Here is a 106633-nt window from a genome sequence, read left to right as displayed (position 1 = left end):
CAAGACCATCCTGGTTAACACGGTGAAACCCCGTCTCTACTAAAAATACAAAAAATTAGCTGGGCGAGGTGGCGGGCGTGTGTAGTCCCAGCTACTTGGGAGTCTGAGGCAGGAGAACGGCGTGAACCCAGGAGGCAGAGCTTGCAGTGAGCTGAGATCACGCCACTGTACTGCAGCCTGGGCGACAGAGTGAAATTCCATCTCAAATAATAATAATACTCATCATCATCATCATCATCAACAACATCTCATTCTAGTTGCTGTGTAAAGAACAGATGGGGAGATGGGGAGCAAATGTGGAAATTCAAGACCAAGTAAGTTAGGAAGCTCCCACAGTTGCTTGGACGTCCTAAGAGGTAGGATAGAAAGGAAAGAGAGGCAGCAAAGGCAGCATCTTCTATTCCCAACAGACCTCAACTTTTATCAAGGCCAGGCGATCCTACCCAATTCTGCAAGTGTTGCCACATGTACACCAAGGCAGGGGAGGGAAGGGCAAAGATGTCATGTGTTATTTCAGTGTATTTCCAAGCCTCTAATGAACACCCTCTATGTTCAGATGGCACCTAAGGCTCCCGGGCAACAAAGATAAGGAAGACACAGTCCTGTTCCTAAGTTGCCTTCAAACTAGAGGGAGAAATAGAAAATTGCTGCAATATAGGTTAGAGAACAAGATAGACAGGATCACTCGTCTTAAGGCCCTTTAAACAAATCAATATTTGTTTTATATAATTTTTATATGTTTAGTAGAAATGGGGTTTCATCATGTTAGCCAGGCTGGTCTCAAACTCCTGACCTCAGGTGATCCACCTGCCTCTGCCTCCCAGAGTGCTGGGATTACAGGCATGAGCCACGCACGAAGCCTGGCCCAGTATTTGTCTTTCTGTACCTGGCTTATTTCACTTTGTATAATGCCCTCCTGGCTTATCTACATTGTCACTGTGGGGAAATGAAAGAGAGATCAGATTGTTACTGTGTCTATATAGAAAGAAGTAGACATAAGAGACTCCATTTTGTTCTGTATTTGAGATGCTGTTAATCTGTGACCCTACCCCCAACCCTGTCCTTGCAAGAGACGTGCTGTGGTGACTCAAGGTTTAACGGATTTTGGGCTGTGCAGGATGTGCTTTGTTAAGCACCTGAAGGCAGCTTGCTTGTGAAGAGTCATCACCATTCTCTTAATCTCAAGTACCCAGGGACATGCACACTGCCAAAGGTCACAGGGACCTCTGCCTAGGAAAGCTAGGTATTGTCCAAGGTTTCTCCCCATGTGACAGTCTGAAATATGGCCTCGTGGGAAGGGAAAGACCTGATCGTCCCCCAGCCCGACATCCGTGAAGGGTCTGTGCTGAGGAGGACTAGTATAAGAGGAAAGAAGGCCTCTTGGCAGTTGAGATAGAGAAAAGCATCTGTCTCCTGCCCGTCCCTGGGCAATGGCACATCTCGGTGTAAAACCCGATTGTATGTTCTGTTTACTGAGAAAGGAGAAAACCGCCTTAGGGCTGAAGGTGGGACATGCTAGAGGCAATGCTGCTCTTTATGCACTAAAAAGGTTTATAGAGATGTTTGCATATGCATATCAAGGCACAGCACTTTTCCTTGAACTTATTCATGTCACAGAGATATTTATTCATATGTCTTTCTGCTGACCTTCTCCCTACTATGATCCTACTATCCTGCCACTTCCCGTTTTCCGAGATGGTAAAGATAATGATCAATAAAGACTGAGGGAACTCAGAGACCGGTGCCGGAGCGGGTCCTCTGTATCCTGAGTGCCGGTTCCCTGGGCCCACTTCTTCTTTCTCTATAATTTGTTTGTCTGTGTCTCATTTCTTCTCTCAAGGCTCTCGTTCCACCTAACGCCCACAGGTGTGGAGGGGCAGGCCACCCCTTCAGTCACAATGGCAGGATTTCTTTGGTTTTTATGTGTGAAGGATGTTTCACTGTATATAGGATTTCTTCATGCATTTGCTCACTGAGGGACTCTTAAGTCGTTTCCATATCTTGGCTATTGTGAATAATGCTGCAATGAGCATATGGGAGAGCAGATATTTTTCAAAAGCCTGATTTAAGTTCCTTTAATTTTATTTATTTTTATTTTATTATTATTACTATTTTTGAGATGGAGTTTCGCTCTTGTTGCCCAGGCTGGAGTGCAATGGCGCGATCTCTGCTCACCACAGCCTCCACCTCCCGATTTCAAGCGATTCACCTGCCTCAGCCTCCCGAGTAGCTGGGACTAGAGGCATGCGCCACTATGCCTGGTTAATTTTGTATTTTTAGTAGAGACGGAGTTTCTCCATGTCGGTCAGGCTGGTCTTGAACTCCCGACCTCAGGTGATCCGCCCACCTCGGCCTCCCAAAGTGCTGGGATTACAGGTGGGAGCCACCGCGCCCGGCCACATTTTTAATTTTTTTTTTTTTTGAGACGGAGTCTTGCTCTGCCACCCAGGCTGGAGTGCAGTGGCCGGATCTCAGCTCACTGCAAGCTCCGCCTCCCGGGTTTACGCCATTCTCCTGCCTCAGCCTCCCGAGTAGCTGGGACTACAGGCGCCCGCCTCGTCGCCCGGCTAGTTTTTTGTATTTTTAAGTAGAGACAGGGTTTCACCGTATTGGCCAGGATGGTCTCGATCTCCTGACCTCGTGATCCGCCCGTCTCGGCCTCCCAAAGTGCTGGGATTACAGGCTTGAGCCACCGCGCCCGGCCTAATTTTTTTAAATAGAGATAAGGTCTCACTATATTGCCCAGGCTGGTTTCAAACTCCTGAGCTCAAACCATCTTCCTGCCTCAGCCTCCCAAAGTGCTAGGATTTTGAGTCACCGTGCCCAGCCCATTTTATTTTATTTTTGAGACAGGATCTTGCTCTGTCACTCAGGCTGGAGGGTAGTGGCGCGATCACAGCTCACTGCAGCCTCAACCTCCTGGGATCAAGGAATCCTGCCTCAGCTCCTGAGTAGCTGGAAACACATGCACAGGCTACCACTTTTTTCTCTAGAGACAAGTTCTCGCCATGTTGCCCAGGCTAGTCTCGAACTCTTGGCCTCAAGCAATCCTCCTGCCTCAGCCTCCCAAAGTACTGGGATTACAGGCATAAGTCACCACACCTGACCCAGTCCCTTTAAATACATACCCAGAAATGGGATGGCTGGATCATATGGTAGTTCTATGTTGCATTTTTTAAGGAACTTCCATGCTGTTTTCCATAACAACTGAACCAAGTATGTCCTCACCAACAGCGTGCAAGGGTGAGGACTTTCACCAACACTTATCTTTTTTTTTTTTTTTTTTTTTGAGATGGAGTCTCGCTCTGTTGCCCAGGCTGGAGAGAAGTGGTGCGATCTCGGCTCACTGCAAGCTCCGCCTCCCGGATTCACACCATTCTCCTACCTCAGTCTCCTGAGTAGCTGGGACTACAGACGCCTGCCACCATGACCAGCTAATCTTTTTTTTTCTGTATTGTTAATAGAGACGGGGTTTCACCATGTTAACCAGGATGGTCTCAATCTCCTGACCTTGTGATCCACCTGCCTCAGCCTCCCAAAGTGCTGAGATTGCAGACGTGAGCCACCGCACCCAGCCTATCTTTTCTAGGCCGATGGCAGGTGATATTGTGGCTCTGATTTCCATTTCTCTGATGATTGGTGATGTTGCTCACCTTTTTGTAAATTTGTTGGCCATTTGTATGTCTTCTTTGAAAACATGTCTGTGAAGGTCCTTTGCCCTTTTTTTTTTTTTTTTGAGACAGAGTTTTGCTCTTGTTGCCCAAGCTGGAGTGCAATGGTACGATCTCAGCTCACTGCAACCTCCACCTCTCGGGTTTAAGACATTCTCCTGCCTCAGCCTCCCGAGTAGCTGGGATTACAGGTGTGCACCACCACGCCCAGCTAATTTTTTGTATTTTTAGTAGAAATGGGGTTTCACCATGTTAGCCAGGCTGGTCTTGAACTCCTGACCTCAGGTGATCTGCCTACCTCGGCCTCCCAAAGTGCTGGGATTATGGGAATGAGCCACTACACCCATAATCGCCCATTTTTTATTTTATTTTATTTTATTTTAATTTTTTTTTGAGACGGAGTCTCGCTCTGTCACCCAGGCTGGAGTGCAGTGGCACAACCTCAGCTCACTGCAAGCTCCGCCTCCTGGGTTCATGCCATTCTCCTGCCTCAGCCTCCCCAGCAGCTGGGACTATAGGTGCACACTGTCACACCCAGCTAATTTTTTGTATTTTCAGTAGAGACGGGGTTTCACCATGTTAGCCAGGATGGTCTCGATCTCCTGACCTCGTGATCCACCCGTCTTGGCCTCCCAAAGTGCTGGGATTATAGGCGTGAGCCACCGCAACTGGCCTATTTATTTATTTTATTTTTTTAATTGAGTGATTTGTTTTTTGCTATTGAGTTGTGTAAGGGAATTTTTTATTAGTTGGACTTAATCTCAGAAAAACCTGAAGATCCTGATTTAGGATGCGCTCTGTTTGAAAAATGTGTAGTTGCCGGGTGCAGTGGCTCACGCCTGTAATCCCAGCACTTTGGGAGGCTGAGGCAGGTGGATTACCTGAGGTCAGGAGTTCGAGACCAACTTGAGCCACATGGTGAAACTCTGCCTCTGCTAAAAAATATAAAAATTAGCCGGGCGTGGTGACAGGCACCTGTAATCCCAGCCACTTGGGAGGCTGAGGCAGGAGAATCGCTTGAACTCGGGAGGCGGAGGTTGCAGTGAGCCAAGATCGTGCCACTGCACTCCAGCCTGGGTGACAGAGCAAGACTCCTCTGAAAAAAAAGAAAAAAATGTGTAGTTACTCCCACTAGACACAAGGGGACACTACTAGCATGATACATTCGTTTCCTAGAGGCAGGCATCCCAGACCTGAAGGGAGTACAGGGAGCAGGCACAGGTTCTGAATTCATGGGTCCAGGTATTCCTAAATTTTTTCCACCACAAAGGAAAGGGGCAGAGTTTGTTGATCAATTCCCTTTACTGGTGGGTGGAGGTTTTCTGGTCTACCTTTCACTGCATGGGTAGCCCCTTCCAGGATCCACAGGAATCTACTATGAGCCTTGGTTTCGGCTGCCCCACCCTATGTGGACTCAAGGTCTAATCTGTTCCCCGCGGTTCCTTAACCTCCAAGGTCTTGGAGTCATCAACATTTGGCCAGGCTCCAGTTCCAGCACCCTGATTTCCACCCTTTCTTGTTTTGAAGGGATCCTTGGGAAGTTCCCTTACTTTTTGCAAAGTTAGCAATGGTTTTGTTTTGTTTTGTTTTGTTTTTGTTTTTGTTTTGAGACAGAGTCTTCCTCTGTCACCAGGCTGGAGTGCAGTGGCATGATCTTGGCTCACTGTAACCTCTGCCTCCTGGGTTCAAGCCATTCTCCTGGTTTAGCCTCCCGAATGGCTGGGATTACAGGCGCCTGCCACCACACCCAGCTAATTTTTGTATTTTTAGTAGAGACGGAGTTTCACCATGTTGACCAGTATGGTCTCGATCTCCTGACCTCGTGATCCACCCACCTCGGCCTCCCAAAGTGCTGGGATTACAGGCATGAGCCACCACGCCCAGCAGTAATGGTTTTAAAACTATGTTTGTTTGTTTGTTTGTTTGTTATTGAGATAGGGTCTCATTCTGTCACCCAGGCTGGAGTGCAGCCGCGAGACCATGGCTCACTGCAGTCTCAAACTCCTGGCCTTAAGCAATCCTCCTGCCTCTGCAGAGGGATAATTAAGGAATCAGAAAGACCAAGAGGTTGAGGAGGAATTATTTAATTACTTAGGTGCACAGACCCAAGCGGATTAACATCCAAAGAACTTTCCAAAGAGCCCCGAAAAAAGAGTCTGGCTACCTTTTAAGCATTTCCTGGGGCAGGGGGAGATTTGTGCAGGGGGAAGCATATTACAGAAGAGAGAAACAAAGACAGTTATTTAATTAAGACATGCATTACAGGCCGGGCGCGGTGGCTCAAGCCTGTAATCCCAGCACTTTGGGAGGCCGAGACGGGCGGATCACGAGGTCAGGAGATCGAGACCATCCTGGCTAACACTGTGAAACCCTGTCTCTACTAAAAAATACAAAAAACTAGACGGGCGACGTGGCGGGCGCCTATAGTCCCAGCTACTCGGGAGGCTGAGGCAGGAGAATGGCGTAAACCCGGAAGGCGGAGCTTGCAGTTAGCTGAGATCGGGCCACTGCACTCCAGCCCGGGCGACAGAGCGAGACTCCATCTCAAAAAAAAAAAAAAAAAAAAAAAGACATGCATTACATTATTTTTTCCTTTTCAAGGAACAACATGTTTTATGACTTGAGATGATCTGTTTAGTGACCTTGCAGCTGCACAGCTAGAGAAACAGAGTTCACAATGCCTGGGAAAGGGAGAGATAAGGCTCACTAGCCACAGAAAAACAGGCAGTCAATTTTTAAAGGACTTTAACTCTTTCTCTTCCTCAGGGGGAATTGGTTTTTCTTACATACAACTGAGTTTTTGCTTACACTTTTTTTTTTTTTTCTTTTGAGAGGGAGTCTCACTCTGCTGCTCAGGCTGGAGTACAGTGGTGCGTTCTCAGCTCACTGAAAGCTCTGCCTCCCGGGTTCACGCCATTCTCCTGCCTCAGCCTCCCCAGTAACTGGGACTACAGGCGCCCGCCACCACGCCTGGCTAATTTTTTGTATTTTTAGTAGAGATGGGGTTTCACCATGTTAGCCAAGATGGTCTCGATCTCCTGTCCTTGTGATCCGCCTGCCTCCGGCTCCCAAAGTGCTGGGATTACAGGTGTGAGCCACCGTGCCCGGCCTGCTTACACATTTTTAAATTTATTTTAAGTCTTGTTCCACCTCAGCTTCCCAAAGTTAAAAATTATGTTTATTATCACTGATAGGGAATCTAATTGCTTTCCAGTAGGAGAGCACTACACAAATTCTGGAGCACCAGCCTGCCACAGGGGAAGTGGGGAAGACCAGCTTGCTTCCTTTTATTTATTCATTCACTCATTTGTTCAATAACTTATTTTTGAGACAGTGTCTTGCTCTGTTGCCCAGGCTGGAGTGCAGTGACGTCATCATGGCTCACTGCAGCCTCAACCTCCCAGGCACAAGCGATCCTCCCATCTCAGCCTCCTGAGGAGCTGAGACCACAGGCGCATGCCACCAATACCCAGGTTAATTTTTTGGTGTTTTTTTGTTTTGTTTTGTTTTGCTTTGTTTTTGAGGTGGAGTCTCACTCCATCACCCAGGCTGGAGTGCAGTGATGCTATCTTGACTCACTGCAACCTCCAGTTCCCAGGTTCAAGCAATTTTCCTGCCTCAGCCTCCCAAGTGGCTAGGACTACAGGCATGCACCACCATACCTGGCTAATTTTTATATTTTCAGTAGAGACGGGGTTTCACTCTGTTGGCCAGGCTGCTCTCAAACTCCTAACCTCAGGTGATCTGCCCACCTCGGCCTCCCAAAGTGCTGGGATTACAGGCATGAGCCACTGTGCCTGGCCATTTTTTTGTATTTTTGCAGAGATGGGGGGTCTCACTATGTTGTCCAGGCTGGTTTCAAACCCCTAGGCTCAAGTGATCCTCCCATCCCGGCCTCCCAAAGTGCTGGGATCACAGGTATGAGCCCAGTTGTTGGCATCCAGCCAACAATAATATATTTTATATTATATTGTTGTTATATATATTAATATATTGTTAATATATTTTATATTTATATTGTTGTTATATAACAACAATATATTTCATATTTATACAAAATATAAATTTTGTATATTTACTGAGCACCTCTGTATGCCAGTTAGAATTTTGACAAAAGCTAACACAGGGGTCTTTGCTTCCCTGACCTCACAGTTGAGAGGAGAGACAGATATAACCCAAGGGTTACACGAATGAGAGTGTGTCATTATAGACTGATGAAAGGGGGACAGTGTGAGGACACGGGCCAGTGGTTCTCACGGCGTTGCTCTCAGCAGCAGTATCAGCAGCATCTGGGCAACACAGTGAGACCCTATCTCTAACATAGTGGAAGGCAAATCTTGGACCCGCCCCAAGCCTACTGAATCAGAAACTCCAGGGTGGGACCCAGCAATCTGTATTTTCACAAATTCCCCAGGGGATTCCAAACAACAGGCATAAGTCAAAGGAATGTGATCAAGGTTTCCCTAAGGAAGTGTGGTTGAACTGACAGCTGAAGGCTGGGTGGGAGGCACACAGGCAGGCAGAGGGCACGTGCAGCCGGGCACAGTGGCTCATGCCTGCAATCTCAGCACTGTGGGAGGCCGAGGCAAGAGGATAGCTCGAGCCCAGGAGTTCAAAAATAGCCTGGGCAACATAATGAGACCGCATTTTTACAAAAAAAAATTAAAAATTAGGCTGGGCGCAATGGCTCATGCCCGTAATCCCAGCACTCTGGGAGCCCGAGGCAGGTGGATCACCTGAGGTCAGGAGTTCGAGATCATCCTGGTCAACATGGTGAAACCCCGTCTCTACTGAAAACACAAAAAATTTGCCAGGTGTGGTGGCGAGCGCCTGTAATCCCAGCTACTGAGGAGGCTGAGGCAGGAGAATCTATTGAACCAGGGAGGTGGAGGTTGCATGAGCCGAGATCATGCCACTGCGCTCCAGCCTGGGCGACAGAGCAAAACTGTCTCAAAAATAAATAAATAAATAAAATTAGACTGGACGCAGTGGCTCACGTCTGTAATCCCAGCACTTTGGGAAGCCGAGGTAGGTGGATCACAAGGTCAGGAGTTTGAGACCAGCCTGGCTATATGGTGAAACCCCATCTCTACCAAAAATAATAAATAAATAAAATTAGACTGGACGCAGTGGCTCACGTCTGTAATCCCAGCACTTTGGGAAGCCGAGGTAGGTGGATCACAAGGTCAGGAGTTTGAGACCAGCCTGGCCTATATGGTGAAACCCCATCTCTACCAAAAATAAATAAATAAATAAATAATAATAATTAGACTGAATGCAGTGGCCCATGCCTGTAATCCCGGCACTTTGGGAGGCCAAGGCAGGTGGATCACCTGAGGACAGGGGTTTGAGACCAGCCTGACCAACACGAAGAAACCCTGTCTCTACTAAAAATACAAAATGAGCCAGGTATGGTGCACATACCTGTAATCCCAGCTACTCCGGAGGCTGAGACAGGAGAATCACTTAAACCCGGGAGGTGGAGGTTGCGGTGGGCCAAGATCGCACCATTGCATTCCAGACTGGGCAACAAGAGTGAAACTCCGTCTCCAAAAAAAATAACAATAATAAAATAAAATATAAATAAAAGTTAGGCCGGGCGCGGTGGCTCAAGCCTGTAATCCCAGCACTTTGGGAGGCCGAGACGGGTGGATCACGAGGTCAGGAGATCGAGACCATCCTGGCTAACACGGTGAAACCCCGTCTCTACTAAAAATACAAAAAAAAAAAAGACTAGCCAGGCCAAGTGGAGGGTGCCTGTAGTCCCAGCTACTCGGGAGGCTGAGGCAGGAGAATGGCGTAAACCCGGGAGGCGAAGCTTGCAGTGAGCTGAGATCCGGCCACTGCACTCCAGCCCGGGCGACAGAGCGAGACTCCGTCTCAAAAAAAAAAAAAAAAAAAGTATGACGCTGGACAACAGGAGTCCAGTGGGACTTTGTTTAAGATGTTTGCTCAAGTTATCAGCTCTTTGCAAGTGACCGACAGACACCACCTCCTTTGTAACCTCAAAGCATGTTCACAGACTATCTCCTAGTTCTTAGGGATTTCTTCTGTCTAAAAGAGTTCTCAAAAATAACAGCAACCTCATATACCACCTGTTAAATCCTTAAGCAATTTCACATGCATCTTATGAGACCCTGCTGATTAAAAACATCTAGTTTGTTTTTTTTTTTTGTTTTTTTTTTTTGAGACGAAGTCTCGCTCTGTAACCCAGCCTGGAGTGCAATGGTGCGGTCTCAGCTCACTGCAACCTCTGCCTCTCTGTTTTGGGCAATTCTCCTGCCTCAGCCTCCTGAGTAGATGGTACTACAGGCGCCCGCCACCACGCCGGGCTAATTTTTTATTTTTTATTTTTTTTTCTTTTTTTTGAGACGGAGTCTGGCTCTGTCGCCCAGGCTGGAGTGCAGTGGCCGGATCTCAGCTCACTGCAAGCTCCGCCTCCCAGGTTTACGCCATTCTCCTGCCTCAGCCTCCCGAGTAGCTGGGACTACAGGCACCCGCCACGTCGCCTAGCTAGTTTTTTGTATTTTTTAGTAGAGACGGGGTTTCACCGTGTTAGCCAGGATGGTCTCGATCTCCTGACCTCGTGATCCGCCCGTCTCGGCCTCCCAAAGTGCTGGGATTACAGGCTTGAGCCACTGCGCCCGGCCTAATTTTTTGTATTTTTAGTAGAGATGGTGTTTTCACTATGTTAGCCAGGATGGTCTCGATTTCCTGACCTCCTGATCTGCCCACTTCAGCCTCCCAAAGTGCTGGGATTACAGGCATGAGCCACCACGCCCGGCTAGATTTCGTGGGGTTTTTTTTTGAGATGGAGTCTCTCTCTGTCACCTAGGCTGGAGTGCAGTGGGGTGATCTTGGCTCAGTTCAACCTCCACCACCCGGGTTCAAGTGATTCTCCTGCCTCAGCCTCCTTAGTAGCTGGGATTACAGGCATGTGCCACCACACCTGGCTAATTTTTTGTATTTTCTTTTTTTTTTTTTTTTTTTTTTTGAGACGGAGTCTCGCTCTGCCGCCCAGGCTGGAGTGCAGTGGCCGGATCTCGGCTCACTGCAAGCTCCGCCTCCCGAGTTCACGCCATTCTCCTGCCTCAGCCTCCCGAGTAGCTGGGACTACAGGCGCCCGCCACGTCACCCGGCTAGTTTTTTGTATTTTTAGTAGAGACGGGGTTTCACCATGTTAGCCAGGATGGTCTCGATCTCCTGACCTCGTGATCCGCCCGTCTCGGCCTCCCAAAGTGCTGGGATTACAGGCTTGAGCCACCGCGCCCGGCCTAATTTTTGTATTTTCAGTAGAGATGGGGTTTCACCATATTGGCCAGGCTGGTCTCGAACTGCTGACCTCAGGTGATCTGCATGCCTTGGCCTCCCAAAGTGCTGGGATTATAGACGAGAGCCACCACCCAGCCAACATCTAGATTTTTAGAATCTCTCTGGTCCCTTCCTGCCCCATCTTTGTCTTTCTGCCCTCCCCTCCAGTAGTGGCATCTCCTCCTGGGGCCTCCGTGCAGGAGGGGTGAGTTATTCGCTCACTAATCACGCCATACTAAACCCTCAACTCACTCCAGGACTGTTCTCCCAGCCCAGCGAGTAGCCTTTGCTATGGGTTGGCGGAAAGAACCTAGGCCTGGAACTCCTTGGTCCCACCCAAGTCTGGCCACTCTCTCGGGCTGTAAAGGTGGAGTTTAGAGGAGGGGCACTCCAGGCTCTTTAGGAGATGCCTCTGGATAGAACCAGAGAGGGAGAATGGGAGCCCATTTAACTAAAGCCAAAAAATAGATGTTTTTCATTTTATTCCCTTGCTAACTGTTTTTTTTTTTTTTTTTTTTTTGAGTTTAGGAGCAGAGGTTTAATAGGCAAAGGACAGAGGAGAACAGCTCTCTCTCAGAAAGAGGAGTGCCCAAATGGGAATTCCCGCTAACTAGTAATTTGATGAGAAATAGCAAACGACAGAGGACCACTCTTACCTGCCCTCCTGCCTACTTCCTGCACTGTTTATAGGAGTCCACCTCCTCCTCCTCCTCCTCGTGCGTCCTGTTTGCTTCCTTCAAGTCTCCGACTGCCCAGTGGTGTTCTGACTCCTGCTGTACCGTCGCTGCAGTGTCCAGCCTGGAGTCCCTGGCACTGTGGTGCTGCTGGGTGGGCTCAGAGATTGTCCACTCGGAAGGGATCACAGAGGAAAGCTGGGCGCGGTGGCTCAGGTCTGTAATCCCAGCACTTTGGGAGACCAAGGTGGGTGGATCACATGAGGCCAGGAGTTCGAGGCCAGCCTGGCCAACATGGTGAAACCCCTGTCTCTGCTAAAAATACAAAAACTAGCTACAGATGGCTGGAGGCCAGCACAGGATCTGGTGAAGGAGAGCTCTGACGAGCACGTGATGGAGCATGGTCCCGGCGGGCCTAGCCCAGCGTAGTGTGGGGGCAGTTGAACTTAGGCGACTCATGGAAGACCCCCATGTGCGCAGGTGGAGCAGCATAGCTAAGTAACTGGACGCTGGGGCGGGAAGCTCAGAGGCATCCAAGCACATCGTATGACTTACCCGTGGTGTGGCCTAGGACAAGCTGCAAACTGTCTCTGAGCCGAGGCTGCCTCTCTGTCAGCTGTGATCATTACACTGTGATTGTTTCTACAGGAAGGCACCAGTACATGGCAGGAATTCAGGTCACCATGAGGTGCACTCACGTTGGTCTCAGACCAGATAGGGACATTAGTGGGTACAAATGGCCCTTGATGCTCAATTTTGTTGTCAGTTCAAAGAACGCTCTCAGCCAATTTTTAATTCCCACTGAGCAACTGAGATGGGTAAAGAAAATGGCAGTGGCTCGCACCGGTAACCCCAGCTCTTTGGGAGGCCAGGGTGGGAGGGCTGTCTGTGCTCAGGAGTTCAAGACAGCCTGGGCAACATAGTGAGACCTCCTCTCTACAAACAATAAAAATAAAAAATTAGCCAGGCACAGTGGCACACATCTGTAGCCCCAGCTACTTAGAAGACTAGGGTGGGAAGATCGCTTGAGCCCAGGAGTTCAAGGTCGCAGTGAGCTATGATGGCACCACTGCACTCCAGCCTGGGTAACAGAGTGAGACCTGTATCTAAAAAAAGAAAGAATAGGCCGGGCGCGGTGGCTCAAGCCTGTAATCCCAGCACTTTGGGAGGCCGAGACGGGCGGATCACGAGGTCAGGAGATTGAGACCATCCTGGCTAACACGGTGAAACCCCGTCTCTACTAAAAAATACAAAAACTAGCCGGGCAAGGTGGCGGGCACCTGTAGTCCCAGCTACTCGGGAGGCTGAGGCAGGAGAATGGCATAAACCTGGGAGGCGGAGCTTGCAGTGAGCTGAGATCTGGCCACTGCACTCCAGTCCGGGCGACAGAGCGAGACTCCGCCTCAAAAAAAAAAAAAAAAAAAAAAGAAAGAATAGTCCGGGCGCGGTGGCTCAAGCCTGTAATCCCAGCACTCTGGGAGGCCGAGACGGGCAGATCACAAGGTCAGGAGATCGAGACCATCCTGGCTCACCCGGTAAAACCCCGTCTCTACTAAAAAATACAAAAATCTAGCCGGGCGAGGTGGCGGGCGCCTGTAGTCCCAGCTACTCGGGAGGCTGAGGCAGGAGAATGGCGTAAACCCGGGAGGCGGAGCTTGCAGTGAGCTGAGATCCGGCCACTGCACTCCAGCCTGGGCGACAGAGCGAGACTCCGTCTCAAAAAAAAAAATAAAAAAGAAAGAAAGAATAAAGAAAAAAAGAAAAAGAAAACAAGTGCCATCAGCTGGGAGTGGCCAAAGCAGACAGACCCCCAGCTCCCAGCATCCTCCACTGCAGGTGACCTTGCGATGGGTCTGAGCAGGCAGATGGGGGCTGGGAGGTTCAACAGAAGGCTGTGTGGCAAGGCCAAGAAAGCAGGTGTGGCGGCTGGCGTGGGAGAGACAGGTCAGGAGTACAGTCGCAACATTTAATGAGCATTTATTGCACACGTCTGTCCAAGCACGAAGCTCAGGCTGGAAACCATCCAAAGCGCAATCCCTGACCTCAGGGAGCTCATAGTCCAGTGGGGAAGCGGAGAAGCAAATTAGCGACTCTGAAGAAGCGCAGGCAAGTGCTGTGACCAAGGCAGGTGTGCGGGTGGGGTGTCTGGGAACCCCAAAGTCAGCCTCAGGTGGGGAGGCGAGTCAAGGAAGGACCAGGGGACCAGGTTCAGCCTGGGTGTGGGAGGAGAGTGGGGCCAGCCCAGGGAATGGTGGAGTCACCCTGCCGGGCACTGCTGGCCAAGCCCAGGCAATGAGAGCACAGCTTGTTCAGGGTCCAGGAAGCAACCCCAGGAGAACAAAGCCTCGTGGGGAGGGAGGAACCTGGAAGGTGGAAGGAGTTTGGGCTTTTCCTGAAGGTGATGAGAGCCATTGAAGGATTCTGGCCGGAGGAGACATAGGGTTATCCTGCGTCATAGGGGAGAGAGCTTTGAAAGGCAGGGAGGTGGAAGGCAGCGGGGACTCTCAGAAGCAGAGTCTCAGATCTCCTTAAGAGGTGAAGGCGGCTGGACATGGTGGCTCACACCTGTAATCCCAGCACTTTGGGAGGCCGAGGTGGGCGGATCTCAAGGTCAGGAGATTGAGACCATCCTGGCTAACATGGTGAAACGCTGTCTCTACTAAAAATACAAAAAATTAGCTGGGCGTGGTGGCGCCCGCCTATAGTCCCAGCTACTCGGGAGGCTGAGGCAGGAGAATTGCTTGAACCTGGTAGGTGGAAAGGCGGAGGCTGCAGTGAGCCGAGATCGCTCCACCACACTCTAGCCTGGGAGACAGATCAAGACTCCATCTCAAAATAAGAAAAAAAAAGAGGTGAAGGCACAGGACAGGGGCTGGGATGTTGCCAGCTCACTTGTGCCTCATGGTCCCTGTTTCACAGACATGGGAGGCAAAGGAGTCAAGGCCAGCTACACAGGGAGGCTGCCCAGGCCCCCTGGCTTCCGGCTCCTGCAGGCATCTGCCCAGCCTAGATCTGCTCGGGTGGGAGGTGCCTTGGTTAGGAAGGGCTGAGCCTCTTGCACTGATTTGTAAGCTGCAGATTTTCAACCTGGCCTCCAATCTCAAACTGGCTTCCGGGCCGTGGGCCTGATGGGGAGCTACTGGCATCGCCACAGGGCTCATCCCCACCAGCGGAGGAGATATTCGTAGCTGAGGAAGGTGACAGCATTGACGGGAAAGGCGCGGGCACTGTTGATGGTGACCCCCCGGAAGAAGACCCCCAGTCCTTCCTGCCGGACACTGCTCACCATGCAGTCCAGCACCCCTTGGTATACTCTGCGTCTCAGCCCATCCATCTGCATCCGGGACTTGATCACGTCTAAGGGCGTGGCTGCCACCCAGGAAGCAATGCCTGCAAAGCCCCCTGCCACCAGCACTGTGGCTGAACCTGGGGCAGAGGGAGCCCAGAGCAGGGGTCAGACCAAGAACACAGCATCCTCCCCAGACCCTAATCTCCTCTCCAGTCCCCGCTGGACCCTGCCTGCTACACACACCTCTGTCCCCCGTCCTCTCACGCCACTTTACTTACCGGGATTCTGGCCTTCTGGTGTGTACTGGCGACAGAGCCCTTCATAGGTGATGAAGTAGATTCCCATCGTGGGGGTGTCCCTCAGCATCAGAGCCCAGGCTCCTCGGAACAGCCCCCGGTACCCCTCCTCCCGGAAGATGGAGGCTGCACAGTGCACGGGCCCCCGGTACTGAGGTGGGGGGCTACCCGGCTGGGCCATTGGCTCTGTCTGGTTTTGTAGCCGGACTTTGATGAGGTCAAAAGGAGCCAGACAGTAGGCCTGTTGGGGACGAAACATGAAGGCCCCGGGTGGGGCTTTGAGCTGGGAACTGGCTCCTTACATTCACAAGAGGAAGGATGCAAGCAGAGGACCGCATCATCCAGTCCCTCAGGAACCCTGCCAGTGCCCAGCCTCTCACGTGCATGTGTGGCTGGGATGGCCAGGATGTCTGCATGCGATGGGGACAGGCCACCTCCCTTGGCATCAGGCCCAAGAGCGAGAGGCACTGCCCCCTCCTCATGCAACAGTGACCAACTTGCCTGGCCTGCACCAGGCACTCAGAACAAGCCTGGATTCTTTTTGCAGGAGCAGGTTGGTTTCTGGCCTCCCTAAAGCCGGCAGTGAGCATATTTGTACAGTAAGCAGGGGCAAGTGAAGGATTCAGCCTGTGACTGTGAAATAGCAAAGAGGCCACCCTCTCCCAGGGTGAAGGAGGTCCCCTTGCGAGTGTTGTTCTCCTGCACCCACTTCTCAGAGGCCCGGGGGGCACGGGGCCAGCCCTTCCTGCCTCTGGAGAGGCAAGACTCCCTCCCATTAGCATTCCACCAAAGCGGCTTCTGAGTGTGGGAAGGTGGGTAATGGGGCGACTTGGCAGGTGCTAGTGCTCTTAGCATCGGCGGAAGCAGACACTACACAGATTTGGGATGGAATTGGAGCTGGGGTCCTGGTGAGGGTCAGTGCTGGGGGGATGTAGAGAGTGATGGGGGCAGTTAAGGTTTGGGTCAGAGATGCCACTAGGTCAAGATGGCTTTTGGAGTCCAGGTGAGAGTCAGAGTCCATGTTGAGGCTAGCCTATCTAGGAGGGACTTATGTGTTTTTTGCTCGTTTGTTTTGTGACAGGTTCATGGGCTCAGTTCCTCAGCCCTGGAGATGGCTGATGGCGATGGGGGCTGGCGGTCACCTTCGGTGCTGGTCCTTAGGGTTTGGCAGGCCAAGTCTTTGCTTGTTTACTTTGGCCCTGGTAGGAAGGGTCGTAGGTTGGGGACCATCCCTTGGGAGATGGGGCCTTGTGCCACCCTCCAGAGCGTACTGGCAGGGCTGAGCTCAGGGCTTCGGGTGGTGTTCTGAGCCCTGAGCTCCTGGGGGTGAGGACAGGGCGAGGCTGATGCCAGGTGACAGACAGCCCCACGGGGGTGGTGGAATGTCAGATGCTATTTCAGAAGGTCAGCTTTGGCCAAGCCCAGGGCAACATCTGTGCCTGTCAGAGGCTGTCAATCCCTGCCTCTTCTTCCCACTCCACACGAAAACACATTTTTCCTCTAAGACTCTGTTAAACGGAAGCCACAGGTTTGACTGTAAACCCAGGCTCCATCAGCGGCCCTCACAGTCCCCACTTCTGCTTTCCAAAGAGCTGGAGGGGGCAGGGTGACTGAGAAGCTGGGCCTGTCCACTTAGCTGAGGGCCTCGGTTCTCTTCCTTGTGTTTGTGGGATGTGGCTCGCGGGGCTCAGGAAACCTATAGGTGACACCTCGCACAAGAAGGGGCAGAAGAAAAGCCAGGGCCTCCGGGGGTCTCATTAATCATTAATTCATTTGAAGGAGCAGCCTGACTTTGTCCTTTGTCCTTGCTCTCTGCCCCATGAAGTGTGACAGGGAACTGGGGGCAGCCGCCCAGGAGAGGGCGACCCTGGCTGGCGGCGGGGCTGTGAGTGGGTACCGGGTGCACCCTGTGCCTGCTTATGTTCACAGGCGCCTGTCAGCACCGGCTCCCACTGGCGGCAGCTGGTCCCTCTTCCCTTCATCTGCCCCTCTAAAGCCTAAAGCCCAAATGACGGCAGTGACTTAATGGTCAATGTCCTGCTGGGCCGGGGCCTCAGGTGAGGCTCCCAGGTCATGGCCACTCAAGCGCTGCAGGCAAAGGGTAGAGCCGGCGGGCCGGGGCAGTGTCAGGATCTCATCAGGACCTGGCCAGAGGGGCTGGGCTCACAGCTCTGCGGGGGGCTGGCAGTTCTCCAGGGTCAAAGGTCTCCTTGGGGAGTGGGCTCCCCACAGCTCTGAGTCTGGCAGACCCCTCTGGAGGAGGGCAAGCCCCGTCAGCTGGAGCGAGTGGCCCAGGCTGCTTCTCCCAGCACTCTCTTGATACTGCCCACCAGCTCTGTCTGCCTTTTGCCTCTTCCGTTCCCCACAGCGCTCCCCCAAAGGCCTGCAGCCTGGAAAGCCACAGCACAGGCCTCTTGTTCCCCTCCAGGAGGCCTGTGCCTCCATGGCTGTGGGTCACCAGAGCAGGACGGGAGAGGACGGATCGACATAACCATCCCTATGACACTTGTGTGTGCCCACCCGCTGCCCCCTCACCTGCAGGAACCCCCCGGTGCAGCCTGCTAGGAAGATGTGCGTGTAGCTGGGTGGCTGGGCCCGCCGTTCCTGGTGGGAGGTGGCCGTCAGCACCAGCAGGGTGTTGCTATAGACCCCAAACAGGACAGAGTTGACCACAGCTATGCTGGCAATGGGGAAGCTCATTCCCTTGAAGAAGCCCAGGAGCTGCAGAGAGACACAGCGGCACTGGAGTAGGCACCGTGGGGCCTCCCTTTTGTTCCCTCCAGCCCTGGGAAGGCAGCCTCTCGCTGGAAACTGCTCCCAAGTCCTGCCACAGGGAGGTGGGGACAGGTGGGGACAGGCTGAAGCTGAGCCATTGGGGTGCCAGGCTACCACCCAGGGCCCCCAAGGATCCCAGACATGGTCTTCTCTCCTCCAGGGGCAGAACCCTGCTGGAGCAGGAAGCTGGTACCAATGGCCCCAGATGCCTCCCCCAAAGTGGGAGGACCCCAAAGGAGTGGTTCACTCACGGACTCGTGGCGGTAAATCTTGACCATGCAATCAACGATGCCCCGGTAGGTGGTCTGGGTCTGCAGTCGCACCTGGGTGGGAGAACAGGGCAGGTGGTGTGGCGGAATGGGCAGGTGGGCCAACCTTTCCCTCTGCCCCCTCAAGCAGGATGCCAGCCAGCAGGAGAGGCAGGAAAGGCAAGATTAGCCAGGCCTGATCGCAGGGCACCCTGACGTTTGGGTTAGGTGAGATCTTCCATTCCTCTGCTGCCTCTCCTAAACTCACCTTTACAGTGTCAAAGGGGTGTCCCAGGACCAAGCCCAGAGCTCCTGTGGTGACAAGAAGGTGCTATGAGTGAGGGCCCTCGTGCCAGGCCCAGGAAGCAAGTCTGTGCCAAGAGGAAAGAGGGGTTCAGAAAGGAGGAAGGAGAGCAGTGCTGTCTTAGACACGTGCAGCCACCTTCCTGCCAAGCTCTAGAGACTCCAGCTGCCCCGACACCCCCTCCACACAGGCACTGGGCCAGGAAGGCACTGGGACAAGGGAGTAAGACCCCAGGCCCCACCTGAGGATGCACACCCAGGAGGGAAGAGCCAGCCAAAGATGTATGTGTCCTCTCTGGAGCCCATACCCAGGTATCCCACTGCCTATGAGACGTGGGACTCTGGGCGAATCACCCAGGTCCCTGCCTCTCCGAGAGCTTTACTCTTTTTTTTCTTCAACTCATAATGTTGTCGCCAGGATCCAGAGCAGGCCCTGCTGCCAGCTGGCCACGCAAAACTGCAGGGCCCTGATGGGGGTCATGCCCGGGCACCTGTGGAGGAGCTTCTCCCCTCCCCTCCACCTGCCCACTGCTAGCCCTGCCCTCCACAGCGGAGGCTGGTTCTGGAGCTTAGGGGAGGTCACACTCCCAGGAGGCAGGTTCAGAACGTCCCTCTCTTTCTCCTAAGAGGAATGCCACCCAGAACCTGGGCTGGGACCACAGCACAACAGGCCTCAGGGCCCCGGACTGTGGCTCACAGCCAGGTAGGGCAGAGGCCCGGAGGGGGCTCAGGACAGCAGGTGAGGCCAAAGGTGAGCTTCCTTTGTGAGCTCCACAGGGTGGGTCTGGAGAGCAGGGCTCAAGGTATAGGGTGCTCACCTGGCTCTCCCGCCCTCTGCAGGTGTCAGGCAGAGTGACCTTGGAAGGCAGAGGCAGCACCTCCCACCTGCACCTTCTCTTCTCCCCATCGGCCAATCCCTGGAGGACTGGGGACAGCTGGCTCTGGGGTGCTCCAGGGAACCCAGACTTTTTTTTTTTAAAGACAGGGACTTGCTTTGTTATCCAGGCTGAAGTACAGTGGTATGATCCTGGCTCATTGTAGCTTCAACCTCCTGGGCTCAAGAGCTCCTCCCACCTCAGCCTCTGGAGTAGTTGGGACCACAGGCCTGTGCCACCAAGCCTGGCTAATTTTTTTCTTATTTCTTTTTTTTTCTTTGAGACGGAGTCTCACTCTGTTGCCCAGGCTAGAGTGCAGTGGTGTGATCTCAGCTCACTGCAAACCTCTACCTCCCAGGTTTAAGCGATTCTCCTGCCTCAGCTTCCCGAGTAGGTGGGATTACAGGCGCCCACCATTGCACCTGGCTATAATTTTTGCATTTTTAGTAGAGTTGGGGGTTTCACCATGTCGGCCAGGCTGGTCTCGAGCTCCTGACCTCATGATCCACCCACCTCGGCCTCCCAGAGTGCTGGGATTACAGGCATGAGCCACAGGGCCCAGCCTCTCATTTCTTAGACAGACAGGGTCTTCCTGTGTTGCCCAGGCTGGTCTCAAACTCCTGACCCCAAGTGATCCTCCTGCCTCAGCCTCCCAAAGTGCTGGGATTACAGATGTGAGTCACCATGGCCTGCCTTTTTTTTTTTTTTTTTTGTAGCAGGGTCTCATTCTGTCACCCAGGCTGGAGTGCAGTGGTGCAGTCATAGCTCACTGCAGCCTTGAACTCCTGAGCTCAAGCAATCCTCCTGAGTAGCTGGGACTACAGGTGTGAGCCACCATGCTCAGCTAATTTGTTTTTTGAATTTTTTTTTTTTTTTTTTGAGACGGAGTCTCGCGCTGTCGCCCATGCTGAAGTGCAGTGGCCGGATCTCAGCTCACTGCAAGCTCCGCCTCCCGGGTTCACGCCATTCTCCTGCCTCAGCCTCCCGAGTAGCTGGGACTACAGGCGCCCGCCAACTCGCCCGGCTAGTTTTTTGTATTTTTTTAGTAGAGACGGGGTTTCACCGTGTTCGCCAGGATGGTCTCGATCTCCTGACCTCAGGATCCGCCCGCCTCGGCCTCCCAAAGTGCTGGGATTACAGGCTTGAGCCACCGCACCCGGCCTGTTTTTTGATTTTTTGTAGAGACAGGGGCCTCCCTATGTTGCCCAGACTGGTCTCAAACTCCTGGGCTCAAGTGATCCTCCTGCCAGGCCGGAACTCAGACTTTGGTTTCCACTCCTCCCATGTCACCCACCTTCCTCAGGGAGTGACCTACCATTGGGTGTGATGTGACAGAAGGAAGAAAAATGTCTCACCAGAGATCCAGCCAGCCACAAACTCTTCCACCGGCATTGTCTGGGCCTGCAGAAACTGGCGGCTCCAGCAAAGGAGACAGAGTTGAATTTCCCCCTCTCCCTCCCCTGGCCCACGCTGATAATCTCCCACTAATGTTTAACCCTGGCAGGAAGGTGAGATGTGGCCTGGTGCCCAGACCTCCAGCAACTGGCAGAGGGGAGCGAGCCAGTTCCGGTGACCCTAGCCACCTGGAGGAGTCGTGCAGAGTACAGTCTCACGGGCCAGGCGTCCCAGGACCACAGGGGCCCTGATTCCCCAGCCCGGCCAATGATCCTGGCTCTGGAGATGGTAACTGGGTCCCTGCCCCATGGTCGGGCCCCTCCAGGGTTGCCTTAGTCAGCAAGAGGCAAGCCCCTGCCTGCCCAGCCAGCCCAGCTCCACTCCCATTCATCGCCACCAAGGGGCACGGCCGCCCCCATGCCACAGAGAGAGGCCAGGTGCGGAGGGAGCATGGCCACCAGCGGGTAGGCCCAGCCCGCAGTTGCCGGCTGCGTGGCAGGGTGGAGGAGCCACTCCCAGGAGTGACTCACCAGGCCTGGCTGTTCTCTCCAGGGTTGTTTACGACTTCCCCGACTCCCCCGTGTCAGTCAGAAACACAGCCTGCCTTGGCCTCCTCCTTCCCAGGGGAAAGATGGGGGTTTTGATCATTTAAAGTGCGTGTTGATCTGCAATGGCCCTGTTCTGCTCAGTCCAAACCAAAACCCTTTCAAGGATCAGTGAGCCACAGGGTGCCGCCCATTCTCCTCTGACCTCACGTCCTGCCACCCACCCCCTTGCTTTCTCTGCTGCAGCCACCCGAGCCTCCAGATTCTTCTTCAGTCAGCCTTCTGCCTCCAGGCTCTTTCCTCTTCCTGGGCACTCTTGCCCTGGCACCCCTTCGGCTGGGGCTCAAATGTCACCACCTCGGTGAGGTCTGCCCCGCCTCCCCAGCCGGAGGCACCGCTGGCTCTTCCTCTCTTTCTCCATCACAGTTATCACCCCAACATGTGATGGGAAGAACTTGTCTGTCTGGGCAGGGATCTCTGGGTGTTCTGTTCATAGTGGGTGGCACGGGGTGGGTGCTCAATAAATCCTGAGTGACTGAATGAACGGAAATGTCAGCGAGCAGCATCAGCGGCAGGCTTGGGGCTCCAGTTCCCTCTTCTCACCACCAAACGGCCCTGGGGAACATCAAGGCCCAGTGACACCTGCATCATCCCCTCCAGCTCTCCCTGCAGCTCCTAGTCTCCTATGGGAGACGCCCAAGGCCCAGTCCTGCTCACATTTCTCCTCTCATTGTGGCCAAGGCAGAACCCAGCCACCCCTGCTGCTTTCTCGTGGTTGGACAGATTCTGGAAACAGGACCTCCCACCTCCTCCCTCTGGAACTGCCTGGGGCTCCTTGGGCCACCCGCAAATATCGTCCTGAAAGACCATCCCCAAAGACTGGCCTCTCGTGGTGGCTTGGGCTGCAGTCCTGGTTCTGCTTCTTATTCCTGAAAATGCCTTTGCAGAAAGTATAACTGATACAGGCCAGGTGCAGTGGCTCAGGGGCAGTGGCTCACGCCTGTAATCCCAGCACTTTGGGAGGCTGAGGCAGACGGATCACCTGAGGTCAGGAGTTCGAGACCAGCCTGACTAACATAGTGAAACCCCGTCTCACTAAAATTAGCCAGGTGTGGTGGCAGGCGCCTGTAGTCCCAGCTACTTGGGAGGCTGACGCAGAAGAATCGCTTGAACCCGAGAGGCGGCGGTTGCAGTGAGCCAAGATCACGCCACTGCACTCCAGCCTGGACAACACAGAGAGACTCTGTCTCGGGGTGGGGGAAACTATAACCGATGCATTTATTACAGTGAAAGAGACCTGACCTGACTGACTCCACCTTGCTTCTAACCTCCAAGCTGTCCTTTTTCACTCCTGGCCATAGGCCGAACTAACTGGGAGGAACTCAGTTAATAGTTTCACTTTGAAACAAAGATGATAACAGCCCTTTCCCAAAACAAAACCTGTTCCTGCCTGGGGACTAGACCGCCTTTGTAGGGCTAACAAATTAGCCACAAGATTAGAAATTACGGTTTAGGCCGGGCGCGGTGGCTCAAGCCTGTAATCCCAGCACTTTGGGAGGCCGAGACGGGCGGATCACGAGGTCAGGAGATCGAGACCATCCTGGCTAACACGGTGAAACCCCGTCTCTACTAAAAATACAAAAACTAGCTGGGCGAGGTGGCGGGCGCCTGTAGTCCCAGCTACTCGGGAGGCTGAGGCAGGAGAATGGCGTAAACCCGGGAGGCGGAGCTTGCAGTGAGCTGAGATCCGGCCACTGCACTCCAGTCCGGGAGACAGAGCGAGACTCCGCCTCAAAAAAAAAAAAAAAAAAAAAAAAAGAAATTACGGTTTAAGAGTCACTCAGCTGGAGACTGCAAGATTCTGACCCTCCCCAAATTGCTCCTGGGAATAACATCACTATTGTAAAAGCTCAGATCAGGGCCTGAGATAGTTTGCAGATCCTGCACTTGATGGATCAGCGGGCACCACTCAGATCCATAAACTGGCTCATCTGGTCTTGTGGCCCCCACCCAGGACCTGACTCAGCACAAGAGGACAGCTTCAACTCCCTATGATTTCATCTGAGACCTAACCAATCAATGCTTCCAACTCACCAGCCCCTACCCACCAAATTATCCTTAAAAACTCCATCCTGGAATTCTCAGGGAGACTGATTGGAGTAACAATAAAACTCCAGTCTCTCGTACAGCCAGCTCTGCATGAATTAAATTCTCCTTATTGCAATTCCCTTGTCTTGACAGATGGGTTCTGTCTAGGCAGAGGGTAAGGTGAACCCAGTGGGCGGTTACATGATCTCCCCGAGCGATGTTAAGCAGCCCCTTCTGTGGGCCTTGGGGTCTATTCCTGTTTGCCAAAGTAGGACAGCAGTCGGGCTAACTGATGTCGAAGCCTCTCGGCTCTAAAGGCTGGAAGCCACCGCCTCCCTCACTTCAGAATGGGTCTCATTCTCTTTTTCAATCTCACTGCCTCACCCCAGTTCAAGACCCTCATTCCCACTTCCCTAGGGCCTTCCTGAAGGAAGCCTACCCACGCATGGCATCATCTTGTGAATCTCTAGCTCACAACCTCCAAAATGTTCTTACTGTCTGACACACCTGCCCCATATCTGTCATCCTGGGGTTCAAGGCCTCCCCCGCGGTGCCACCCACCTGCTGTGCTCTGACACAGTAGGGTCTTTCCTGGGGTCCTAACCATGCTCGTGCAGTTCCCACTACCTGGAATGCCTTTCCTTCCCCACCAACAGCCTCCCGGACTCTCCCCCAGTGACCCTCCTTGGCTAGACCTGGGTTCTAGCCTCCCCACCACCACCACAGAGACTCCCCGGTGTCAGTCTTTGACATAAAACAGAGATACGATACTCACCTTTTAGTGAGTTCTAAGGATTAAAGCACTGTAAAAAGTGGCTGGCACGTAAATGGCAACTGCTAATACTTATTTCCACTCTCAGGAGGCATGAGAATGACACAGGAAACGGGGAAAGGGCCTGGCCCAGTGCCCCCCACACAGCAAGACTTTTCTTGCTTATAGCATTTCATAGTTCTTAAAGCAATGCTCTCATCTTCTGTGGTTTTTTTTTTTTTTTTTAATCTTAAAATAGTTTAGTTTATTAATGGAGGGCAGGATGAATACCTCCTCTAATGGGGCACAAAAGAGAGTTCGTTTGATGGCACTCATGATTCTTACGGTGTTAATTTTTGTAAGTATTGCCAAAATGACTGGCAGCCTGAGGTCAGGAGTTCGAGACCAACCTGACCAATGTGATGAAACCCTATCTCCGATAAAATACAAAAATTAGCCAGGCATAGTGGCGTGTGCCTGCAGTCCCAGCTACTTGGGTGAATGAGACAGGAGAATTGCTTGAACCTGGGAGGTGGAGGTTGCAACCGAGATCGCGCCAGTGCACTCCAGCCTGGGTGACAGTAAGACTCTGCCCTTTTGCCAGCATGCCAGGATTCTAGGTTCTCTTTCTCTGAGCAGCCCCAATGACTTTGCTCATGCATCAAAGACCTGAGGGCCAAGCTGCCTGCGGTCTCCCCGCGCCTGCCCAGGGTGTTCCCCCTCCAGTTCCTTGCTCTCATGGAGCCACTGACCCTCTTCTGTGGTTTTATTTATTTTTTTGGAGACAGAGTCTCGCTGTTGTCCAGGCTGGAGTACAGGGGCAGGATGGCACTATCAGAGCTCACTGTGATCTTGAACTCCTGGGCTTCAGCGATCCTCCCACCTCAGGCTCCTGAATGACTAGGACCGCAGATGTGTGCCACCACACCTGGCTGATTTTTGGGTTTTTTTACAGATGGGGTCTCACTATGTTCCCCAGGCTGGTCTTGAACTCCTGCCCTCAGGTGATCCTCCTGCCTTGGCCTCCCAAAGTGCTGTGGTTTTAAATGTGCTGTTCTCCTGGGCTTCTTCCTCTTTCCCCTCTTCCTCAACTCACCAATTAAACCACAACAGACACTTTCTGAGGGCAGGGCCATGTCTCCCCTCAGTCTCCATCCCCTGACCTAGCACAGGCCCTGCATCCAGTAAGCATTCAAAACAACACTGAACTCTTCTGCTCCCGCTTCACTCCAGCTGGGTCGAGAGGCCATGGAGATACAGTGTGTCCTGGTCTGAGGGTCCCAGAGCTGAGAACCAGGAAGGAGATGCCTGCCCTCACTGGACACCCTTCCCTGCAGCCCACGTCTGAGTTCCTCAAGTCCTTAGGTCACATCAGCAAGGCAGATGTGGTGTCGTGGGCTCAACTGTGGGGCAGTGTGGATCACAGGAGGGCAGGCAGAGCTGGTTCACATGCCGAAGAAGGCAGGACTTGGCCAGGAGCTAGAGCTGCTTTCCAATCCCAGGGAACCAGGGCAAAGTGAACCCACTGCCCTCTGTTCCTGATCACCAAGCCCACTGCTGTCACTTGAGACAACTTCTGGTTCCTCTGGCCCCAGAAGGTGCTCCATGGACTTATTTTTCTCCCCGAGTTCCACATCTCAGATGCACACATGTTGCATTACCAGGACATGTCAGTGACATGGCCCTGAGGGTAGGTGGTTTCACACCTGCCTCTTTGGGGCCCCAAGTCTCCTCCCAGCCTGGGAACACCTCAACATCTCCTAGACTGTTATGTAAGATAGCAAGGGCTCATGTGACTGCTCCCTGGAAAAACAGAGTGTCTATCCTGGTTTTCTGACATAGACATATATTAATAATCATTTGAGAGTAGGGATAGTCCTTGGGAGTCCTTGAGTTCAACCTCCCCATTTTACAGATGAGGAAAACGGAGGCCCAGAGGAGAAGGGACTTGTCCAGGATAAGACCGGGCCAGGACCCATTCTCCTGACCACTTCCGAGAGAGCTACGTTACAGGGCACTGCCAGCGCCGCGTGGATCCCTGGCACGTGCCACGAAGTGTCCATTTCACAGGCAGGGAACTAGCCCGAAGTCCCAGCGTGGGCATGCCAACGCCCCAGCCTGATTCTCGAATCTTCGCCAAACCCTCTTACAGGCCAACACTCTGGGCCTTTGTGAGGGGAAACTCGCCCTGGACAACTCGGGTGGTGGCGGGGCTGGTACTTGACGCCGCCACCCTACTAGCGTGACGAGACACGCGAGGCGGTCGTCCGGGCATGCGCGGGGCGGCCCTGGGCTCCCATTGGCTCCCGCGGGCCGGAGGGGCGGGGCCTCGCTCGCCGCGCTTCCTCCCGCCTCGGCTTCCGCGTAGCTTCCCGATCGGCTGGGTTCTTAGCGGGAGCCAGAGTGCGGCCAGTGGCGGGCTTGGCGGCGGGGTCGGATTCCGGGCAGGAGCCTGGCCTCTCAGGTGGCGGGCTCTGTGTCCCTGCGAGGTGAGAGCACGGCGACGTCTGGCCCGGGCCTCTGTCCCCGGCTGGGGGTGCGCCTTGTCCTGCCTGGGCATCCCGGTCGACCTCCGTTTTTGACCGTAGCAACCCGCACCCCTCCCACCAGTGCCTGGTCTGCACTCTTGGCCCCTCCAGGCAGCGCCACTCAACCTTGCGAACCCAGCCCGGGACCCCTTACCGTCCTCACTGAGAGCTTGAGGAGACCTCCAACCCCCAATCCCTGGCTCCCGGTAACTGCTGTTTCTCTTTGCCTTTGCAGATGGACGGGACAGAAGGCAGTACCGGGCAGCCCGGCCCCGCTGAGCGGTCCCACCGAAGCAGCGTGTCCTCCGTGGGAGCCCGAGGTGGGTCCCACCCGCATCCTCTCTCTTCCACACCCTCCTGGGACCCTAGCCCTGGAGAAGTGGCTCTGGCTTTTCTTCTTTTTCATTAAAGATAATTTATGTATCAACTAAGAAATAATAAGGTACATTCAGATGTGGAAAACTCACAGAAGTCAGAGGCTCTGTCACTTGTTTACTGGCCAGGTTGGGTCCTCATGAATCTCACACTCATTTGTAAAATGAGCTTATTTAACATAGCTGTGAGATTCAAATGAGATTGTATGAATGAAAAGTGAGGTCTGATGTGGTTCACGCCTGTAATCCCAGAACTTTGGGAGGCCAAGGTGGGCAGACCACATGTGCCCAAGAGTTGGAGACCAGCCTGGGCAACATAGACAGAAAAGTGACACATTCACTTTCTCTGTGTCCTTTCTTTGTGTTTGTTCGTTCTTTCTTTTCTTTCCTCTCTCTCTTTCTCTCTTTCCAAGTCTTGCTCTGTTGCCCAGGCTAGAGTGCCCAGGCTAGGTGGCGCGATCTTGGCTCACTGCAAGCTCTGCCTCCTGAGTAGCTGGGACCACAGGCACCCGCCACCACTCCCGACTAATTTTTTGTATTTTTAGTAAAGACAGGGTTTCACCGTGTTAGCCAGGATGGTCTCGATCAGCTGACCTCGTGATCCACTTGCCTTGGCCTCCCACAGTGCTGGGATTACAGGTGTGAGCCACTGCACCCAGCTGTGTCATTTCTTTCTCCCAAAGAGCCTTTTGAAAGCAGGGATCAGGCCAGGCGCAGTAGCTTACACCTGTAATCCTAGCACTTTGGGAGGCCGAGGCAGGCAGATCACTTGAAGTCGAGAGTTCAAGACCAGCCTGACCAACATGGAGAAACCCCGTCTCTACTTAAAATGCAAAATTAGCTGGGCATGGTGGTGCATGCCTGAAATCCCAGCTACTCAGGAGGCTGAGGCAGGAGAATCGCTTGAACCCGAGAGGCGGAGGTTGCGGTGAGCTGAGATTGCACCATTGCACTCCAGCCTGGGCAACGAGAATGAAACTCCATCATCTCAAAAAAAAAAAAAAAAAAGAAAGGGATCCTGATCTTCACTTGATAGGGAGGAAACTGGGCCCTAGGGAGGTTAAGTCGCAGGCAGGCTATGGAAGCTCTCCAGGTGATCACGTACTGCAGCTTCCAGTGCCTCAGTTCTCCTTGCCTGTGAAGTGGATCTGAACCTGAGCCTCCTGGAAGTGATTTTTTGATCTCTGAGAGTAGCTGCTGGAGCATAACAGACTGGGGGTCCAAGAAGCACCTTCCATTGTGTAGACGAGAAACCGTGCTCTTCCACACACTCTTGGAGGGAGGAGTATTAGCTCTACTTTTACAGATGAGGCAACTGACACTTAAATTGACTCGCTGAAGTTAGCCAGCAACCAGGCAAGGATGGGAACCTGAGTATGTCGGCCCCAAAGCTCGGTGTTCCTTCACCTTGCCTGCAGTCCCAGGGATGGGGATTGGAATCTGGTTGCTCTTCTAGGTGTCTCCGTTTGGCTCTGGAACCCACAAGTTGTCACAGGGAACTCTCAGCTATTTGGGCTATTCTTCCCTAGGCTGCTTCAGGCTGACCTGAAAGACCCGATATTGACTCCTGAGGCTTAAAGAGTCCTAAGACTTAAAGAGTCCTAAGGAAGCTGAGAACTTGCTTTAACCTGGGTGACCTAAGGAATCCGCTCTTCCCATCTTAGCCTGAGTCAGAGAGAGACTTGCCTAAGGACAGCAGTGGGTTACCAGCTCTCGCTCCTGCCAGCCAGACAGACTAACTGCCATAGCCTCAGGATGGTTTCAGCCTCTCTGTGCCGTAGTTTCACATCTGTGGAATGTTCTTGTTCAGGGCAGAAGAACAGCTGAATCCTTGGGGCAGCTATGGCGGTGAGGGGCAGGTTTGCAATGGCCAGGCTTAATTTGAATCTTGGGGGATTGGGGTGGGGCTGGTCTCTGGGCAGGAGTTACTGGGTTTCTGGGTGGTTTGAGAGTGTCAAGGAAGCACTAATAGACAGCAGCCACAATAGGGTCTTTTGGGGCTGCTGGGGCTCTGCCTCTGGCGTGGACTCTGTCTCAGGAGTGTAACCCTGGTCACCCCTGAGGGGTGTAGGGTGGGGGCTCCAGCCCCAGTGGGTGGTAGAGGGTACCTGGTTGGCCTGGCCTGGTTGTGCCAGGCAGAGGCCTCAGCTGAGCCTGCCTGGCCTCCATCACAGCGGCTGACGTGCTGGTATACCTGGCGGATGACACGGTGGTGCCCCTGGCTGTGGAGAACCTACCCTCGCTCAGTGCCCATGAGCTGCACCGCGCCGTCCGCGAGGTCCTGCAGCTCCCGGACATTGCCCTGGATGTCTTCGCGCTCTGGCTGGTCTCCCCTCTGCTGGGTAAGGCTTGGCAGTGAGGAGCCCAGGCTGGAGGGTTGGAAGAGCACCGACCAGTACAGGAGGGAGGGGGCAGTGTTTGGAGCCGCTGGCCACTGCACGTGGGGGAAGGTGGGACTTGGGTTTATCCTGAGCTGTCCACTCATCTAAGCACCTAGAGCCCTGAGAAGGCCCCCGCTCCTGGCCCTGCTATCTGTCTCTCTGCAGGTGGTGGAGGAGTGGCCACGCCTGCTCCCCAGGTCGTGCTGGGGCTGGGTGGTCTGGGAACGGTACTGCAGGAGGGAGGGAGGAAGGGGGCCTTTTCTGCCGAGCATAACCTTTGCCACAACCTGGGTGGTGTTTGGGAGCCTTGATTTCACCTTATCCTCAGGCCCAGGCCAGTCTTGCAGATGAGGAAGTTGTGGTTAAGGTGATGAGACCACTGTGTGGCAGGAGCAAGACAGATTCAGGCCTGAGTGGCTTCCCGGTCGGCCTCTTTGAACTGTTTCTGTTCCTTGGGGACAGGGAGGAGAAGGGACATGGCCCAGGAAGTTGGCCTCTCTGACCCTGAGGCTCTTAGTGAGGGTGGGAAGAGTAGAGACTTGACTTCTCTGGGAGGGGGGCCTCCAGCCCTGCCTGGCTGGCCTCGTGCCCGCCCACATCCTGCCCTTTCAGGCTGAGATTGCCAGATGGAGGGACTTGGGGGCAGTGGCTCTCTAGACCCTCAGCCCGGGGTCCCTCAGTGAACAGGGTCTCTGAGCCTGCTGGTTCGCATAGTAGGGGGTCAAGGAAGAGGCTGCCCCATGTCGTTGTTTAGTAAATCGGTGCCATGGCCATGCGAGTTTTCTTAGCTTACACATTCACTTCGTTGCAGAGGAACACAGGCCAGAAGCGGGTGATCAGTCCCAGGACAGCCTGGGTCAGGCCCAAGGGGCCCCCAGCAGTTATGGCTTCTGAGGTTGCTGGTGGGGGGAGAGGGAACATTTGGCACCCCCGTTCCCCACCCTTATCCTTCCCTCCATCCCCTCCCCTCTGCCAGTAGGAGCTTCCTGCTCAGCTGCTGTTGGGAGGTTCTCGCCCACCCTCTTCCTGCTGCCCTGGCTCCTCGGCCACCCCATGCCCAGCCCAGGCATCTCTCCTTCACCTTCAGGCCTCGGGTCAGGACTGTGGGCCCCTTGGTTTGTGTCTGAAAGCTAGGGGTACAGTTCTGCATGGGTTGGCCCCTGCCCTGCCTCAAGAAGCTCCCAGAGCCTGCTGGGCAGCCTGCCTCCTCCTCTCACCTCCTCCGTCCCCGCTCCCTCCTCACCACATTCCCGCTGTCCCACAGCCGGAGGCAGGAGCTAACATGAATGGGCTGCTTTGTTGCCCAGCCCACGCAGGAGGATGGTGGTAGAAGACCCCGGCACAAAGTCAGCACCCACTCTGTTCCCAGGCTGGGTTCAGGGAGGTTGAAAAGCCACTTCAGCTGTGACTTGGGCCTCCCAGAACCCTTGCCCCCCTGCCCCCACACTCCTGATGGGGTGAACCAGTGACAGATGCTCCAGGGCCGTGAGTGCCCTGCAAGGGCAGGGAGGGGCGCCGTCTTCTGGAGCTGCCCTTCATGCAGGCTGTTTTGGCAGGACTTAGCCTTCTCAATGCCATTGTCGCTCTGCATGGAACAGGGCTCCAGGGACCTTCCGTCCCATTTAGATAACAGCCTCCAGGCAGGAAGGCCCCATCTGGAAGTCTCTGGGACTGCACTGAAGACAGGAAGGAGTCTTTTGAGCTGCTGGGGCTTGGGGTTAAGGCTGGTCAGGGCTGGGCTGTAGACAGCAGGAAGGGCATCCTTGTCTCCAGGGTGTTCCTGGGGACAATTACTGCGCTCGTTCCACGAGGACGTGCAAAGCCTCTCTCAGGCTACGTGGTATTCTAGATGCTGGGAATACAGGAGGGAAGGCACTGGTGGAACTTAACTTTATTTTATTTATTTATTTTTTATTTTTTTGAGACAGAGTCTCACTCTGTTGCCCAGGTTGGAGTGCAGTGGTGCAATCCTGGCTCACTCAACCTCCGCCTCTTGGGTTCAAACGATTCTCCTGCCTCAGCCTCCCGAGTAGCTGGGATTACAAGCAAGTGACACCACGCCTGGCTAATTTTTGTATTTTTAGTGGAGACGGGGTTTTGCCATGTTGACCAGGCTGGTCTCGAACTCCTGACCTCAAGTGATCCACCCGCCTCAGCCTCCCAAAGTGTTGGGATTACAGGCATGAGCCACTGCGCCCAACCACCATTGGAACTTTAGGGCCTAAAGTATGGTGAAGGGCGGTTTAGGAAGCAGAGCTCTGTTCCTAGTTTAGCCACTAGCCCCATGTGGCCTCAGGCATTGTGCCTTCCCGAGCTTCAGTTTCCCCGCTGTAAAGTGGGTGATCTCTGTGTCCTCCAACCCTGACATCCTTTGAGTTTCCAGACAGAGAGAGCATGAGGACTCCATGAGGGGTGTTGATGGAGCCCTTTCACCCAGTCAGTAGGGAGGCGACTATTGGGGGTAAATAAATGGTGTTTCCCTACTGGAGGTGGTGACATGGGTGGGGCCCGGGGTTTAGGTTGTAAAGGAGGGCTGTGGAGCCTCTGGGAAATCTGGACTAGAAATGATGGGACGAGAAAGGGCTGCAGAGGCTGGATGCAGGGGTGGGTGGAAGGGCTGTGGGCAGGGGGGCCCAATTGGAGGCTATGACTGCTCTTCCAGGTGGAAGGCCCAGATAGCCCAAAGAGCAGAGACAAGGACCCCTGGCCACAGGCCGGCAGGAGAGGCGATCGGCCATCAGTGGGGACTGCGGAAGGGTAGAGCGGGGAGATGTGGATCAGGCAGGGCTCAGGAGGCTTGAGGCAAGCGCTGGCTCCTGTACCCGGGTGACAGACATCCCCATACATCTCTGGACGAACCTGGAAGTGGCCTCACACCTCTCGAAGGCAGAGACCCCCGTGGCCACTGTGTTTTGGTGGGTGCTGGTGTGTGAGCTGAAAGGCTTTATCCCTCCTGGCCTGAGGCACTGAGTTCTGGGTCCAGAGCAGTGGTGGCATGGGGCAGCCTGGAGTTTGAGGGGCTGGACTGGTGCACTTGGTCATTCTGCCAACCCCTGGTGAGGTCACTGCGCCCCAGGGATACAGTGGTGGACCAAGTCCACAGCCCTGTGGGTGGCAGCAGCAGGGAATGTCAGGTAGTGATCAGTCTGTGAAGGCAAACAGATATGGCACCATCAGGGTGATGGCAAATTTTGAGGAGGGGCTGCCTTAGTAGTTAGGGGTCCAGGGAAGGCGGCCCTTGAACTAAGACCTCAGTCACCCGCAGGAGGATCTGGGACAAAGGAGTCCAGGAAAAGAGGAACAGCAGGTGCAGAGGCCTTGGCACAAGCAAGCTGGGGATGGCTTGAGATTCTAGTCAGGAGATTTAAGAAGGCCAGGGTAGGCCGGGCACGGTGACTCAAGCCTGTAATCCCAGCACTTTGGGAGGCCGAGACAGGCGGATCACGAGGTCAGGAGATCGAGACCATCCTGGCTAACACGGTGAAACCCCGTCTCTACTAAAAAAAAAAAAATACAAAAAACTAGCCGGGCGAGGTGGCGGGCGCCTGTAGTCCCAGCTACTTGGGAGGCTGAGGCAGGAGAATGGCCTAAACCCGGGAGGCGGAGCTTGCGGTGAGCTGAGATCCGGCCACTGCACTCCAGCCTGGGCGACAGAGCGAGACTCCATCTCAAAACAAAAAAAACAACAACCAAAAAAAAAAAAAAAAAAGGCCAGGGTGGCAGGAGCAGCGCGAGAGAGGCAGTGAGAGGAGATAAGGTGGGAGGGCCAGGCAGGAGCTGGGTTGCGGGTGGGCCACAGGTGCAGAGCTTGCAGGATGGAAGGTCAGCTAGAGCTCCTTGGAGGTGGGGGTGGGAAGTGACGACGGGGAGGCCCAGGCTCTGCCAGGGGGAGGGCAAGGCAGCCCCTCGGGCCTCTGGTCCCCAGTTGCCAATTTCAGGTTCTGCTTCCTGATGGCATTGCGGGTTCCTTTGTGCCCTAGCGCCTTCCTTCAGCCACAGCCTCCAGCTTCAGCTTGCCCCGGGGCTGCAGTGAACAGGTAGTGGCTGGCTGTGCCTGCAGCCAGACCCTCGTCGCTTGCTGTGTGACTTTGGACAAGGAACTTGACCTCTCAGGCTCATTTGCTCCATGGGTGAAATGGGGGATAGGGTTATTGCAGAGTAAATGGCTCTGGACCCTTGGCACCTGCTCAGTTACTATTGGTTGTGACTGTCGTCATGCTGTGCAGTGTGATAGGTGGGAGGGCAGCTGCTGGACTGGCCGGAGGCTGCATGGGCCGCTCCCCATCTCGTCCTGCAGAGGTGCAGCTGAAACCCAAGCACCAGCCCTACAAGCTGGGACGCCAGTGGCCGGAGCTGCTGCTGCGCTTCACCAGTGCCCCGGACGACGACGTGGCCATGGGTCAGTGCTGCTGCCTGTCTGTCCTTGCCTCGGGACCACCTGAGTCTGCAGTTCTGGCTCCCAGCCCAGCCAGGGCCCTGCCAGCAAGGAGCTGCCCTGACTGAGGGGCAGGGCCTGTGTCTCCCCCAGGCTCCGACAGCCACCACTGGCAGGGGAGGAAGGGGTCCCCGAGAGAAGCCCCAGTGGGGCGTGGGCTGGGAGCTGCCCGGGCACGTTGGAATGAGCTGCGCACTCCACCCTCTGCACAGCCCTCTGGTTTTCTCAGCTGTGGTTGGTGGCCGGGGCCTGGGCCAGTCAGGGGAGAGGGGAGGGCTAAGCAGAATGGGGATGCCTGGCAGTGACCTAGCCTGTCTCCCCAGATGAGCCTTTCCTGCAGTTCCGAAGGAACGTATTCTTCCCAAAGCGGCGGGAGCTCCAGGTGAGGCAGGAGCCTTGGTGGCCCCACCAGGCCCGGCCCCTTGTGCCCAGCCTCCTTGTCCTTAGACCCCTGGAGATTCGCACCTTGCCCCAGCCCAGCTGAGCGGCTCTCCCTGCCCCAGCCCAGCTGAGCGGCTCTCCCTGCCCCAGCCCAGCTGAGCGGCTCTCCCTGCCCCAGCCCAGCTGAGCGGCTCTTCCTGCCACACCTGCCTGCAGATCCGCGACGAGGAGGTCCTGCGGCTGCTCTATGAGGAGGCCAAGGGCAACGTGCTGGCCGCGCGCTACCCGTGCGACGTGGAGGACTGCGAGGCTCTGGGTGCCCTGGTGTGCCGCGTCCAGCTCGGGCCCTACCAGCCCGGCCAGCCGGCAGCCTGCGCCCTGAGGTGAGGGCCTGTGTGACCTGAGGCGGGGGCACTGGGTTGGGGAGTTTGTCCTTGGAATCGAACTTACAAGCAGTCTTCGGTCTCGCAAGGTGGGGGCAGGGTCCTGGAGTCAGGAGGCCTCAGCCCCGCATGCTCACTCTGGCCCTAGGCAGTTGCTCTGCCCCTCAGCCTCCTTTTCCTCACCTGCCCTGGGCGGGAGCCTCAGGTGAAGTAAAGTCGGGGAGAAGAATCTGGAGCCCTGCCTCCGGCCGAGGTCAGAGGAGCTGGGCTTTTGGAGTCACAGCCAGAGACCAACCAAATACTGACCCTTTGTCACCAGTAACAGGCCAGCTTAGTTCCAGACTCCTGGGATGTTCCCCAGGCAGTCAGCACGCTGGTTGTCCACCTCCCAGCCCTCTCTCCAAGAGCCGAGCTCTCTGCTGTGTAAATTAGCAGGGCCTTGGGTGGCGAGGATTGAGTCTGCCCTGCCAAAGCCCAGGCCAGTCTCTGGTCTCCATGGAGGATTATCCTGAGGTTTAGAAATAATTCCAGTGAAGGGGCTGGGCGTGGTGGCTCACGCCTGTCATCCCAACATTTTGGGAGGCCAAGGCAGGCAAAACGCTTAACGTCAGGAGTACGAGACCAACCTGGCCAACGTGGTGAAACCCCATCTCTACTAAAAACAACAAGTAGCCGGGTGTGGTGGCGTGCACCTGTAATCCCAGCTGTTTGGGAGGCTGAGGCAGGAGAATCACTTGAACCCAGGAGGTGGAGGTTGCAGTGAGCCAAGAGTGTGTCACTGCACTCCAGCCTGGGCCACAGAGTGAGATTCTGTCTTAAAAAACAAAAACAAAAACTGAGCGCTCTGACTGCAGCTTATCTGATGGCTGGTCCACAGCCCACACAGTACCCGCTGCCTGAGGTGGGGAATCAGCTGCGGTTATGCCAGGGCCTCTCCTGCTTCGTGGGGGGACATGCCCTTTCTTTTGTGAGCCTGTGCTGTTTGTAGATTGGCGTTTTCACGTTTTTATCTGGCAGAACAAAGCATTGAGAGCATTAAAACCCCTGCACCCGTTTTGGTTATAAAAGTTCCACCAGTTCAGAAATCCCAACGGTCCTGACTTGGTGACACAGACGTTGCTCTGAAACCCTCCTGCTGCAGTCTGATTCCAGGCGGGTGGGGGCTCTTTGCTTGGCCTCCAGACCTTCCCTCAGCCTCTCGCCTTTGCTGTGAGCTGCAGTCCTGGGCCCGCCTCCTGGGCCTCCGTCACTTGCCGGGCTGCCCTGTGTGTCTGTGTGCCCTTGCAGGTGGGGGCAGGGGGACCTCTGCAGTACAGGGCACACTGCGGGCGCTCAGGGTGGTGGGTTCCTTCCTTTCTGGGGGCGAAGTCTGTCCCTTCAGCTGCTATGAGTTTCCTGGGTGGGTACGTGGTAGCCAACCAGGCAGGAGGCAGGAAAGGTTGGGAGACAGGACCAGGTCCCGTGGGGGACCCTGATGCACATGGGGCTGCAGTGCAGAGGCTGCTGGCTAAGGCAGGACTGGTGGGAAGTGCAGGAATGGGGGGCCCAGGTTCCTGTTCCTGGCTGGAGATGCAGGCATCTGGAGCCGCAGGATGAGCCTTTGGCTTCAGACAGTGACCTCAGGTTGGATGGCCAGAGGGACAGCCCCAGGTGGGCCTCGTAGGGAGCCCCATCACAGTCCTAGGCCTGCACTTGGAGAGCTTGTCAGGTTTTAGGGCCAGGGGAGCTCACCCAGGACAGGTGGGGGCATCACCATCCCCACTCTACAGAGGAAGCAGGAGCAGGACAGGAGGTGCCTCTCACTAGCTGTACAGCTGCTCGTGGCAGAGGCAGGCCAGCCCTGGAGTCTGCCCTTCGGAGAGGGGCCAAGAACCGAACCCCCTCTGTCTGGTGCCTGGGTCTCCTCCTGGGCTCCTTACCCAGTGTCTGATTTGGAAGTAGATGTATGTCCGCTTCCTCCAGGCAGCCCTGCTTCCCCCGCCCTCCCCTGTGAGCCTGGCACCTCTAGTTGGGCTGCTAGCACCCATCTTCCTTCCTCCACAGGGAGAAGCTGGACTCCTTCCTCCCTGCCCACCTCTGTAAGCGGGGCCAGGGTCTCTTTGCTGCCCTCCGGGGCCGTGGGACCAGGGCCGGGCCAGGCGAGCAGGGCCTGCTGAACGCCTACCGCCAGGTGCAGGAGGTCGGCAGCGACGGCGGGTGCGAGGCCGCCCTGGGCACCCACTACCGTGCCTACCTCTTCAAGTGCCACGAGCTGCCCTTCTACGGGTGAGAGGCATAGCACCGCAGTTCCCCAACCCCCGCAGACCGTCCTTGGGCTTTGCTAGCACAGCTGCCAGTGAGCCCACTTCTGCCCCAGCTGAACTGTGTCCCCATGAAGTGGTGTCTTGTCCCGAGCACCTCAGGCCCCACCATCCCAAACTGGGCACCTGTCCTCCTCCCCTTTCCCCTGTCAGGGGCTGGGAGCCTTTGGATGGGTCCTCTCCTCCTACCTGGCACAGTCACCTGGTCACTGGCCGGCCGACCTCACCTTCAGCCAGCTGTCTCTGTCACACAGTTGGTGTCTAACAAACAGCTCTGTGCACCTGCTGCACGCGCGCTCCCTGGGCACTGGAGGCCCCTCTGAGCCAGACACCATGCCCCTGCCTGGTGAAGCTGACGTTCTAGTGGAGAGAGACGAGAACAGAGAGGTTGAGGAGAGCCTGTCAGTGGGCACAGGTGGCAGCCAGGAGACCAGAGGGTGGGGTGTGGCTCGGGCCCTGTGGTCAGAACAGGTGGTGAGATGGTCAGATGCAGGGCATCTGAGGGCAGAGTGACAGGATTTGCCAGATGGATGTGCAGTGGACGAGGCAGAGAGGACTGGCCTAAGCCCCTGGCAGATGGTTTTATCATCGGCTGAGCTGGGGGTGGTGCTGTGGAGCGGTCAGGGAAAGTTTAGGAATGTGTTTTTTATTTTTATTTTTTTTTTTGAGACGGAGTCTTGCTCTGTCGCCCAGGCTGGAGTGCAGTGGCCGGATCTCAGCTCACTGCAAGCTCCGCCTTCCGGTTTACGCCATTCTCCTGCCTCAGCCCCCCGAGTAGCTGGACTATAGCGCCTGCCACCTCGCCCGGCTAGTTTTTGTGTTTTTAGTAGAGACGGGTTTCACCATGTTAGCCAGGATGGTCTCGATCTTCTGACCTCGTGATCCGCCCGTCTCGGCCTCCCAAAGTGCTGGGATTACAGGCTTGAGCCACCGTGCCCGGCCTGTTTTTGTTTTGAGACAGGGTCTTGCTCTGTCACTCAGGCTGGAGTGCAGTGGCACAATCATAGCTCACTGCAGGCTTGACCTCAGGGGCTCAAGCAAGCCTCCTGAGTAGCTGGGACCACAGGTGTGCACCACCATGCCTGGCTTTTTTTATTTTTATTTTTTTTTCTTGAGATGGAGTATCGCTTTTGTTGCCCAGGTTGGAGTGCAATGTCATGATCTTGGCTCACTGCAGCCTCCGCCTCCCGGGTTCAAGTGATTCTCCTACCTCAGCCTCCCAAGTAGCAGGGACTACAGGCAGGCACCACCACGCCTGGCTAATTTTTGTATTTTTAGTAGAGATGGGGTTTCACCATGTTGGCCGGGCTGGCCTCGAACTCTTGACCTCAGGTGATCCGCCTGCCTCGGCCTCCCAAAGTGCTGGGAGCCACCATGCCCAGCCTAATTTTTGTATTTTGTGTAGAGACGGGGTTTTGCCTGTTGCCCAGGCTGGTCTGGAACTCCTGGGGTCAAGTGATCCTCCCGCCTCAGCCTCCCACAGCACTGGGATTGCAGGCGTGAGCCACCGTGCCCGGCTGGGAGCTTGCTTTGGACATGTTGATTTTGAGATGCTTGTTAGACGCCCCACTGGCAACTTCGAGTGGGCATCTGGTGTCTAGTGTAGTCTGAACTGGAGCTCATATTTGGTGAATCCTATGCATATGGATGGTACTTGAAGCCTGGAGAGATGCTGGGAGGCAAGTGTGGGCCAGGTAAGAAGGGGCCCTGGGCCCCTAACAAGGCAGGAGGGCTCCACCCACAGTAGCTCTGAGCGCACGTCCCGCTTGTCCTCCTGGCAGCCAGCGAGGTATGTGGGCTCCAGCCTGGTGGGCGAGCATGAGCAGGGATGGAGACAGTGTGACCAGCTGTCACAGCCTTGCTGTAAAATGGGGTCAAGAAACAGGTCTTGTAGTGATTTTGAGGCGGAGGTGACAGCCCATGTGTGCTGACCGGCAGGTGGCCCTCTCCTGGCTGCTTCGGTTTCCTCAGTGAAATCGGAGGTCTGGCCATCAGCTGAGCCTGGGGGACAGAAGTCTTCCAGAGGAGTCTGGAGTGGACGACCCTAGGAATTCAAGGTGGCCCGTGCTGGTGTCCGGCTCCGTCCCTTTGCGTGGAGAGAGCGGGGTTTAACTTGGGCTCTGGCTCAGTGGGTGGTGAGGGCAAGGGTGAACCCGAGGGATAGGAGAAGGCGAGCCTGCAGGAGGGACAGGCGGCAGCTCTTCTCAGTTTTGAGCCCTAGAGACACTCTCCTCACCTCCTCGCGCTTCGCAGCAGGCCTCTGCTGCTGAAAGGTGTCTGCCTGGACAGTGGCCAGCAGGCTCTCCTGGCCTCCTGCCGCAGCCCCGGCCCCCAGACCAAGTGCCAGGCCCACATGACTGGCTTTGCTGCACGCCTGGGGCCACGTGCTTCCCTCCGCTTGCAGTGCCCACCCTTCTATGTGCCATCAGGCCCTTCTCCCTCCACACTGCCAGCTCCGATGCTGCCTCCCCACGAAGCCTCCCCTTCATCCCACCTCCGTTTTTCCCTTCCCCAGAGCGGGTTTAGTCACCCAAACAGCAGAAGCTTCTCAGGGCCCAGGCTGGGGCCTCGAGCAGCCTCCCTCAGCATTTTTGGTGCCGGCCGGAGGCTGACCCCAGTCCCCTCCCTAGATGTGCCTTCTTCCACGGTGAGGTTGACAAGCCGGCCCAAAGCTTTTTGCACCGGGGTGGGCGCAAGCCAGTTTCTGTGGCCATCAGCCTGGAAGGCGTGCACGTCATTGACAACAGAGAGAAGGTACCGCCCCCAGCTCCTCCAGGGTGGAGAGGATGGGAGGGGCTCCTGACTCAGGCATTGCTGGTTCCTCTGGGCCTGTGGGGGTCTGGGGGCAAGGTGGGCGGACTGTCTGGGAGGGACCCTGCCTCCCTCAGATGTCTTTGTAGCTCCTGAGGGTGATCCTGGGTCCTCTTGCCCAACATGCTAGGCTGTGGCGTGGCCGGGGCAGGGGAGGCTGCAGCTGGGACTTCCACCCCTGAGTGGAGGGAGGGCAGCAGGGCCCTCTGTTCTGCCTGGCTGATGGCTAGAGAGCAGCCTGGTGCTCCAGAAGACCCCATTGCTGGGGAGCCCTCTTGGGCTGACCATGTCTTCTTCTCCCTGCATTTGGTGGCCAGCCCTGGGTAAGAGGGCCGTGTCAGCAGCCAGCCCCGCGGGGCAGATTACCTGTCCCTGGGCAGAAATTAACCCCTAAGCCAGCAGAATAGTTTTGACCGGCTTCTGGTTGTCCCGGAAGAGGGACCTCAGCCCCTCCTGCCATCTGTGCCCTGGGAGGCAGGGCCCAGCTCAGCCTCATGCTAGGTGCCACCGCCGACCTCATAGAAGAGGCTCCCCTTCCCCACCTGCCTCCTCCCCCACGTGCATCCCCAGCTGTCAGGGGCTTGGCCCGCTGGTGGGACTGTTGTGGGAGAGGGGATCTCAGCCTCCCTGGACCGCAGCCCCCGGGAGGCTCTGATGAAAACTGAGGCTCTATCCTTAGAGAAACAAGCGAACAAATGTAGACTCAGCCTTGGAGAGGCACACGCCCTGGCCAGGTGTCCCCTCCTGGTGGTGTCTGAGTGGGATGGGGTGGGGAGCAGACCTCTGCCCAGGGGTCAAGCCTGGCTCTGTGTCTCCTGCTGGCCAGCACGTCCTGCTGGGCCTGCGCTTCCAGGAGCTGTCGTGGGACCACACCTCACCGGAGGAGGAGGAGCCCATCCTGTGGCTGGAGTTCGATGGAGACAGCGAGGGCACGCCTGTCAACAAGCTCCTCAAGATCTACTCCAAGCAGGTAGCACGGGTGGTGCCTGCACACGGGTGGGGAGGCTGGGCCCAGGTGCCCTGGGTCCCAGACGATTAGACGCACCAGGCTAGCAGGGAAGGAGGTGAGAAGCTGCCTTGGGCCTGAGGATGAAAGCGGCCTGGGCACAAGGGGTGCCTTGACTCCTGCTGACCCAGAGCCTCCCTGGGAGGTCAGGAGGCCTGGTCTGCGGACTCCATGCCGGTGGCGGTGGCAGCTGTGGGTTCGGGCAGCTGTTTGTTGAGGGCTTGCCCAGTGCTTTGAGACCAGCCTGCACCCTCCCCTCCTGTCCCCAAGAGCAGTGCTGTTGTGACCCTGCTCACAGTCACCCATGGTGGGCGTGGAAGCGTTGGGCCTCTCCAAGCCTGTGTTTGATTTTCCCCTTCATTCGGCGTGTTTTACTCAGCACCGAGCACCTCTTCCACCCCAGCCTCCCTCCCCTGCCCGTTCCTCTCCCACTTGGGTCACATCCGAGGCCCCTCCCTGCCACAGGGCCCTTTCAGGACTGCTCCCACCCCGTCCTGCCTTCATCTCGGGTCTCTCTGGATCCTTCATCCCACACCTCTCCAGCTTCCTTTTGGTGCCCTTCCCCACCTTCACCCCTCCCTTCACAGCCAGACCCCACCCCGCGCCTCCCACGCTGGGGGCTGCTCCTAGCCCCATGGGCCTCTGCTTTGCCACAGGAGGCCCCTCCCCCTTCTCAGCTTAACCACACACTCCTGGAAGCTTCTTTCCGCCCCCACCAGCCACCTCCTCCCCCAGCTTCCCTTGCTTCTCCCCATTTTCCTGGCCCCCCTCGAGGGCACTCCTCTCCCTGCCTCATGGCTTTGAACTCCAAGATATTCTCACCTTTATGTTCAAAGTTCACAATTTTCTTTTTCTTTTTTTTTTTTTTTTGAGACGGAGACTGGTTTATGCTTTTTGTTTCCTAAGAAATTTTGCCTAACCCAAGACCACAAAGATTTTGTCACGTTTTCTTGTGGAAGTTGTATAAATAAAAGCCTACCAGCCATCCCAGTCAATATTTTACATCAGGTGTGATATACAGGTCAATGTTCATGTTCGTGTTTACAGATTCTCAATTGTTTCGGTGTCATTTGTTGAAAAGACATTGAATTGGCGGGCTCGGTGGATCATGCTTGTAATCCCAGAACTTTGGGAAGCCAAGGTGGGCTGATCTCTTTAGGCCTGGAGCTCAAGACCAGCCTGGCCAATATAGCGAAACCCCCGTCTCTACGAAAAATACGGAAAATTGGCCAGGCGTGGTGGCACACGCCTGTAATCCCAGCTACTACTTGGGAGACTGAAGCACGAGAATCACTTGAACCCGGGAGGTAGAGATTGTGGTAAGCTGAGATGGTACCACTGCACTCCAGCCTAGGCAACAGAGTGAGACTCTGTCTCAAAAAAAAAGAAAAAAGGAAAGAAGACGTTGAATTGCCCTGACCTCTTTGTTGAATATCAATTGGCTGTGCATATGTGGGTCTATTTCTGGATTCCCTCTTCTAAACCACTGATCTGTGTGTGTCTTTCACTAATAATCACATGATATATTGATTTTTGAACCTTTATAATAAGTCTTGAAATCAGGTAGACTGATGTTCAGAACTTTGTTCTTTTCAAAATGGTTTCAGCTATTCCAGTTTCTTTGCATTTCCATAGAAGTTTTAGCATCAGCTTGTTGATTTCTAGGACACTCCCCATTCACCCCCTGAAAAAAGGCTGCCTAGGATTTTTATTGAGATTGCATTGATGACTTTGGAGGTAACTGACCTCTTAAGTCTTCCATTCCATTTATTTCTGTATCTCCATTTATTTGTCTCTGATTTCTTTCATTAATATTTTATAGTTTTCAGCATACAAAGCTTCTATTTCTTTTGTTAGGTTTATCCCTGTTTTTTTTTTCTTTCGTTGCTACTGTAAATGCCATTGTTTTTAATTTCAATTTCCAATTGATCATTTCCTTGTATAGAAATATAATTGTTTGGCCGGGCGCGGTGGCTCAAGCCTGTAATCCCAGCACTTTGGGAGGCCGAGACGGGCGGATCACGAGGTCAGAAGATCGAGACCATCCTGGCTAACATGGTGAAACCCCGTCTCTACTAAAAAATACAAAAAACTAGCCGGGCGAGGTGGCGGGCGCCTGTAGTCCCAGCTACTCGGGAGGCTGAGGCAAGAGAATGGCGTGAACCCGGGAGGCGGAGCTTGCAGTGAGCTGAGATCCGGCCACTGCACTCCAGCCCGGGCGACAGAGCAAGACTCTGTCTCAAAAAAAAAAAAAAAAAAAAAAAAAAGAAATATAATTGTTTTTGTTTTTTTTGAAACACTCTCATTCTGTCACCCAGGCTGGGGTGCAGTGGCGCAATCATAGCTCACTGCATCCTCAGCCTCCTGGGCTCAAGCTATCATCTCAAGCCACAGGTGTGCACCACCGTGCCAGGCTAACTTTATTTTATTATATTTGTAGAGACAAGGTCTCACTATGTTGCCCAGGCTAACCTTGAACTCCTGGGCTGAAATGATTCTCCCACCTTGGCCTCCCAAAGTGCTGGGATTACAGGCGTGAGCCCCTGTGTCTGCCTGGGCCTTTTTTTTTTGAAACTGAGTCTCGCTCTGTCGCTCAGGCTGGAGTGCAATGGCGCAATCTCAGCTCACTGCAACCTCCACCTCCTAGGTTCGAGCGATTCTCTCACCTCAGCCTCCTGAGTAGCTGGGATTGCAGGAGCCTGCCACCACACCCAGCTAATTTTTGTATTTTTGTAGAGATGGGATTTCACCATGTTGGCCAGGCTGGTCTCAAACTCTTGACCTCAGGTGATCCACCCGCCTCAGCCTCCCAAAGTGCTGGAAGTACAGGCATGAGCCACGGTGCCCGGCCTGGCCTGGGACTTTCTATGTGGACAGTCGTGTGGTCTGTGAGTGGAGAAAGCTGGGTCTCGCTTTCCAATCTGTGCCTCTTGCTTGCCTTGCCTGACAGTGCCTCTGACCCCCAGTGTAGGATGGATAGGTGTGAGCAGGCGTCCCTGAGGCACCCGGCCTGAGAGAAAGCATTGTCTTTCACTGAATAAGTGGGATTTTGCTGTGGGTTCTTCAGAGATGTGCTTAATCAGGTTGAGGAAGTTCCTTTCTGACCCTGGCTTGCTGAGTTTTTTCTTGGACGGATATTCAACGGAACTTCCTCTTTCAGCTGCATTTGAACGGCAGGCTCCCTGAGCCTCAGAGGCATGTTGCTGTGCAGGAGTTTTTGTTCTAGGGAACTTAGAAGGCTTCCCTGTTATGGTTGCAGCTCAGGACTCTGTCCCCACCAGCTGCCGTCCCCTCGCCAGCCCACTGCCCTTTGGCTGGTGGAGTCCGCTCGGTGAGCAGAGGAGTGCGGGTGGACTGAGCTGAGGGCAGGGAGTGTGGAGAGTCCACCAGGCCTCTGCTTTTCCTTCTGGGCCAGGCAGCAGTGCCCCCCTCACCCACCCAGAGGGGTTGTAGCTGCCCTTAGAAAGGCAGGAGCCAGGCCAGTCTCCGCAGGGCCACTCCCAGCGTCTGACCCAACCCCACCAGTCAGGAGCACAGGTGACCATTCCTGTCTACTTGGACTCACCTTCTCCTAGGCCTGCAGCAGTGCCTAGCACGTGGGAGGCGCTCAGGAAATACCTGCGCCCTGACTAAGGGCACCACCCTTTTGATGCCCTCTGTCTGTGACTCCCTCAGACCCTTGAGGGCCCTGTCCTTGGTGCCCAGCTGTGCCTGCTGGTACCTGGCTGCTGTATCTTTTCTGTCAGTGTGCCTCATGCTTCACACCTGTTGAGTAGGAGTCACTTTTGAAGAATGTGCTGGCGGGGAGCTGCCCGCCCCTACCCCGGTGACATCTCGCCCCTTCCTCCTGGCTGCAGTTTTTCCTCCCAGCCAGCGCTCCCCGCCTCCCCGCCCCGCCTCCCCACTCTTCCTCCTCTTTGCAGCAGCCAGGCTCCTTTCCCCTCACTCCCTCCCCACCTCTTCTGCCCACAGGGTCAGCCTTCCTGGGCTGTGCCTTCTGACTGGAAGGTTCTTTCTTTCCCACCCGAACTCCCAGACCCGGGGACCCCTCCTCATCCACCAGGACTCACCTTCACAGTTGTCCAAGTGGGACAGCTCCCCTGCCTCCCCACTCCCTCCCTCCTGAGCGATGTGTGTCCCCTCCCCTGCTTCCCCAACCAGAGAGCAGAGCTCATTTCAGACTCAGCAACAGGCATGGAAGAGGGGTCTGGCCAGGCGTCACACTGCCCCCTCCTCCCTAGGCCGAACTGATGAGCAGCCTCATTGAGTACTGCATTGAACTGAGCCAAGTGGCGGAGCCCACAGGCCCCCAGGACAGTGCGACGGGCCCGCCCTCGGACCCCAGCTCCTCACCGGCTCCTGTTCAGCGCCCCAAGCTGCGGAGGCAGGGCAGCGTGGTGTCCAGCCGGATCCAGCATCTCTCCACCATCGACTACGTGGAAGACGGTGAGCAGCCCTTCTGTGCACATGCACACACAAACATGCATGCACATGCACACGCCAGGGGGCGTTCCTGAGGACAGGCATTGCAGAGCAGCTCCAGACCCAGTGTGAGCTGGCCTCCATCTCAGGACCCAGCAGTGAGCAGCGCGAGCCTGGGCCTTGGCCATAGTGCCTTTCCTGTCCCTTCTCACTGCTGCGCCACAGACGTGTTCTGCAGCATTGTCCAGGATGTGATCCGGGAAACTACTCAACATCTGTTATTAAAGTGTTGGGTAGGCAGGGCACAGTGGCTCATGCCTGTAATCCCAGCACTTTGTGGGGCCGAGGCAGGAGGATCACCTGAGGTCAGGAGTTCAAGACCAGGCTGGCCAACATGGTGAAACCCTGTCGCTTCTAAAAATACAAAAAGGTTAGCGAAGTGTGTGACGGGCACCTGTAATTCCAGCTACTTGGGAGGCTGAGGCAGGAAAAACGCTTGAACCCAGGAGGCAGAGGTTGCCGTGAGCCAAGATTGCATCTTTGCACTCCAGCCTGGGAGACAGAGCAAGACTCTGTCTCATTCATAAATAAATAAATAAAGCGTTGGGTAAATCACTGTTGTGACCACATCCTGGGGTGTTCAGTGCAGCTGGTAAAAATACAGTACCCAGGCAGGGCACAGTGGCTCACACCTGTAATCCCAGTACTTTGGGAGGCCAAGATAAAGAGGATCGTTTGAGCCCAGAAGTTCAAGACCAGCCTGGACAACAGAGTGAGACCCTGTCTCGACAAAATGTACTTAAAATTAGCTGAGCATGGTGGTATATGCCTGTAGTGCACCTTCTTGGGAGGCTGATGAGGCAGGAGTATCTCTGAGCCCAGGAGTTGGAGGTTTGCAGTGAGCTACGATTGCACCACTGCACTGCAGCCTGGGTGACAACAATGAGACCCTATATATTTTTTTTTATTTATTAATTAATTAATTAATTTATTTATTTATTTTTTTTTTTTTGAGGCGGAGTCTCGCTCTGTCGCCCGGACTGGAGTGCAGTGGCCGGATCTCAGCTCACTGCAAGCTCCGCCTCCCGGGTTTACACCATTCTCCTGCCTCAGCCTCCCGAGTAGCTGGGAATACAGGCGCCCGCTGCCTCGCCCGGCTAGTTTTTGTATTTTTAGTAGAGACAGGGTTTCACCGTGTTCGCCAGGATGGTCTCGATCTCCTGACCTCGTGATCCGCCCGTCTCGGCCTCCCAAAGTGCTGGGATTACAGGCTTGAGCCACCGCGCCCGGCCTAATTTATTTATTTTTGAGATGGAGTCTCGCTCTGTCGCCCAGGCTGGAGTGCAGTGGCGTCATCTCGGCTCACTGCAACTTCTGCCTTCCCGGTTCTAGCGATTCTCCTGCCTCAGCCTCCCGAGTAGCTGGGACTACAGGCGCCCACCACCATGCCCGGCTAATTTTTTGTATTTTTAGTAGAGATGGCTTTTCACCATGTTAGCCAGGTTGGTCTCGATCTCCTGTCCTCGTGATCCACCCGCCTTGGCCTCCCAAAGTGCTGGGATTACAGGAGTGAAACACCGCGCCCGGCCCAAGACCCTATTTTTAAAAAGGAATACCCTGGCCGGGCACAGTGGCTCATGCCTGTGATCCTAGCATTTTGGGAGGCCAAGGCGGGCGGATCACCTGAGGTCAGTAGTTTGAGACCAGCCTGACCAACATGGAGAAACCTCATCTCTACTAAAAATACAAAATTAGCTGGGTGTGGTGGTGGGCGCCTGTAGTCCCAGCTACTTGGGAGGCTGAGGCAGGAGAATCGCTTGAACCCAGGAGGCAGAGGTTGCAGTGAGCCAAGATCGCGCCACTGCATTCCAGCCTGGGAGACAGGGTGAGACTCTGTCTCAAAAAATAAATAAATAAATAGGTCAGGCGCGGTGGCTCACGCCTGTAATCCCAGCACTTTGGGAGGCCGAGGCAGGCAGATGATGAGGTCAGGAGATCGAGACCATCCTGGCGAACACGGTGAAACCCCCATCTCTACTGAAAATACAAAAAAGTAGCCAGGTGTGGTGGTAGGTGCCTGTAGTCCCAGCTACTCGGGAGGCTGAGGCAGGAGAATCACGTGAACCTGGGAGGCAGAGCTTACAGTGAGCCGAGATTGCGCCACTGCACTCCAGCCTGGGCAACAAAGTGAGACTCCATCTCAAAAAAAAAAAGAAATGAGTAGCCTGGGCACGTTGACTCACGCCTGTAATCCCAGCACTTTGGGAGGCCAAGGTGGGCGGATCACAAGGTCAGGAGATGAAGACCATCTTGGCTAATACGGTGAAACCCTGTCTCTACTAAAAATACAAAAAAAATTAGCTGGATGTGGTGGTGGGCGCCTGTAGTCTCAGCTACTCAGGAGAATGGCGTGAACCCAGGAGGCGGAGCTTGCAGGGAGCCGCAATCGAGCCACTGCACTCCAGCCTGGGCGACAGTGCGAGACTGTCTCAAAAGGAAAAAAGAAATGGGTAACAGGACAGCATGTGTGCAGCCATGCGCATGAGGCAGGGGGGCCCAGCTGTGGCCATCAGTGGCTGTAGCTTTGACTTTTTCTTTGTACTTGTTGGAGCATGTAAATCTTTTACAAGTCTTGTAATTTTTAGAATAATTGTTTTTTCTTTTTTTTTGGAGGCGGAGTTTCACTATTGCCCAGGCCGGAGTGCAGTCACGTGATCTCGGCTTACCGCAGCCTCCACCTCACGGGTTCCAGCGATTCTGCTGCCTCAGCCTCCCGAATATCTGGGATTATAGGCAGGCGCCACCACGCCCAGCTAATTTTGTCCTTTTAGTAGAGATGGTGTTTCTCCATGTTGGTCAGGCTAGTCTCGAACTCCTGACCTCAGGTGATCCACCCACCTCGGCCTCCCAAAGTGCTAGGATTACAGGCGTGAGCCACCGCGCCCGGCCCTAGAATAAGTTTTATAATCAGAAAAAGCAAACTTTTTCTACAGTGTAATTTGGACCACTGTGTGGCATTCCCTAGCATGGTTTTAGCACGCTCATTTTCACCCAGTCCTCTGCTTGTGGGCATTACAGTTTTTAGCGTTCAGCTTTTCTAAACAGCACATCTACAGCAAAGTCTTTCCTTAGAATCTGAACTGTTTCCTCAGGATACATTCCTAGAAATGGTCTTGCTGTTGTAAAGGTGTGCAGATTTTTCTTTTAAACAGGGTTTCACTCTGGTGCCCAGGCTGGAGTGCAATGGCCTAGTCAAGGCTCACTGCAGCCTCTACCCCCTGTGTGCTCAAGCAATCCTCCTCCTGCAGTCTCCTGAGTAGGTGGGACTACAGGCATGAGCCACTACTCCCGGCTGATTTTTAAATTCTTTGTCAAGACAGCATCTCACTATGTTGCCCAGGCTGGTCTCAGACTCCTGGGATCAAATGATCCTTCCACCTCGGCCTCCCAAAGTGCTGGGATTACAGATGTGAGCACCATGCCTGGGCAATATGCTGATTTTGAAGAGGCTTTTCATACCTGCCACCTTCCAGAGAGGTTGTACCCAGGTGTACCCTCCGCAGCAAAGAAGATAGTGTCTGCCTCCTGTGCCCTCACCCACAATGAGTGTAATCATTCCGAGCCAAAGGGAACTTGTCTGGGCTGGTGTTTGAACACAGTGAGATTGGAAATTTTTTTTTTTTTGAGACAGTCTCACTCTGTCGCCCAGGCTTGAGTACAATAGCGTGATCTCAGCCCCCTGCAAACTCCGCCTCCCGGGTTCAAGCGATTCTCCCTGCCTCAGCCTCCCGAGTAGCGGGGATTGCAGGCGCCTGCCACCATGCCCGGCTAATTTTTGTATTTTCAGTAGAGACAGGGTTCCACCATGTTGGCCAGGCTGGTCTCGAACTCCTGACCTCAGGTGAGCCACCGTGCCTGATCGATTGCAAATTTTTACATGCTTGATCGTATTTAGATTTCCTTCCTGAATTACTGATGATTTCTTTTGCTCATTTTTCTTCTGTTGCTTGACATTTTAAAATTAACATCTTGGCCAGGTGAGATGGCTATAATCCCAATACTTTGGGAGGCCGAGGCAGGCAAATTGCTTGAGTCTAGGAGTCCAAGACCAGCCTGTGCAACATAGCAAGACCCCATCTCTATTTAAAAGATTAGCAGGGCATGGTGGCGCACACCTGAAGTCCCAGCTAGTTGGGAGGCTGAGATGGGAGGATCACCTGAGCCAGAAGGGTTAAGGCTTCAGTGAGTTATGCTCACAACACTGCAGTCCAGCCTGGGTGACAGTGAGACCCTGTCTAAAAAAAAAAAAAAAAAATTATTATTAACGTCTTGGCCAGGCACGGTGGCTCACACCTGTAATCTCAGTACTTTGGGAGACAGAGACAGGGAGTCCAGGAGTTCGAGACCAGCCTGGGCAATCGAGCAAGACCCTGTCTCTACACAAACTAGAAAAACATTAGCCATGGCTCATACCTGTAGTCCCAGCTACTGGGGATGCTGAAGTGGGAGGATCACTTGGGCTTAGGAGGTAAGACTGCAGTGAGCCATGAATGTAACACTGCACTCCAGCCTGAGCAACACAGCCTGTCTCAAAAAAAAAAAAAAAAAACACAAAGGTGGGACATGGTGGCTCACACCTGTAATCCCAGCACTTTGGGAGGCTAAGGCAGGTAGATCATGAGGTCAGGAGTTTGAGACCAGCCTGGCCAATATGGTGAAACTCCATCTCTACTAAAAATACAAAAATTAGCCAGGCACAGTGGCCCTGTCACACCTGTAATCCCAGCACTTTGGGAGGCCCAGGCGGGTGGATCATGAGGTCAAGAGATCAAGACCATCCTGGCCAGCATGGTGAAACCCCATCTCAACTAAAAATACAAAAATTAGTGTGCGTAGTGGTGTGTATCTGTAGTCCCAGCTGCTCAGGAGGCTGAGGCAGGAGAATCGCTTGAACCTGGGAGGCGGAGGTTGCAGTGAGCTGAGATCGCGCCACTGCACTCCAGTCTGGGTGACAGAGCAAGACTCTGTCTCAAAACAAAACAAAAAACAAAAACTGACGTCTTACAGCAATATGGTACTTTTGTTTTAATTAATGACCCGGTATTGCTATTATTAGCCAAAGTCAGATTTCCATAGTGTTTTCCAGACGTTCCTCTGTGCCAGGATCCCACCAGGACCCCACACTGCATTAGCTGTTGTGTCTCCCCAGGCTTCTCTTGGCTATGAAGACCCTCCTTGTTTGTGATGACCTTAGGTCGGCAGTGTTAGGGAGCGCTGCTCAGGTTTGCTATAGCATGCTGAGGGGGGCTGAGACTCGGATGAGGAGAGCTCAGTCTGACCAGGCTCTGGAAGGAGCCGTCATGCTGGAGCCAGAACCCGGCTTCCTGGGCCTGAGCCCCCTCACACAGGGACAGCACCTCTGCTCAGTGTGCCCTCCCGTTCCCTTGCAGGCAAGGGGATCAGGCGAGTGAAGCCGAAGCGCACCACGTCCTTCTTCAGCCGGCAGCTGTCCTTGGGCCAGGGGAGCTACACCGTGGTGCAACCCAGCGACAGCCTGGAGCAGGGCTGAGGACGCCGCACCCGGCAGGAGGAGGGCAACTGGGGGCCCTGGCCCAGCACTGTCCTCCTGAGGGACAGGGGCTGGCTGCAGCAGTCTCATGGGTCATGCACATGGGGTGGGCTGCCTCAGCAGATTTCTCAGACCACAGAGAAGTGACTGGCCCCGGGCTGTGCAAAGCTGGCCAGAGCCTTCCGCAGGGCCCCTCTGCAGCCTGCCCGCCCTTCCCCCAGACACTGGGCCCTGCTGCTATCTCAGGACCATCTGATCAAGCTGCAGCTGCCACCCTCACCTAGAAACATGTCTTTGTGCCCACCTCAAGATGGACAGTGTCCCTGTTCCAAAGTACCCAGTGGCAGCTCCAGTGGCAGAGGACCAAGGATTGAGGTTTGGGACCTGAAGGTCCAGTTTGTGCCTTTGACCTCTTCCCTGAACTTGGGTGACCAGTCCCCGCCTTCCTTCTGCTAGTGCTCCACCCCTGAACTTGGGTGACCAGTCCCCGCCTTCCTTCTGCTAGTGCTCCACCCCTGAACTTGGGTGACCAGTCCCCGCCTTCCTTCTGCTAGTGCTCCACCCCTGAACTTGGATGACCAGTTTCCTGCCTGCTTTCTGCTGGTGCTTCACCCCCAGCCACCAGGGCCACCTGCCAGGCTGGGCCACCACTCTGAGGAGGGTGGGAGGGGCCTCTCTGGATTGAACCAGGACAGAAACATGGTGAGGCCCCCCCCACACCTCCCTAGTTGAATCAGGAGTGGAGGGAGCCAGGCAGGACCCTACCTGGGGTCCTGTGCCCCTCGTTCTGGGTCTCCTTTGCAGGCACGACACAGCAGAAGGAGCATGCCTTTCTGGTAGTCTGTGGTGATGTCACTGCTGGGAGGTGGCTGTCCTGTGGACCACTGGCCTCCAGACCCACACTCACAGTCTGAAAAACTCCTGAAAATCCCCGAGTGGGCACTCCCTGGAGCCCAGGCAGCTCCCCAGGGGACTGGCCAGACCTGCCCTCTCCTCCCCGTGTCTGGGTCTTCAGGTTTTAGTTTGGTCTTTGTTCATTTGAGTTGTGCCGGGGCAACGCCAGGAAGCACCCGGGTAACCTCTGCTGCGCGCTCCTTCCCATGCAGCGCCGTGGATTCCTCGGGGGCCAGTGCGTGCCCAGAAAAGCCTGGGCTACACAAGACAGTCTCTTTCTCGAGGACACTTGGCAAGATGACTTTGATGTGGCTGCTTGGCTTCTGTGGTCCCAGCTTGCCCTCCAGGCATCAGGGGCTCTGTCTTGTCCCAGATGAGCTGAGCCCCTGAGAGGAGGGCTTTCCCAGCCCTGGGACCCTCCGAGGTGGGTGTGCGGGTCTCACAGGTGCTTCCTGGGACTTCCTGTGGCAGCACAGGGCTTGCCTTTGTCTTCTGTTCCTGGTGGAAAACCGTGGGAGAGGAAGCTCGGGCCTCTACTCCAAGTATCAGAGCCCGTTCACCCTCCTCTGTTTGGTAGCTTGTGAATGTGCCAGGTGTTTTGAGGTGGGCTTGCCTTCCGGCAGCATGGACTTTATTTGTTAAAATAATAGGCGGAAAGAAGAGGCCTGGGAAGTGCCCCTAGTCTATTGGAATGTCCTGGCCACAGGGTCATGTCAGCTGCCAGTTCTCGTCTCCCCTCCCAGAGTTGCTCGGTCTCACCAAGCCGCCTGCCCACCTGTTCTGGCGGCTCCAGCGCAGGTTGTCCCAGCCCCATTGCTTTGATTGCAGGTGATTTTTTTTTTTTTTTTTGAGATGGAGTCTTGCTCTGTTGCCCAGGCAGGAGTGCAGTGGCGCAATCTTGGCTCACTGCAACTTCTGCCTCAAGCGATTCTCCTGCCTCTGCCTCCTGAGTAGCTGGGATTACAGGTGCATGCCACCATGCCCCACTACTTTTTGCATTTTTAGTAGAGACAGGGTTTCACCATGTTGGTCAGGCTGGTCTTGAACTCCTGACCTCATGATCCGCCTGCCTCGACCTCCCAAAGTGCTGGGATCATAGGCATGAGCCCCCGCCCCCAGCTGATTCCAGGTGAATTCTTTTTTTTTTTTTTTTTTTTTTTTTTTGAGACGGAGTCTCGCTCTGTCACCCAGGCTGGAGTGCTGTGGCCGGATCTCAGCTCACTGCAAGCTCCGCCTCCCGGGTTTAGGCCATTCTCCTGCCTCAGCCTCCCGAGTAGCTGGGACTACAGGCGCCCGCCACCTCACCCGGCTAATTTTTTGTACTTTTAGTAGAGACGGGGTTTCACCGGGTTAGCCAGGATGGTCTCGATCTCCTGACCTCGTGATCCGCCCGCCTCGGCCTCCCAAAGTGCTGGGATTACAGGCTTGAGCCACCGCGCCTGGCCTGATTCCAGGTGAATTCTTATCTGATGGGCGGGCGAGGGTGTGTCCGTGTGGTGGGTTGGAGTGTGTGTGTCTGAGTACACAGTGGCGTGTTTTCCCTTCAGCGTCTTGTTTTCTGAGCATCCATTGTGCCTTAACATTTTCTGCTTGTCCTTTGGGACAAAGCAGGATTTTACTCATTCTTTGAATGTTCTCATTCTTTTGTATCATGTGACTTATTAATAAAATCAGTTTCTAACAAACTCTGGGGCGGCTCATGATATGAAATAATGAGGGTGTGTCCGTGACAGTCCAGGAGTTGATGACAGGCTGCATATTTGGTTTTCGTGAAACGTGCGTTGAGGTGTGCAGCCCTCAGGCCGGCCAGTCTGATGCCCATGGAGCACCCGAGTGAAGCTGTCTTGGTGGCTTATAGTACTGCCAGGCCCAGATTGCCCAGGAGGGGCTCTGGGGTTCCTTTGGGAACCAAGGTGGGTAACTGCAGATGCTCATGCCCTTCCTGAGGGCACCTCATGCTCCAGGCCTGGCAGGAGGCCATTTGTTTCCCACAGATCCTGCTGTCAACACCTACCTGGGAGGGAAGGGACAGTAGCAGACCCCCCTGCAGGACTATGAGCCCTGCAGCAGCCACCCAGGACCTGGGCCTGCAGGATGAGTAGCACTGGGAGATTGAGGTTCGCAATGAATGTTTCCAGAGACGGGAGGAGTATGCCACCTGTCCCTTTGGCAGTGTGGTTGTGGGAACAGGGCCATCTCCTGGGGTGTCCATGACAGTGAGTGGCTTGTCCTCTGTGCGATCGTCTTTGCCTGGCAAGGCAGCACAATGCCATGACCATGGGCACCTGTGACCTTTCATGGGAATAACGGTGCCAGGCACAGTGGCTCACTACTGTAATCGCAGCACTTTGAGAGGCCAAGGCGGGAGGGTCACTTGAGCCTAGCCTGGGCAACATGGCGAAACCCCATCACTACAAAAATAAATAAATAAATAAATACAAAAATTAGCCAGGCATGGTGGCACAAGTGTGTCATGCCCAACTGCTTGGGAAGCTGAGACTAGAGGATCACCTGGGCCCAGGAGGTCAACGATACAGTGAGCTGTGTTCGCACCACTGTGTACTCCACCCTGGGCAACAGAGCAAGACCCTATCCCCAAAAAAACAACTCGCCTCGGCCAGATGTGGTGGCTCATGCCTGTAAACCCAGTGCTTTGGGAGGCCAAGGCGGGTGAATAACCTGAGGTCAGGAGTTCAAGACCAGCCTGACCAACATGGAGAAATCCTGTCTCTACTAAAAATACAAAATTAGCTGGGCGTGGTGGCACATGCCTGTAGTTCCAGCTACTCGGGAGGCTGAGGCAGAAAAATCACTTTAACCTGGGAGGCGGAGGTTGTGGTGAGCCAAGATCATGCCATTGCACTCCAGCCTGGGCAACAAGAGTGAAACTCCGTCTCAAAAAAAAAAAAGCTCACCTCATTGGACCGTTGGGAGCTTTAGTGTCTGGGCAGCCGAGGCCCTCAACAGGTGACTCCTCCGCCTGAGAGTGCTGTGTCTGGAAAGCTGGGAGGGTGCCCTGGGGCCACAGGAGTGGCAGGGCTGCCGATGGCAGAGACACCCCCATTCATGGGCCTGGAGCCCCTCCCTCTTGCCCAAACCCAGTCTGCCCAGGCCACCTGTGTCAGTTGCCTGTTGCTGCTGTGACACAGGACCATGGCCTCGGAGAGAACAACACACGTTCATTATCCGAAGCTCTGTCAGTCAGATGTGGGACCCAGGTCTCAGTGTCTTCCTTCCTTCCTGGAGGCACTGGGGGAGAACCCCTTTCCACCACATTCCTTGGCTCCTGGCCCCTTCCTCATCTTCCAAGCTGGCAAAGGCAAGTGGAGTCCTCAGGTCACAGTGACCTTTGTCCTCACATCTTTGACTCTTCTTCAAGGATCCTCTGATTACACTGCGTCGCTCGCATAATCCAGGCTAATGTCCCAGTGAAAGGAGGGCACTTGAGGGCCCTCAGCAGACAAAGGCCAGGTCAGTGGCTCACGCCTATAATCCCAACACTGGGAGGACAAGGCACGTGGATCACTTGAGGTCAGGAGTTTGACACCAGCCTGGCCAACGTGGTGAGACCCCTGTCTCTACTAAAAATACAAAAATTAGGCTGGGTGTGGTAGCTCATGCTTGTAGTCCCAGCTCTTTGGGAGGCCAAGGTGAGGGAATCACCTGAGGTCGGGAGTTCGAGACCAGCCTGACCAACATGATGAAACCCTGTCTCTACTAAAAATACAAAAATTAGCCAGGTGTGGTGGTGCATGCCTATAATCCCAGCTACTTGGGAGGCTGAGGCAGGAGAATCGCTTGAACCCAGGAGATGGGAGTTTGCAGTGAGCCAAGATAGTGTGCCATTGCACTCCAGCCTAGGCAACAGGGCGAGACTCCGTCTCTTAAAAAAAAAAAAAAAATTATTTACCTTAAAAAAGGGCCTCTAGGCCGGGCGCGGTGGCTCAAGCCTGTAATCCCAGCACTTTGGGAGGCCGAGGCGGGTGGATCACGAGGTCAGGAGATCGAGACCCTCCTGGCTAACACGGTGAAACCCCGTCTCTACTAAAAAATACAGAAAAAAACTAGCCGGGCGCAGTGGCGGGCGCCTGTAGTCCCAGCTACTCGGAGGCTGAGGCAGGAGAATGGCGGGAACCCGGGAGGCGGAGCTTGCAGTGAGCCGAGATCGCGCCACTGCACTCCAGCCTGGGCGACACAGCGAGACTCCGTCTCAAAAAAAAAAAAAAAAAAAAAAAGGGCCTCTAAAAATATGTTTCAGGCCCCACAAGTCCTGGATTGTCCTTGGCCCACGAGATATACTGGCTCCACTTATTTCCAGAACACCCTGCAGTCTCCGGCCTCAGGGCTTCTGCCTAAGCAGGTTCCCCTCCCTTTTGAAAGTCTAGGTGTGCTCAAGGCCAAGGCGGGAGGATCCCCTGAGCCTAGAAGCTCAAGACCATCCTGGGCAACAGAGACCCTGTCTCTACAAAAAATAGCCAAGTGGCTGGGCGCAGTGGCTCACACCTGTAATCCCAGCACTTTGGGAGGCCAAGGGAGGCAGATCACCTGAGGTCAGGAGTTCGAGACCAGCCTGACCAACATGGAGAAACCCAATCTCTACTAAAAATACAAAATTAGCTGGGCGTGGTGGCGCATGCCTGTAATCTCAGCTACTTAGGAGGCTGAGGCAGGGGAATCACTTGAATCTGAGAGCTGGAGGTTGCAGTGAGCCGAGATCATGTTACTGCACTCCAGCCTGGATGACAGGGCGAGACTCAGTCTCAAAAAAAAAAAAAAAAAAAAAAATTGCCGGTGTGGTGGCATACGCCTGTGGTCTCAGCTACTTGGGAGGCTGAGGTGGGAGAATCACATGGGTTCAGGAGGTCAAGGCTGTAGTGAGCCGTGATCATGCCACTGCGCTCCAGCCTGGGTGACAGAGAGAGATCCTGTCTCCAAAAAAACCAAAAACAACAAAAAAACGCATTCTCCAACCCCCTCCCCACCTAGGCATCCCAACACCCCATGTTCCCTGCCCCACTCCCCCTAGCCTATCTGGCTGGACTGCTATCCCCTGCTGAAACAGACTATTCTTACTCTACAGGCCCAGAGTAAGAATGGTCTGTTATTCACTGTTTTTTTAAGAGTATTTATTTATTTAGAGAGAGAGACACAGAGGGTCTTTGCTCTGTCACCCAGGCTGGAGCACAGTGTCAGGGTCACAGCTCACTGCAACCTCTGCCTCCTGGGCTCAAGAGATCCTTCCAGCTCAGCCTCCCAAGTAGCTGGGACTACAGGCACAAACTACCACACCCAGCTAATTTTTGTAATTTTTGTATTGACGGTGTCTTGCCATGTTGCCAGGCTGGTCTTGAACTCCTAAGCTGAGGTGATCCACCCTTCTCGGTCTCCCAAAATGTGAAGATTAGAGGCGTGAGCCACCATACCCGGCCTATACCTACTTTCTCAGGTTATAAAGGAGATACGATATGATGCCTGCCGTGCCTGGGTGGTACTGGGCTCAAGCGTAGTGGTTTGTTCCCACCCATGAGGGCACGGTGTTTTGTGCACATCTGCAAAGGAGAGGCAGGCACCTGGACTTCCAGAGTCTGGGGAGGTGGTCATGCCACTGTGAGGCCAGAAGTCAGCTCTCTGAGCCCTGGGTTCTTCATCTGCGTAGTGGAGCAGTCACCTGTGCTTCAGGGGGTTATGGGTGACAGATGTGAAAGCATCTGCAGCCTGTGATGGCTGCATTTGTGAGTGATCGTGCCTGGCTCATTCACTCATTCATCCTTAAGACTCACTGTGGGCCGGGCGCGGTGGCTCAAGCCTGTAATCCCAGCACTTTGGGAGGACGAGATGGGCGGATCACGAGGTCAGGAGATCGAGACCATCCTGGCTAACACGGTGAAACCCCGTCTCTACTAAAAATACAAAAAAACTAGCCGGGTGAGGTGGTGGGCACCTGTAGTCCCAGCTGAGGCGGGAGAATGGCGTAAACCCGGGAGGCGGAGCTTGCAGTGAGCTGAGATCCGGCCACTGCACTCCAGCCCGGGCGACAGAGCAAGACTCCGTCTCAAAAAAAAAAAAAAAAACTCACTGTGACCGAAAGTCATTTGGTTCCTACCTGTCTTAGTGTCCCAGGGCTGCCATAATGAAGTACCACAAACTGGGTGGCTTTAAACAATGGAAACCTGCCCAGCACGATGGCTCACCCCTGTAATCCCAGCACTTTGGGAGGCCGAGGCGGGTAGATCATCTGAAGTCAGGAGTTCGAGACCAGTCTGGACAACATGGTGAAACCCCGTCTCTACCAAAAATACCATATTAGCCGGGCGTGGTGGAGCATGCTACTCAGGAGGCTGAGGCAGGAGAATCGCTTGAACCTGGGAGGTGGAGGTTGCAGTGAGCCGAGATCGTGCCATTGCACTGGGTGACAGAGCAAAACTCTGTCTCAAAAAAAAAAAAGTAAACAGATTGTCTCACAGTTCTGGGGGCTACAAGCCCAAAATCCAGGTTTCAGCAGGGCCGTGCTCCCTCTGCAACCCTGGGAGTCCTTCCTTTTCTGCTCCTAGCTTCTGGTGCCTTGCCGGCCATTCAGGCATTCATTGGCTTGCGGCTGCACAGCCAGTCTCTGCCTATGTGGTTGCCTGGCATCTTCCTTAGTGTCTGTGTCTTCACATGGCTGTGTTCTTACAAGCACACCAGTCAGATTAGACTACGGGCCCACCCTACTCCACCACGACCTCATCTTAACTAATAACACCTGCAATGATCCTAGTCCCACATCATGTCACCTTCTGATGCACTGAGGGTTAGGACTTGAACATATCCTTTTGGGGGAACACAGTTTAACCCTTACCACCACCCTACAGATTATTGTCTTGGACTTCTTTGGGGCTCTTTAACGCAGCAAAGGCTGTTATTTTCAAATCCTAGCTACACTTGGGTTGCACGGAGCAGCAGGAGTGACTCCCCACCCCGCCAGCCTGGCACACACAGCCTGGCTCAGCCAGCACCTGGATCCAGAGGCCGGAAGACCTGAAGAGGCTCTGCCCAGACTGCCCCTGAGGACAGTGCAGTGGGACAAGGTCTTCACAGTCCCCAGTCCCCAGACGATCCCTAGCTCTTCAGAATGCAGGTAGCAGAGGTGACCAGAACAGTCAACACATGTGATCCTACTGTCCCTTATGAGGCTGTGGTTTCCAGGTCATTATCCACTTACCGCAGCAGCTGGGGCATTCCTGGGGGCTTCCCAACCCAGGGCTAGTGGACACAGGAGGCTCCAGCCACAACCCAAGCCCAGCAAGAAGCCTGCGCAGACCCACAGCTGAGGCTTCATGTGGCCAGCCCCCAGTCAAGTGGTAGTGCATGAAGAGACCCACGGGAGGCCAGAGGTGCTGCTGGGACTCAGAAAAGCCACAGCAACCAAGGCGACCCAGGACGCTGTCATGCTCAGTCTGACAAAACAGAGGTGCAAGGGGCACAGATAAAGCTGGAAAGGAGAGGGCTGGGGAGGATGCGCCAGGGGCCTCTGACACTTGTCAGGGAGCAGGAATTCCAACTGCTCCCTGCACACAGAGTTGCAGGATTAGCAACTGAGTTACCCATGGAGACATCAGCTCAGAGTCCAGGCAGCTTTTCAGATGACACCGGGGATAAGAGCATAAAGACCAGAAAAATGAGTCACTTTGCACACACATGATGCCCCAACAGACAAGACAAAGATGAACAGACAATAGACTGGTAGGGGGAGCAGTGATCAAAGAAGGCTTCCTGGAGGAGGGGGCCTGACAGGCTCAGTAGGATACAGGTAAATGGAGCAAAGTGAGAGGGCATGGGATGGAGCAGGGTCAGTCAACCAAAGCCTGTGACTTTGAGCCTAAGGGACACTGACAGTCCTGACCCAAAGGAGGTGCAGGCCTTGGGACAGATTCTCATCGCTCATTCTTCTCCCTAGCGCAGAGGACTTTAGAGCTACCTGGCATTTTCTCCCTGTCCAAATCCACCCCACATTTCAAAAAAAGTAGGCAGACTACCCAACTTCACCCAGAACGGGGGTGCAGGGCTGGGCCTGGTCTGAGGACTTCAGTTTTTTTTTTTTTTTTTTTTTTTTTTTGAGACGGAGTCTCGCTCTGCCGCCCAGGCTGAGATCCAGGCCGGATCTCAGCTCACTGCAAGCTCTGCCTCCCGGGTTCACGCCATTCTCCTGCCTCAGCCTTCCGAGTAGCTGGGACTACAGGCGCCCGCCACGTCGCCCGGCTAGTTTTTTGTATTTTTTAGTAGAGACGGGGTTTCACCATGTTAGCCAGGATGGTCTCGATCTCCTGACCTCGTGATCCGCCCGTCTCGGCCTCCCAAAGTGCTGGGATTACAGGCTTGAGCCACCGCGCCCGGCCAGGACTTCAGTTTTAAGCAGCAAGTCCAGTGCCTCTTGCCCGCACTGGGCGGACAGCGTGGGTGGAGCGGAGCCTGCGCCCATCTGCACGTTGCTCGTTCGGCTGCGGCCAGCAGGGGGCAGCTGAGCCCACTCTTTCCTCCCGACGGGCTGCAGGGACAGTGAACAGTACCGCCAGCCCAGGCAACCTGGAACCAGGGTCGTGCCCCACGGCAGAATCTGGGGGGCCTTGGGTCTGGCGCTGCGTGCTCACCACCTCTCAGAGTGGGAGTCCTGGCTCCTGACTGCCCTGACCTTCTTCCTGCCACTGGGCCCATGATGGGGGTCCCCAACTTTCAAGAACACAGGGTAAGGGGTTTCCCTGGTGGTAAGGGGGGGCATTCTTCAGCTTTGTGATGGGTCCTGAGTTTTCCAAAGATCAGCATCCATGTCCTGGAAGCAGATTCTGCTTTAGACGTGTGTTTTTCTGTGAAATGACAACTTAGTAAAAATACTTAAACTGGGGCTATTTGGAGACATCTAAGAGATGGGGTGAGCACAACCTGGCAGTAGTTGCCTCCCTCCTGAGGCAGCTGACTGTCCGGCCCCTGCCCCTGGGCCCTTCCTCCTTCCCAGCTGCCCTGGGTCCTCTTCCAGCACCTCCTGTCCCCGCCTCACACACTAAGTCCTCCTGCTATTTTTAACTCTTTGGTATAATTTGAAACAGAGAGGGCCGGGCGCGGTGGCTCAAGCCTGTAATCCCAGCACTTTGGGAGGCCGAGACGGGTGGATCACGAGGTAAGGAGATCGAGACCATCCTGGCTAACACGGTGAAACCCCGTCTCTGCTAAAAAAAAAAAAAAAAAAAAAAAAAACTACAAAAAACTAGCCGGGCGAGTTGGCGGCGGCTGTAGTCCCAGCTACCCGGGAAGCTGAGGCAGGGAGAATGGCGTGAACCTGGGAGGCGGAGCTTGCAGTGAGCTGAGATCTGGCCACAGCACTCCAGCCTGGGTGACAGAGCGAGACTCTGTCTCAAAAAAAAAAAAAAAAAGAAAAAGAGAGCATAATAATAGTCCCAGCTCTTCCCAAGGACTTATTTGTTCGGTGCCCATCTGACCCTGGCACTTTGTTGTGGGGGTGGAAGTGACCCTGACAGGTTCTCCCAGCCAGGCTTCCCATACGGCATTGTCAAGGTCAGCAGCCTCGCGGGCAGGGGGGTTCTACTCCCCTGCGGAAGCCCTGGCACCACGGCCAACTTGCTCACAGAGGGCACTCAATCAGACCAAGGTGGGTTGGGGCAGAAAAGCCTCCTTCAGAGATTCACGGACAGTCACAACCGGTGCTGTGATGGGGCACCGGGACAAGCACAGTGCGCTATTCCCGTCAGCAGGGACCAAAGAGAAAGTGGTAGGCTCTGGCAGTGGGGGCTGCTGGCGGTCCTGGAGAAGAGAGAGGGCTTTGCAAACCTGGGGTGGAGGTGGTGGGGTGTCAGCACCCGAGCTCCCTGCTCAGAGGAGCTGGTGCCAGGATTCCCAGTGGGTGAGCTTGGGGAGGAGGCTGGAAAGGTTGGCACAGGCAAAAGTGTGGGGCCTAGGAAAGCTGGGCTTGCTTATTTGGCCAAGGGGGGGTGGGGAGGGTTGGAGGAGGTCTAGGGGCCGCTGGAGGTGCAGGGCAGCCCGGTGAGGCAGGGCTATGGTGCCCAAACACGCATTCCACAGGCCTTCCCTCTGCAGGAACAGAAGTGAGGACATAGGTGCTCAGCATGGCAGGATGGGAACAGGAAGGTCTGGTGAGCGCTGTGACCATTAGGATGGGGCTACAGGAGACAGAGGTGACAGTGAGCTAGTGAAGAGGCACGAGGAGGCAAGGAGGGCAGGGTGTTCTGGGGTGCCAGCTCAGGCAAGGCTCCAAGGAGTGGGTGCATGTTCAGGAGGACTGGGGACCAGGGCCTGGGGTAAGGGGCAGGCACCCAGGAACTCTAGCATGGCAGGGAACAGGGGGTAGTCCCAGGAGATCCAGATGCAGGGGCTGACACCGCAAAGTTCTTTCCTGTAAAGCACAGCCTGAGGCCTGGGGCTTGGCCCTGTGCAGAGGAAGCCCCCCTTAGATCTGCCTCAGCAGTAGTAAGGAAACGGCACACACAGACCCCACACAGCCCGAGGAGACAGGGGTCAAATGCAAGAGTGAGATGCTCCCTCCTGAGGGTCCCTCCCCTGCCTCGCCTTCCTGGCAGGCAGCCTGCTTTCCAGCACACTGTGGTGGACCAGCCCACATTAGGTCAAAGTGTTAAAAATAGCTGGAGGGCTCAGTATGTGTGGGGGGTATGGGAGGTGCTGAGGGAGGGCCCAGGACAATTGGGAAGGAGGAAGGGCCCGTGGGGCTGGGGCTGGGACAGTCGGCTCCTGTGGGTGCAGCAGCTCCGGGACATGCTCACCTGACCTAGGCTTTGTAAACCAGGGCCGTGGGAGTTCCCTCTCCCTCAAATGCCTCTGCCTCTGCCAACGTGTGGCTGAGAGTGCACCCCAGTTCCCTTTGAGCACCCCAGGCAGTCCCAGTCCACAGAGAGCAGCTGTTGCCCTTCCCTCTCCTGCCTCCTGACCTAGGAACCCACAGAGCTGGGCCTGTCATCACATTTGTGGGGCCACAGCTGACCTGGGAACTCCCTTCCTCAGTCAGTCCACAAATATTTACCCAGAGCCTCACCGTGCTCAGGGACCTTTACAAAACATAAAGTGCAGAGTCCCGTACCAGGGGACAGCGATCCCAGGCAAAACAGACCGAAACCCTTCCCTCGAGGAGATGAAGTTCGGGGGTGCTTTACAGCCGTGGTCAGGAGGCTGGCTGAGTGGTGACCTTGGGGCAGAGCCTGAAGGAGCAGTGGGGGTGGACTAGGCAGCAACTGGGTGAAGTGTTCCAGGAAAAACTACATTGTCAGAATCAAGAGATGTTAAGGCCGAGAGGAGCCTCAAAATGGGGGAAGCAAGGCTGGGTGCGGTGGCCTGCCCCGGTCACATGAGAGGTGGGGGCAGAGCAGGCCAGAGGCTCACAGGAAGAGGCCGGTTAGAGTTGGGGGTGGGGCCCAGCTTAGGTTTCCTGCCTTGGCTACACGGCATGAAAGACGGGCTCCCGGCCAGCACACAGTGACACTGCAGTTTCCAGACCCAGGCCCTGAGCTGCGGGGCCTCAGGGCTCAGAAAGGGCCTAGGCCTCAGATCTCTGGTGAGCAGGGAGCTCAAAATGGCCCTGGAGGCCACAGCTCCAGAACTGGACCCATGGAGAATGGAGGGCTGGGGCCCTGCACATTCTCAAGCAGTAGTAGCAACACTGTCATTGTCCTGCCCTTGGTATAAGCCTGAAGCACCACCCTTTCTTACCCAGCTCCTGCTCCCCTTTTCCAGGGGCTCCTATGGGAAAACCCAGGTACTTCCTGGGACTGGTCTGTCTATATGTTTGGAAACCACAGAACTGACTTGGCTTCACAACAAGATGTGGGGGCCAGGCACCCGGGAGACCAGTGATCCTGACTGGTAATAGACGCAAGAAAGGGCTTAGAGACAGAGCCAGGCGCTGTGGCTACCCATGTAATACCAGCACTTTCGGAGGTCGAGGCAGGCGGATCACTTGAGGCCAGGAGTTTGAGATCAACCTGGCCAACGTGGTGAAACCTTGTCTCTACTAGAAATACAAAAAAGAAGATAAGCCAGCGTGGTGGTGTAAGCCTGTAATCCCACCTACTCGGGAGGCTGAGACAGGAAAATCGCTTGAACCCGGGAGGTGGAGGGTGCAGTGAGCGGAGATCACACCACTGCACTCTAACCTGGGCAACAGAGTAAGACTCCATCAAAAAAAAGAAAAGAAAGGAAGGCCTTGGAGACAGGGCCCTGACCCTGGAATCCAGATGCTGCCAAAGCAGCCCCCTCCTGTTCCTCTGCCTGCCTGGGAAGAAGCAGGCGGTGGCCACCCACCCGGGCAGGGTGGGGCCTTCACCACCCAGCCCCACCCCGGAATCCAAGGGCCTCTGTTTGCTGCTGTTTTCTGGAACAACTTGTTTTGATCTAGAGAAATCTGCTGACACCAGCCTCCCTGCTCTCGCCCTCCAGCAGGGCAGAGGTATTTTTAGACTTATTTGCAGAAGAAGAGAGCAGAACCCAGGTCCAATGTGTACCCTTCTTACTGTGGGCACAGCTTTGGCCCCTTAAGGCAGGACAGAGATACCCATGTGGTTGTCTACCCTCAGCTCATTTCTCCTTAAATATGCTCCTTTCCTGAGAAAAATGAACTGTGTGGAAATTGGAGGCCAGGAAAGCTTCTACATAAGGACCCTCTGAAACAGTGCCCTCTTATCCTCGAAAACCCAGGGTGGCAGAGGCAGCTCCAGACACAAGGGCACAAAAGAGCCTTGGTTCCCTTTGTGACAGGGAAGCTCATGCTTTACAGAATCCTATGCTTTGTATGTCAATAATTCTCCCTACTTAAGAAAGAAAATATATACATATATACATGTATCAGAAGAGGTCTCACTGTATTGCCCAGCCTGGAGCGCAGTGGCACAATCCTAGCTCACTGCAGCCTCAAACTCCTAGGCTCAAGAGATCCTGCTGCCTCAGTCTCCCCGATAGCTGGGACTACAGGCAGTCATGTGCACCTGGCTTTTTTTTTTTTTTTCTTTCATTTTTTGTACAGACAGGGTCTTGCTGTGTTTCCCAGGCTGGTTTCGAACTCCTGGCCTCTAGGCAATCCTCCCACCTTGGCCTTCAAAAGCAATTGGATCCCACTCTTTTTTGAAAAATAAAATCTACCATAGTTTGTTTCTGGGATTTGGGAATGATGTGTGTGAATTAGAGAGATTTTGAGACCTGAGATAGAGAAAAGCAAGTTAAGACATCAACTGGGGCCCGGAAACAGCACTACAGAGGGGATGACCCACCTCTCAGGTGCCTGGTGAGATAAAAGAAAGGGCTGGCTGACTCCACCGCCCAGTACTGTGAAGCAGCAGGGAAGAGTCACTCCATAGGTTTCATAAGCTGCCCAGCTTTCTAGAACATTCTGACAGACAATTCCCTCTTTCCACACGGTTCTTTCAGGCCAAATCACCCCACCCCAACCCACCCCGGGAGATCTAGTCAGGACGAGACCGATGGGGCAGATCCTGGAGGAGGCCTCACTGCCGGAATCTTCCCCTGGCAGAAAAACAGGGCTAAGCAGCCGCCAGGGAGCAAGCCTGGGCTTGCCACATCACCACCTTCTGTGCTGATGGTCAGATGACACACAGTCACCAGTTTTCCGAGAAGCACAGGGAGGGGTGCATGTCGGGCCCAGCCCTGCCTGCTGATGCCACCTCACAGAGCAGGCGAAATGTCATCAGCTTCCTCCCGGTTGCCAAGGGAGCCTGTTTTTAGGGGGTTGTTTTGTATGGGGTGTGGGTGTTAACCAAGGAGAGGTTCCTGGCAAGGAGTTCCTGTCAGATCCCATTTTCCGTTCTGGTTACTTAGACCGGGGTCCTTTTTCTATCTCTACCTCACGGGCCAGGGCTTCCTCATCACCCTGCACCCCCTAGCAAGGGAGGCGCCCGCTACACGGTCCAAAGTCCTCTCCAGACATTCGGGTCCTGCCCCCCTTGGTGGAGGGCTCAGGAGTTCACCAGGTTTGCTTCCAGAAGAGCCAGGTTGGGGGTGCCTGCTTGCAAATGCGGCAAATAAATAAACAACCTTTCTCCCCATCCCCACCCAAATGTAAAATGAGCCAACAGCCGGTCCCTCGACTATGACAGATACTGCTTTCCGCACAAAATCTTGGTTTTACATTATTTTGCAACGGCCTTTTCCCATTTAGTCCATCCTGAACACACTTCTTGAATGTTCTACCCCGTCAGGGATGCGCGTTCTCAGGAAAACACGTCCCCTCGCCAGGCCCCTGGGAACAGTCACAACCACGACGCCTGTCCCCGAAGCGCCCGCGCGGCTCCACGGGGCTCCATGTTGTCACCCACTGGATCCTGGACGCCATCAGCCCGCAGCAGGGTTTACAGACCATAGAAACCGCCTGTTGGGGTGCGGGGCGTTCCACGTCCCCTCGCAGCGCCCCGCTGGGCTTCTGGGCCGCCCCGCCCCCACCCCGCGCCCGGACGTTGACGTCACTGGCCGAGCCCGACTAGGAGCCGCCGCCCGAGAGTCACGCGCGCCTCCCGGCTGGACGCGCCCTCTGCAGAGATCCCTCCGCCGCCGCCTGGAATTTTCCAGACGTCCTGCCGGCCCTTCTTTCGAGCCTCGTCGGGGCGTGGTGACCTGAGGCGACCCCGGCGGCTCCCGTCGCCCACTTAGGAGGGCCCCCCGCCCGCTTCTTCCCCAGCCTCTCTCTCTGGGAAGCGCGCCCCGCCCGACCCCGACAACACCCAGGAAGAAAGTCTTCTCCGTCATGGCATCCGCCTTCCAAATGTCACTTTGAGCGCTGTCCGCGATCCCAAAATGCACTGCTAAGGAGAAGCGGGGATAAACTGGGGTCCTTGCGTGGGAGGCGCCTAGGAGACCATGCACCGCCCGGGTCGTCTGCCCGGGCTGGGTCGCGGAGGGACTTTTTTTCCGGTGGCCGTGGAGGAATCGTTCCGTTGAACAGTGACCCCGGTGATGCGGCCGAGGGCTATAAAAACAAAAGTTGTGGCCGGTCCAGCAGAAGTTAGCGATAGGGAGGGAGGCGCGCTTGGGTGTAGTTGTGTGGGAGGAAGTGGCCAGTTCAGGGCCTCGGGACAGACAGACAGATGATTGAGTTAGATGAGACTGGGGGGCCAGCAGGTGCGAGAAGGAAGCTTGACAAGGAGACTAGGTCTGAAGAAACCACAGTGGGGCAGGCTGCGTGGAAAATGCCCGCAGGAGCCCCCAGAGAGGACAGCCATGCTCCAGGCCAGGCTGTCCCTACTGCCTGCTGGAGGGGGAACTTGACCTCTGGGTGGGCGCCACTCTTGCATGGCTGAGTGAGCCCCCGTGGGTTGGTCTGTGTGGAAGGAGGAAGGCAGGGAGAGGTAGAAGGGGTGGAGGAGCCAGGAGGAATGGGCCGCTGCGGCCCTGGAAATGATCAGGAAGGCAGGCAGTGGGTGCAGGGCTGCAGAAGGGCCGGGAGGGCCGAGCTTGAACTTGTCCATGCCAGCAGCCCCTTTTTTTCCAGACCAAGGGCTGTGAACCCGCCTGGGGATGAGGCCTGGTCTTGTGGAACTGAACTTAGCCCGGCGGGGCTGACCGCTCTGGCCCAGGGTGGTATGTAATTTTGGCTCCCAGGCCGGGCCCAGCCTGGTGGAGCGTCCACGTCTGGGTGCGAAGCCAGGCCCCGGGGCGGAGGTGAAGGGTGGTCTGAGGCGTGACGCGGTGTTAAGGCGCCATCCTCACTGGTGACTGGTGCAGCACCTAGCATGTTTGATAGGCGGGGACTGCGAGGCACGCTGCTCGGGTGTTGGGACAACATTGACCAACGCTTTATTTTCCAGGTGGCAGTGCTCCTTTTGGACTTTTCTCTAGGTTTGGCGCTAAACTCTTCTGTGAGCTCACTCCACCCCTCCTCCTCCCTTTAACTTACCCATTCACTTAAAACATTACCTGGTCGTCTGGTAAGCCCGGGACAGTGGCTGAGTGGCTATTGGAGTCGGTATTGCTGGTAATGGTGGAGAAAGAGAGGCCTTCCCGCTGAGGCTGGGGTGGGGAAGATCGGTGTTGCTTGCCTGCAGAGAGGGTGGGGCGTGAATGTGCACCCCTGGGTGGGCCTGCAGCCATCCAGCTGAAAGTTACAAAAATGCCTCATGGACCGTGGTTTGTTACTATAGTGTTCCTCATGGCGAGCAGATGGAATCGGGAGACATGGAGCCCCTGGCCAGTGTGAGTCCTAGCAGTGCAGGAGGGGAGACCCTGGAGGAGAGAGCCCGCCTCAATTGATGCCTGCAGATTGAATTTCCAGAGGCTTAGGAGGAGGAAGTTCTCCAATGTCATGTTTCCAGGCCTTGCTGGGGAAGCCCTGTATTCAGGAGGCTACCATTTAAAGTTTTCAGATGAGCTTATGGGGGGCAATCTTAAAATATCCACAGCAGATGCATCCGGCTCGAGGGGCCATCAGCTTTGAATAAATGCTTGTTCCAGAGCCCATGAATGCCAGCAGTCACCCCTCCTTTCCTGGGGTAAAGATTTTCAGATGCTGCGTCTTCTAAATTGAGCCTCCGGTCATACTAGTTCTGTGCTTGGAACCTTGCTTCAAGAAGATCCCTAAGCTGTAGAACATTTTAACGTTGATGCCACAACGCAGATTGATGCCTTATAGATGGATCTTGCAGATGGAGCCCCGTGACCTCTCACCTACCCCCCTGTTTGTCTGCCTGCCTGTGCGTTGCTCGGAGAAGTTCTTAGCCTGATGAAATAACTTGGGGTGTTGGAAAGCTGTTTAATTTGAAATGCCTTAGACGGGGGATGTATTAGAGGAAGCAGATTGTCAAGAGTGTCATTGTGTTATGCTAAGCTCTGGGAGGGTACAAGTTGGTCATTCCCAAATGTGTGTGTGAGAAATGGCAGGTCTAGTTTGGGCATTGTGATTGCATTGCAGATTACTAAGAAGGGAATGGTGGGTATACCGGTAGTGCTCGTTTGTTCTTGCTTCGTTTTTTTACACCTGAACTTCGTTAGATTTCATAATGCTTTTTTGGCGTTCTAATAAGAGGACCCTGAGGTGGGAGTTGTGGGAGACGGGGAGAAGGGGACAGCTTGGCACTGATCACGGGGGAGTTGCAGTGTGGGGGATGGGGGTGTGCAGCTTGGCACTGGGACTTGGGAGGGATGAGGGTGAAGAAGGGGACAGGGTTGGTTAGGTATATAGTGTGGGTGGTAGGAAATGCAGGTTGAAGGGAATTCTCTGGGGCTTTGGGGAGTTTTGTGCGGTGGGTGAGCCAAGAAAAGACTAATTAATAATAGTTAGTGTTGGTTAAGTTGTTGCTTGGAAGTGAAAAGTTGCTTAGAAGCTTTCCCAAAGCTTAGAACTTTAAGTGCAAAAAAAAAAAAAGAAAAAAACCCAAAACAAAATTGTTTTGCTTTGCTGCAAGGTGGGGAAGACTGAAAAAGTGTAACTGAAAACAGATGACACAGAATCACCCGTTTTCCGAGAACCACAGGGAGGGGTGTATGATGCCATCTCACAGGCAGGGCAAGTGTCTTTACCAGCTTCCTCCCGGTGACCAAGGCAGCCTGTTTTAGAGGGTTGTTTTGTTTGGTGTGTGGGTGTTACCAAGTGAATTAGTCACTAGAAAGATGGGTGTCAGACTTGCAGACGCAGCGGATCAGCATCCTTTGCTGCCCCTTAGCAACTTAGGTGGTCAATCTGAAGCTGTGAAGGTGTGATTTTTCAGGAGCTGGAAGTCTTAGAAAAGCCTTATAAATGCCTACATTGTGGGCTTTTGACATATTTAAGGGACTGCTTAAGATGAGATTAGATGGGCTCCTCTGGATTTGTAACTCATTTGTCACAGATACCTTGTGATTGAGAATCATGAGTGAAGTGAAATTGCAGTACATTTCAAGGGAATTTTGTATGTAAATCATGCCTTAGAAACACTTGTGTTGTCTTTTCTGTGTTTGGTCATTATTAATAATGGCAGAATTTTTGCCTACCTAGTATCTTCAAATCGTAGTCTTTGTAACAAGAACCAAATAACCTTTTGTGGTCACTGTAAAATTAATACTTGGTAGCGGACAGAATCCATGTACCTTTGCTAAGGTTAGAATGAATAATTTATTGTATTTTTAGTTTGAATGTGTGTGCTTTATAAATGATCCGAGACTAGAGGGGAAGCTATCACCTAAAATGCGTGTGGAAAACAAGAGCTAAAAAGGAAAGGGGATGGGGATTGTGGGGAGGGAGTGGGTGAGTTGCCTTTACTACATGTGTGATCTGAAAACCCTGCTTGGTTCTGAGCTGCGTCTATTGAATTGGTAAAGTAATACCAATGGTCTTTTATCATTTCCTTCTTCCCTTTACATTTCACTTAAAATTTTTTAAATCATGGTTATTTTTATCCTTGGGATCTTTCTGTCTTCTGGGTTCCGTTTTTTAAATGTTTAAAAATATGTTGACAGGCCGGGCGCGGTGGCTCAAGCCTGTAATCCCAGCACTTTGGGAGGCCGAGGCGGGCGGGTCACGAGGTCAGGAGATCGAGACCCTCCTGGCTAACACGGTGAAACCCCGTCTCTACTAAAAAATACAAAAAACTAGCCGGGCGCAGTGGCGGGCGCCTGTAGTCCCAGCTACTCGGAGGCTGAGGCAGAAGAATGGCGTGAACCGGGAGGCGGAGCTTGCAGTGAGCCGAGATCGCGCCACTGCATTCCAGCCTGGGCGACACAGCGAGACTCCGTCTCAAAAAAAAAAAAAAAAAAAAAAAATTTTGTTGACATGGTAGTTTAGTTCTTAACCAGTGACTTGGGGATGATGCAAACAATTCCTGTTGTTGGGATTTAGAGTGTATTACTCATGCATGTATGGGGAAATAGTCTCCGGTATGCTGTTGTGAAATTGAAACTGTAAAAGTAGATGGTTAAAAGAACTGGTGTATTGCTCTGTATGGTAAGAACTAATTCTGTTACATCATGTACGTAATTACTAATCAACTTTTCTTCCACTTTACAGCACAAATAAAGGTTTGAGTTCTAAACTCATGAGAATTGTTGTATTGCTATGTTACATTTCTCAACCCCTATCACATTGCCTTCATAAGGAAATTGTGGATGTATCTTCATATTGTAGATTTAGGTCTAGATTTGCTAGCTCCAAGTAATTAAGGCCCTGTAGGAGAGCATGGTAACCACAGATGGAACTGGTATTATCCCAAGTGGTCTGCAGACTGCTGGGTGGGGAGGGTATCTCTTGGGAGCTGGTAATCGTTTGTTTGAAATGTGATGAACCACTCAAGCCAGTGAAGGTGGGTGTGTGTAGGTGGGGAGTACTTTGCCATAATATTTTAAAACATTACCTGGTTAGGGCCCGGCGCGGTGGCTCAAGCCTGTAATCCCAGCACTTTGGGAGGTCGAGACGGGCGGATCACGAGGTCAGGAGATCGAGACCATCCTGGCTAACCCGGTGAAACCCCGTCTCTACTAAAAAAATATAAAAAATTAGCCGGGCGAGGTGGTGGGCGCCTGTAGTCCCAGCTACTCGGGAGGCTGAGGCAGAAGAATGGCGTGAACCCGGGAGGCGGAGCTTGCAGTGAGCTGAGATCCGGCCACTGCACTCCAGCCCGGGCGACAGAGCGAGGCTCCGTCTCAAAAAAAAAAAAAACATTACCTGGTTAGAGTTCTAAGTGGTACTTATTTTTGTTCGGTTAGGGGAACGTTTGAATAAAAACAAATGGACACATGTATATTCCATAGTCTTTGGGAGGCTGGAATATGTCTGGGATTTGGGTCTAAGTATATGTGTAATTCTTATCTCACTAAAGAATTTGGCTTGTTTTTTCCTTTTGGTGAGTGACTAAAACGTCTGGGCTTCCCTGTGTGTGTGCTACACTAAGCAAGCAGAGGCTGTGCAAAGGTGTGAGCAGAAGCACATGGAATCTGGAGGGTACATCTTGGCTTGCAAACTGCCTCTGTGTCCTGGGTGGGACTGTTCTGTCCTTGCACTGCTGTTCGGTGTTACCTCTGGGGGTGTGAGGTTTATGCTTACAGGAGACAAACATTGGGCGTAGAATGGAAGCCACTGCCAGCCTCTGTGCTGAGAAGGAAGGTGCTTGTTTCAAAGAGAGCAGCAAGGGAGGCTTGTTCTACTCATCTGAGCCTGTTGGCCTGAGAAGGGGAGATAAGGGCTGAACTGGGACTGGCCAGGGGGACCAACACAAATGGTGGGGGATCATGACCTGAAGGATTCTTTACTTCTCATGAGCTGCGGGACTGGCTGCCATCCTTACAACTGTGTCTTATTTGCCTGTGCCGTTGTCTCTGGGTGACCCCTCCACGTGTACACTACTGACAAATGGGTTGAGTGCTGGGAAGAAGTCACTGAGCCACCCACCCAGTAAACCTGTCTGTGCTCATGGCACCGCCAGAATGGGGCACTGCTGTGTGCAGGGTCCAGGGCCCTCTTCCTGCTTGCCACTCCTTTCCCTGGATGCCCCAGAAACAATCCAGGCCTCCTTTCCTATCTTACCCCTTTGCTTTGCTTTTACCCCAGTACCTCTATAACCACCCTATCTTCTTTTCAGGACTCTTTGTTTCTCCTCTTGTTTTTTATGATTTATTACAAAACTTGCTTCCACCCTGGAAGATAACTGCTATAGATGCCTCTGTGTAAATGGCCGGGTGCGGTGGCTCAAGCCTGTAATCCCAGCACTTTGGGAGGCTGAGACGGGCGGATCACGAAGTCAGGAGATCAAGACCATCCTGGCTAACACGGTGAAACCCCGTCTCTACTAAAAAATACAAAAAACTAGCCGGGCGAGGTGGCGGGCGCCTGTAGTCCCAGCTACTCTGGAGGCTGAGGCAGGAGAATGGCATAAACCCGGGAGAAACCCGGGAGGCAGAGCTCGCAGTGAGCTGAGATCCGGCCACTGCACTCCAGCCTGGGCGACAGAGCGAGACTCTGTCTCAAAAAAAAAAGAATTGATTCACGGGGTATAAATGTTGGGGATTGGAAGTGGGGATGAAATGGCACTTGTTGACACAGGAACAGAGAGGTGAGGTTGACTGCTGAAGACAGCTCGCCACCCTCTGCCTCCACTCCAGTCCAGGGGCTGGGCCACATTCTTTGCCTTCAGTTATCCTCAGATCAGGTGAGATCAACAGGAGGTGTTGATGGCAGTGCCAGCAATTATTGCTAATCAGTTTGCATCCTTATGAATAGATCTGAATTCAGACTTTCTGTGAATTTCCAGAGGTGTGGGTAATAATAATGGAATTCAGTGAGCAGGCATGGCTGATCTTGTGCAAATTGAAAGTTATGGGGCATAAGAATAGCAAAAGTTGAACTTGAACTTCTTTTAAAAAGGAAAGGACCCTGAGAGCCAGTATTGGTTGAGGCTCCTCAGTATGCCCAGGTTGGCGACAATGAGAACTGCAGGAACGGCCTGTGTTACAAAAAGGAGATTGACTCAGCTGCCCTCGGTGCATCTTATCGAGTATGACTCTTAAGGGATTCCAAGGACCCTTAATGCCAGGGCTAACTCTGTGTGTGCAGTGAGGCCTCTGGAGGAGGTGTTACTCTCTGGCTCTGTGTGCTACTCCTTACGGTGCAGTGCTGGCATGAAATGAAGACATGCCCAAATAGGCTTACAGATGTCTATGATGTGTTTTAAATGTTCATATTTAACAAGCAAAAACATACTGATGCTGTTTGGAAATGGCAACAGGAAAATAGCAAAATGAACACTAACATTACGAAAAGATGAGCAGGTACGTGTTCCAAGGCAGGTGACTGACCTTCCTCTGAGTGAGGACATCCCCTCCAGCACCTTCCAGCCTGCTGGTTAGGATGACCCGCCACCACCCTCCAGGACCCCCAGCCCTGTACTGCCTTTCCTCTCTTTTAAATAATTATTCATTGAGGTCTAATATGTTAAAAAAAAAAAAAAGTTTACTGTAAAGTTTGCAAATAAGGAAATTTTTTAAAGGAGTCCTCAGTAATCTTACCATTAACAATCGTTATGGGCATATTTGCTTTTGGAGGATTTCTTTTGTATGCATGGGATAAGTACATTTTTATACAAAAATGGGATTATGCCATAAATTCTATTTTGTGACTATTTAGTATATAGTGAACACCTTCTTTTAATGATGGCAGGATGTTCCCTTGCATGGCTGTATCAATTTAAACAATCTTGATTCAGTGGACATACAGGGTATTTTCTAGTTTTTTTTTCCTCTTAGCAAATAATACTTGTGATGACTTTCCTTGTAGCTCAGACTTTTTCACGTCTGTTATCTCTTTGGGAATGCTAAATACATTTCGAGAAGGAAATGACTCTGTTAAACTCTTAAGACTTCAGGTTCATATTGCTAAACTGCCCACCAGGGAGGGATTTTTTTCAATTAGTGTTGTCACTAGTGAGGCAAACCTGATGCCTTCCCCTCTTCCTCAGAACGGGCTTTATCACTTTGAAAACTTTGCTCCTCCAGTGGATCGAGTCTGCTTTCCCTGTGGGTGTGAGCATTGCTTTGTCTGCTGGCGATTGAACATCTCTACCGTATGTTGATTGACCATTTGTGGTGTGTGTGTGTGTGTATGTATGATTTTCGAATTCCTAATTAGTCATTTTTCTATTGGTTGTTTTGTAAAAGCTATTTATATCTTAAGGATATTAATAATAATTTGTTATATTTGATGCAAATATTTTCTCCAGCTTATAGATTGGCTTTTAATTTTGTGTTTCAGATAGATAAAAGTCACATGATTTTCTGAGGATAGTTTATCACTGTGGTTTCTGAACTTGTTATGTGTAGATCTTTTCCACCCCAAGAGTATATAAATATTAATCCATACTTTCTTGTGGAACTTGTATGGTTTCGTTTTTTCACATTGAAACCTTATTCCCGGTGGAGTGTGTTGTGGAGTCTGTGTGTGAGGAGGGGCATGGTGCTCCCAGAGCCCACCTCCTGTGACCAGAGAGCCCTGTCCTGTGAGGGTGGTTGTCACAGTGGGAGGGTTCACTGCAGAAGACCTCGAGGGCAGGCTGGTGTGTCCTGAATGGGCCTCTGGTTGTTGCTCGTCCCTGACTCTGTTTCCCCATCTGAGTAGATTTGGACCTAGTAGGGCACTGGAGCTGGTTCGAATCCTGACTGGACTACTTGGTAACTTTATGTCTGGGAGCAAGTCACTTAACCTCCCCGAGCCTGTGTCTGTGAAATGCGAGTAAATGAATGTAGATGTTTGGCAGCAGCTACTCCTTGTTGAGCTCTCACAGTGAACTCTCCTGCCTCTGCCCTCCTTTCCCGCCTCCTCTGGTGCCTAGCGTCAGGTCTAGCCCCTTCCTCCTGGGTCCCTCTCCCTGTTCTGTGGCTGGCTGCCTGCCTGCCCTCCTGGCGCCGGACTTTTCATGCAACGGGAATCAGTGTGCATGTTGTGGTCTGATCTGTTTCTACACTTAGTTTTGTTTCCACTAATATTTCCCTGTACCAGCAGAGTTCACAAACACATTTGAAGAGGCTTTTTCTCAGGATTCTTAACCTTCCCAGAGGAAGTCCCATGGATGGGTTTCTAGAAGTCTATAAATGCTCTGAAATTGTGTGTATTTTTCTGTGGAAAGCATAACTTTCATCTGCTTGTTCATCCTCAAAAAAGATCATGAATGAATGATTGCATGATTTTATGCCATTGTGCTTTTACTAAAGGATATTTCTAGCCCATCTCTTGAGTTGTTAAACTGTTTTGACTATTTTAAATCGTGCAGCTGTGAGCATCTCTGTAAATGTAGTGTACATATATATCCCTGGAGTGGCATGCCTGGGCAGTGAGCACTTAGGCTTTTATAACTCTTCGCAGACTCAAATGACTCCAGAAAGCTGCACTTCCTGTTGTAAGTATATTATATCCATTTCCCTACATAGCTGCTAACATCAGGTTTTTGCAATTTTATTTATTTGTTGCTACTCGTACAAATTTTTGCAGTGAAATACATATAATGGAAGTTTACCATCTGAATCATTTTTAAGTATACTTTCAGTAGTGTTCAGTATGTTTCCATTGTTGTACAACCAATCTCCAGAACTTTTTCATCTTACAAAACTGAAACTCTGTACCCATTAAATAATATTAAACATTCCATTCCCTCCAGCCCTGGCAACCACCATTCTTTCTACTTTCTGTGAGTTTGACTACTCCAGGTACTTCGTATCAGTTAAATCATGAAGTATTTGTCTGTTTGTGACTGGCCTATTTTGCTGAACACAGTGTCCTCAAGATGCATCTATGTTGTAGCATGTGTCAGAATTTCCTTCCTTTTTAAAAGCCAAATAATATTGTATTTTATGTCATATTTTGTTTATCCATTCATCCATCAGTGGACACTTGGGTTGCTTTTGGCTATTGTAAATAATGGTGCTATGTACAAATACCTATATTATTGTATTTACAAGTATAATGCTGTAATGTACACACATGTTTTTGAGATCCTACCTTTAGTTCTTTTGGGTATATAGCCAGAGTGGTATTACTAAATCTTATGGTATTTCTATTTTTAATTTCTTGAGGAACCACTGTATGTTTTTCATAGCAACTACACCGTTTTACATTCTCACCAAGAGTGCACAAGGGTTCTGAGTTTCCCACATCCTCCCCAACAGTTGTTATTTTCTGCTTTTTTAGATCGCTGCCATCCTAGTGGGTGTAAGGTGACATTTCATTGTGGTTTTGATTTGCATTTCCCTAATGATGAGTGATGCTGAGCATCTTTTTATATGCTTGCTGGTCATTTGTATGTTGTCTTTGGAAAAATGTCTCTTCAAGTCCTTTGACTATTTTAAAAATTGGGTTATTAGGGTTATTGTTGACTTGTGGGAGTTTCTGTATTCTGGATATTAACCCTCTATCAGATATATGGTTTGCAAATACATTCTCTTATTCCATGAGGTTACTTTTTCACTTTGTTGATTGTGTTCTTTGATGGACAGAAGTTTTGAGTTTTGAAATAGTCTAATTTATCTGTTTTTATTTTTGTTGTCTGTGCTTTTGGTGTCATGTCCAAGAAATCCATGCCAAATCCAACGTTATAAGGTATTTTTTTAAGGTATTTTAGTTGTCTTAGTCTATATTTTTGTACTCACCTTTCTTTATCCACTCATCAGTTGATGGGATGTAGGTTGGTTCCATATCTTTGCAATTCTGAATTGTGCTGTGATCAGGTGTCTTTTTGGTATGATTTATTCTCCTTTGGGTAGATACCTAGTAGTGGGATTGCTGGATCGAATGGTTTTTATAATTTTCTATTTTACCACAGTTTCTATCTGCATTTTTCCTCTTTGACCACTAACCATGTGAAATTTTCATATTGACCTTTATAATGATCATGAACTCTTAGTATCATTGGGAAGGCCACATTTGCCACTTATGATTGTAAACCTTATCCTCCATTGTTCCTGTTATTGTTGGTGCGAAAAGTATCTGTTGTACCAGGACTTTAAAAATCAGTCTGATAAGTCTTTGATAAGTCTAATAATAACTGATAAGTCCATTGAATTTGCTTCTGATTACTTTTTCTTCACTTGATCTTAGCCAAAAGGCCGAGAAGCGATACTTTTCCTTTAGTAGCTAAACATGTATGTATTCCTATGGTTACAGTGAATACTCCTCTCCATTTAAATTAATTATTTACACTGATGAAGTTGAAATAGCAAAATTTTAATGACTAAATACTGTCTTTGTTTTTTTGTTCCAGGCCTGTCAATAATTTTCTTTTTTTTCCTTCGTGTGTGCGTGTGCGCGTGCGCGTTTGTGTGTATGTATATATTTTTAAATTTCAGTGGCTTTTGGGGTACAAATGGCTTTTGGTCATATAGATGAATTCTACAGTAGTGAAGTCTGAGATTTTACTGCACCAGTCACCTGAGTAGTGTACATTGTACCCAATATGTGGTTTTTATCCGTCCCCCCCTTGCCCTCCCCACTTTGAGTCTCTAGTGTCCGTTGTCACTCTGTATACTTTTTTGTACCCATAAGCTAGCTCTCATTCATAAGTGAGAACACACAGTGTTTGGTTTTCCATTCCTGAGTTGCTCCACTTAGAAGAATATCCTCCAACTCCATCCAAATTGCTGCAAAAAAAAACATTATTTTGTTCTTTTTTTATTGCTAAGTCATATTCCATGGTATAGTGATACCACATTTTATTTATCCACTCACTGGTTGGTGGGGTGGGTCCATATCTTTGCAATTGTGAATTGTGCTGCCATCAAGTGTCTTTCTGGTATAATGACTTCTTTTCCTTTGGGTAGATACCCAGGAGTGGGATTGCTGGATCAAATGGTTCTTAACATTTTCTGTCTGTATCTATTTCTGGAAATTTTAGGCTCCAGTTTTTGTTGTTGTTTTTAATAAAATGCAGTGGAATTTAATGATCATCACTTTTCATTATGCTTTAAAATCTAGTAAATGGAGGCTAGAACACTCCTCTAAGGCAAGAATATTCTCTCTGTTGGAACTCAGATACACAGAACTGGGTAAATCTTAGTCTTTGATTCAGGACATAACATGGCTGTCTTTTATTTGCTTTCCTTAATTGTTTTTTAATAATGTAGTAGGCATTTCTGAATCTCCTATCCAATACAAAAACTAGGACAATACAGACAGTAACCCCTTCCACTTACGTAGTCCCAGACTACCCGCCTTCCCCTGCCGCCCCCTGCCACCCACTAGGCCAAGGTAATAATCATCCTGAATTGTGGGTTTGTCTCTCACTTGCTTTCTTTTCATATAACTTTGCAAAAGAATCTGATCTAAATGTGTTTTTCAAAGTATATATTTATATTTTAGTTATAGAAAAGTTGTTATTTTGCATGTAATCTTATGGAACATTCTCATTTAATACGATGGTAAGGTTCATCCCCTGCCCAGGGGGTAGATCATTTATTTTGTTTACTGGATAGAGCTCATCATGTGACTATACCTCAGTTAGTTCATCAGTTCTCCCATCCATGGCGACTAGGTTGCTTCTCAATGGCACTGTTTCTTAGTGTCCTTGTAGAAGTCATATGTGGGTGTTTTCTTGTTACACAGAGGTGAAAGGTGACTGACAAGGTTGACACTACAATCCCCCACCCTCCAGAGGTAACCAGTGTTACCAGTTTGCTGTGTTTCCTGCTATACCTCTTCTTATTCACTTCCATTTGTATCTGAAAAAGATGTTGCATTGTTTCTTTTCTATAGAAGTGGTAAAATACTACTGTATTTTATTGATACTATAGAAGTGGTAAAATACTATTGTACATTATGGATTACTTTTTCATTTAACAGTAGGGAGATGCCTGGGAGTACACAGAGAACTGCCCTCATTGTTTTCAACTGCTGCACGGTATGTCTATGAGTTTAGCCCTTCTGCTATTAATGGAAATTTACAGTATTCTAATCTTTTGATATTACAAACAATACTGTGTGATCATTGTCATACACAACCCCTTGTGCACAATGCATGAGCGTTTCTCAGGGTAGGTACCAAGAAGCAAAATTCCTGGGTCGTAGGACGTGAGTCCGACGTTTTCCTCCATTCTGACCTGTTGCCCTCCAGAGTGGGTGTCCAGCTTTGCATACCTAAGTATGAGAGTATCTGTTGTTCATATCCTCTATGATGCTCTATATATGAAACTTAAATTTCTGCTGGTTGCCTTCTTTGGTCTATCATGTATGCAGTGACCTACTAAGACTTTAATTGGTACAATAGATTCTTGTCATCTGTGTGTGTATTTAGCAATCATGGGCTTAATGCTGATAAGACTCCCAGGGTCCAAGACATATAATCATGTATAATTTTGTCAAGGTATAATTTTTTAAGTTGCTCTTGTCATGTGTCTGCTGGGGATCCCCAACCTAGTGCTCTGCACCCAGGTCACACTGTGGCTTTGTCCTCTGCTTATGCCTGCATTGCAGCAACTGTCCTGAAGAGACCAAAATTATGCAGATTTAGGTAAGTCCATGGCTAATGTTATTATATTATGTGCCATCGTAATGGATTGGGCTGTGGAGTGTATGCATTTATAAATCACTAGTCTTGTAATTAAAATTCAAACACTACAGAAAAAGGCTGTGTAGAAAATAGAAGTTCCTCTATAATCCCCGACCCCTAAGATAACTACTAATGACAACTTCAGTTATATTCCTTCAGACATTTTCTGGCTGTGGATGTACTAAAATTTATCCTATTATTCTCTGCGCTAAAGTGGAATCATACAATGTGTACCGTTATTTTTATGACTCTATAACATGTAATATTGTGTGTGTTGGTGTGGTTATTTTAACCATTTTTCTAGTGATGGCTTTGAGGTTATTTACAGAGTTTTCTGGCCATCGCAAAGAGCGCTGCAGGGATCTCTTTTGCATTCCTCTGGGTGCAGAGCTGTGGCACCCAGAGGCAATATCCAGAGGAGGCAGCATCTGTAGGCGTCTTCACCTGCTCTGGCTCTTGGCACATCTGGTTGGTGACACTGTTTTGTGAGATGCGTTGAAAGTGTCTGCTGCCAAAATAGAATAATGCTGGTCCTCTCCTCATGTGCCATGGAATTTGGGTAAAACTGCTTAGTGGCTACAACTGCCTGTCTATACCAGAATGGTGTATAACATAGCGCCTAGCTTAGCACAAAACAATAGTGGATCCTGCAGGTCCCAGAGTCTAATTCCTGGTATTCTTTCCCCTAAGCAGATTAAATAAACAAAAAACAAACTATTCTAGGAAAGCAGCTGTGACATTTGTAAAAAGTGATATTTAATGATCTCTTATTCACTTGTCTGTTTAGTTTGTTGAAATCTTATGTGGCATCCTGGTCTGAGAAGGAGTGCTGTCTGCACCTGCCCTCCGCTGGGCACAGCGTGGCAGCTTCAGAGCCTAAGTGTACACACTCTGTGTCCTGTAAGGGGCTGCCACATGCCAGGAGCTCAGGTGTGAGCCCGGCTCTGGCTCTTACCTCATAGGGTCACTCATAGGGGCACAGGGAGCTGAATATTGTACACAGCCAGGCACCACCCGGCTTGGCATCTGCCCCGGTGGACTTACTACCTCTAGAAGGCAATACCTGAGTTCCTCTGGCCTCACTCCTACAGTGACTGGTACGCTATCCCTCTTACTTTTCTGTCAAGGTGACAACTGTGTGACCCACCATCTGTGTGTCAAAGCAAGGCCCTGCTCCTGTGCTGACCCCAAAGGCAAATGCTTTGCTGGTTTCCTTCCAGTTAATTTCACCTATGAATAGATGTGTGAAAACTGTTCAAAGCAATACCTGCACATATTCGAACTTGAAACCCTGTGGGTGATTCAATGGCATCTTTCTCTAACCCCCAGCCTCCCTTCCCACAGAGGCCGCTGTCGCGGCCAGTTGCTGCAGTTTCTTTCCAGAGAACCTGTGTATGTATAAAGCTGTACAGGCGTGGGTACACCACGTAGCCCGTCTTGCACTTTGGACTGTTGAGTTACTAGTACATCTAGGCGAGCACTGCATGTCTATATTCCTGTCTGCTTTGGTCTTTTCATCATCTGTGTGGTAGCTGTGTTTGAATTACTCATTCCCTTTTTGGGGAACCATTAAGTTGTTTTCAGCAATTTTTACTGTAGATAAGGCTATGCCGCATGTCTGTGTGCATGTGTGTTTATGCACATGGGCAAGTACCTCTGCGAGGGAAAGGTTTCCTCAGGAGGAGTTCTGGGCACAGCATGTGTGAATTTCCAAATATGGTGGATGCCCCCAGCTTCCACTGCAGGGAGGTGGGTCCCATTGACATTTCCCCACACCTTCACCCGGGCTGTGCCCTTAAACTTGGTTATTTGTCAGTGTGAGAAGTGGAAAATAGTATTTAATTGTAGTTTTGGTTTGCATTTCTGTTGGGTTGTATACTTACTGATTAATAAGAACTCTTTACATATTAAGGAAATTAACCCTTTGCAAATACATTCCTGTTTCTCACTGATCTTTAAGTTTTGTTGTAATATTTTGTTCTTCAGTTTTTTTATATATGTATACTAATTTTCTTTTATGGTTTCTGGATTTTATGAGTAGTTCGAAAAGGTTTATCCGGCTGAAGATTTTTTTGTTGTTAAACCCCATGTTTTCTCCTAACTCTCTTTTTATTTTTATTTTGGAGGGTTCTATCTGGACTTAATTACTTTTAGTGTAACAAGTGACAGGGTTAGTTAGCCTGTTGTCCTTACATCATTTTCTGGCTAATACAGCTATTAGCTATTGATCTGTCTATTCACATGCCAGTTCCTAATGGTTTTACATAGTGTAATCTGTACTTTAAAATAGCGAAAGGGAAGCCCTACCTCATTATTCTACTTTTCCAGAATTCTCCAGGCTATTCCAGGCTGCATGTTTACCTTAACCTTCCCTGTGATGTCTTCATGCCGTTGTCTTCTTATATAAGAATAAGGTGCATCTTTCCATCCACTCACATCTGTTTAATTTGACTTTGCATTACACAGAAAGCTGGTCTTGTTCTGTCTACCTCGACTCTAGTTGTTCCCACTGCCCCTGGCCGACCCCACCCCATCTGACTGACTACCCCCATCACAGAGTACTTTTATTTACATTTTGCTCTGCCTAATGGTTACTTGTTACTATAACGCTGACAGTGTCCAGTTCAGTGGTCTTTGCAGTTGAAATGCTTCTATACACACTGTCTTGTTAAAAATGCCAGTAAGTTCATACAAACCCAGCTTGCAGCCAAGGTCACATTCAGAGAGAGTTGTGCTGGGCTGGGTTGCTTTCCAAGCCTCTGCTACTGTGTGGCTAGCTCTTCTCACTGGGAAGTTCTGTGTACCTGGAATGTCGGAGTGGAGTCCTGTTCTAGTGTCCAGCACCTGACCCCTGTGCCCAACCCCTGAACAGCCTATTCCTGGTGTCCACAGCCTGCTGGAACTTTTTACAAAATATATTGCATGCTTTCCTGCCTTACGAGGGCTTATATAGACCAGAACTTGCCATTTCTTCAGAGTCTCAAGGCCACCGTCATAAACACATTGTCCTGTCTGGTGCACGGGGTTTTTGGAGGCTGCTGAGCGAGGGCCCCTTTGTCTCCACCCTAACTGACTGTCTTCAGCAGCACTGCCATTCTGCATAGGGACCTGCCATGGCTTCTCCAGCGTCAGTCCACTCTTCTTTCACTAGGCTGGTTGTTCTACAATAGAGCTGGAAGCTAGGTGCCTGGAGCAAGATGCCAAAGTCTTTACTTCCGCTACTTTCCTATTTCACAAATAAGGCAGAAGCCACCTGCCTCCACTCCAGAAAGATGTGTATGGGCTTTAATTTTTTTTTTTTTTTTAATGAAACACTATTCTGTTTTCTGATGAGGATTTTTTCTGACTTTATTGAAATAGGGTGGGGTGAGTTTCTCTGTTTCCTGAGACACTGTTGTGCACACATCTGACCATTTCCTTACGGCAGTTTCTTAGCAGTGAAAGAAACCAGCCGGAGGCTGTGAGCAGTTTGACTTCTGTTGCCAAGCGCCCTCCTCCCAGGCAGGCAGAGCCCATGCTCCCAGCAGGTGACCGGTGGGGGGTCCCCATGGTCTGGCCCCTCACCATCTTTGTTTTTATCTTTACTGATTTGAAGGGAAGAAATGGTATCTCAGTATTTTAATTTGCACTTTTGGATTCTGTGAGGTTGAACGGATATTTTTTGTCTGTTAGAGCTGATCTGTGCATCTACTTTGGGCTTCACCTATGTTTTCATTGCTTTGTGAAAACTGTGTTGAGGACATTTACCCTTACCTATTACAAAACATCCTTCACATTTGTAGTTTGCCTTTTAAGTGTTGGATCTTGCCGATGGTTTTAAATTTTGTAACCAAATCTATCCATTTTTATTTTTATTTTTATTTTTATTTTTTATTTTTTTTTTTTTGAGACGGAGTCTCGCTCTGTCACCCAGGCTGGAGTGCAGTGGCCGGATCTCAGCTCACTGCAAGCTCCGCCTCCCGGGTTTATGCCATTCTCCTGCCTCAGCCTCCCGGGTAGCTGGGATTACAGGTGCCGCCACCTCGCCCGGCTAGTTTTTTGTAGTTTTTAGTAGAGACGGGGTTTCACCGTGTTAGCCAGGATGGTCTCGATCTCCTGACCTCGTGATCCGCCCGTCTCGGCCTCCCAAAGTGCTGGGATTACAGGCTTGAGCCACCGCGCCCGGCCTATCCATTTTTATTATTATGGTTTCATACTTTGGTGTTATATCGTATTTTCTTCTGGTTCCTTTATGGTTTTGTTTTTGACATTAAACTCTAATCCATCTACTTGGTTTATAGTACAAGATGTAGGAATCTAATTTACTTATTTCAAATGGCAACCTGATTTTCCCAACACCATATGCTGAATCATTCTACTTTCTCTACTGATTTGAATGCCACTTGATAACCATGGACTAAATAATTTAATAGGCCAGGCGCGGTGGCTCGCACCTGTAATCCCAGCACTTTGGGAAGCCAAGGTGGGTGGATCACTTAAGGTCAGGATTTTGAGACCAGTCTGGCCAACATGGTGAAATCCCGTCTCTACTAAAAATACAAAAATTAGGCAGGCGTGGTGGTGGGTGCCTGTAATCCCAGCTACTCAGGAGACTGAGACAGGAGAATCACTTGAACTGGGAGGTGGAGGCTGCAGTGAGCCAAGATTGCCCCACTGCACTCCAACCTGGGTGACAAGAGCAAAACTCCATCTCAAAAAAATAAAAATACAAATACAAAAATTAGTCGGGCATGGTGGTGCGTGCCTGTAATCCCAGCTCCTCGAGAGGCTAAGGCAGGAGAATCACTCGAACCCAGGAGGCAGAGGTTGCAGTGAGCCAAGATTGCGCCACTGCATTCCAGCCTGGGAGACAGGGTGAGACTCTGTCTCAAACAATAAATAAATAGGGGCCAGGCGTGGTGGCTCACACCTATAATCCCAGCACTTTGCGGGACCGAGGCGGGCAGATCACGAGGTCAGGAAATCGAGACCATCCTGGCTAACATGGTGAAACCCCGTCTCTGCTAAAAATACAAAAAATTAGCTGGGCATGGTGGTGGGCGCCTGTAGTCCCATCTACTCAGGAGGCTGAGGCAGGAGAATGGCATGAACCCACGAGGCAGAGCTTGCAGTGAGGCGAGATCGCGCCACTGCACTCCAGCCTGGGAGACAGAGCGAGACTCCGTCTCAAATAATTAAATATAAATAATTTAATAGACATCTGTTTTTGGACTTTTAGTCTGTTCTATCAGATCTGTCTTTCCTTGTGCCAACCCAATGTTTTCATTATTTTAGCTTTCTACTGACTGAGTTTGATATATGGTAACAGAGGTTCATGTCATTCTTTTTTTTTTTTTTTTTTTTTTTTTTTTTTTTTTTTTGAGGCGGAGTCTCGCTCTGTCGCCCAGGCTGGAGTGCAGTGGCGCAATCTCGGCTCACTGCAAGCTCCGCCTCCCGGGTTCACGCCATTCTGCTGCCTCAGCCTCCCAAGTAGCTGGGACTACAGGCGCCCGCCACCTCGCCCGGCTAGTTTTTTTTGTATTTTTAGTAGAGACGGGGTTTCACCATGTTAGCCAGGATGGTCTCGATCTCCTGACCTCGTGATCCGCCCGTCTCGGCCTCCCAAAGTGCTGGGATTACAGGCTTGAGCCACCGCGCCCGGCCATGTCATTCTTTTTAATAGTGTTTGAATTTGTATTGGAATTTCATTACATTTATAACCATATTATGATACTGAGACTTCCCACTGAGGAACTGAGCTCCCTGTTCATTTAGGATATGATGATTTTCATGTTTCTTGGGAGTATTGAACTTCTCTTTATATAGGTTATGCACATTTATGAAGTTTGTCCTTTGAAATTTAACAGTCTATATTGCAGTTGGATATATTTTTCTATTTAAATTTCTGATTATGGTAGTAGATGGTAAGACTTTTAAATAACTATACTTTGTTTCGTAAATAGATATGCTGAGCTTCACTATTAGGGTCAATTGAGAGGCAATATAGTGTCTTGGCTAAAAAGTGCAGGCTTTCAAGTCAGACAGCCGGGATCTGATCCTGGACCCACCACTTATTTACTTATTTACTTTCTGCCTCAGTTTCCCCATCTGTAAGAAGTAGGATGAGGGTTAATGAAATAATGCAAGCATTGTGCTAGTCACTGTTAACAGGGAGTGAGCCCTGGTCTCTTGGGTATACCAAGTGAAAAACAGTCACCTTTGATGATTACATTATTCACAGACCTTATTCCATTTTCTATGCTTCTCTCTTCCTGTCTTGTTCCCATTGGTTGCAATAACTATCAAGCCATGAGCACGGTGGTCTTGTTCCTTCCTGACCCACTATAGAAGTGGGATCCATCAGCAAACGGAGGAAGAGGGCCATGCTGGACCCTGAGCACTGGACATAAGCCCCCTGGCAGCCTTTTTCATGTCGCCCAAAGGGGTAGTTGTCCTGCTGGTGGTCTGTAAGATGAGTTAGGGTGACTTAAAAAAATAAATAAATAAAAATAAAAAAGAGTTAGGGTGACTTGCTAATAGACATTGTAAATCTTAATATGTATGTATGTATTTTATTATTACCGTTTTCCATTTATGATGGTAATATTGTTTCTTAGAATATTTTTCCTTCTAAATATTGAGATAAAATTCATGCTTTTAAAATGTTCTATTCAGTGGCTTTTAGTATATTTGCCATGTTGTGCAGCCATCGACACTATCCATTTCCAGAACTTTTTCATCATCCCAAACAGAAGCTCTGTATTCGTAAAAAAAAAAAAAAAAAAAAAAAAAACTTCCTACCTGTCTCTTCCCCTGGTCTTTGGTAACCTTTGTCATACTGGCAAACTTTGTTGTGCTCTCTGTCTGTGTGAATTCGCCTCTTCTAGGGACCTCATGTAAGTGTAATCATACGATATTTGTCTTTTTGGGTCTGTCTTATTTCACTTGGCATGTTTTCAGGGGTCATTCATGTTGTAGCATATAACAGCACTGCATTCCTTTTTCTGACTGAATAATATTCTACTGTATGGATAGACCCCATTTTGTTTATTCACACATCATTTGGACATTTGGATTATTTCTGGTTTTGGGCTATTATGAACAATGAATGGTGCTATGAACAGTTGTGTACAAGTTTTTGTGCAAACGTGTTTTCAATTCAGTAAATACCTAGGAGTAGAATTACTGGGTCTATGGTAACTGTATTTTTGAGGAACTGCCAGACTATTTTCCCATGTCAATGCAGCATTTTACATTCCCACCAGTAAGTAAGAGGGTTCCAACATTTGCACATTCTTGCCAACGCTAGTTATTATCTGATTTTTTGGTTAGAATCACTCTAATGGGGGCCGGTGGCTCAAGCCTGTAATCCCAGCACTTTGGGAGGCCGAGACGGGCGGATCACGAGGTCAGGAGATCGAGACCATCCTGGCTAATACGGTGAAACCCTGTCTCTACTTAAAAATACAAAAAACTAGCCAGGCGACGAGGCGGGCGCCTGTAGTCCCAGCTACTCCGGAGGCTGAGGCAGGAGAAGGGCGTAAACCCGGGAGGCGGAGCTTGCAGTGAGCTGAGATGCGGCCACCGCACTCCAGCCTGGGTGGCAGAGCAAGACTCCGTCTCAAAAAAAAAAAAGAATCACTCTAATGGAGTGTGAAGTAGCCTCTGTTGTCATTTGGATTTGCATTTCTCTGATGAGTGATGCTGTCAAGCACCTTTGCTGGTGCTGTTGGCCATATGCATGTGTTCCCTGGAGAAGTGTCTGTGCTGAGCCTTGGTCCACTTTTTAATTAGGCGTTTGTCTTTTTATTACTGAATTGTAAGAGTTCTTTATATATTCTGGATTCTAGGCCCTTATCAGATATATGGTTTGCAAATATTTTCTCCCATTCTGTGGGTTGTGTTTTCACTTTATCGATAATGTCCTTAGACATAGAATAAATTTGTATTTTATTTTATTTTATTTATTTATTTATTTTTTGAGACGGAGTCTCGCTCTGTCGCCCGGGCTGGAGTGCACTGGCCGGATCTCAGCTCACTGCAAGCTCCGCCTCCCGGGTTTACCGCCATTCTCTTGCCTCAGCCTCCCGAGTAGCTGGGACTACAGGCGCCCGCCACCTCGCCCGGCTAGTTTTTGTATTTTTAGTAGAGACGGGGTTTCCAGTGTAGCCAGGATTGTCTCGATCCTGACCTTGTGATCCGCCCGTCTCGGCCTCCCAAAGTGCTGGGATTACAGGCTTGAGCCACCGCGCCCGGCCCTCCTAGTTTGTCTTTATAAGACTTTCAAGAAATCTATTTTGGCCGGGCGCGGTGGCTCAAGCCTGTAATCCCACACTTTGGGAGGCCGAGACGGGCGGATCACGAGCATGAGATCGACCATCCTGGCTAATACGGCGAAACCCCGTCTCTACTAAAAAATACAAAAACTAGCCGGGCGACGAGGCGGGCGCCTGTAGTCCCAGCTACTCGGAGCTGAGACAGGAGAATGGCGTGAACCCGGAGGCGGAGCTTGCAGTGAGCTGAGAGCCGGCCACTGCACTCCAGCCTGGGCGGCAGAGCAGACTCCGTCTCAAAAAAAAAAAAAAAAAAAAAAAAAAAAAAAAAAAAAAAAAAAAAAAAAGAAATCTATTTTATTGGCCTTTGGAAAAAGCAGCTTTAGATAGAGTAAGCAGTTCTGCTTTCATTTTATCATTTATTAATTTCTTTTTTTTTTTTTTTTTTTTTTTTTTTTTTTTTTTTTTTTTGAGGCGGAGTCTCGCTCTGTCGCCCGGACTGGAGTGCAGTGGCCGGATCTCAGCTCACTGCAAGCTCCGCCTCCCGGGTTTACGCCATTCTCCTGCCTCAGCCTCCCGAGTAGCTGGGACTACAGGCGCCCGCCACCTCACCCGGCTAGTTTTTGTATTTTTAGTAGAGACGGGGTTTCACTGTGTTAGCCAGGATGGTCTCGATCTCCTGACCTCGTGATCCGCCCGTCTCGGCCTCCCAAAGTGCTGGGATTACAGGCTTGAGCCACCGCGCCCGGCCTCATTTATTAATTTCTACTTTTGTTTCATTAATCCTTTCCTCCTGCATGCCTTGGATTTTGTTGTGTTACTCTTTTTCTAGAGGCTTGCATTGTGTATTTGGTTCACTTCTGATCACGCTTGCGTACTTTTAGCAGTGGAAGAGGGGAGGTGAAGGGTGGCTGTGCAGTCGAGGGTGTGAGGCAGTCTTGCTCTAGCACCACTATGCCCTCAGCCCACTGTGGCCACGCTGGTTCCTCAACTGCTGAGGTGTGCTATGTCTGTGAGGGAGGTTACTGATGCCATCCGAGGAAGATGTAAGGTTTTGTGTGGGCAGCGAGAGCCTAGCAGGCATGTGGGGTACCCAGCAAAGGGAAACAGTGGACAGTTGTTGCTCATTCCACAGAGTTTGGATTTTTTTTTTTTTTTTATAGTCACTCCATCAACATCCCCCATGGCCAGAGCCTGAGCTGGTCCCCAGAGACACAGGCATTAGCTGACAGCCTTGCCTTCACGCTGCTGCTGTTCTCAGCGGGGACAGGCCTCAGGTGGCAATGCACAAATCATCAGTTAAGGGCAGTCGTGGTGACAGTTACCAAGGAGTGTAGTGCCCCCCCAGAATGAAAACAGCCCTAACCAGGGGTGGGGACCTTTGGGCTCTAACCTGAAGGGTAGGAGAAGCTGGAAGGACAGCATTCCTGTCTGCGAGGGCAGGAGCAAGCTGCTGGGCTGTGAAGGAACTGGCTGGAGCCTGAAGTGGTGCAAGCTGGGGCTGGCAGGGACAGGGCCAACTTCCTGGCCTGGGGGCCACCATGAGGATTCAGGACGTGATCCCCAGGGCACATGAAGGCCTTCCATCTGTATTTAAGAAATACTTTGGCCGGGCGCGGTGGCTCAAGCCTGTAATCCCAGCACTTTGGGAGGCCGAGACGGGCGGATCACGAGGTCAGGAGATCGAGACCCTCCTGGCTAACACGGTGAAACCCCGTCTCTACTAAAAATACAAAAAACTAGCCGGGCGTGGTGGCGGGCGCCTGTAGTCCCAGCTACTCGGGAGGCTGAGGCAGGAGAATGGCGTGAACTCGGGAGGCGGAGCTTGCAGTGAGCTGAGATCCGGCCACTGCACTCCAGCCTGGGTGACAGAGCAAGACTCCGTCTCAAAAAAAAAAAAAAAAAAAGAAATACTTTATCAGATGAGCAGGTGGCTCAAGCCTGTAATCTCAGCACTTTGGGAGGCCGAGGAGGGTAGATCACGAGGTCAGGAGTTCAAGGCCAGCCTGGCCAATATGGTGAAACCCTGTCTCTACTAAAAATACAAAAATTTAGCCAGGCATGGTGGCGCATGCCTGTAGTCCCAGCTACTCGGGAGGTTGAGGCAGAAGAATCGCTTGAACCCGGGAGGTGGAGGTTGCATTAAGCCAAGGTCGCGCCACCACATTCCAGCCTGGGTGACAGAGTGAGACTCCGTCTCAAAAAAAAAACAAAAGACTTTATCTTATTTCCTATATGTTTGTGGTTTTGATCCTGATGTATAATTTGACCCTAGTTAGAATGGTTATCTGAGGAATTGGCCTGTACAATTTCTTCTTTTTTAAATGTGTGGCTCCCTTTCTTCGTTGATTAACGTACAATTATTTTTATAAATGTTCCATGGCAATGGGAAGGGATTCTCTGTCACATTCCACATCTGGATCACTTCCTCCCAATTTTGTTGGTCAAATCCAGATCTGCCATATCATGTGTAATAACAAGTGAGTTGCATTCTCACCGTCGTTCCTGGGGTCTCTCCGCTTCCCCTGAGCTGGCTCAGCAGTCTGCGCCATGTGTTTTGATGCACAGGGATGCATTGGTTTTCCCAACACTAACGGCCCTCGGCTGTGGACTGCTTGCTGCTCGGGCTTCACTGTGTCTGGTGTTGACTGTGCAGACCTAAAGATGTGCACACATGTGCACACCACTCCGCTGTCTTCCTGTTTGCACTGGACTCAAATATCTATGGGGTTATTTTCAGCTGCTGAATTTGGAATGATTTTTATATCTTTTCTGCTTTCTGTCTCTGTACGTGTGTTTGTTTTACACTGTTGTGATTGGTAGTTACTGTGTGGGGACACAATTACTTGTGCTGAAATAATCCACCTGTTCTGGTTGGGGTCCTCGGGGGCATTCCAGGCTGAGAGGTTGTCACTGCCACCTGGGCCATGTGGGCCGGCACCAGAGTTTTGTGGTTACAAATTGTACAATCACAAATATCTTTGGGCAAATCCCCTTCTATACCTCAAGGCAGCTTTTGGTTTGCAGCCCCACCAGCCAGAGGGAAAGGCCAGTCACTTGGCTCTCCTCACTGCCCTGCGCCCCAGATGGCTCTAGGGCTGCTGTTTCCCCTTGGCCGTGCCAACACCACTGTTTTTACTTCTGCTCTTTGAGTGCAGTGGTTCCTGGAAGCCGGTGGCACGTTTCCCCACGTAGCTCGCTCGTCCCACAGCACACACCCGAGGGTCCTGTTGCTAACACGCTGAATTAATTCTTTGCTCATCTTACAGAGTGTGTTTTGACTGTCCCCATTTCTGAGGCCTTCTTAGGCCAGAGCTTTGTTGCTTCATCGGCAGGTTGGGACTTAGATGGCCGTGAACGTTTCCTCTCTGCTGCTGCAGTAAGTAAGTGCCCGCACCGCGGTGTGTTTGGGGGCTGAAGTTGAAGCGGGGCTGTGAGGGGAGATGGACGTGTGAGGAGGGATGGGGCATGAGCGAAGTGGGGGAGGGGGAAAAGGCAGTTGGCCCAGCAGGTTCCCCACCCCTTTGAGAGGTCTGAGGCCTGCAGGCCTGGCTCGTAGCCCACCTGGTAGTCCTCAGACTTTGGGGTGTGTGTTGTGTGTGTGTGTGTCTGTGTGAAAGAGAAGTTGTGGATAAGTGGGGGGGTGATTCTGCTCAGATTCATCAGGATGAGTAGAAGGCACCCAGCTCTCAACCTGGCCTGACCTCCTGTGTGTCCCTGAGCAGGTTACAGCCCTCTCTGAGCCTCTGCTTCTCATCTGGACCCCGCTGGGGAGGGCTTCTGAGCTCCTCAGCACTGGCAGGAGGGGCTCCAGGGGCCCTCCCTCCATGGCAGCCAGGACAGGACACTCAAACGAGGACAGCAGAGCTCATGGGAGGCTCCCATGGACCCGCCGTGGGCCCAGGGGAGGCAGAGCCTGGGACAAGAGCAGTGGTGCTGTGGACCGCGGATCCTGAGGGTGGCCTGGGACAAGTACCTGCTGAGGGTCCACGTGGGCTTCGTGTACCTCTGGGTCCTGGGGCCCTGGTGACTTGGACCCGTCCTCCCCAGAACTTGGACTCCAGGTTAGAGTCAAGTGACAGGAGAGAGGCTGGTGGGGCACTTTGCTTCCGACTTCATTTCGAGTGATGCCAGCTCCCAGGAAGGAATCCACAGCTGACGGTGGTTGACAGATCAGAGAATGGAAAGTGAGGCAGGCAGGTGTCTGCGTGACCTCAGGTGCTTGGGGCCCAGCAGACCCAGAGAACCATTTCCACTAGGCCAGGGTGCCTTAAGTGTCCCCAGGTCTTAGATTTCCTGTTCAGATGAAAAGATTTGTGTCTTTAATTATAAAAGTGATCTGCACAGAGTCAAAAATTCAAGCCATGGGTACAGAATGCAAGTAAAATCCCTGTCCCCTGACCTATCCCACCCTACTACACAGAGATGTCCTCTCAAGTTTCCTAGACTCTTTCTGAAAATTTCTATACACACACAGAAGCTTGTGTCTGCGTACACTGTCCCAGAGCATGCAGGACTGTGTCTCGTGTTGTTTGCTGGTCTGACTTCATGCTTCTGAGTCAGGATACACATGTGGCATGCTGGGAGATGTAGATGTGAAGCTGGGGGACCCTGTCCCCTGGCTGTGCCTCTGCAAGGGGAGTAAGGAAGGCAGGAGGTGAGCCTGGGAGGGAGGGAGGGAGGCGCGGAGCCGCCGCAGGTGTTTCTTTTACTGAGTGCGGCCCATGGCCGCACTCAGGTTTTGCTTTTCACCTTCTGATCTGTGAAAGAGTGAGCAGGAAAAAGCAAAAGGCACTGGTGGGGGCACGTCCAGCACAGCTGGGCCGGGGTTCGAGTCCCCGCAGTGTCGCTGCTTCCTTCCAGCTCCCCGCTTCAGGCCTCTCCTCCCACCCCACCAGGGATATCTTGTCTCCTAGAGGGGTGGCATTGGGCGGGGCACCCCAGGCCTCTCCCAGAAGCCCTCCTGTGCCGCTATCCCCTCCTTCATCCCCTAGGGCCCTGGGAATACAGCAGGGGACCTGGGGCCACAGACAGCTGATAACTTAGCCTCTTCAGCCACTCCTGGGGGAGTGGAAGGGCGACAGCTTGGGGGTTCTGCAGCCAAGGCTGAGGGGCCTACCTGGAGTGGCCCAGCCCCTCGGGGCACACCCCCCACTGCCCTCTTCTTCCCAGGATCAACTCACCGCCACCCTCCTCTCCACATCTGAGAACCAGGCTGGCTCTTCCAGGGAGGGCTGGTGGGGATGAGGTCCAACGGGAGAGGCCAGAAATCCTGAGGTCTGGGCTGGAGATGGGTGGGCAGACAGGGCTCAACGAACCGGCCCTTGTGGAGGAAGGCAAACAGCTGGGACCACAAGGTGCCGAGTGGGACAGGGGGAGTCAGCCTGTGCTCTCCAGGCACCTGGGACCCAGGAGATCCCCCGGCTTAGCACCAACAGAGGCAGCTGCTGTGATCCTGAGCAGGCCGTTTCCTCCTCCCTCAGTCTCTGCCCCTTCCCATTCCCAAGAGGGAGACCAGGAGCTCACAGTCCATTTCACTGGCCATGATACTGATGCTGTTGGCAGCTTGGAGCAGCTTGCCTGGCCACAGGGTTCTCCAGGGAGCCCCTGCCAATCACTACAATAATCTCCTTTAACAAGTCAGGCCCCAAAAGGAACAGCCAGAAGCAGGAGAGAGGTATGCAGAGCTGGCCTTCGGAGGCCGGCCATCTCTCCTGACCCCGCAGAGCCCACTCACAACAACGCACCCTAGTATGTCTTCCCAGCCCAAACTCAAGTCACAGGATGGCACAGGTCCGCTAGGGAGAGCTGGGCTCCCGTGGGGTGGAGGGAGCCCCAAACCTCAACAAGGCTGAGGGGATGCCGTGTGCAGGGCCAGGGAAGGGAGCCAGGAGACAGAGGGGCAGGAAGCCAGTCAGCTTTGGTGGAGAGAACCCTTCATGAGGAGCCCTGGCTTGGGCCTCCTGATCAAGGAGTATTTGCAACGATTTGTAGTCCCTTAGTCCCTTAGCCCCTAGCAGTTCTGGTGCCAGAAAAATTCCCTCTGGAGCTGGTGTCTCTCTCATTCAAGGGGTGAGAAGAGGCAGCATGAAGCCAAGGTCTTGGTAGGCCGTGCCTGGGTGGTGAGGCCACAAGTCCACCCCTGCAGCTGCGAGGGCAGGAGGGAGGAGCTACAGGATTTGCTGTCCTTGGATGTGACCAGCCTGCCGCTGGGGACCAACAGGCATAGACTCATACAGGAGCCAAGGCACAGAGCCCAGGACCAAAGACAGAGAGGAGCCACCACACGGCAAAAGAGCATGGGCCTCTGAGTGCCTCCTAGCCTGTGTGAGACTCCGTTTCTCTATCTCGTAAATGCAGCCCGCCAGGTGCAGTAGCTCCTGCTTGTAGTCCCAGTTACTCAGGAGGCTGAGGCAGGAGGATTGCATGAGCCCAAGAGGTCGAGGCTGTAGTGAGCTATGATTGCACCACTGCACTCCAGCCTGGGTGACAGAGTGAGACCCTGTCTCAAAAACAAAAACAAATAAATAAATGGAGTCACTGCTCGCTACCTCACAGGGTTGTTGAGAAAACTTGGGATAACATTTACTGCTTGCCACAGGGAAAGTATTAAAAAGTTACAGGTGGGCACGGTGGCTCATGCCTGTAATCCCAGCACTTTGGGAGGCCTAGGTGGGCGGATCACTTGAGGTTGGGAGTTAGACACCAGCCTGGTGTGTCTAATACAAAAGTTAGCCGGGCGTGGTGAGGGGCACCTGTAATGCCAGCTACTTGGGAGGCTGAGGCACAAGAATCACTTGAACCCGGGAGGTGGAGGTTGAGATCACACCACTGCACTCCAGCCTCAGTGACAAAGCGAGAGACTGTCTCAAAAAAATAAAGTTAAAAAAGTTAAAATGGTTACAACGTGTGACAAAGGAACTGAGGCTCAGGAAGGGCAGAACTGTGAAGCTGGAACACAGGCTGGCGTCAGCGGGGAAGAGTTTCAATGGCTAGGCTGACGCTGAGGCGATGGGGTGCTGCTGAAGGACGTGAGAGCAGGAGAGACAGGCAGTCAGATCTAGACCTGAGCAAGGACACCACCCAGACCAGGTGGGGGATGGAGGTGGCCATGGCAGGCATGAGCAGGAGGACTGGACTGAGGCAGGGAGAGTGGGGACAGAGAGGAGTGGACTGGGCTAAGGGGCTTGGGCCAGCGCTGGTTCAGGGGGTCCCCTTCTTCCACCCTCAGCCAGTTCTTTTCCATCTGTGTGGCCTTTGAATCCCAGATCCCCACCCCTTGTTTGACCCCAGTCCCTGTGGCAAAAAATTTCATAGCAGAAGCTGAGTTTGACCAGGAGACATTTTGCTTGGTCCAAACAGGTTTTTACAAATACATGTATTTAACTGTTTTGCTGTTGTTGTTGTTTGTTTGTTTGTTTTAGAGACAAAGGCTCACTCTGTCACCTAGGCTGGAATGCAGTGGTGCAGTCTCAGCTTGCTGCAGCCTAGACCTCCCAGGCTCAAGTGGTCCTCCCACCTCAGCCTCCTTAGCAACTGGGACTACAGGAGCAAGCCACCACGCCTGGCTAATTTTAGTACTTTTTGTAGAAACGGGGGTCTCATCATGTTGTCCAGGCTAGGCTTGAATACCTGAGCTCAAGCAATCTGCCCGCCTTGGCCTCCCAAAGTGCTGGGATTACAAGTATGAGCCACTCCACCCAGCCTCCTCCTGTTTTTTAATTTTTAAGGAAACTATTCACAATGGTTTGTTGTGAATAATGCAGCTATGAACATTTGGATACAAGCATTTGTTCAAAGTCCTTGTTTCAGTTCCTTCAAGTACATGTATAGGAGTGGAATTGCTGGGTCAGATGGTAATTTTTAAGGTTCACTTTTTGAGGAACTGCCAAACTGCCTTCCACAGTGTAGGGTCCAGCCCCACAGTATCGGTGGGTTTTTCTCCCCGTGTGCAGAGACAAGAGATTGTAGGAATAAAGACACAAGACAAAGAGATAGAAGAAAAGGCAGCTGGGCCTAGGGGACCACTACCACCAAGATGCGAGGACCGGTAGTGGCCTGAATGCCAGGCTGCGCTGATATTTATTGGATACAAGGCAAAAGGGGCAGGGTGAGGAGTGTGAGTCATCTCCAGTGATTGACAAGGCCACATGAGTCACGTGTCCACTGGACAGGGGGCCCTTCCCTGTTTGGCAGCCAAGGTGGAGAGACAGACAGAGAGAGGACACAGCCTATGCTGTTATTTTTTCATATCAGAGGTTTTTAGTACTTTCACTAATTTTGCTACTGCTAGCTAGAAGGCAGAGCCAGGTGTACAGGATGGAACATGAAAGCAGCCTAGGAGCGTGACCACTGAAGCACAGCATCACAGGGAGGTTAGGCCTCCGGATAACTGCAGGGCGGCCCGACTGAGGTCAGGCCCTCCACAAGAGGTGGAGGAGTGGAGTGTTCTCTAAACTCCTCTGGGGAAAGGGAGACTCCCCTTCCCCATCTGCTAAGTAGCAGGTGGTTTTCCTTGGCACTGACGCTACCACTAGACCACGGTCCACTTGGCAACAGGCGTCTTCCCAGACGCTGGCATTACCGCTAGACCAAGGAGCCTTCGGGTGGCCCTGCCCAGGCATAACAGAAGGCTCACACTCTTGTCTTCTGGTCACTTCTCACTCTCTCTCCTCAGCCCCTATCTCTGTATGGCCTGGTTTTTCCTAGGTTGTGATTGTAGAGAAAGGATTATTATAATATTGGAATAAAGAGTAATTGCTACAAATTAATGATTAATGATATTCATATATAATCATATCTATTATCTATATCTAGTATAACTATTCTTTTTTTTTTTTTTTTTTTGAGACAGAGTCTCGCTCTGTCGCCCAGGCTGGAGTGCAGTGGCCAGATCTCAGCTCACTGCAAGCTCCGCCTTCCGGGTTTACGCCATTCTCCTGCCTCAGCCTCCCGAGTAGCTGGGACTACAGGCGCCCGCCACCTCGCCCGGCTAGTTTTTTGTATTTTTTAGTAGAGGCGGGGTTTCACCAGGTTAGCCAGGATGGTCTCGATCTCCTGACCTCATGATCCGCCCGTCTCGGCCTCCCAAAGTGCTGGGATTACAGGCTTGAGCCACCGCGCCCGGCCAACTATTCTTATTTTATATATTTTATTACACTGGAGCAGCTCGTGCCCTCGGTCTCTTGCCTTGGCACCGGAGTGGCTTGCCGCCCACACCACAGCAGCTGCATCATTTTACATTCCCACCAGCAATTTCTCCACATTCTGACCAACGCTTGGCATTATCTGTGTTCTTTTTTCTAACAGCATCCTAGGAGATATGAATTGATACCTGCTTTTTTGTTTTTTTAACCTGAAATGTTTGTCCTCTCTTGGAGATTGAGGATTTCACTGTCTGAAGTTGGTTTGAACCCAGGTCTATAGGACTTGACTGCAACCCTCTGTCCCACAGTGGTTCAGCTTCAGGTCCTGGTAATGCTTGTGAAGGCAGAGGGAGGGACAGCTGAAGGGCCAGCACCTTCTCACCTCCGGGCCCCTCAGTGCTGGGGTGGTATCTTACTCTGTCTTGTGCTGCTGTAACAGAATACCTGATACTGAAATTTAGGTCTCACAATTCTGGAGGCTGGGAAATCCAAAATCAAGGTATGGGCACCTGGGGAGGGCCTTCTTCTTGCATCCTTACATGGTGGAAGAGCAGAAGACAGCGAACCCACTCCCACAAACTCCTTTTATTTATTTATTTATTTATTTATTTATTTATTTTGAGACGGAGTCTCACTCTGTCACCAGGCTGGAGTGCAGTGACGCTATCTTGGCTCAATGCAACCTCCACCTACCTCAGCCTCCCGAGTAGCTGGGACTACAGCCTCAGGCGATTCTCCTGCCTCAACCTCCCAAGTAGCTGGGACTACAGGCGTGCGCCACCATGCCTAGCTAATTTTTGTATTTTTAGTAGAGACAGGGTTTCACCATGTTGGCCAGGCTGGTCTCGATCTCTTGACCTCATGATCCACCCACCTCAGCCTCCCAAAGTGCTGGGATTACAGGCATGAGCCACCGTGCCCGGCCACAAGCTCTTTTTATAAGGGCCCCAAGCCATTTGTGAAGAAGGAACCCTCATGACCCAATCCCCTCTCAGAGGCCCCCTTTCCAGTATGTCGTCTTGGTGATTAGGCTTCAACGTGGCTTTTGTAGGGAACACCATATGCAAACCATAGCAGGTGGCTTGTCCCCTTCTGTCTGGGGAAGAGAAGAGAAGAAAAAAGCACACCTTCCTTAGAGCTTCACCCTGTGAAAGGCAGCACATCACCCTGGACCTGAGCTGAGACCAGAGTAGCCGTGGAAGGAGGACATCCTTGTCCTGGGTCCCCAAAGTGCTCTCAACTCACCCTGCATCAGGCACCAGCCACAGGGCCCTGGGAAACCACTCAAGGGTGCCACATCAGGGCAGAGAAAGGGGACCTGAAGTCAAAGAGACGTGGGTGGCACGCCATGACCCATCTGCTGCCCTGAGGCAGGACCTTGCTGCTGGAGACAGAATGGGGCCCCTCCACTCAAGGGGGGCTGTCCTCCAGGCATGCCATGCGGGGCATGGCCTCAGTCACATGTATGGAAGTGAGATCACAGGGACAAGATGGTCTAGGAGGAAGGGGTGTGAGGCCCGCTCCCTCCCTGCACCATACTCACTGCCAGAGTTTAATCTGCCTCCTGCTGGAGTAGGGCTGAGATATATGCTCCATCAGACAGAGGGACTGGTCACCCTATCTGGCCTGAACAGCTGAGTCCAGGGACCCCCATGAAGCAGGTAGGAACTGGACAAAGGGGCCAGTCAATCTCCTAATTGACAAAGGAGCCAGTCAATCTCCTTTTTTTTTTTTGAGACGGAGTCTCGCTCTGTCGCCCAGGCTGGAGTGCAGTGGCCGGATCTCAGCTCACTGCAAGCTCCGCCTCCCGGGTTCACGCCATTCTCCTGCCTCAGCCTCCCAAGTAGCTGGGACTACAGGCGCCCGCCACCTCGCCCGGCTAGTTTTTTGTATTTTTAGTAGAGACGGGGTTTCACCATGTTAGCCAGGATGGTCTCGATCTCCTGACCTCGTGATCTGCCTGGCTCGGCCTCCCAGAGTGCTGGGATTACAGGCTTGAGCCACCACGCCCGGCCTCAATCTCCTAATGGACAAAGGGGCCAGTCCGTTGCCAGACTGCTCTTGGTGGGGCTCCACAGACTCCAGTCCTTCGAGGCAGCCTTGTTGTTGACTCCGCCCCTGGCTTCCCTCATCCTGCTGACACCTCTTCAGGTTCCCACCCCTAACCCTCTTTCAGGGCAGGCCTGGTCTCAAAGATCTCCACCTGCTATGCTCTAGGAGCCATGGTTTCAGCACCTCCCCCATTCAGAGGCCCCTGGGGCCTGTCTATGGGAGACCCTGTGATACAGGCTGCTTCGTCACTTCAAAAGCCCATCTCTAGGGATCAGGACATAGCTGCCCTTAGCCAGCGCAGTCCCCATCACCTCAATGATCTGAGTGATGGTATCAAACCCAGCAGTGCACTGAGGAAGCCCTCCATGTTTTTCTGCAGGGCCAGAGAAAGGGAGGTCAACAGGGCCCAGGAGAGGCCTCATCCCTCCAGAGGACAAGAAGGGCAGCCCCTCCCGGGCCCTCACTCCCTCAGCCTAAAAGGGCAAAGACCAGAATTCTGACCCGCCCACTCACTTCCCAGATGTCTCCCCGTCTTCTCATCAAGGTGATGATATACGTTATATGCATCTGGGAGTCCCACAGAAAGTAGCGCAGATTGGATGGAGGGCTCTGCAAAAGGTAAGGATTATAAGCTAATTCTCCCGAGGCCTCAACCCCACCAGCTGAGGAGCTGACTCCCCAAAGTCTGCAGAGGGTCAGTGTACCCAGCTGGCCAAGCTGCCTCGATGCTCCCAAAGTACACACGACTCTTCTCAAGGTCTTCCCCAGCACCCCCCAACCACAAGCCCAGATGTGAGGGTAGCCTTTTCTTTCTTTTTCTCTCTTTTTTTTTTTTTTTGAGATGGAATCTCGCTCTGTCGCGCAGGCTGGAGTGCAGTGGCACAATCTCGGCTCACTGCAACCTCTGCCTCCCAGGTTCACGCTTTCTCCTGCCTCAGCCTCTCTCAGCTGGCACTACAGGCGCCCGCCACCATGCCCGGCTAATTTTGTATATTTTTAGTAGAGCTGGGGGGGGGGGGGTTCACCATGTTAGCCAGGATGGTCTCGATCTCCTGACCTCGTGATCCACCCACCTCGGCTTCCCAGAGTGCTGGGATTACAGGCGTGAGCCACCGCGCCTGGCCGCCAATTACTCTTTACTCCAATCACCTGTAGTTAATTTTATACTAAATGTTCCCTGTTCAGCCAGGCGCAGTGGCTCACACCTGTAATCTCAGCACTTTGGGAGGCCAAGGCGGGTGGATCACCTGAGATCAGAAGTTTAAGACTAGTCTGGCCAACGTGGCAAAACCCCATCTCTACTAAAAAATACAAAAATTAGCCAGATGTTGTGGCAGGCACCTGTAATCCCAGCAACTCTGGAGGCTGAGGCAGGGAGAATTGCTTGAACCTGGGAGGAGGAGGGTGCACTGAGCCGAGATCACGCCACTGCACTCCAGCCTGGTCGAAAGAGTGAGACTCTATCTCAAAAAGGAAAAAAGAAAGAAACCCCATCTTTACTAAAAATACAAAAATTAGCCAGGCATGGTGGTGTGCACCTGTAGTCCCAGCTACTCGGGAGGTTGAGGCAGGAGAATCACTTGAACCCAGGAGGCAGAGGTTGCAGTGAGCCAAGATCACACCACTGCACTCCAGCTGGGTGACAGAGTTGAGACTCTGTCTCAAAAAAAAAAAAAAAAAAAAATTTCCTCCCTGTTCAAATTATTATGTGGTTTTTTTCTTTGCCGATTGGACCCAGACTGATAATGATCCTGTTTCTTATCTGTCCTGGGAATCCCCTGAAAGAAGATTTGGATTTGAGGCAACAAGGAGGACAGATGTTCACATACACAGGACTTTGCCTTTCCCTGGGTCAGCAAGGCACCTAATGGAGAACAGGTGTCCCTGGCCCAATAACAGGTATGCAGGCTGTTACTATGTTAATTCATGTTGGGTGGGTGTGTGTGTGTGTGTGTGTGTGTGTGTGTGTGTGTTTGAGACGGAGTCTTGCTCTATCTCCAGGCTGGAATACAGTGGCATGATTTTGGCTTACTTCAACCTCCAACTTCCTGGTTCAAGTGATTCTCCTGCCTCAGCCTCCTGAGTAGCTAGGACCACAGGTGTGTGCCACTATGCCTGCTAATTTTTGTATTTTTAGTAGAGACGGGGTTTCACCATGCTGGCCAGGATGGTCTCGATCTCCTGACCTTGTGACCGGCCCGCCTCGGCCTCCCAAAGTGCTTGGAATTATAGGCGTGAGCCACCATGCCCGGCTACGTTGATTTTAACTAATCGCCATTGTGCTTCAATTTTTAGTTAATGATAGCAGAAAAAAGATGGGCCAATTCAACAAATATTTGTTGAGAAAATACCACGGGCAAGGCTCCTCTCTGAGGGCAAGTCATTTCTGTCACTTGTTCATTCTGTGACCTTGACCTGGTCATCTTGCCCTCTGAATTTTGCCTTCATCCATAAAATGAGGCTAGTATCATGTATATTATCTATCGCTGCATAAAAGTTACCTCAGGGCCGGGCGTGGTGGCTCAAGCCTGTAATCCCAGCACTTTGGGAGGCCGAGACGGGTGGATCACGAGGTCAGGAGATCGAGACCATCCTGGCTAATACGGTGAAACCCTGTCTCTACTTAAAAATACAAAAAACTAGCCGGGCGACGAGGCGGGCGCCTGTAGTCCCAGCTACTCGGGAGGCTGAGGCAGGAGAATGGCGTAAACCCGGGAGGCGGAGCTTGCAGTGAGCTGAGATCCGGCCACTGCACTCCAGCCTGGGTGGCAGAGCAAGACTCCGTCTCAAAAAAAAAAAAAAGTTACCTCAAAGTGTAGTAGCTTAAACCAACAAATATTTATTATCTCTCTGGTTTCTGTAAGTCAAGAATATGGGAGTGCTTTAGCTGGGAGGTTTCCGCTCAGGGTCTTATTTTTGTTTCGTTTTGTTTTCTTTGAGATGGAGTCTCCCTCTTGTTGCTCAAGCTGGAGTGCAGTGGTGCAAACTTGGCTCACTGCAACCTCCACCTCCCGAGTTCAAGTGATTTTCCCACTTCAGCCTCCTGAGTAGCTGGGATTACAGGTGTGCGCCACCACACCAGCTCATTTTTTGTATTTTTAGTAGAGACAGGGTTTCACAATGTTGGCCAGGCTGGTCTCGAACTCCTGACCTCAGGTGATCCATCTGCCTCAGCCTCCCAAGTACTGGGATTACAGGCATGAGCCACCGCATCTGGCCCAGGGTCTCTTAAGAGATTGCAGTCATCGGCCGGGCGCGGTGGCTCAAGCCTGTAATCCCAGCACTTTGGGAGGCCGAGGCGGGCGGATCACGAGGTCAGGAGATCGAGACCATCCTGGCTAACACTGTGAAACCCCGTCTCTACTAAAAAAATACAAAAAACTAGCCGGGCGAGGTGGCGGGCGCCTGTAGTCCCAGCTACTCGGAGGCTGAGGCAGGAGAATGGCGTGAACCCGGGAAGCGGAGCTTGCAGTGAGCTGAGATCCGGCCACCGCACTCCAGCCTGGGCGACAGAGCGAGACTCCGTCTCAAAAAAAAAAAAAAAAAAAAAGAGATTGCAGTCATTTGAAAGCTTTGAGTTAACTTTTACGCAGCAATAGATAACTTACACATGTGGCCGTGGCCTCATCACTGGGGCTAGAGGATCCACATGAGAAAGAGCTCATTCACACAGCTGTTGGCAAAAGGTCTCAGCTCCTGGCAACATGGAAGCTGCCTTTCCCTGGAACAAGGGATCAGAGAAAGGGAGAGAACACACTGATTGGCACCGTATCTTTATGACCTAGTCTTGGAAGTGACACATCATCACTTCTCTCATATTCTGTTGGCCACTGTATTAACCATGGCTTTGATTTTCTTAATTCTGATGCTTTGATATCTGGAGCCTTGCTGACCCCACTGGAGGGACCACCTCTCCCAAGGTTCCAGTTCTTAGGGATACAGAACTCGCCTGAGAGTGTGCTTTTCAAATGCAAACCAACCAATCCAGAGCGCACATCCCCCACCATCTCCTTTATCATGCTTTCCCACTTCAGGCTGCCGGTCACTATCCTAATCACCCCAGGGCCGGGTACTAGACTAAAGGGACAGCCCCTATACCCCAGAGCCTGATATTGACCAATCCTGAAACTAGCCAGTCCTAAAACTGCTTTTCCTGTCCTGCCCACCCCTTCTCTCAGAAACCACAAGAAAGGCTCTTACAGGCCAAAGCGCGGTGGCTCATGCCTGTAATACCAGTATTTTGGGAGGCCGAGGTGGGTGGATCACGAGGTCAGGAGATTGAGACCATCCTGGCCAACATGGTGAAACCTCGTCTCTACTAAAATACAAAAAATTAGCCGGACGTGGTGGCTCATGCCTGCAGTCCAGCTAATCGGGAGGCTGAGGCAGGGGAATTGCCTGAACCCAAGAGGCGGAGGTTGCAGTGAACCAAGATCGTGCCACTGCACTCCAACAGAGCGAGACTCTGCAAAACAAAAAACAAAAAAACAGGTAATTTAGCAATGTTGCAAGTTGTAAGATCAATACAAAAATCAATATTATTTCCATATACTGTCAATGAAACACTGGAAATTGAAAATTTTAAAACATAATACAGCCAAATATGGTGGCTCATGGCTATAATCCTGTACTTTGAGAGGCTAGTGCTAGAGGATTGCTTGAGGCTGGGAGTTCAAGACCAGCCTGGGAAACATAGTGAGACCCTTGTCTCTACCAAAAAAATAAATAAATAAATAATAAAGAAAAGAAAAAGAAAAAATATATAATGCTGTCAGCAAAATCATATTTTTAAAATAAATTTAGACAGGTATGGTGGCGGGCATCTGTAGTCCCAGCTCCTGAGCTGAGGCTGAGGTAGGAGGATCACTTGAGCCCAGGAGTTTGAGGCTGCAGTGAGCTATGATAATGCTACTGCACTCTAGCCTGGGCGACAAGACTGAGACCTTCTCTCTCTCAAAAAAAAAAAAAAAAGATAATATCACTTACAATATCATTTAAAAATGAAATACTTAGTAATGAATTTGAAAAGCAATTGACGCCAGGCGTGATGGCTCACGCCTGTAATCCCAGCACTTTGGGAGGCTGAGACGGGCGGATTACAAGGTCAGGAGATCCAATCCATCCTGGCTAATATGGTGAAACCCCGTCTCTACTAAAAATACAAGAAAATTGGCCGGGCGCGGTGGCTCAAGCCTGTAATCCCAGCACTTTGGGAGGCCGAGACGGGCGGATCACGAGGTCAGGAGATCGAGACCATCCTGGCTAACACGGTGAAACCCCATCTCTACTAAAAAATACAAAAAAAAAAAAACTAGCCGGGCGAGGTGGCGGGCGCCTGTAGTCCCAGCTACTCGGGAGGCTGAGGCAGGAGAATGGCGTAAACCCGGGAGGCGGAGCTTGCAGTGAGCTGAGATCCGGCCACTGCACTCCAGCCAGCCTGGGCGGCACAGCGAGACTCCGTCTCCAAAAAAAAAAAAAAAGAAAAGAAAATTAGCCGGGCATGGTGGTGGCGCCTGTAGTCCCAGCTACTCGGGAGGCTGAGTCAGGAGAATGGCGTGAACCTGGGAGGCGGAGCTTGCAGTGAGCAGAGATCGGACCACTGCACTCCAGCCTGGGCGACAGAGCAAGACTCCGTCTCAAAAAAAAAAAAAAAAAAGCAATTGACATGACCGGTTCTCTGAAAATTACAAAACATTACTGGAGATTACCAGATAAATAGAGATTTACCATCTCAATATTGAGCTGAGATATACCAAACTCAATATTGTTAATATGATGATTCTTCCAAAATAGACTATCCAATGCAATACCAGTCAAAATCCCAGTAGGCTTTTTATTTTTTATTTTTTTATTTTATTTTATTTTATTTTATTTTATTTTATTTATTTATTTTTGAGACGGAGTCTCCCTCTGTTGCCCGGGCTGGAGTGCAGTGGCCGGATCTCAGCTCACTGCAAGCTCCGCCTCCCGGGTTCACGCCATTCTCCTGCCTCAGCCTCCCGAGTAGCTGGGACTACAGGCGCCTGCCACCTCGTCCGGCTAGTTTTTTGTGTTTTTTTTTAGTAGAGACAGGGTTTCACAGTGTTAGCCAGGATGGTCTCGATCTCCTGACCTCGTGATCCACCCGTCTCGGCCTCCCAAAGTGCTGGGATTACAGGATTGAGCCACCACGCCCGGCCCCAGTAGGCTTTTTAATACAAATTGACAAGCTCTTTCCAAAATTCTTGTGGTAATGCAAAGGTCCTAGAACAGTCAAGACAATGTTGAAAATAATAAAACTGGAAAAGTTAAGCGACTTGACTTATATAACCAAGACTTAATATAAAATTACAGAAATTGGCCAGGCACCTTGGCTCACGCCTATAATCCCAGGACTTTAGGAGGCCGAGGCAAGGCGGATCACTTGAGGTCAGGAGTTCAAGACCAGCCTGGCCACAATGGTGAAACCCCATCTCTACTAAAAATACAAAAATTAGCCAGGCGTGGTGGTGCACGTCTGTAGTCCCAGCTACTCGGGAGCCTAAAGCAGGAGAATTGCTTGAACCCAGGAGGTGGAGGTTGCAGTGAGCCAAGATCGTGCCACTGCACTGCAGTCTGGGCAACAGAGTGAGACTCTGTCTCAAAAAACAAAATGAAACAAAACAAAACAAAAAACTTGGATGACCAAATGAGATATCACTGCCCACCTATTTGAACAACTAAAATTAAAACAATGATAATACCAAATGCTGGCAAGCATGCAGAGAAACTAAATCTCTCATATTTTGTTGGTGGAAACATAAAATAGTTCCACCACTCTGGAAAATGGTTCAGCAGTTTCTTAAAAACCTAGATATATAATAATTATTATTATTTTTAGACGGAGTCTCGCTCTGTTGCCTAGACTTGAGTGCAATGGAGCGACATCGGCTCACTGCAGCCTCTGACTCGGTTCAAGCAATTCTCCTGCCTCAGCCTCCTGAGTAGCTGGGATTACAGGCACCCATCACCATGCCCAGAAAATTTTTTTGGTATTTTTTGTACAGACAGGGCTCCACCATGTTGTCCAGGCTGGTCTCAAACTCATGACCTCAGGTGATCCACCTGTCTCAGCCTCCCAAAGTGCTGGATTTACAGGCGTGAGCCACTGTGCCCAGCCAACATATAGTTATTATACAACCCAGCCACTGCACTCTTGGGCATTTATTCTAGAGCAACAAAAACTTATCCCCACTCAAAAGCATGTACATGAATGTTCTTAGCAGCTTATTTTATAATGGTCAATATCTGGAAACAATCCAAATGTCCTTCAATGAGGATGGTTAAACAAACTGTGGTGCCATACCACGGAATACTATTCAACAATAAGACAGAATGAAACGACCTGAATAGCTCTCAGGAGAATTATGCTGCATGAAAAACACCCATCTCAAAAGGCGACCTGCTCTGTGATTCCATTTGTATACCCCACGAAATGATAAAAGTGTAGAAA

General features: G+C 52.0%; 2 protein-coding genes and 3 long non-coding RNA genes across 17 annotated transcripts; 3 read left to right on the top strand and 2 right to left on the bottom strand.

The window, feature by feature from the left end:
* Positions 1-13616: 13616 nt before the first annotated feature.
* Positions 13617-21703, bottom strand: SLC25A45 (solute carrier family 25 member 45). 12 transcript variants are annotated; one of them, XM_033205623.1, is made up of 7 exons: positions 21368-21691; positions 20798-20859; positions 18533-18576; positions 18268-18339; positions 17777-17962; positions 15224-15482; positions 13617-15082 (listed from the first exon to the last, which is right to left on the bottom strand). In XM_033205623.1, the coding sequence occupies exons 2-7, from the start codon at positions 20832-20834 to the stop codon at positions 14814-14816; spliced, it is 867 nt and encodes a 288-aa protein (XP_033061514.1). In that variant the 5' UTR covers positions 20835-20859; positions 21368-21691; the 3' UTR covers positions 13617-14813. The 12 variants fall into 12 exon arrangements, with proteins under 12 accessions (XP_033061514.1, XP_033061513.1, XP_033061515.1 ...); XM_033205622.1 differs by having other exon boundaries at positions 20798-20852; positions 21368-21690; XM_033205624.1 differs by having other exon boundaries at positions 18533-18635; positions 20798-20852; positions 21368-21672.
* Positions 21704-26525: 4822 nt separating this feature from the next.
* Positions 26526-53390, top strand: FRMD8 (FERM domain containing 8). The gene is made up of 12 exons (XM_033207260.1): positions 26526-26710; positions 26985-27069; positions 29298-29465; positions 33802-33903; positions 34263-34321; positions 34537-34703; positions 36747-36968; positions 39634-39757; positions 40641-40784; positions 45062-45266; positions 50693-52834; positions 53160-53390. Exons 2-11 carry the CDS (start codon positions 26985-26987, stop codon positions 50809-50811), a joined length of 1395 nt encoding a protein of 464 aa, XP_033063151.1. The 5' UTR covers positions 26526-26710; the 3' UTR covers positions 50812-52834; positions 53160-53390.
* A 6825-nt stretch (positions 53391-60215) lies between these two features.
* LOC117081416 lies at positions 60216-69093 on the top strand. 2 transcript variants are annotated; one of them, XR_004436156.1, is made up of 2 exons: positions 60216-60427; positions 65931-69093. It is a non-coding gene; the product is annotated as an uncharacterized LOC117081416 (long non-coding RNA). The 2 variants fall into 2 exon arrangements; XR_004436157.1 differs by having other exon boundaries at positions 65143-69093.
* Positions 69094-70458: 1365 nt separating this feature from the next.
* On the bottom strand, positions 70459-72483 carry LOC117081417. The gene is made up of 2 exons (XR_004436158.1): positions 71357-72483; positions 70459-71045 (listed from the first exon to the last, which is right to left on the bottom strand). It is a non-coding gene; the product is annotated as an uncharacterized LOC117081417 (long non-coding RNA).
* A 17460-nt stretch (positions 72484-89943) lies between these two features.
* LOC117081415 lies at positions 89944-92754 on the top strand. The gene is made up of 2 exons (XR_004436155.1): positions 89944-91347; positions 91690-92754. It is a non-coding gene; the product is annotated as an uncharacterized LOC117081415 (long non-coding RNA).
* The last annotated feature ends 13879 nt before the right edge of the window (positions 92755-106633 follow it).

Source organism: Trachypithecus francoisi, unplaced genomic scaffold (assembly GCF_009764315.1).
Source record: "Trachypithecus francoisi isolate TF-2019V2 unplaced genomic scaffold, Tfra_2.0 Lachesis_group8, whole genome shotgun sequence".
NCBI lineage: Eukaryota > Metazoa > Chordata > Mammalia > Primates > Cercopithecidae > Trachypithecus > Trachypithecus francoisi.
This window is presented reverse-complemented; position numbering and strand designations above follow the sequence as displayed.

Bases quoted from the DNA above. Each gene is read 5' to 3' on its own strand.
- FRMD8 (XM_033207260.1), top strand. From the start codon at position 26,985: ATGGACGGGACAGAAGGCAGTACCGGGCAGCCCGGCCCCGCTGAGCGG. The intron at 27,070-29,297 runs GTGGGTCCCACC...CCTCCATCACAG, and splicing joins GTCCTCCGTGGGAGCCCGAG to CGGCTGACGTGCTGGTATAC. The intron at 40,785-45,061 runs GTAGCACGGGTG...CCTCCTCCCTAG, and splicing joins TCAAGATCTACTCCAAGCAG to GCCGAACTGATGAGCAGCCT.
- SLC25A45 (XM_033205623.1), bottom strand. From the start codon at position 20,834: ATGCCGGTGGAAGAGTTTGTGGCTGGCTGGATCTCTG. The intron at 18,340-18,532 runs GTGAGTTTAGGA...TCTCCCACCCAG, and splicing joins ACCCCTTTGACACTGTAAAG to GTGCGACTGCAGACCCAGAC. The intron at 15,483-17,776 runs GTGAGGGGGCAG...CGTCCCCAACAG, and splicing joins GCACCGGGGGGTTCCTGCAG to GCCTACTGTCTGGCTCCTTT.